This window comes from Takifugu rubripes, chromosome 8, assembly GCF_901000725.2.
Source record: "Takifugu rubripes chromosome 8, fTakRub1.2, whole genome shotgun sequence".
In the NCBI taxonomy this organism is placed as follows: domain Eukaryota; kingdom Metazoa; phylum Chordata; class Actinopteri; order Tetraodontiformes; family Tetraodontidae; genus Takifugu; species Takifugu rubripes.
In genome coordinates this window covers 7528759-7643339 of record NC_042292.1, presented here as the reverse complement: position 1 = coordinate 7643339, position 114581 = coordinate 7528759, and the positions used below count along the sequence as shown (strand labels likewise).

Genomic DNA, 114581 nt, shown 5'->3' with positions numbered 1-114581 from the left:
TTCCACGATAGCAGATATTGTTTGGGAGGCGCTGAGGTTTTAAACATGCAGTGACAACACCCTGCCAATCCGGCTTGCTTGCTATGTTTGCTGTTTAAAAGTAGCATTTTGCCATCAGAGGGGATGAGATTACCAAAAACTGGCCAAGACGTCTCTCTTTACAGCTTGGCCATGCAACCCTCTTACAGAAATGTACATAACCAGCCTTTATTCCTTTGACTTGACCTGAAAACAGTGAGCGGGAGTCACAACACTGGGTGTCAGGATGATGGATGAGCTGAGCCTGCTTTGTTGTGATGGAAAGATTTATTTGTTGGGGGGTGGGGTGAAAGGGAGCTGACCCACAAGCTTTTTTGAGTGACAGCATAGGGTGCCACACACAGCTCGTTCACCAGTATAGCGTACTGGTGCTCAAGGCGTAATAATGAGCTTATCTGGCCCTGCTGAGTAACATCTAAGGTGCATGTCCTGAACACATTGGGCATTGATCAAGATTCCAAGTCGAACAAGACAGATTGCCTCAGAAAGAATCTAAAGGATGATGTCCAGGAACTGGTGACAGTGTGCAATTTGCGGCTAATAACTGGGAAACAGGGGCAGTGCTGCAGTCATCCATGAATAACTGTCGGTCAAATTCAAGCAAGTGCAGGAGCTGCTCTGCATGCGTAACAAGGTGTAAAAATGGACTTACACTGGTTTAAAATGGCCTCTGTGGGGAAATTTGCCCAATTTAATGGTTGAACTGGTAATTCTGGGTGACTTTCCTCATGCAAGTGCTTTTTTTCGTTTTTTTGTTGCCCCTCTTCTTTTGCTGATCAGGCACTTTCTCCTCTCAGTTTCACCTGCCTTGCAAAAGTTTACCATTCTGATACTTGGAACATGATCAAAAATGCAGCCTATTAACTGCTAAGCAACACCCGGGTGGGACGGTTTGCTCAAGGGTACTCCTGACAGTTAGTGTTGAGAGACTGGTTAATTATGTCAGAGATTTCTGGGCTGACTGAGGATTTAAAGCTGTTGCAGACGGAGCAGGCTCTGACAGAGGTTTTACGGGGGGATATTAGAGCGTTTCCAGCATGCACAAGTTAAAGTTAAAAGAAACCAACTAATTAGACATTCTTGAAGTACAGAGGTCTAAATTTCCAAACATATACAGTGTAAGTTTTCAAAGTTTGATGATAAATGAATCCTTCATCCCCACACCAGCCTGGACAGGGGTCTGGGTGAGGTTTCTGCCTCTTATAGGCTTGTTATGGTTCTGCTTAGTGAAGCAAACGCATTTCCTACACCGTGGTGGTTTGTCGGTTATGCTTCAGTGACTGTCTGACGTCAGGTTCTTCGAGCAAATTCCTCGATTCAGATGCAATCGTCGCGTACTTATATTTACAGCCAGTCAATTTTGATTTGATGAGAAAGTCTTTGGATAGCAAACAGTCAGAAAACACACTACAAGCACACAATAAGAAAAAGTATTCCATTTGCCACGTAGCTGAAATGGGTCTAAAGGCTATATGACCAGACAATTTTGCTTACTTTGAATAGATAGCGAATGAATTGAGAAAACACAAGTGAGGAAACAATCTGAAGTAAATTTAAAGAAACAATAATCAGATGCAGAACTGTGCCTCAGGTCCCCGAGTTACAATGGCTTGGTAGGTGTGTGTGTCTGCGGCGGTCGGAGTGGGGTCACAGGGGACGCAACCCCTACCCTGACCAGTTAGAAGACTGTGCGCATCCGTGTAGCAACAGTGAACTGTAGTAAAAATAACATAAATGTAATTAGAAAGAGGTAGAGTCACAGATAGAAAGAAGAAAATATGTTGCCGAATGAATGTGTGAGCGGTGTTCTATGGTTGAGGGGTTTGTCTCGATTTTTATTACCATTGGCAGAATTTATAGACTAAATAATGGTAGTGTAATGGAATCAGGGCCGCCTTCAAGACAAGAAATAAATGTGGTGGTCGCGTTCCTTCATGCTGGTAATTATCGCTGGTGTTTTTTTTCAGGAAGCGGCAGGTAAAAAAAAAAGCTTTGGAGAGTTTGGTGAGTCCGTATGGAAGATGATACATTTATATTCTGGAACCCCGGAGGGGTGGAAGAATGAGTTGCCCTCAACAGCCAAAGGAAACTTCACATGCTAGGTTGAATGATCAAACAAAAGCAGGTAAACTTGTTCATCGCGTCCTCACTTATTACTTTCACTACTTTAGCTAATATGCTTTAGGATTACTTTAGCTAAAATGTGTTGAGCCAACCAGATTCATCAGTTTAGTTATAAATTATAAGCTAATAATAGCATTCATTGTTAAAGCTGTCAGTTTAGCATGGCTACTTAAATCCAAGGTAAAAGGCATCTAAAGGACTCAAACTGTCCTTTAAACTTCAGATCAGCCAACTCTAAAATCAGGCTCCTCCACTAATGCTTATGCTAACTGCCCCTCAGATCTCACCCTCATGAATATGTTTCCCTTTAGTATTTGGCTGTAGTCTCAGAGACTGTGTCTATGACCCTACGTCTCTGCCCAGAATAGAGATGGATGAGCTCAATCTCATTAAAACAGTTTTTCTGGAATCCGTTTGTTGAAGCTTTAAGTTTCAAGTCAAGTTGAAAAGAAACTCTGGAAGGCATCTGGCCTAGAGGTGGGGGCTCTTTTTGGCAAGCTTAAAGTAACATGAACCCCATTTCAGGACCTCAGGTAAATGAATCTTTATATGCTTGACAGCTCTTCAGATGTTCCAAAATCTAAACCTTTCCATCCAGTGGCAGCGAACTCCTCAGCAAACCAAAACCTTGATACTGCATTTGTTTTTGTTGCAGGAGAAGGATTCTTATCGGGACCAACGTGAGAAACCTGCATTCCAAATCCAAGCTTCCTTTGCCTCCCAGTCTCCTCTCTCACTTGGTGGAGCTGAATTCTCCCACGACTCTGAAAAATGTGCGTCGGTGGGGCAGATATGAGAGCTGATGAGCGCTCTGATGCAGGATCGCTCTTCCAGAGAGATTTCACACGAGCGTGAAGCCAGTGGGGGAGTTAGCAAGGAGAGCATGTTGAGAGCTGTGGCAGGGCCTCGCCTCCTCGGTGTGAGAACAGCTGGCTTGTATCAGAGCTCTGACCAACATGTGGATGCAAGGAGGAGGCTAATGTGGCGTTTCCGACCCTAATCAGCCTGAACTCAGCACTGTTATCTGAAAGGAGAGCTCTGATCTGTCAGGCTAGGAGTTAGCAGTGCAGCAAATGAGCTCAATCAGGAGCTTTGAAATATTTCTGGAAGCACTCGTCTTCATCGTCTGTGTGCCAATAACATCAGGTGTGAGCGGTCTGCTCCAGATAATTAAACATGTCATTCTCCTGTAGTCTGCTCGCTGAAGGCTATGAGTCCTAAACTCTTTGTCAAGTGAAAACCAGCAGGTTGATTTTTCCATTCGATAAAAGCAGAGAGGAAATTTCCCCTTATTTGAATATTTACAGTTCAGTGGCGGCTTTGTACGAAGGGTCAGGTTTTCCAAGGCCTGAGTGTGCCTCTGGAGGAAGGTCATACCTGGGTGAGATCGCTCTCAAAGATCGTGTTCTTTCGACCATCTGTTGCTCACGTTTGCTTGAAGTTGTCCAAGTTACAGAAGAACATCAGTACCTCTGTATAAAGTTAAACCTGTTGACAGAATACAAGAAATATCTGAATATGCAGTAAGTTTTAATATAAAGTGCCCCATCATTCATTAATTCCATTGACATTTTGGCAAATAGTTTTGATTGTAATGAAAAAATGTGACAAAGTGCGTGCCGCCTCAGGTCTATAGAGTAGGGTATGCCTGCAGGCCCGTAGCTCTGAACCCACATTTTTAGAAACCTTGTTTTGCTCGTGAGTGCCCCCTCTGTCCTTGGAGGCTAATATCTATGAGGATCAATAAGAATTAAACTGTTGATTAATAATTTTGGCAACTGTAATTTGACAGCAAAATAAGTGTTTTAATCCGATACATTCTAGATTAGGAGTAATTTGATAGTCTGCAAGGTCAAATAACTACTAAACTGCACTAAATAATGTTTATTTTCCATCGACTAACTTGGAAATAGTGATCAGCTTGACGTGCACATTTTGCTTCGCGAAATCAAATTGATGTAAAATTTGAGCATGTATTTACTTTATAGACAAATAAATGATTAACCCATTGCAACAAACCTGTTGCATCTCCCAAGCAGCTCAGCAGCCAGGCAACTGCACACGTCATTGGTCAGGCGGCGATCGTGTCATACATTTTTGTGAGTTTGAGCACTGTCTGCAGCCGCGGGAGTTGTAACTTCACTCATATTTGCCAGGTTCTCACTGTCGGGTGTGGCGGCGTTCAGGCCACAAACGTGCTCTCGGGGCTACTGGTTTGGAGGCCTGCCCTTGTGCGTCTGCACCCTGGGTTTTCCCGGTTTGGCCACAAAAACACACTGCAAATCTGATGTGTGACGTACTTTATTTTCAGCTCTAGCTAAATCTGAGGGATGGGATTTAACGTCAGGTTTCCTCTGCGGTTCAACAAACCAAGAAAAAGATACTGTGAGAGTCACAAACGTGGGTATCAGCTTACATGCTGTAAAAATCACTCTTTTGTGTGACTGACTCCTCTTCTGGCCAAAGACTGATCGTGTTCCACCGTCTTCCAGAGGTTTATGTGAAGTAGTGAAACTTGATACAGCAGATTTGAACATTATACAGCAGATCTGACAGCGTCTCATCGGGAACATGACAGAAAAGCTACAGCAAACTAGCATGGCAGCAATGCAAGAAAATACCATGTTCCGACTGTAAAGGACCAACACAAATGTAGGACACACTGGTTTGGACACTCCAAGAAGCCCCAAGACTGGAAATATCCCTGAACCTGTCTGTAACTACCTCTCAACCGCATCATGTGACCAGTGTGATCAGACAATACAATCAACATCTCAGAAAGGGTAGACATGTGGGGCTGTCACACTCAAAACCTAATATTTCTCAAGCTACTTTTGGATCCTCCACGTGAAGTCAGAGTCCAAAACAGACTTCAAGAAGAGAAGGTGACATGAGATGGCAGAAACCCAATCCAGGACTCTCACAGGCCTAACACAGTGGTTGTGGTGTAACTTTGGGTAATGGTCACAAACTGGGATGACTCAGATAGTTTACTACACTTTCTGTAGTACTAGTTCACAGATTATTGGGTTAACCCATGAACAGCTGACAGTATTACCACCGATCATTGAGACCCATGATGCAGCTCTCCAGGAGCCTTTAAATCAGGGGTCGGTACCCTATGGCTCGCGAGCCAGGTATGGCTCTTTTGATGGCTTCATCTGGCTGGCAGACAAATCTTTAATCATAAAAAAATGTCTCGTTAGACTCCTTTGCGCATGTCAGCTAATTAATTTTGGAAACCCCTTTGAGAAAATGGCTAAAGGAAAAAAAAGGGAGCATCATACTTTTCAGCAGGAATGGACAGAGGAAATTGCCTCTGTGGAGAGAGCGATTTCTGCGGGTTCTTCAATGCTAAAATTGCGTCTATGAAACGGTGAAATATAAAGCGGCACTTCGACACACACCGTCCTACGTTTGCATCTAAATATCCTGCGGGGGACAGCAGGAAGAAAGCATGTCAAGATCTACTGTCAAGAGTGCAAGTAGTCAGCAGCAACTCCGTGTTTGGACCCAACAAGGTGACTGGACTTCGGCTAGCTTGGCTGGCGCTTTAGCAATCATGAGAAACGGAAAGCCAGTCACAGGTGGGGAGTACGCCAAAGCAGTCACACTTGATGCTGCCAATGAACATTTTGATGACTTTTCGGATAAAGACAAGATAATAAAATGAATAAAAGACATGCCTCTGTCGGCAAGAACGACCGGACCATCATGATGCCAAATCAAATTGAGGCAACGCAAGTGAAGGAAATAAATGCGTAAGCAATCAATCCCAGTTCAGCGTGATTGCAAGGTATGCTGTCGGTGACACTACACGAGGAAAGTCTTGGATACGCTTGTTTCGGTGTGCACTGATGGTTCTCCGAGGACGGTGGGGAAAAACAGAGGATTCGTGAAAAGAGACGCATCCTAAGTTTTCACTGCGGCCACCAGGAGGCGCTTTGTGCTCAGATGTGTGGAGAGCAGCTTGGTGGGGTGATGTGTGGTCATTCGGGTGGTCAACTTTATTGTTGCCCGAGCTTTAAATGGTCGCAAGTTTAAAACACTGCTGGATGAGGTTGGGAATAATTATCCTGGTCTGCTTGTGCACAGCAACGTGCATTGGTTGGCAAGGGGGAAGGTGCTCAGCCGTTTTGCAGCTTGTCTGAGAGAAATCCGGACTTTTCTTGAAATGAAAAATGCCGAGCATCCCGAGTTAGCTGCCACTGAGTGGCTCCTGACGTTCCACTGACTTGTGGACATGACTGAACATCTAAACCAGCTCAATGTGAAAATGCAGGGCATTGGAAATCCAATCTTACCCCTGCAACAAGAATTGTTTGCATTTGAAAACAAGCTATAACTCTTCATCGCCGACATCGAAACTGGTCGTTTATTACACTTAGAAAAACTTGTAGAGTTTAAAGATGCATGCACAGCAAGTGACCCTGCTCAACATCTTGATCTTCAGCATCTAGTTGGCTTCACATCTAATCTCCTGCAGTCATTCAAAGCTCGCTTTGGGGAATTTCGCGAGCGCGCTCGTCTTTTTAAGTTCATCACCCATCCATACGTGTGTTCAGTGGACAGCGCTGACCTGCATAACATCGGTGTCTCCGTCAGAGATTTTGAGCTACAAAGGCCTCTGAAGTACTCAGACATGTGGGTGAATGCATTCACGTCACTGAATGAGGATTTGGAAAGACTTGCACGACCAGCAGAGTTGGCGAGCCGACACAAGTGGGCAGAAATGAAAAAAACTTCACCCCGCAGACCAGCTAATTGTCAAAACTTGGGGCGTGCTTCCCGTCACATACCGCACGCTGCAGCGTGTTTGGCTCGATGCATGCATGTGAGCAGGCTTTCTCACATCTAAAGAACATTAAGACCAACCTATGATCACGTTTATTGGATGGAAGTCTCAACGCCTGCGTGAAGCTTCACCTCACCACGTATCAAAGCCATCAGTAAACCAGAAGTCGCATTAATGGTAAGAAATACTCCTCATTGATTAGCAACAGCATAACAATAAAAACAATTCAGAGACTTATTGTACTTTAAAAGTTTAAATGACATAAAATGCACACATTTACTTGTATTTTTAGTTTTAAATTCCGTGTATGGCTCTCACGGAATTACATTTAAAAATATGTCTTGTTCATGGCTCTCTCAGCCAAAAAGGGTTAGGGTTAAAACCCCTGTTTTAAATGAACGTCCCCAAGTTGCCCTGCATCAACCTTGATGAGCTCCTGTGTTCTAAACAAAACAGCAGCCAGACAAGCTTTGATGTAACAGATTTGTATTGCTTTAATGTTTTTTTCTCCTGGGGAACAGGTAAGCCATGACAGTAGAACCTTAATGAGAAGCACAAACAAAATCCCAGACCCTTTGTTTTCTTTTTTTATACATCCGAAGTAGCACATTCACACAAGTCAGGGTCACTTTTTCTTCTATCAGCAGGAATGGAGCTTTTGGATTTATTTATTTTTTGTTCAAATCAGAATAAATGGCTCCAGTGTAGCCGTCTGCTTTTCATGAATGCGACAAAGCCACAAGGCTTCCTGGACAAATGAAAGGAATAAATAGGAATAAATAAGGTTTTTTTTATTTATTTTTTTGACTGTCTGACAAAAGCTGCAGAGTTTTAGCAACACTGCAACTGTGTTTTCGTCCAACACTGATATTCTGTTAATTCAACGAATGCAAGTGCTTATTCATCTATTTATTCAAAACAATTACGTATTTCAGAACAGCGGGCCTGATCTCTGACCTGAAAATGTGTTGCTAAAGCTGCGAATGCAAAAGTTAGCAGGTAGCAGCAGCTAAGTGTAAAAAAAACCTCATGCAGCCGAGATGGACGAGTGATGTGTTGAATCTTTGGCAAAATGAAAAACTGTCATGGACGCACACGGCCTGTTTTTTCATATTGCATCTGAGGTTTGGCCGCTTCTCGTGCGTTTTTTTTTTCTTTACGTCTCTACCCAATTCTGCTAGCGAGCTTGCTCGCTCAAAAATGCTTCTGTCCATGCACTTTGCGCTTGTTCATGCCGACCTCGCTCAGGAACGATGGAAAAAAAACAAACATACATGTACAAAGTAATGTACACCATATATTCAAACACATTTCAAAATCGTCAGACTTTGAAATCATTAGCCAAAATAAGTCTATATTTTTTCTCAACCCATAAGGTATCTTTATCTAGACTGTACAATTTATGTATATATGAGTAATCATGAGGGACCAAAGCAACAAAAATAAATACTTTTTCGCTATGTCACCTTTCAAAGTAGTATATCTATGTACATTTTTATCAGTTTTCCGTAGCTTATTGTGAATGTGTTCAATAAGCAGGTGCACAGTGTGGAAACTCCCGATTTCTCCCCCTAAACAGTATCTAAGTGTAAATCTTGACAACACTGTGGGTGGAAAAAGCCAACAAAGATCAGACAGTGAAAGGTAACCTCGGCTCAAAGGAACCGAAAAAAGAAAGGTAAAAAATATAGCATCTCACGGTCATGTGACTACTTCAACTAGAATGTGTCTACTTCTCAAGACTCTAGAAGTGTACAAAAATGTTCTATTTCATGCAGACAAGTCAAACGACCTCAGTGCGCATGTGTTTTGTTTTTTTTCTCTCCTTTTAAGCACAAAGCGTCGGGGCGTTTTCAGGGACGGTGAATGTAACTATGAGCGAGAGGTGCATTGTGGGACAACAACATGCATAAAGAACAGTGCATAGGTCCAGTCCCTGGTGCTTTCCAGTGTGTTTCAGTAGCAGACAGATCCCCAAATGCAAGCGGTGGCTGATGGGTAAAGTCTAACAGGAGGGTGTCAGGAGTGATCCAAGCCAGGATGGGTGGCGCCATCTTGTGGAAAAACAGTCGTTACCTGTTTTCAGGCGTTAACTGGACACTGAGGCGATGAAAGCGGCGCGCTAACATGATCCTTAGCGTTGTGTTTCTTTTAGTGTCTTTAGTTCTCCTTTTTTAAGAGTCTGTTCTGCTAATGTGCAGTTAAGAACAGTGGAGGTTTTACTGCAGAGCCCTTTCTAACACACAACAGACCCAGAAATGACCAGTCTAAGGATTTCACAATGACTTACGTGGAAGTTTGAAGCTTAAAGATCAAGCTAACATGCATAACGTCTTCAGAGTGTCTTGCTAATGGCTGTCAAGGCCATTTTTTTTTTTTTCTGAAGACAAGAAGAAACTTTTTTTTTTTAGCGGTATGACATTTCATCTTTTGAAAAAAGGAAATAATAATGGCTTAATAGCTACATCATTCTTGAACTTGTGTTACAACTACCTTTGGTAAATCAATCAACAAAAAAACCCCCCAAAAAACCCAGAAAACCCTGATACATACGAGTCCTTTGACATCTCCGACTCAACGTAGCATTATCTTTATCTAACATTAGCACAGGGAACCATGTCGGGTTCGAGTTGTCCCATTATCGGCTTTGTGTTTTCCTGCCCGCAGCTCCGCAGCATACGTACTTCCGCTAACCTTTCAAACTTTCTCACCTCTGAAAAGTCAAGACAAACCAGCCAGGCAGAGAGAAAACAAAAGGAAAGAAAGTAACAGGAAACACAAGATCAAAGGACGACATGGAGTCCCGGTAACTGAGGAAGGTTTCCGAGGCAACGGAAAGGTTTCACCGCTTCATCGTCTTGGAGACAAAACTGGTGATGGCGGAAGCCGGCTGATCTGGGTCCAGCTCTGCGAACAGGTGGCTCACGTTGTCGGTTGTGCTTCCTTGTTTCCGTGCCACAAAACCAAACAGCCTGGTGGGATAGAAGAAGAGGATGCTAGCAAATTTAAACTAAACATGAACTAATGTTAAATGGATTCTTCAAGCCCTTTGCGCAGTTTATAAAGTATTTAAAAATATTAAGACAGAATAATTTATCATTTTCTGATTTACAATCATGACTAATCTGAGTCAGTTGTGGAGTCAGGTCTCTCGGTAGACTCAAAAGCTTGTGGAGTTGTCGGTACCATGCGGTAGAAAAGATCTAAAACAATGCTTAAACTTACTTCACTGAACCGCCTCCTTCTTTTCCCCATCTAAAAACAAAAAAGATTCCCTTCAACCATGTGAAGCCATATTCTAACGTGTTTATTTAACAGTACTATGAGCTTAAGTCATAAAAGCTACTGATGCTGGCTAAAAACACCTACTTCCTGTTCTGCGGGTCAATGTCACAGAACGTTATGGTGTTGATGGGATAGTGGCGTCTGAAAAAAAGTCTGCAGCGGAAAAGTTTTCAGTTTCAGACATGTGCAGCATCTTCAATTTACTTCTGCAGTATCTCAATGTTCACCACTAGAGGGCACCTAAAGACACCACATACAATGTAGCGCACTCAAAGGCCTCTGAGGGGAACCATTGGTAGCAGCTTTTCCGTGCATGCCGACTCACTTCCTCTGGCTGTCGGTGAGCGTGATGCCCTGCATAGACACTTTGAAGTGGACGGTGGTGGCGGCCGGCAGGGGGTTTGTCGCCAAAGTCAGGCTGATCGCCTTGGCGATGGCCTGGGGCCCCGTGAGAGACTCCATGTCCACCGAGTTGATGTAGAGGACGTTACACGCTGCAGGCAAACAGACCAAACACATTAAAGAAAAAGAAGAAAGAGAAACAGGAAGAAGTCAGCAAGCGTGCAGCCTTGTGAAGAATGTGGTGGCGGCCAGTCATGCACAGTCCTCTAGTACGTGACTCTTAACGTGTCATGCATCAGCTGACTTTATTTGGCTATATAATATAATATCTGACATTCCTGCATTCAGTCAAAGGCTGGGGCAGAACAGTGCAAACCAATATTTACCGTAAGCCTCCTCTGGAACCTTCTGAACTGTAACAGTAAGGATGACAAGGTGTCAGCTGAGAGGAACAATGTGTCCTGTTTCTTTTTCTTTTTCAAACGCTCAAATAACTCCAATCACAAGCCGGCCTTTGACATTATTTCCCCCTTTTTCCTACTTTGTCATACGCTTTTCTAGAGTACCAGCAGTCTGTCTGAGTCAACCAATCTCCCACAATTCACCTGCTCCTTGCTTCAGAAGCTCGACAACTGGGTCAGTGGGTGTGGCCAACTCCAGCGCTTCCTCATTCGGGTCTACAAGAGAGAAATTGGAAGAATTAGCAGAAAGACGACTCTTGCTTCCAGAAGTTGGCGTGGTTGGGCCTGACCTTTGGTGGGGATCATCAGCTTACAGGGCAGAGCTAGCGGGGTCATTGAGTGTTGATAAACCAGCGCTGAGAGGCAACCTACAAGGCCAAAAATGATGTAAAAAAAACAAACAAAAAACAAACAAAAAACAGCCCACTGTCACCATGTGACCATCTCAACGAGGCAGACTCTCACCAAAGTAGGGTTCATTGGGACAGCCTTTGAGTCGAACACCTCTGGAGCTTGTCTCAATCAGGAAGTGTCTCACAAGCTCGTTGGTCAAGTCTCCAACTAGGAAAATGATTTCAATTTTGTTTGATTGGACAATAAGAATTCGGAAACTTGTAAATGTAGAGGACCCGTCAATATCACTCTCCAAATGTCTACCTTTTTTGTTCTGCTGGACAGTTGGCGGCGGGCAGGCCACCTTCATTGCAAGGCCGTAAGCTCCACGGAAGGAATGGCTGTCCCTTATGATGAAGGCCCCGGGCTCTCTGTCCTTCAACAGATTGATGGCTGAAAGGAGATAAGAGAGAAAAGATGAGGGGCGAAGAGGGCAAAAAGGGATAAATAGAGGAAGAAATATGAATGCAGGCTGGTGTCCTTTCACTCCGTCAACTAGATTTGTCTTCGTGGGCTGCAGCTTGTTCTCCTCTCACCTTGCTCTCTGGAGATGTCTGGCTTGTACCAGAACTTGGATGTGTCTTGGACAAACTTCACATTCATCTTAATGTCCGGATACCCATCTGTTGGAACCAAAGAGATGAAGAAAGATTTCAAGTGAAGGACACAATCCAAGAGGGGATTAAATAGAATTTCTGATATTTCATCTGTGCGTCTTACCATAGATGGACTTTTGGACGTCTGTCAACGTGTGCGTGCCAGACAGGTTTGGCGCACTGCTGCCAACACCGGCCATAAGGTTCTTGTTATCTGTCCTCTCCACGTCTCCAGTGGACATGTGCCTCTTTTCTGGTAGCTGTGGGGACACAGGGAAGGCAGGCGTAGAAGGTGGTGGGCCGATGTCATCAGGCGTGCTGTGGCCGCTCATCGCCGTTCGGCGGCCCATTAGAGGGCTGGGGGGCACGCCAGCAGCTGCTGTTTTAGGGTTGCGGCCAATCAGAGGACTGGAGGGGACACTGTCCCTGTTGGCACCAGCTGGGGGTTGGTGTCTGGCTAGTGAGGGACTGGCTTGACCCAGACGTCTCTGAAGGGCCGGGCTTGGTGGAGTGTTGGTGGCTACGGTGCGATGGAGGGTGTTGGGACTGCCGGGCACTGTGTGGACTCCCATGACGTTGACCTGGGAGCCCTCAGCGGAGGTGGGTCTGTTTGCGTAGGAGGGGGTGTGGCTGTGAACGTCTGAAGAACCGGTTCTTCTTCTGGACAGAAGTAAAGATGATATCTACGGTAAATGGCTTGTTGGCAGGATCACCTGCTCTGGATTTCCAATGGTACCATTTACTGTCACAGTCCTGACCTCTCCGGAACCAACCACCAGGGGGTTCGTGAGATGTTTGAGTAGAGTCAGACTGTTTTCAACACTTTTATTTTCTCCTTTCTTATGCCCATATAAATCTCTTAATGTCCAGATTATTATCGTACCACAGACTCACCCATCACTGCTGTGACTAGGGTAGGTGGAAGAGAAAGAGGTGTTGAAGGGTTGAACTCTTGAGTCCCTGGAAGTGTGGTTATCTGGAGAAGATTCAAAACACGTCAAGTGGGTCACAAGTGTTGATTCTAAAAGAAGACATTTTAATAAAGTTAAAGGGGGAGGGAAATGGGATGTTGGAAAGAAAGACCTGTTCTGGAGAGTGTGTTGTCATAGAAACACCCTTACCTTGCTCTCCCTCATTTGAATCAGAGTCTGGTGGCAAGAAAAGAGAGACAGACAAGAGACAGGAGATGTGTGGAGGAGGAGCAGAAAAGGAGAAAAAGGTTGAGTGCCAAGCAAAACTAGGAGGGAGTGCTCGCCACAACAGGGAGAACCTTCATGAAATAATGATAATTCTGACCACCAGGGGGCGCTAGATGAAACGCAGAGAGGCTGTTTACAGGATTATTCTACCTTTGATCTTTATAAGTGGCTTTGAAAATCATATTTCACTCTATAAATTTAAATCCGGACATAATCCCACAAATCTTTGTAAATTTTAGGATCAAACTCTAGGATTAAATCAAAAGCATCTTGAACCGAGTTAAACTAAGGAGAGCAACGCAGTCATGTCCAAATGCACATGCAGAAAAGGCCGAAACAAGCTGCAAATGCTGTAAAGAGTCTGGTGTGTTTGAACCCACCGTGATCATGGGGCTTCAGTTCCAGTGCTGACAGAGGAGTCTTGGCCAGACCTGGAGGGACACGAGCTGCAGGAAAAGACATGAAACCACGACAGATGAAAGACGAAGAGCATGTGATGAGGCATGAAAAGATGTCAGAATGTCTGGAATGGAAATAGATTAAATAAGGAGTCAACTGATTTCGGTGGAATTAGTTTTGGCATCAACCAAGGACAACCACAAAGTCATGAAAAACATATTCTGCCAACCAACACTGACTCTGAGATCAGAGTAAATGCTCTGTAGATGAGTCAAAACCACATATCAAAGGTTAAGCATGAGGTCATATGATGAAGAGATACAAAATAATCAAAACAGAGGAGTTATTTCCAAAATTGAGGTGCCATGATCCATGCTGGTGCTGACTCATTCCTTGTGCCAGAAAAACTGGCATTCCAGAAAGAATCTAAATCAACATAATAACAAGAACTCAGAGTAGGTGGCGTGCTGACAGGTGATGGTCAAGGTAATGGTTTGTGCCACAGAACAGTCACTTACTGCAACTTTGGGAGCTCGGGATTGACTACAGCTTAGCATAGCACAGCAAAATGGTGTCAAAGTGAAACCTAGATCTATCACAAGAATAATCCTCTTAAAAAATGTGTTCCATTTTCAATTGCAATTTACCTTCAGAATTCGCTAAACATTGTCCACAACAGTTGGCTCACATCTTTATAGGGCATTAGACTTGCATTAAGTGTAAGTAAAGTCCAAAAAGCTGTGGTCTTATATTATTTTAACAAGCTGCTCTACCTAATGTATAGCTAATATTTGTCAACATCTACTTAATGTCTGCCAAAAAAAAGCTGCCACTGGTAGACAACATCCACACCAGTTAGCTATTAGCCGCAGTGATCAGGTGACAGCAAACACAAGTGGGTGCAGCACAGCAAGTTCCAGTTGTCGACCAAACGGGGAGTAAAGGTTGCAACAACTTCTGCGATGTACTCCAGAAAATTCAGTTAAATGTGCTTTGTTTTAGTTGTGATGCTGTGTTGGAGCCCAGAAATATGTGTTCTAGTCTTCATTTGCTTCTGGAACCTGACGGGTTGCCAGTTGTTGGTATTTTCAAGTGTGATTTGCACCTCTGCTGCTGTTGTTGCTGTTTTGCAAGTCGTGCAAAAACATGGCCTGTTTTGCCTGAAACAAATTCCACATTTGCTTGAGACGTGTCATTGAGAAAGAACATTAATGTTTCTATGTTTCTCATATTTACAAACGATTAATAAGAAACACAGATTTGGTCCCTTTTCGAATGTTTTAGCATCATATTAAAGGAGGTCAATATCTTTAGCCAAATGACTGATCTATCACATATTTGTTCCAGTGTAATTTGTGTGTTGTTGCCTGAAGCTGCCGCTGGGTGTCAGTGGGAGGGCCCGGAGAATGCAAAATAAAGGTGCAAAACCAAACCCAGCCTCATTTACACCTTTGTTGTGCTGCCTGATGTACGAGGAACAGATGGAGAAAACCTTCTCTTGCACCCTGCTACTGCTGAGCTGGTCCACAATTTCAAGCAAGTATGTCTACATCGAGGAAAAAATGACCTGGCACAAAGCTCAGCAATTCTGCCAGGTGCATCACACTGACCTGGCTCACGTTAGCAACAGAAACGACAACCAGAGACTTGAGAAGAAACGCACTGAGATAAGCTGGATTGGACTTTATAGAAATTCTACACACACAGAGAAATGGAGGTGGTCCGGAGGTGGAGAGGCGTCTGTATTATTCTGGGCCTTTGATCAGCCTGATCATAAACATGGAGAAGACTATGGCATGTTACTTGACGATGGTTGGCATGATGCAGGCCCTGACTACAAGACAACATTTTTTTGCTACAGCCCCATCGTGGTGAGGAAGAGGAAAACTTGGGAGGAAGCTATGGGCTACTGCAGGCAGCACCACCGTGACCTTGCCAGCCTGCTGTCTGAAACCGAGATGATGTTGATTAGCAAACAGTTGCTCAAAACCCAAAGCACAGAGCCCGTTTGGATTGGTCTGCATTTCTTCTCAGGGAAATGGCTGTGGGTGGACGGCGAGACAACTAGTTACAAGGCCTGGGGTCAGGGTGGAGAACCCGGATGTCCTAATTCTAAGCAGGTTTGCGCTGCCCTACGGATGAAGGACACCAACAGCATGGTTTCTAATTTTGACAATGCTACAAATAATTTTGTATACGAATGGGAAGCCCGTAATTGTGACGACCAACTTCCTTTGATTTGTCACTAAGAGACTATTTAATTTCTGTCCTTGAGCCACTGATGTAAAATCCAGCTGCATTATTCCAATCCCACCGCAACCTGGAACCCTGAACTGCTTTGACTTCTTTGTTGCTTTGGTTTGTTCATGGCTTTTATGATGTAGTAGAAAATAAAGACACAAATCAGAAGACTTCAGTGTTGAGAATTTGAGTCAACCTACACATGTTAAAGTAAGGAGTCTGTGGTGACACAGGGAACTTGGGGGTCTGAGGGGAATTCTCACCACCGCCTCTGAAGGTGGGACTGTGCATGACAAGGTCCACCTCGCTGTCCTCCAACACCTCCCTGTAGCTGTGAATCTGGCCCTGAAGAAAAAAATGAGTCCACCACAACATGAACCAATCAGCACGATAACTGGCCTCCATTATTTTCACACACTGTAGTTATTTTATTTTTTGGCTTTGAACATTGACGTGTGCAGTTATCACATGGGTTGAATTTTCTACTCGGTTTAGTCAACACATTTAGAGCACTGTAACAAGGCTGACCTCTCTGGGTCTGCCTCCAGGGTTGAGGGTCAAACTGTGGGCAAAGTCCGGTGAATCAACCATTGGTGTGCTGTCGTGGCTGCTCTGGTACTGTCCCTCACTGGTGGTCCTACGTCGACCGCTGTCCTGTGTCACTTCTGGGGTCATTCCTCTGGAGCGAACGCCTGAACCACGCGGAAATATTCATAAGAACAAGATCGACCATCAGAAGTTTAAGAGCAGACATACTTCAGAGGATGCAACACAGAAAAGGACTAGCAGTCGGAAGTTTGGGAAAAAATAATCCTTAAATGTAGCGCGAGCATAACCTCAACCTGTCGTCAGCGAGAAAACAAGAGAGAAGGGAAAGGGGAGCAGTGGAAATGAAAAGATAGCAGAAATGATGAAAATTCATGGAGGTAAAAATTAATGGAAAGTATTTTTAAAATAAAATATATGTCGGAACATAAAAGCGAGGCAAAGTGGACAAACCAGAGAAGGAATAGGAGCGGTGACGGTCAGATTGTTGCGGTGTCATGCTTTCGCTGATGCCCCGGATACGAGCGTTGTACTCTGTTTTCCGAGAGAGGGAGGTCAGGGTGGTGAGTGGAGGTCAGGAGATGGAGGAGGCAAGTAGGGGAAGAAGATGAGAGCAGTGCCGAGAAGAAAGCAATGTTTTTTAGAGGGAGGGGAAGTCATCCACACAGTGGGGGAGATAGATTGAACAGAAAAAGGAGAAGAAAAATCAGAAAAAAATGTCTCGAATGAAATTGATTCAAAAAATGTGAAATGAGATGTTTTAAACTTCTTAGAATGTTAAAAACAAGTTGCCTCATCTAAAAGTGAATGCAGTTCACAACTGCACCACTGGGGGAGCCTCAGACCCTAAAGACCATTTCCCATAAAGGTAACCAAGAATGCAGAAAATCCCTGGAAGCTTGAGCTCCTGGATGCGCAGCTATTCTTACTTTCATTCCATCTCCACACCCAGCAGCTCTGCAGCACAGCTAAATTTACAGCACCGGGTCAGACTCCGCTGCAACCCCCAGTGACTAATCAGTGGTAAAGACCACTGGAAGCCACGCGGCTCACGTGCAGCCTGGTGCTCAGGGCCTGCTCCCAGCTGGAGCCAGATTTTACAGAACGAACCCCGAGAGTGCTGTTTGCATATTTGACTGGTGAACAGTTAAAGAGCACTGTAAAACAAACTTAAAACACCTGTATTACGTTGCAACATTATAACAATATAAATCATACCGGCAATGCGATGAGCCACCAGACCTTCCAAGTTCAGCGCCTCTTCCTCAACATCTTGTTCTTGAGGCAGGGATGAAGACGATGTGTTCTTTGGCTGTGGAGTGAGCGCAGGAAGGGGTGAGGAAGAGGCACTGAAGCCCTGGTATGGAGACGAACCCTGCAGGTCTGGGGAGGGGGAAACACCTGGGAAAGTGTTTGCAGGCCTAACTGGGAGATGCTGGTTGAAATTAAAGGAGGGATCAATGGGGTAATGGATGGCTCCTTGTCGTGCATGGAGATTGGGCTCTGGGGTGTGTGTTGGGGTGGTTTTCTGGTGTTGACAGCTCGAGCTGGATCTCTGGGGCAAATGTGCTTGAGAATCCATAATAGGGCTCTGGTTAGGCACTGCTGACACTCTTCCAGCTGACCATATGGGCTGATGGGAGGGATTGTTGACAGATTCAGAGTTATTGTATCTGTGGATGGCGGAGTCTCCTTGGTATGAGGGTCTGGAGAGGGTCTGGGAGAAGGGTGCCTGGGATGAATTCAGGATGTTCTCCCCGGAGGGTGCACTATGGGACTTGGACATGTGAGAGTTAATGGGGTCCAGGTCAAGCATGAGCATATTCAGTGCCTCGATGGACTGCTCTATGTCCCGCTGTGAGGCTGCTGTGGGGAACTGTGGCATGCTATGGGTTGACTGCAGGGGAGGTCCAAATGGATCATCTGGGAGGCTATACTGGTGCCAGGCATTGAGGCCCCTTTGAACAGCCTCCCGGCTACTTGTGCTTCTCTCTGGGGCCCTGGGCATCAGTTTAGGGTTTCCCTCCGGGCTGCTGGCAGGTGGAATCCCATAGGATTCAGAGTGGTACATCCCACCACCGTTCTGGTATTTGTTATATCCCCCTTGTGGGGATACAGAGTCCACAGGTCTTTCCTGCATCATCGGAGTATGAACTCCATGCATGGGCATCTCGTTTTTTTTTTCCCGACAAACGCCTCTCTCAAGATATGGCCCGTCGTTTTGTCTGCTGACGGACTTCTCTTGTTGGTAATAGAGATCCCCTGGGGTTGCTTGACCCTCTAAGGATGACAGTGTACCCAGGCTGTCCACACTGTTTCCCTCTTGGCTATTTGGCAGCTCGTCGTCAAGAATGTCCGTCTCACGCTCTTCCGTTGAGGGGACAGGAACTAGCCTTGGGTGGCCTCCGTTAACGTGCACTTGTGCTGGGACCAGGTGTCGGACACCGCCTCCCGGACTGGTGGATGTAGCCAGGTAGGCTTGTCGTTGAAGAGTCGGTGCTTCGAGGCCACTAAGGAGCTGATCAAGCTCTTTTTTCTCCTGGGGACTAAGTGTCGGGTGGGGAACTGCCGGATTGTTGTGGTTGACAGTGCTGTGCACTGGCTGGCTGTGCTCGTCGGTACGATCAGTTTTAATGGATGCAGTGGAGTTGCCCGAGTCACTGCTCACAGAGAGTGTGTGGTCAACAGCAGGAAGAGAAGCGTGGCCAATCACAGGAAGGGTCTGTTCGGCGGTTTGAAGCAAGGAGCTTGTGTGTTGTAACTGGTTCTCTGTGCTGGCTAAGGAATTTTCATGGACTGGATTACCGTTGATGGCGACAACTCCCTCCAGGGAGTCTTTCTTACAGACCCGGGCATAAAGGCTTCCATCAAGTGGACCTTGAGTGTGAATGACCTCTGGAAAAAAACCACACAAACAAAACAAAATGATCAGTGCAGGATCTGGTTGGCTTCACCCATGTGAAATTTAATCTGTTTTGCTTTAACATTTGAACTGAACTGGGATACCAAAAACACACCCACCCATTTTACTCTGAAAGTGAGGTGTAGCATTAGGCACAGCCTCTAGCAACCAAGTGCTATTTATAACTATTTTGTAGGTCTACAGCCTATGTCACGTTGCGCAAGTCCATGCCCACACGGTGTGACGCGACCCAGGGTGGTTCCTGTCTCACGCAAAGAATGAGCAGGCCTGTGAGTCAAGGCCAGTCAGAACACCCAGAACTGAACTGGGCTACGGGACAGGATGTTGAGCTGAAATTGGTTTCTAGCTGCTAAATCACTCTGGTGAAGTCAAACCATGCCAGTATGTTACACAATTTTGGGATACCACAAGATATTATTTTCCACAGCAATGAGTAACATATGTATTTATAGAAACCATCCAGGCAAAATTTTATGATTTTTGTGTTTTTGGGGGGGAAGGGGGGGTTCAAATCCGAAATGGCATGTGAAGCCGAACTGAACCTCAACCCAAACCCAAATTCTTCTGGTCTGGATGTTCTTCCAAGGAACACAGAGTAAATGTTGTTGATGAGAGCTTTAAAACCAGTCTGTGAATTTCAGCAAGAACGCAAACCTGGATGAAAAAGGCTGGACCTTAAAAGCATACATTTAAACCAACAACAAACATGGCATAGCGAGAGTTGTCAGTGTAATTATATGATGGCAACACGTCCTGCAACAGTAAACACCAACTTAGATGCTCCCAAGACAACAATCGCACGTGCCATCGCTCATTTTGTGGAAGGCATTGTTGAAAGCTTACCAGAGGAAAAACACACACTGCCACAGGCTTCCCACGTCCAGCACACACATTTGCTCAGTGACATATGACACACACATGGTTCATATGTTGACTGCTGCTACCTCACTTTCAGCGACAGCTCTCATGCAACAACGAAAGGGCTAAAATCAAGTTGTAAAGCAGGTTACGGAGCTGGATACAGAGGTGGTCTCAATTAATCTGGATGAAAATGTTGCTTCAGATCTTAATCCCTCCATCATTTGAAAGCCATGCTTACCTGGAGTCAGTCAACAGTTTAATTCTCATTCACAACTGAAGCAATGAAGAATTCCTCCCCTTCAGTCAGTTTGTTTAATCTAAAAACGAAGCTAAATCCCAGTTTACAAAGTCCTTCAGTTGCCTCTCAGAGACTGAAATATCTACGTCTGGACTCTTGCTCTCGTGTCCTCTCATCACCCAACATATGCTGTATGAGGAGAGGTGGGGCCGTACCACAGTGCTGCCTAAAGGGGTGAGCTGGCGTTCCGGGATGAGCTCTCCCCCCGTCAGTGGGGGAGGGACTCTACCGCCACCACCACCACCCAGCTGTCTGAAATAAACTACAACTCCCACACCATCTGCCACCTGCTGATGTCATCAGAGGGGATCCCCTTCGCCTCACCCCTGCTTGCTGATCTGTGACTGTTCACTGATTTAATGTGAAATTGCTGGCGTTGCAGCATTGATCAGTTCACCAGGACTCGTGAACAGTGTGACACATATAAAGCACAGATGTTCTTCAGCAGAGCTCGCGTCTGTAAATCTATTTTTGTTCAGCAAACTGCACCACTTTTTGGTTGGCTGTGATGCCGCTGACATGTTTTCAAGTTACGTGCGTGCCAGCGAGATGAAGTAGCTGCACTGACGTCAGCTGAGTGAGACAACTCAACGGCCAAGTGTGAATGTTTCCGGGGTGAGTGTCACCCCCTTAACCGCCTCCGCTGCTATTTTTTTTCCCTCCAAAAGCGGAAGACAGGTGTCCTCCATAAACATGGGAAGTGCCACGCAAACACGGCATGACAGGAACTCAAATGAGGGCCGCAGTCACAGCCTTGTCCATCAGCCGCAAGAATCACGTGGCTTTTTTTTCTTTAGAAAAGGTGCCCTTGAAAGAGACTCAGTTCCATTCCGAACAATCTCCTGTCTCAACTATGATATAAGGCAGATCCACCTTCATGCTGCTGACTCTCAGGAGCTGGAGGGAACAACGTTGGTTTCAGTAAACACTTACATCAGACCTCAAATTAGATCTCTGGATTTGCAGAAGTGTGACCCACATAAATACATTTCACAACTTGTTTCCCACTGTAGTAAACAAGCGCTATTCACCGCAGTCACACTTCAAAACCGCAACCTCATACATATTCAGTAAAATCCACAACGGGAGGACCAGCATTAGAACACATCACAATCTTCCCTAAAAAATATCAACTTAGCAACTTAATTGGTGTTTAAGGTTTTAAGAAAGGTCAAGATGGGGAAGAAACCTTGTTTTGCTTTAAACCAATGTCAAAATCTGACCTGTCTAGACTGGGTATTTGTCTCTGGTCTGTGGTCTGCAGGTTTACAGAGAACTGGGCAGGTACACCTTAAACCCAGGACCTCTGGAAAGAATGATTCGTCCTTTCACGCTCATAAAGGATGAAACAAATGGGGCAGTCAAAGAGCGTAGCATAAGCTTAACAGTGAGAACCAGCACAGAAAAACACTGATAAATCTGGATGATTCAGACTATATTGTGGGTACTTTTGTTTGCTCTGCAGGGGGTCAGTCTTGCTAATTAACTTTAATTCCAATTTAAAGACATGGCGAAAGATATTTGACTTTTTTCTAACATGAAAACGATTTTCCACTTGGCTTCCTTCACCATCATCATCTTAAGATGAATCTTTTCCCACCTGTGTTGAAGGTTAATTTATCAACCTGCCACTCCAACTTTTAAAGCTCTGAAGTCCAGCGACTTGAGGAGGGGCCTTCATCACAAGGCAACCCGTGACAGCAGGCAGGGTGCTGTCAAGGAGCCGTTGAGCGTCTCGCAGCAGGATGCGACTTTCACCTTCACAGCTTTCATATCATCGTGAAAATGGCTGCATGCATGCCAACGGGTGGTGACAAGTATTGACTGATTCCTCCTAAAGACCTCTGGGTGCCTGAGACTAATAGGAAGGGCTGGAAAATTATGCTTGGGTGGACGTTCTAACCTGATAAAACTGAAGAGGAGCTAGTTTAAAGAGGGACATTTGGAATATCTGTGAAAGAATCGTGATGAGTGTATCAGTGACCGGCACAAGGAAAACTGTCAGGGTTTTATATTTGCCGTGTCTGCCTGTGAGCACATCCGTCATCCACCGTCCAGCTGTCACCGATTGAGGTAACGTGACTGTATAAGCGTCTGTCCCCAAGACTGCTTTCGGGATGATGTCACTCATTCCTACCTTGTCTGTCATACGATGAGACTCGGGCTGTCGGTTGTCAGGCTGCATCTGACTCTTTTCCATTTAGACAGCAGGAATTTGTCAGCTCGGATCACGGAGCTCTGGACCACGGTAGCTCGTATGATTCAGAAGTGATAAACTCAACAGGTGCACAACAGGAGGAGCAATATGTCTTTCTACAGACTGGATGAATCCTTGTGTAGCATCAGGTGGATTTCAAACACACCTCTCACTATCCATTCAGACTCTGAGCCCCCATCTACAGAAACTGGTGAAGAGTTAGGGCGTCTGAATGAAAGAACTCAGGAACAGAGTAGCATCCCTGGGAGAATCTTGCTGACGTGCAGCACACTGTGTCTGGGGAGTCACCCCTGGGGCCTGGGAAACGGGAACAGGGGTCATTCCTCCAGTGGGTCCAACACCAGCAGGAGTCAGACATGTCCAGAAAATTGCAGTCCTTGCAGGACTGTGCTCTCAGGCAGAAAACCAGTCCTCAAGAGCAACAAACCAGATGGGTTATCTGACTTCCCAGGCAGAAAATGGAAACGTACAAAACAAAGTCCTAAAAGCGTGAAGAGAAGGTTTAAATCTGGTAACCTCACCCTGGTTAGAGAAGGCGTGCTCTCAAAAAAACCAACACTTTTGATTGGGTTAAAGTGGATTAGGGTGGGGCTCGGATGAACATTTTTGCATAAGGACAGAAATAAAACTGTCCTCGTCTCTTTGATGAGAGATGGGATCACATCAGGATGATTTGCTGGCTTGTCCGCCACACCCTCCTCTGCACGCCTGGTGTCTCCTGCCTGGTGGGTCTGTTTTCTGTGCATCTGTCTTTGAAATGACAACTTTTAGCTGCCATGAAAATCACAGTCGGCCAGCCGTCAACATGGTTTCCTGCCAAAAACATTTAACCTTATATAAAACAGTCAGTAACCCTGAAGTACTGAATAAAGGAGGCGGGAACAGAGGAAAACAGAGCGGGAGACCAAGCTGGAGGATGGTAGGAGAAGGAGACATTAGAAGATGAGTACCGGCTCAGCGGGGTCTCCAGGGCTCAGATCTAAACCTGCTGCAACAGCTCACTGTGCTGTCAGCAGGACGTCTAAGTAGAAGCCCTCTTGTGAGGCACACGGGGAGCTTTTCTCAACCTGGAAACGACGCTTTGGACCTTCGACATTTCAAAGTCTCGTCACAGCGCAGCACGCAGCCGTTGCCGTGAAAACCGAACAGTGTTATTTGACTCGCTAAGCCGCACGATTATGTAATTCAACTGTGCAACACATTAGGCACAGACTGACACTGGATGTCTTGTGTCCGCGTCTCTGGATTTCACATAAAACTACCAACTGGAGGCCCCGCATAGTTTTGGTGTACCCAAATTGTAGCCTGCTCATAAAGTGTTCCACACAGAAATCGCCCGTTCCATGACTCATTTTATGCAGGCCAGGTGCCAAACACACAGGGCGCAATGATGTTGCCACGGTAACGCAACAAACAGACAAACGGACTCTTTTGTCCATGAACCAAATGGATACAAAATGCTCGTCAGTCACGGGATGACATTTCAGCTAGCTAATGCTGCAGTGATTTGACTGCCCAGTATCCAAATTAATACACTTTATTGTTTTATCAAATAACTTTGAACATTAGTCCTCGTTAATGGCCAACGGGAGTGACAAACTCCCAAAGAAAGTAGTTAGTCGGGATTTCAAGGTCTCCCTCACAGTCAAGTATGTATATCTGCAGCTGAACACAAACCGAACCTTCCTTGTTCGACACAGAAGTCTGCTGCTCTCTGCGTGTGGCCCTCCTCTGGGGCCCCTCTCTCTATCTCTGTCTCTGCCGACTCCAGACATGTTTCAGGGCTCAGCCCCAACCAAATATGAGAGGAGGACGGTAAACACGGAGGAATGAGCTGCCGCGTCACTGTACACCAGACGCACAAATCAACTGCACGTAAAACGACGACACACTACAACACTACATTTTAAACAAATTTATTACCGTCACACAGCTGAATATTTCCTATGAATTTAAAAAGGCTCTTTATGTAAAGGGAACTGAGAGGCTACTGTATTAGACAGTATCATGTGCCTAAAAACCCTACAGCTCACTATTATTTAGCCTAAACCAACATCCTATACTACACTAGACTCCTTAACACATCTTATCAGGCACTTTCCTGAGGTGTTATCTCTTGAAAGTGAATGTATAGGGCATTTTTATCACATCTTATCCATCAAAAAACATTCCTAAGAAGCTACTCTTCAAATGTTGTCGAGTGGAAATACTCCTTAGAGACCAGTTCTTCAATCCAAAGGTACCCCTGGTGGCATTTTATCACATTTTGGATAACAGCCCTGGAGGGTATTTTGCCAAGGACTGACACGGAAACGAGTGGCCTCTGACTGGTTTGACCTCTGGCTGGGTGGATGCATCCACTCTGTGGGGGCTATAAGAAAAAGAACAACTCCACGGATGAAATATTGCCTCATGAGAAGTTGCGCATACATAAGCACGTTATTTGCTTATATAAAGGAAACCGTCTAATTATTGAATGCCCTCAAGCTGAGTGACTGTTCCTAAATGCTCTCTGCAGTCCAGGGCATCACATTTGGAGCCCCTAATCCTGCCAAGCCTTTACAGACAGCCATCTTTCACCAAGTCTTTGAGAACAGAATGCCAAGTTTTCCAGTCTTTGTTAGAAACGGCGCCGGGATGAGTCGGCCATCCCCAAAGGATGAAACGAGCGTTTCGCACCTGGACACATAAACAAGTCTGCAGTCGTGGGCTGAACTGTCGCCCCTGAACTGTGGAGAGTAAAAATAGGAGTTTCTCTCTGGGAGCATATCAGTGTCTTTCATGTGGCGGCGGCTCGCTGCATTAGCAATCTCACACATGTATTTGCTGCCTAATTAACATTCTCTGCCTTTCTGAATCGTTTTCCCAGAATTTTATGCCGTCGTAATTAATCTGATGTTGACAGAAAATTTTCAGTTTGGTCTCCAAAACAAGTGAAAAGTCCCTCAGTTGCAGCTCAGAGTGACGGCTGCAATTAGAGGAAGGAATAAACCGGCGGGGATGGTTTTCCTGCTCAGCTGAGTGCTGAGAACACTGCTAGCTGTTCACGTCTCAGGCAACACAACAATTCATGGCAACCCTGCTGTCGCCAAGCGATTACAGGAGCTGCAATTTCATAAAAGCAACATGAAGAGTTCGTCATTTGAATTCCTGGTGCAACAGAAGCAAAACATTGGAGCAGGCGGACGTGCACTTGAAAGCTTTCGGGGCTCTGAGAATGAAGGTATCTCAGGTTACAACCTCCTCCTCCGGGGAGGGGGGGGGGGGGTCAGCTGTGCGGCGACTGACGCCCCCTATTTCTGCAACAGCTATTTAAAGTTGTAAATGACAGGCAGAAGGGGGGGGCACTGAAAACTCACACAGTATTAAATAATAGTGTAAGAATTTGGCCAGTAAAGTAAATAAAAGGCTGTAATCATTCAGAAATGTTGCTTATCAGCTATAATAAAACATTGTTCTAACAAGTAATAATAATTTTAAACTTTATTGCTGATCTCTAATTGAATTTCCTCCTGATTTCGTGGTAAAAGCAACATTGTAGGCAATTAAAACAGTGTTATTTTATTTTACGTGTTTTTATGTGTGTGTGTGTGTGTGTGTGTGTGTGTGTGTGTGTGTGTGTATGTGTGTGTATGGATGTGTGTGTTCTCCTACAGGCTACATCTACCAATATTGATGAGAGTTCTCGAAAATAAAAACACAAACTTGTGTGCATACATGCCACTTTGGGAGGGCCTCAACCAACAACCATGGTGATGAGTCCTCACAAACATACAAAAATACAAATGTGTGTGTGCTGGGCCGTACCACGCTCTCCATCCACGGCATCTTCAGAGCGCTGGCTAAAGTTGTCATATGAATCACAGCGAATCAGGTTTTCCTGGGTGTTGTAGTCCACGGAAACACTGGGGCCGTTCTCCAGGTGGTCTAAGCCTGAGGACCAGAGGGGATTATGGGTAATGAAGTCTCTTACTGACACCACCATTCGCTTCCATGTGGAACAGTGCTATTATAAAAGCTACCTCTAATTTTTTCTGGTGCATAGGAGAAAACAAACTCCACTTTCCCGTATTCAGGAAACCTGTCGTCTGCACAGACGAGGAGGATGAAATGATTAATAATGAGCAGCAGGTCAAATAATAGTTATGTTTATTTGTTACTTTAATGTTAAAAGCTCCGCAAAGCCATTACCTTTGAAGGTCTCGTCCAGTTCGCTCTTCCCGAACACCACGCCAAGGTCGTGGATGGCACAGGTGTGGAACTGCACCCGGAACACTACGTCTCTGGTCGGGCCTCTGTATCGTTTGTGGTAACACTTCAGCTACGGCGAGATGTCAGGTCAGTACAAAGCTCAAGCCGTTCGCCCGCCCACTCGGGAAAACTTACCAGGATGTCTCCCTTCAGGAGGAGGCCTGGTTCGATGGTGATGCAGATACTAGTGTTACTGTCTCCCTGCACGTTGCTAAAAGAATCACAGCGATAAAGTGTTAGCGTAGGCTAACATCCTTGTCTCCTAACTAAAACACAGATAGATGATGGAATAAACGTTTTCTTACTATATCCCTGACGTGTAGACTGGCTGCATCGCTTGGTAGATCTTCAGGAAAGGGCGGCAGCCTGTGCAACCAAGACAACCTATTCACAATCCTGCCAGAACAATGTGCTCCGGTTCATCTGGCGGGTGCTCACCTCCTTTAGACTCAAAGTTGGGGATACCGTGCATGATGACGTGGTGCAGGAAGAGAGGTTTGTTGTTGATTTTGATGTGCCCCGACAGAAGGCCATTGAAGTATCGCACATACCTGCCGGCAAATTTTGAATCTTAACTGGTTTTAATTTAAAAATCACAGGTCTGAGCTTGCGAAAAAAGGTTTTCGCCAGTGAGGAAGCTTGCATTTAGATGGAGGCAAATATCCAGTGGCTCCTGAGAGCTAACATGTTGCTAACATTCAGAAGGCGACACGCCTGGCTTCTAAGTTTAAATGTGAGCAAGTTCATATGAAAATGAAAGATTCAGCTGGGCCAAACTGCTTCCCGTTTTCCCAACTTTTCATCCTTTGCTTTGCACATTCCCAGTGCAGTCTGGAGTCCAGTGGCGCTCCCTGGGGGCCGGGGGATTGTTTACCGCAGCTTGACTTCCCGCTGTGATTAGCAGTTATTAACGTTGGAGCGTCGCACCTTTACAGCAGTGGCAGATTGAGCTAAAACCTCCTCGTCTTGATGTCACACATTCCACACCGTAATCCTTTCGGACTCCCGGAGCAGAGATAATTATATCCAATGCAGGAAATAGCAGCAGGGCAGAGGGCAAGGCTAGAGACCTGCAGAGAAAGGCTGCTGTCTAATTCACAAGCTCAGATGAAGAGGTGTGAGCTCCCCTGCTGTTTCTTCAGTTTCTCCACCTCATGTATTCCCTCTGACCTTTGTCCCTCTCATTCAGATCACGATTACTCCCTCTGTGTTTAACCACGGGCGTACCTTTAAGCGTTGCCCTGTCTAATAACGCCGAGACGCTAACAACGGTGCTTGTAAAGTATTAAGGATTCGGAGGACACTTGCTGAGCTACCTTCAGACTGCTCATGATTGGCGTCACTCCATTCTGCTACGGTCACTCTGGAAAAAGAATCATGCGGAATCAGCCAATGCTAACTCAAAAAGGATAATTGTTCCAAAAAAAATTGTTCTAAAACTATGCAGATGATGCCCTATGGGACACCAAAAGAATCCCTAGAGATAAAACTCTTCCCTCTGCTTACAGCTGTTCTCTGAAAGACAGGAATGAAAATAATTTCCTGTTTTGGGCTTTTCCAAAACAAAACTGGAGGAATGGATGCTTCAATGTTTGGTTTGCTCTTTCATACAGTTCAACAGACTGTTTGTTAATATTAAGAAATAAGGAAATGAAGGATATTTGTCTGCTGTCACAATCCACATGTTTTAGCATATCCTGCTAATTAGCATGTGCATTGCTTTTACACCTGTAGAGGGGGGAGGAGTCACAGCACCACCATGTTGGAGTTTTAAAGTGTCGCTCGGTTAGCAAAGGTCAAACTTATAAAAACCAAAATATAAATGACCTTTTTTGTGACGGCTGACCCACAGGAAGTGCTTTATCCTCGTAGAACCGTCTCATGGCGAACCTGTCCAAGGCCTGGTCAGCACTGCACGAAGCCACATGAGACGAGAACCGTTAAATTCGTCACAACACTCAGAAGATTCATTTTTCAACCTCAGATTTTTAATGCCCTCACAATGAGGCTTTTGGCTCCATCACAACTGTTAATGCGCTCATGAAGGCATGCTAGCCATTTTGGAGCGCCTCGGCTAATCGATTCAGAAAAATGAGCTGGATGGGATGGAGTGTTTGACGGGTTTTCCATATCTAACTAGGACCAGTCAAATCTCTCGTCCATGTGAGGACATGTAACGAGGACAATTTTACAAGCATTAACAAGCGTTAACATGTTAGCTAATCAGAGCCAAGTCCTTTGGATACCTTGCTGATATGTTGCTATAGTGCATGTAAGCAGCCACCACGACCCCAGTTCGACCTCGGTTCCCCTGTGACACAAACACGGAGGAAGTCTCAGGGTTCAGGAAGTATGAGAAGGCTGATTAAATACAAGGAAATGTTTTAATGATGTAACAAATCGGGAAGCAGGAAGCTAACAGGTGTGCCCTACCTTGTTGTGAAGCACCACCACATTGTGCGAGTCTCCATTGAGCCACGTGTCAATCGCTTTGCACATGCTACAGATCTTGTCCAGGGCTGGTGCGTGAAAGTCCGGCCAGCCAAATTCCAAGACCTGATGGAGATAGAACCAGAAAGTCAGGCACTTGCTAGAACCACATGCCAGTGTGTTTTTGGACTGGGTCTTGGAGATGTTTGTACCTTGTGGTTTAGCTTCGATAACTCAGTCCTCCATTCACTCAGGTTCAGCACCTGAACCGACAAAGAGGATCCCCGTAAGCTGTGAGAACATGTAAAAGTGTTGTGCGCGTCTTCAGACACTCACCAAATAATGATCTCCATGTTTGGATCGCAGCATGGTGGCCACCTCCTTGAGGTTGGCGATGTAGCCCTGGTCCTCCATGCCAATGGGGAAGCAGAGGGAGATGATCCTCTCCGTGATGTAGACCAGGTCTACCTCATAGTTCTCCTCCATGGTCAGAACCACACTCTGGCTTCTGGAGTCGAGCACAGAACTAGTTTCTGTCATGGTTGTGTTGGATCTTTTAAATGTCTAGTTTCACTTTCAGTTTAGTCACGGGACAGTATTTGAATTTGGGCTTCATTAAACCTCCCAAACTTTCCAAGCCCCACATCAAGCTAATGTGTTTGAGATCGTCAAAACACAGCCTGAAATCTGGATCTGATTAAATATTAATCTAATCACGAGGAGGGATTTTGTGCAGTGTTGACAGAGCGCGTTGTTATGCCGACGACACGCAATTTAACGTCCACTGTTAATAATCATCTGCCTGATGCAAATTTCTATTTAATGATTCATAGGCTGCTTTATTTGACATCAAATGTTAATTGTTCACATATCTAAATGAATCCTTTATCCAGATGCTGTGACAACCAAAGTTTAACATGAACATTCACTCCATTAACAGTAAACTCCTGCAGCTCACAGGAGAGAAAAACATTTACAGGCTCTTTTTCAACTCCAAGTTGTGGAGATCAAGCGTTCTTGAAGACGTTCAAGTTGGTTGACCTTAAACAGCCCAATTGGGTGGTTTTGACACCACATCTCCTTACCGAGACTGCTTCCGCCTTATCTCCACACTCTTGCAGGACCTCGCAGATCCCTGGAAATCAGAAACATGTATTAAACACAGGGTGGACATGAAAATGCGGCAGTTGACAGTTGAGTCAATAACAGCCAGAAAGAGGGATACAGCAGCTGAGTGCACCTCCTCAGCCCACACATTCTCCCACGATGCTTTAAATGACCATTTTGGCAGGAATGTTCCCCAAAACACAAACCTGGAGCTCTCTGTCCCGAATCCTGACCTGAGAACTCAGAAGCGTAACGCTTCATCGCTTCACAGGAACCAGATGCTCTACGGACTCTGGTGAGCCTGGTCAGCCTGTCTGTGCAGCGTTTCGGGGGGTTACCGTTAGAAACACGGCTGTTGTCCCACTGACGGCGGGGCCTACCTTGCTGAACAGGTGACCGGTGCTCCATCTCAAGGATGAACGCAGGTGAGAAAAGCTTTTCTCTACTGAGTTTCCCAGAGACATCGCTAACAGCTAACAGCTGTTCGGATTCCAGAATAAAATCCAAAATTTTAAAAAATGAGGCTGCAGGTCCTCGCCTGAGACAAAACACCGACTTCTCATGAACTTTGTGCCAGTGAGGACGTGATATACATGCTGTTTATGCTCCTATCATGTCTTTACCGCTCCTCTGTCTTCTCCTGTGCTCCCCATGGTTTCTCTTGTCCCTCTTCTATCGCTCTATCTCTGGGACAGGGTCCTCCTACGGGCTCATTAGCTCTCGTAATTACCAACTCTTTCCTGTCACAGCCGTCCCTCAGGCCACATTTCTTTCCACATTTTTTTTTATTGCAAACAAACTGATGTGTTGGTAACTCATGTTTTGGTATTGGAACCCTTTTAAATAGCAATAAAGCAGAAGCTAAACCCCCTTCAAACATAAATATTCCCAATACGCACATGTTTTTCCCATCCTATGAGGTGCCACAGCAAAGTTAGCAACTGTTAGCTCTGGTAGCCAAAACTTACACTCCATTATATGCTAGCATGGACAACTGTTAACAACTATTAATGTAGATGAAATAGGTTTCATATATATGTTGCCAAACTAACTCAGACAGACACATACCGGTAGTAGAAAAGTGAATAAGCTAACCAAAAACATTATTCAGGTCTCAAGTGTTCTTTCGAAGCGAAAACAGACTTAATCTCTTCAAACTGCTAATCTGCTATCCTAATCGTGTACATCGTCCCAGCATGAGTCACAGCAGAACTTCTAAACATTCAGGCGACTTCAGACGCAAACACAAGTGATAAAGTAGGATGAGAGACGTCAGCGCAGCTCCTATACTGGAGCTTCTGCTGAGCTGATGAAAAGAGCAGACGAGCTCCTTTTTGATGTTTGACTCTCTTTTATTTATTTTTCCTGGAATCTGGCCTTCTTGGCGCCCTGCTGCACCTGCCCACAGCTGCCATTCCTCAGCGGAGCCAAACACGCTCGCGCGGGCCAACGCTCGGCTGTGATCCGCGACACTGGCGAGACACATTTATATGCAAACTGGAAGCAAACGGATGCTAACAGATGTGCAGCGTTTACGGTTTCATAGTCTGCGATGTTTATTTGTGCTAGCTGTATGCATGCTGTATAAACAGTTAGCTCTACGTGTGCGTGTGTGCTCTACGATGTGCTGCATCGTGCTGCCACCTTCTGCAGCCTGCAGGAACAAGCATCCTCAAAAATGTCATTTCTGTGAAGGGATGGATGAGCAGCGCTTAAAGCATGTCTCCGACAGAGAAGAGGCGCTACTTACCGGCGTGTCTACATGCTTTAATGGCAGCTGCGGAGTGGGGGGCTGGAGAGAGAACGAGACAGGCGGTTAGTCATTGTTTCTTTCACACGGAGGAAGAAACAACACGGGGAAGAGAAGATGAGAGGGGAGGAGAGGAGAGGAGAGGATGGAGAGAATGCTCCGGACACCTCAGTGATCACTGTTGTTAGCTTACTTTCTGTTCGCTTAAAAGATATGAAACAGGACTGAAAACACACTCCAGTACAGGGAGAACAAGCTAACTGCATCAGGACAGGAGGCTGGAGTCTCACACACACTCACACACACACACACACACACACACACACACACACACACGTAATAGAGCGGATCTTGACAATGATGCATGCGTTAATAAGTCTTGGAGTCGTACGCTGATGTAAGCTCCATAAACAAAAGCAGGGGCTGTTTAACGAGCTGCTGAGGTTCTTTAAAAGGTCAGCAGCCCAAAGTAAATAAGTCAAAAGCTGCTTTAGTCCAGCCTGAAACGCTCCTAATTTGGTCAAATCTTGGTCAATTATCTTAAAACTGGTCAACAGAGAACTTCTTTCCTTCAGGTAAAATAAAACAGTCGACTCATGGAAATACGTGCTGAGCGTGCAGCCTTTCTGGGAGGGAATCGAACCTCCCACACAAGCTCATTAAAGGGGGAATGACAGAAGTGGCCATGTGACGGTAAAGAAAACACTGATGGGCCTTTTTTTGGGAACAAACCAGCAACTGAAGACGAGCAGACTTATGAAATCCTTCTTGCTTTAAACATCTTGTTCGATTTCACCCACGTCTTCGACCAAGACGTCCATCACACATTAAGATTTTGAGCAAACTATCACGTCCATCCCATAAGTGTCAACGGTTGTATCACTGACATCGTGTTTCTGAAGGCTTCCACGGCACCATTTTTCATGAAGGTTGCACCAAAGGTACGAATGGAACATGTTTGACACAAGTTTGACACAAGTGTTTCCACACTCACCAGCTCATGGTTGGTGGACGTCTGACATGATGTGGTGACCTGCAAAAGGACAAACGGAGACACCGTGAGCACGTGGAGCACGCGAACGGTTGACCATGATTTCAGTGAGGCATTCTGGGAGCAGAGGAGGTTGGACATCTTGGAATATTCCCCCCTGAATTCCTCAGTGGTTCCCAAACTGCCCCCAGCAGGACGTAAATAGCCTCTGATGCAACAGAAAGGACGGAGCTGACTGAGCCTGTGGGAAAACCGTCCGGGTCATTCCGGAAAAATGGCAGCAGATTCACTGGGAAACATGCGAATCAGCACGAAAAAAACAAAAAAACAGTTTATGTACAACAAGAAGCATTTGGATGGGACGTTCTTGGGGATCCAGTCACAGAAAAATTCATTTTGTCAGTTCAGACACTTCTGAAATGAGGACAAGTATTTTGTTTTTGTAATGCATGCTATGGTCTCCAGGTGCCTCCAAATTCCACAAACTTGGATGCTAAGTTTGACTGCATGGTGGCCCAGTGCTAACAGGATAGCTGTTAGCGCATTATTTGACTGTTTATGGTTCATGAACAGGCGCTCTTCGATGCTCAAGTCCATGGATGCTGAACTCTGGGAACAGTTGTGAGTTGCCGGATGTTTACGAGCGGTAAGATGAGAGCGCGCTATATCAGCCGTCAACAGAGGCAAGCTGGCAGGAAGGAAGCCGTGATTAGCCCCCTCATTTGGAGAACAAATGACGTGTTCTTTGTTATGCTATCATCAAATCCATCAGAATGTGGACCGATAAAAGAGCCTGATACATGAAAACAATAATCAGAGGTGATCTGTCCTCCACCCAAACGTCACATGCTAACATCAGGTGTTAGCATGTGACGTCAACACATTCTGTTTACCCACACAAAACGGTCGCACAGCATTTCTTTCTTGATCTTTCTTTCTTTCTCTCTTTTCAGCGTGACACCGAACAGTTGGAGGATTTTCCACTCGGGCTACGTGAGCTGATCATGCTAGTGTTGATCTGCTAATGTTCTGATTGCCGAGTCCCGTTTAACGGAACTCAAACCCACCATTTTTAAACAACACCCTTGTGTATTTCTTAAGTTTACTAAGTCAATATTATTGAGATACCTACTCTGGTGCAGCAACGAGGTACATAGGTTTTTGAGCTGTGTGGCAGCTGGAGAAGATGAAGATGAGACCTGAAATGAGGTTATTGAGAAAAGCAAATATTGGTCCAGCAAACCGCATTAAAAAACCGTCGAGCAGTGAGAGAAGGGACGTCACGGTGGACTCGGGCTTTTAAAAACCTGCAGCTTATACTCTTATCAAGTCACAAGGGGAGTCTGAAAAGCCGCTGAACTGGAACTAGGCCTCAGACGGACCCCCAAGGGGGGGCCCTGCAATTTCCAATCTCAACCCAGCCAGAATGTGTCATCAGGGGGCAAACAGAAGTGACCTGAGACGAGTGTGTGGGAATGTTTCAAAGTTTCAGGTGAGTCTCTTGCAGATTTTCCTCCAGCCCCCCTCTTCATTTTTTTTTTTTTTTTGGGGGGGGGGGTCTTTCTGTAATTATTCAAGTCTGGGAAATCAAAGCCCGTTGGCTCCTACGTTTGGATAATGCGCCAGTGCTCCGTTTCACACTCTTTAAATCACCTGCACTAAACCTCTTCAACAGACTTTGTTTCCTCGGCAACAGTTGCTCTGATTCCACCTGATCTTCTCCATCAAACCGGTGACAGGACGCACGTAGTTGCAGATTGACCATCGAGCAGCTTGTTGGCTCCAGTCATCCAGCCTGCCGCTGGTTGCGACCACAGGCGGAATTCCTCAAACCCTTGTCCTGCCCATACACAACAGAACATTCTTCACTTTCCGAACGGGGGCCAAATAAGGACTGGAGTTCAAAGGGCCCCTCTGGAGGGGGTTTAAACATCGGCTGGCTTTCTATTTTACTTGGAGAGGCGAGTTAATCTGCCGAGCGCTACAAGAGCTTTGCCGTGTTCAACGCCAAGTGTGTGGCACGCCATGTCGGGAACGGGTGCCACGTGAAGCTGCCAGCGCCTGTGGTCATGTCATGATGTAGCACATCAGAGGAGACTTGAGCGGAGTCGTAGTAGAGCGAGCGACTCAGTGAGGCTGCTTCCAAAAAAAAAAACAATTGTGGGAAAAGTTGACCGCAAAAATGCGATCCTCTTTCTGTCGAGCGCATCGCCGGGAATACTGAGAACTCGCCGTGGGACCATACTGGTCAAGGCTGGGTATCGCTGCCGATCTGGGATGCTGGGAACGCTGGTGCAGCTTCAGAACTCAGAACAATGGCCACCAGCTGCTTCCGCTGCCGTCCATCAGCGTCTTTGCTCAAACAAGCTGAAAAACAGTTTTGTTGTTGTTGAACAAACGAGGGGTCGCGAAAGGGCAAAGAGAAGCTTTGATGCTCATTCTTGAGAAGAACCCAACATTTAAACCTCGTGGATAAACTCCAGAAGGCTAAAATCGCTGCCATATGGTTGAGTGTGGGGGCAGAACACCTCCCCAGAGGATCGGGGCAAATGATTTTCAGCCATTTTGATTCCCAGGCTAGCTCCAACTTGTGTCCGGCAGCGATTTGTTTTCACCTCAAGTCTGACGTGCCAGGGTTGGGTTTGAGGAGCTCCATCCAGGGGCTCATGAGGAGGCCGGCGACAGGGGGTGGCCCTTTGATCAGGGATCATGATGAGCGAGCCTCGGTTTGGCAACTTAATCCCTCGTATGCTTACAACCAAATTGCTGCAAGCTATAATACAAGGAAATGATGGATATCATATGTGCAACTGCGACTCAGTTTGAATTCAGGCTGGCTGGGAAGGAACGCCTCCATGATCAGCGTTTCTGGAGCTGATGCATTGAGGTTTGGATCAAAGCTCATCTGTGCTCATCAAGTGTTTCCCCTGTGGGCGTCAGTTTGGATTTGAAACTCGGGCTTCACAAACAAGCATGTTTTCATCATTTACAGGATGGAGTCTTCTAAATGGCGGTGGTGATGGGTCTCTTCCGGACCTCTCAGATCCTGTTTGTTGGACGCTAGAACCATTTTTTCTCTCCTTTTTTGAAAAATACAAATGAAAACCTGATTAAAAGGAAAGTTGCTCCAAATATCTGACGCGACCGCAGGCTAAATATCTGCACTTGGACGTGACCACTTTGCAGCTTTGCCTTTCCTCCTCATGTGATCTCGTGTGGTCACCTATTAACAGAAATAGGTGATCAGGACAGACCATCTGACTTCTTAGAGTCGTGTTAAATCCTTCCTTTACTATCTCCGCCGCTGCTTCCAAAACTGTCTGCTCCTTCAATAAAACTAATGAAGGTTCCAAAGTCACGTTGAAAACCTGAAGTTCTACCCAGGGGCCTCCTGCTTCATATATAGGAGGAAGGGGAGGGAGGGGTTTAAGCACCTTAACTCTCTCTCTGGTCAAGCATCGGCAAATATAAGTCTGATTAATTCTGCCCTTTTTACGTGTCCCTGAAGTTAAATTCAAAAGTGCAGATGAAAGGGTCACATTCTTTCCTCCTGGTTCGACTCTCGAACAAGAGACAAGTCACACGATGGTGGCGACCTCCTGACCACTCGTGTTTAACTACCATCCCCGTGTTGGCTCAAGGTCAAAGGTGACTGATTGCCCCCGTCAGTCTGCTTGTCCTCTCAGGGGTGGGAAGAAAAAAGAAAGTGGTGGGAAAAAGAAAAGCGCGGGGGCACAAGTGACTCCTGACAGCAAAGCAGATGCAGTTTAACGCTGAGCCAGAAAACACGTGCTGCCCTGCTGGGACGACCAGTTGTTCCCAGTCTCTCCAGGACTCTGGTGCCACAAATCACCACTGGTCAGGTCATGGCTCCTGGAGTCTGTCTTTTTCTCAGGGGAACAACTTTCCCATGAAAGCCTGACAGACCCAAAACACGCCGATAAAGCTGAGGAGCACCACCAGCCTTTCACATGAAAATAACCTTCAGGGGAAACACTCAGACATAAGACAGCAAAACCCTGCAGGAAGTGACCGGCTCCAGGTTTCTTACCTGTCTCTTTCTCTTCTGATGCTTTGTCTCTACCGTCGCATTCTGTCAGGCCAGACCTCCATCCAGGAGCAAGAACAGAACCAAATACAGGCCCTTTTCCTCCTCCCCCTCTGCCCCCACCTCTGGATCAAAACAACAGCAGCAATCCGGAACGCGTGCCAGGAAGCTACTGGACTGGGCTCTTTGAGTGTGTACACTACCTCCGGACGGGACCTGGAGACTCTGCTAAGGCCGCCAGCTCTGCTGAACTGCCAAGAACCTTTGAAGCGCACTATATAAGGCCAAAAAAGTGTCTCGAGGCTTCGCTGTGAGCCCGGTACCCAAAACGAGAGAGAGAGAGAGGGCATATCCCTGTCTATCCCTCCCTCTACAAGTACTCCTCTCCTCCTCCCTCCCTTTCTCCCGAGCTGATGACACATTCGACAGGGAGGAAGAAGGGAAGGAAGAACTATTCTGTTCTTCATCTTTTTCGGACACCGACTATAGAACACGAGTAAAAATGGGTGAATTCAACCCACCAAAAATGACTTAATAATCAGACGGACCGATTTCTGGACTCTGGATCGTCTGGCTCGGTCCCGTTTTAAAACTTACTGGCCTTTATCTAAGCCCAGTTTCCTCTCTGATAAACCGGACTTGGTAGCACGATGGTGCATCTTTGGAGCAACGGCAAATTTGAAACCTTCCCTGCTTGGCTGTTTAAGAGTCTGAGGTCCACATTCTGGCACAAGGCACCAGGAGAACGGACCAGTCACAGCACAGCAGAACTGGACAAAAGACAGTCCTGGGACAAAGAACGCTGTAAAGCAGCTAGTCCTCACAAGACTCACAAAATGTTCAATGAAAGCAACTAAACTTTAGCAGCTCTCCACACTGACATAACTGCAGGGGGGCCAGCTGAATATCCCTGAAACACCCCCCCACTGGGGTCTTCAACAGTTGTGCTGACCCAGCTCTTGACCTTCGCGTGAACACCGGGGTAAATTAGTCCATCAGTCATCTGGTAGCACCCACTTATTAGCCCTCCTCTAGCATTTGTCTGCCGGCACCTTCTCTGGACAACCACAGCTACAGGCCGAAGGGCGTCGCCATGGAGAAGAGCTTTGCGGGCTCTTTGGGAAACAGTCCGGCCTCTAGGACCACAGAGGTCCGACCAGTTTGACTCTCAACAAAAACACGGAGAGCCTCTGCTTGCTCTGTGATCACCCAGTCCAGAGTTTTACAGTCGGTGTTAAAACCCCCCCTGAACTATTAAAGCACTAACCTGGGATCCATTTATAGCGCTTGTTATTTCCAGAAGGTCCAATTAAAGACCTCTCCCAGGTTTCACACATCCACATGTGTGAGGGATGTGGATTACACCACCAGGATTAAAAAGCTAAAGTCTCGACCTCAAAAATGGGGGTCTGGCTTCGCTGAAATCAGGGTTAGAAAAGTCCGGAATGGAGCCGAGACACGGCCGAAAAAAAGTCTACTTTAAAGGGTTTAAAGGCCCAAAAAAAGATCATTTGGTTTGTGTTTCGGAGCTGGAAAAGACTCATTACTGGACCTCCGCCTCTCCAACTGACAGTGCTGATAAGCAAACAAGCTGTGAGATTGGATGTTTTTGGGACGCGGGCTCATGTCCTCCTGCGCTGAAAACGCAGGTTAATAACTCACGTTAGAGTCAGAACCCCCCACTGCTGAGCTGCTGGAAGAGAGAAACGACAAAGAACACGCGTTTATTTGGATTTCCACGGAGACTTTGGTGAGCTGAGGTCACAAAAACAACATGGACGATTGTTTTGGAGTGGAGGAGCAGAATGTGGTGGAGATCTAGTTGTGGCCCCTGAGACGGAGCCTTTTGAAAGGGTGGCCCCGAAAACCGCATTTTCTGAAACAATTGTGCTTAAATACGAAATAGTCGCGTTCCCATCACTCCAAAGTCTCGCTGCCGTCCGTTTTCCTGCCAAACCCTCCCCCGAAAAGCACAAACCGCTGCGGTGGAATTCCAGAAGGCTGGTCCAAGACACGGCTGGGAAAAATGCTCAGGAATAAGGAAGGCTTGTTTTTGTGGACGATGGGACGGAACAGAGGGAGCGCGCACGGATTCGCCGGAGGAATGCCGGGAGGCGGCTCAGTTCGGACCCTCCAGCTGCAGCTGTGCCAAACGTACCATGGGAAAAACAACGGGGGAACATTGGAGGAGACTCTGACGGTTGCCACGGCGATGATGGGAGCGTCAGGTGAGCGCGGGGGATGCTGCTCTACCTGTTTCTCCGGAATTCAAGATTCAAGAGTACTTTATTGATCCCTTTAGGGGGTGTCCATCAGGGAAATTAGCAATTATTCCCAATCTGTGCGACTGCAAATAAACAGATCCTTCGACCTTCAGGCGACACGTTTGGGCCGCTGTGGTCTCGATGCAAAGACACAGACACACGTATTGATATGAAGCAAGACCGCGGCGGCGGCGGCGGGGTGTAAAGGCTAGTAAATCCCGCGTACAGCAGGTGCTTCAGCCTGTCAGCTGCAACATTAAATCAGGAAGTTGTGGCAACCTGAAATAATAAACACATAAAGAGGAATCGGCAGTTATCGGCTCATTGTGCTTCTTGACACATTTACAGCTGAAGGTCAGAGCGGCGCCGCACCAGCACCAGCACCAGCGCAGGATCCACAACCCTGTTTGCACAGAGGCGTTCCGCGCTCTTCCGGCCTGGAACAATAAATGTGCTGCTGTGGGGGGGGTGGGGGGGGGATGGAGAGGGGCAGAAATGCCAGGATAAATGTTTGTCCCGCGGTGGTGCCAGAACTCTCTTTTCCACCAGATTAAACCACTCCGGTCGCCCCGACGCCCCCTGCTGGCCACTGTAATGGCTCTGCCTGGCTTCAGAGGGAGTTTTCTTGCTTTTTCAGATGTTTTGGAAATGTCTGAGCTTTTGTTCCAACAGGAGGCTGGTTTGGGGTGGAGGCGAGCAGCTTGCTATGAGTGGAGCAGCTGCTCCAGGACCAGCTGAACCACCTGAGCGCTCTCTCACCCTGTATCACCTGATTTGACCCTCCGTTCTTTCCCTGTATGAAATGATCTTCCCTTGCTGGTTTAGGCTCCACCCCTCCTCTAGAGCAGGTCATCCTTTGTCCCCTCCTACTCTAACGCTTAAACCTTTTTTCTAATATCTTTATGTTTCAGTACTCAGTAATGTGGCTCTTGAAAGCAAGTCATTGAAATGGAAATTTAGAAAAAGACCAACACCAACACACCATCTCTAAAGAAGAAGACTCGTGGGTGTGAGTTTGTCTCTTACCTTCACTTCACATTTTTTGTGGCAGGAGAGCCGACACGCTGGAGGAACACAGAAAGGTGGGAATGGTTAAAAACTGTCAGACAAACGTGCAGAAATGAAGTTTCTTTTCCCTCTAACGTGATGTGCTGTGTCCCCCTAGTGGCCCCAGGAGCAAATCACATAATTATAGTGGAAAAATAAAGGTTACATTTTGAAAGGCGATAAAAATTTAATCCAAGTTTAATTTTCCCAACGTTGAATACTTTTCAAAATACTTTCTTTAGGTTTAATTACAGAAACATGCTTTCTTGCTAAATACGAGCAACATTTGTTTGAGTCAAAGTCATTTTCCAACATTGAGCAGCTCTTTTATTTTGATTCTCTTGCATCAATTCTTGCATCATTGCCAGAGGAAACCACTGAAATCATAGTAATGATGATTTCCTCAAGTCTAATGCCTGGAAAAAGGGTTAAACAGCTGTTCTGGCTGTTGATACAGATCAGCAAATATTAACCAGAATGCATCACTTCCACCCTGCTTGCACTTCCTCTTTCTTCTTTTGCCCCGCCCACCTTTCAGGTAAACCTGTCATTTGTGTTACTAAGAAGGTTTTTGGATGTTAATTTGTTACTTTGTTGGCGTAAATCTCTGGATTTTCTTCTGCGATATTCAGCTCGCTAAATGTGTCCATAAAAAGCAAGAAAATTGTATGTAGCCGTCAGTCTGAGGTTTTTAAGTCTGCTCGCTTTCCTTTCCAGCCTGTTGTTCATGTACCAATCCCTTTGCAGCCCGATTTCACCGTCTTTATTCAGCCTTGGCTCCACAACAACCCCCCGCCTCCCCCCTCTTTCCCCGTTTACCCATCTTATCTAGGCTAACGCAGCAGTGGAAGCAGCGGCCATGCTAATTTTAACAGCAAATCCTCCGCCAAAGCCTCGCGCAGGCCCCCTTCTCTTTGTCGGCTCAGCTTTTGCCGTGTTGGGAGGAAGAGGGGAAGGGAGGGAAATGAAGCTGCTCCAGAGCTTCGCTGGATTTTTTCTCGGAGTTCCAACAGAACTGGCAGTCCTTCTAAAATTAGATGCGGCTACTTCCTGGAGGACAAAGAGAACCTGCTCACTGCCACCCAGCTAATTATCTATGCTAGTTTGTGTTTAATGTATGCGCACATCTGCAAGCTTATCTGTACAGACTGCAGTTAGCATTTAGCTCCTTAGCTCCAGTTCTGCGTTGTAGATTCCAGGTTAAAGTCGTGCACAGATGCTAACCTTTGCAGACGAGGCCCTCCTTGGTGATGGCCTGCTTACAGATGTCACAGCTTTTGGCCTTCTTGAATGGCTTCAGCTTGAAGGTGTGAGTGTGGACGCCCTCCAGCTCATCCGGCTGCATGGAGAAAAGGGAGGCAGATGGAAGATGGTGGGATAAATGACCGACAGAAGCACGTTAATATTCCGATGTCTGTGTGAGACAGAATCAAGGGTTTAGAGTTCAATTAACCAAGTCGTCTACGATGTCCCAGCCCCCGCCCTTAACCCTAACCCTAACCACCCCAATGACCCTGTCCTAAACCCAACCCCAAAGCCATGTCCCATGTCCAAACCCTCAGTCAATGGAAGTTTTTTACTAGTTGTATGAGGACTTTGTTCCTCAATATGTACACAAAAACACACACATGCAGAACAACACACTGTTTTGCTCCGCCCATTCACATAGATTTTTTTTTTTCACTTTGAAGTTGTTCAAAGACGAGACTAATTAAGGGTGGAGGTGCAAATATGAGGCCTCTCATGCACACACACACACACACACACGCACACACACACACACACACACACACACACTGTGAGCACCAGAAACTGCTTGATCTGGCAGAAGGGGGCCATTTTTGGGGAGATTGTGGGGACATTTTGGCTTGTCCTCACATCTGCAGCGTGCCGTCATCGACCTGAATGTGTTTCTTTTATGAGCGTGATGATGCGCTCGTGTTTTCCCTCTGGACACGCCTGAGTGCGGCCGGGACCGGGTCAACTGAAACTGCAACTGCACGGCAATTCTTTAACCGGACTCAACCACACAGCACGAATTGATGAAGAAAAATGGTTTAGCGGTAGCACAGATGTGCTAATCCCCCCCTCCCCCGAAGGCCGGTGCCTCGTTTTAATTCCTCCCAATCCCCACACTCCATTTGCCACAATCCGGATGGGTTTTTAAAAAGTGTAATTCTAAGAGTTTCCGCTCGCTTATCGCTTGACATCTTAATGGGTTTTGTCACGCCGGGACACGCTCGCCGGAACAGTCCCGGTTAACCTTGACGGAGGTGGGAAGACGGGGAGGCGTTCGGCTCAGCTTTATTTGGGGAGGGGATTCTCTTGGACCGACTGTTTGAAATGGCGTGGTGCCGCCCCGCGAGCCTGGCTTTAAAGACGACCTGGCTCGGCGCCACAGACTAAACCAATCAGCCGCAGCCAGATGTGTCCCGGGCAGGAGCCATGGTTACCTGGCTGCCACGGCAACCGCGGTCAACATGTCCTGTCAAGCGATGATGGATGAAGGTGGATGAGAGTGAAAGGACGGAGAAACTCACGTTTCCAGACACACAGGCAGATTGGCAAACAGGCCGGTTGTGAATCTCACCACCACATGAGTGCAAATGGCTCTTGGACGGAGGCCGCGGAGCGTCTGGGATCCTGGCATCGGTTTCCAGAGGCCGAGCGGGCTTCAGACACTTTGACCCAGAATCATCAAAGCAAAAAACACAGAATCCTGCTTCGAGTTCGATAAAAACGAATACGATGTCTCTTATGTTCCTAAAGCTAGTAGCGCAGCAGCTAGCAGTTTATGTCACACCTTCAGATGTGTTCGGGCTCCTTTCCATTGTCGGAACTTCGGGGGATTTTATGAGGCCGAGGCCATTGTTGCGTGTCTCAGCTGCAGGCACCTCTCCCGAACAGCCATTTATAGGTGCGTTTATGGGCCTAACCATGACCTTGCTCCAGGGTAGGTTGCTCGATCTGACTCGGAAAACTTCTGGTGGGGCTTGATTTTTATTTGGCGCTGACTGAAGAAACTTAACGCACGATGTAACATGGAATTTAACATGGTTTATATCATCTACCACCATGTACACAAACACACCAACCAGAAATTGACGTTCCCACAGAGGAGGCACGACCGTCACAAGGCAACGTGAGTGGAACGGTCCCTGTAAAGTTCCTGCTCCCAGTCTTTACCAGGACGTGCTGCAGTGGAAATGTACCGTTAGCATGCTATTAACTCAGTTCATCTGAACACTACAGGCAGCAGCCAACCCTGGACCACATGTGTTTCCAGGTGATTTACATCCCATCCTGGCACGTTTGAACAGGGAACAGCAGCACCTCGCTGTCGACACCTTGTGCATCATGATGCTGTCTGCTGTTTTTAAAAGTCTCTAAAAATGAACATGTTTTATTTGTCAGACGCAAGCAAACTAGGTGACAGTAACCAAAGTTAGCAGCAGGAGAAGCTCCTGTTTGCCAGACGTGCCGGGTGAAGGTCATGAGGTCACGTGTGTTTCTAACTGCTGGGAACAAAGTTAGCAAAAACTAGAGGTGAAGAATTGTATATTTAAAAAAATGCTTTGTCAGCTTTTCAGAACATTCGAGGTTTCAGTTTTAGTTTCTCTGCTGACAGATTAGCTGCTCATCGGAGCAGCCAAATGTTTGATAAGAGCTTCATTTTCCTTTGCTAGCTCTAAAACATGTGGATCGCTTTAGCAAAGAGGTATTTTGTATTTCATCTGGAAATACGAATCTTCATGAAAACATTGCAAGAACTGCAAGTTAATGCATCAGGGTAATTCTAATAACAGAACCTACATGACTTTAACTTCAGCCCCAAACAAAGTTCAAAAAGAAAGACTTTTGTATGAAATATGTCCAAAATAATAATAAATAATGTGAAAATAATCCTCAGCCACTTTTCAAAGACTTTTTGCATAAATGGGAGCAGGTCGTGATAAAGTTGAGCGCTGAGTGGCTTTAAAGGGGCAGATTTAGCCATTTATTGCCAATGAGTGCTTTTCTGGGACCGTTGCGACGGAAACAACAACATATGTTCTGCTGAGCTCCTCGTAAATGTTCAGCCAAGATGACATCTTTTAAAACGATAACACTGTGTGCTAGCCAAAGCGAGGGAACTCACAGTCATGGAAACTTGGAGGGACATTTAAGGGTGTGGATTTTTAAGCAAAAAGTCTGTTTGACTTCTGAAAACAAACTCAAAACAACATGGCAGCGATAATAAAAGGAGATAACCAGCGTTGAGCTGCATTAGCTGGCTCCCATGAGAGGCCAGGGAGAGAAACTGAAAAGCAGTGCAGAAAGTAAAAGGCCTGATTGCAGATACAGAGGAAATGGGGATGAAGGGATGGAGAGAACCATCTAAAATGCAGAGATGGAGAAAAAGAGGAGTGTATCTCTGGGTGTCTGTGTTCCCAGGGCCAGTAAATCAAAGCTCTGTGCTCCTCTCCCTGCAGTTGCACTTAGCTAATGAAAAGCACCGCTGTGCTACCTTGACCGCGACTCCACTTAGAGCTAAGATGAGGGAGTGGGGGGGGGCATTGGTGGTGGTGGGGGGTGTAGAAGAACACAAATCACCGAGGACACGTGCAATCAATCACAGAACATGTATGCCATCTGTAACAGATGCAGCAGCGACTAAACATGCCGAATCACTTCTGCTATGGCAACATCACAATGCAGCAGAAGTCACCTTTACAGAGAGGCTAGCAAGCCAGTTAGCATAAATAACAGCTCCTCTTCTGATTGCAGGAGTTGGGACTGATATAATTATGCAAAAGCAAAATCATTTCCTCACAAATACGTTCGCTGCAGCTATTTTTCTCTTATACCAACAGGAGACTTGGAGGGTTTGCATTAGCAACTCCAAACAAAGCACAGAGGGTCCAGATCACCGCCAAGCTGGTCAGTCCGACCACATATTATGAATGACACTCAAAACTAATACTCCACTGTATATTTCTCATTTCTCGCGTTCAAGAGTTAGCCACAGTGAAAAGATGGCTGATTGAGGCAGCAGATTATAGACTGTGATTGCTACATCTGTGCGGGGGGCAGATATCAGCTGTTACGACCCAAACACAACTACAACAGTTGTGAAATAATGACTGACAAAGTCAGTGTCAGCCAGAAATTTAGCTCACGTACTGGAATCACATATTCATATGAGAGAAAATGCAAGTACAAAAGTGATAAATGAGGCTAATTCTTGCTAGCTAGAGGTTGAGTTGCAACCATGACATGCTCAGTTTCTCCACCGTTAACATAAGCTAGTTGCTAATTATTGAGGGAAGCCACAGCCCCAACGTGCATCATTTCCAACAAGGATAAAACATGATAAAGTGATGAGGTCTAACCTTCCTACACTGAGCTGAGACTAGAAGGTTTTGGAGACCACATCATGGACCTGAATTATGGGTCCAGAATCCCATTTGTAAGACCAACGTGACTCTTATATTGTAAAAATCCACATGTGGCCCCAATTATAGCTCGGTATGAGGAAAATCCTTCTGCATGACTTAGAAGAATGTTTTAAAAACACAAAAGAGGCCAAAGGTTCACATGTTTGCTGTCATTTTGCATAATGTTGAAGTCCATTAATCTCCGGCTCCGCTTCCTGGTGGCCGTCGGCAGTCGTAAAGACAAAAAACAGGACATTTTACATGTGGGTGAGGCCAGGAGAGGTAAAATTAACCAGAACCAAACTGTAGGATTTGGTAAAGAGCACACACACACACACACACACACACACACACACACACACACACACACACACAGATGAAGCAGAGCTGCACCTGTTTTCACTTTGGGCTAAATTGAAATTCTGTACAGGACAAGAGCGTCTTTGTGAGACGCAGAGACGAGAAACACAAAAACAAGGAAAATGAGAACCAGTTGTAATATTTGCACATGTGCGCGCAGGTCACGTGTTCGCACACGTTTCACAGAGAGACGTGTTTGTGAACGACACCCTCCTGTCGGAGTCCTTCTCTCTGTCTTCGGCTCCTAAGTGGACGGTGAGCGTTGCTGAATTTAGGTGCACGTGGGTAAAGTTTCTGGCTGAAGTTTCCCACAATGCTCCTGGTGTCACCATGACCAGCACTGAAAAACATATTTGCTCACTACTTCTACATCAGACCTACATTCTAATGGTCCTGCTCACGGTTTCTTCCTGTTAAAGGAGAGGGTTTTTTTTTTTGCCACTGTTGCTTGTTGGGGGTCAGGCCCTGAGATTATATAAAGCTTTATGAAGGGGGGGTGTCCGAGTGGGGGGTCAGAGAGCTCCACCCGGAGGGACTGAGCTGAGCTGAGCCAATGTCATTTTGAAACCCCGAGAGTTTGGCTCTTGAATGTTGGATGAAGATGTTCAAGCGAAGGCTCAGGTTGACAGGGGAGGCCCTCGGGGTGCCCCGAGAAACTTCCAGCTCTTCAGGCTGGTTCTGGATGCAGCAAGCTTTTATCAGGCAGGAGCTAAATACGGCCCTGCTCTCCCCGTCTCCAAGAGACTCGTCACCTCGCAGTAAACCCTGCCAGGCTCCCTCGTGGATCCCCGGTCTCATAACACAGATGGTACTTCAAATGTTCCAGGCTGCCTCAGACCCGCCCGCCAAACTGCTCAGGTGGAACCGCGCTGCAACTTTTACTGGCTCAGTGAAGAGGCTCCAGGACCAGAGGAGGTCAGAACCACAGATCCTGGAGCGCCCCGCTGTTCCTGGACATCTGAGATGGGCGAATAACAGAGCGGAGGGCCAATCCGTTCTTTGGGACAGTCTGGTTCAGATGATTCTGGCTACACGAGCTAAACCCCCATGTTCAAAAACACCAGGTGAGGATCCATCGACGCATTTAGAGAAGCTTCCAGAAACAGGAATTCCATAAGTGACAGGCGGACACGACCGTAGTTACACGCTCAGGATATTTTATTTATGGCTCCAAGCGGAACCCATGCCACTGGGGGGACACAGCGGGCCCGGCGCCAGCCTGTAGTAGATCCCGCCAAACACCGTTACCGACTGACATGTTACACAGACGGAACACATGTTGCCATGTGGGTTTGACTGCAGGCCTACGGCTGATCAATACCAGGTGTGCACGGGGAGCCAAGTCGATCAACGAGCTGAGATCGTCCAGGCTCGGGTGCTTGTAATCAGCAGCCAGATGCTAATGAACTAAAAACGTCGCATATGCTCACTTTGAAAACAAAAAAAATCCCACGTTCCCTGTTTTCTTAGCGACGCTCCGAGTTTCTCCTGAACTCCGTCGCCGCTCCTCCGAGACTGGATGTGAAATGTGGGACAAGAGATGCACTCTTCCCGTGGGGGGAGGGTGCGCTAAAGCCGGGTCCTGGACTGGCCGGCAGCAACCACGGGGCCCGGAGGGAGGCATCCGGTCACATCGCATATAAATCACCTGGTCACATCCACGATGGAGCGATGTTTAGCCAGAGCAACGGCTAACCTCTTTGGGGATGGACTGGCTCTCGGAGATAAAGCACACACACACACACACACACACACACACGCGCATCACTGGCTGGAAAACAAGCGTGGCGAAAGCTCCTAAGTGAGCTGGAGGGGTCAGGTGGGTGGGCGGGGAGCATGTGTGGCAGCGGGAAGCCTCCCGGGAGCCTGTTAGCAACAAGCAGCCCCGTGGTTCAGTTACAGATTCTTATAAACAAAGTCCAGAGCGGAGAAAAGTCTCAATGTTGCAGAAAATAAACCGGTAAAAATGACGTAGAGACGGTTTCATTCCTCAAGAATCTCCCCTCTAAACGGGAGCTAATCGCCCTGCCTGGCGGGCCCCCGGCAGCTGCACGGCGGCGTCGGGAAATGACATTCCCAGCGTGCACGGAGGACCACACACACGTGCGGCGGCGAGGTGACACACAGGCGTGGCGGGCAGTAACGGTACAATCAAAGCCTGATTGATTTTCAGAGCTCTCCGGGGATCCGGCCCGCTCGATAACGGACTCTGTTGGACAACTGCAGACATGATGGATCAACCATACGTCTTGACTCAAAGTGTCGCAGGTGTTTGTTCTGCAGCTTCACGGTGTCGGTTTTCAAGGGGGGGGGAAGCCCAACAAAAATCCACACAACAGGTATAAAACTTGTTCATTTCACGGCAGAAGAGCGCGCTGATGCGCTCGGCTACAGGACTGGAGGAGCTAGCATGCGTTCGCGGCTGCTTCTGTCAGAGTGTCAAATCTAATATTCCCTCTCCGTCTGTGTGTGTGTGTGGGGGGGGGGGGGTTGGGCGGATACATTATTAATAACGTGTATTTGAGGAGCTTTCTCAGAATGGGCTTCTGGCACGTCACTCAGCCCAGCTGCTCGCTCCTCCTCTTTCGTTCGCGGCGCTCGTCCATCTTCCCTTCGTTCCCCCTCTTCAATCTCCATCTGTTGTCAATATTAACGCAGCGACTGGAAGCGGCAGCGAGCGGGCAGAGCGCTGCCCTACTTCGAATATAAACTAGTCCTTTTCTTTTCCCCCCTTTTTGCATAAATGACCCTCTTCTGCGCTGCAAGCTGGAGAGAAATGAGGACAGAGGCGCCACAGATCTCAGGTTTGAAAGATGCTTCGTGTGAATTTAATCAAGTCGCCTCTTTCATCAACAAAGGTGCCTGTTTCAGATGTCCCCCGAGAGCTTTAAGCAGACACGTTTGTGACTTTTCACTCCTTGTTTTAAACAATTTGTTGTGTTGACACAGATGCTGCGTGGAAAGCTGCCGGTGCCTGGCACACCGGCCCAGTCCCAGATAGGAGGAGAAGCAAGCAGCAGATTAAATTATACAGGAGAGACCAGAAATAGCTGTAGTGCCAAGGCCGCGTGGACCCGATGCAGGAACACGCTGGCGTGAGACGCCGGAAGGCAGTCGACCGGATTAAGGCCAGATGATGGAGCAGCACGATAGAAGCGGGTACGCAGCGTGTGGAGATAGTTGTGTGTTGCTTGTTTGATAGCTAAACCTCTTAGTTGGGGTAGTTTCCTTATTTAGGGGTGTCTATAGGGATCTCAGTTAGCATTAAAGCTAGATCCTAGAACTGACAAAAAGAAGGTCTGAAACTGATCTCAGGTGAGGAACGTATGCAGACGATAGCTCCAGGTACCAGTCATCCAAAATTTAACCAAAACCGTTGAAAAGGTTTGGTGACAAACATTCCAAACGTGGAAGGTTTGATGATCTGGCTACTAACCAAACTATGTCGATGACTCTGGTTTGTTTGTGACACCTGAATTCTTACCCAGAACATGCAGGAGAGGCAAACCCAGGTCCTGGTCCTCCCAGCCAGGGTGGAGGGCAACGACAGAGAGACCGAGGGCATCCTGAAAATCTAATCCGTCACCGCAGCATTCCCATGGTATTCCCAAAAATTCCCACCAGTTCCGCACAGGCTGGGACGACACAGATTCATACCAGAGGCAGGGAATCAGACGTTGCTCCGGTTTCTGGTTTTCCGGCTCTCTGATGGACTCGGTCAGCCTTGTGCATCAGAGCTCGCCCCCTCTCTCTCTTTCTATTCCACTCTTTCCCCTCCTCCCGCTTTCTCTCTCCTGCTTTCACTCACTTTTTCCTGCTCTTGGAGTCGAGGAACTTTATTCCACGGAGGTAAAAACAGGGTGAGGGGGAGGTGATTCCTGGTCTTTACTTTTCCCCCTCCGGTGACTCAACTTTCCTCAAATGATCCTTGTTAGCCACTCCTTCCCCCCTTCTCCACACACTATTGACCACCCTCGCATACCTCACCTCTCTCCTTCCACCTCTCCCGTGCAAGCATGCCCACTCATGTCTGCACTCATGTCACTTCAATTTTTCATCGGCGCTGCCTTCCTGTTCCCTGTCCACTCCTCGGAAAACATCTCCGAGACTCGAAGCCGCCGTGACCGGACCCACCTGGCCAGATGTTGTCAACATCAGCCATCACAAATAACACCCCTGAGCCCAGAACCAACTGGAAGGACGCCAACCACGAAGAGGGGCGACTGTCATTGTGCACACACAGGAGCGATGCATGCGAGCATTCCAGAGCAAGTGCACATGGAGTTCTCTGACATCATATCTGCCGTGCAGGCATCATTCCACTGCTCCACAGTCAGATCCATAAAGGCCTAAGAGCCAATTCATTTTGAGAAAACACCCTTTATTGATCCTCGTGCACTCCATCACTTGCTCCGTAACTGTTACCTCGATCCATAGTTTAACCTGACACATCATCTGTGTGTGTGTGTGTGCGTGTGTGTGTGTGTGTGTGTGTGTGTGTGTGTGTGGTCTATTAGCATAATGTCCACACACAACACAGCGTGGACCCACTGGGGTAACACTCCGGGCTCTGACAGCAGCACAGTTTGACTTCTGAACCAATAAATGGATCCAGTGTTTATATCTTTGGCTGAGTCTAAACCGGGTTGCTAGCAGCCTCTAGTGGCTCCAGACCATCTCAGAGAGACGTTTTGCAGAGGCAGTTGTGCTGTAAATGCACACGTAGCTCCTCTGCAACCTGCAAAAAGCATCAGTCTTGGGAGGGGTGAGGTCAGGTCCTTGCTCCCTTATTCCCAGCGCAACCAGCACAAACTCCCTTTGTTTCCCACAAAAATCTGCTCAGGAAATGAAGGAATTTGGACAGTTAATTCCTAGACTATTGGTATTAGCAGCCTCAGAACTCTTAGATATGTCACTGACAAATGCGTGTTGGATCCTTCGGCTCCACCCTCACAAACACGCCGAAGAGATGTTCAGATATTCCGAATTTGCGGATCGAATAAAAAAGGGGTGAATAAGAAGGGGCAAGCCAGCTGCAGTCTCCTCTCCTGCTGCTGGAGAATCCATCACATTAAAGCTTTAATGTTAGAATAACAGCACATTCATCATGTTGAACAGTGGGCTGGAGCACAATGAGCCATTCAGGGCAGAATCCTGAAACCCGGTACCTGAATGCCTCGCCAGGGCAAAGACAGGTAGGTGGGAGTGTGCGATAAATACAACAAGCAAGGGTGGAGGTTTTAGTGCATCTGCTGGAGGAAGCAATTTAGTGGGAGAAGATAAGGAACCATCCTGCCAACTGGGTTCTCCAGCACCCTCTTCTCTTCTGACTCCAATCCACTGTCCAGAGGGACATCGGTTCACAAAATAAAGAGGTACCTAAGCACAAAAAAGCGAGGAGACGAAAAAAACAAAGGCCCAGGAAAAGCAAACACACAATGCGTGAGGAGTTAAGGGGGGGGAGGCATGAGGAGGGAGGAGAACATAACACAGGGAACCAAACAGCGAGAGGTCAGTGAGTGCGTACCCCTTCCCCTAATTACACACCAGAGGCTCCATTTTTAAAGGTCCAGTGTGGAGGACTCAGTGGGAATACCCTCTGGTGCCAGTCAGAGAGCTCCAAACCTGCATCCTCAACTGGTTTCCGTCCAGCTCAAGTTCAGATTCACACCCGTTGGTCTGCACTGGGCTCCCGCAGGAACACTTCAGCAGCCATAAAGGTCAGTATTTCTCTAAAAATGTCACTCCAAAGTTAATAAAAAGCGTGTAAATTGATATTTGCAGGGGCTATAACATCCTGTCTGCACAGAATAGATTGTTTACATGTTTCACATGTTTACTGGAATTATATATTTATTTACTTTAGAAAAATAAGGATTATGAATGAGTTACTCCACGACTTGAAGACATTTTCATGCCTAAGATAGTTGCATACATTTATATCTTATTGCTGAATGACATCCCACAATAACCATGGAATTAAAAGGTATTTTGTCAATGTAAAGACAGGATTAGATAAAGATGGGATCCAAAAAAGAAAAAAGAGAAGAACTGAAGGAAAGGAAATGTCATCCTCTTCCTCCACATCCCCCTTAAATAAAAAGAAAAAACCGACAGATTTGTAGCCGGTGCACATACTGATAAACAGCGATGAGCCCATCTCCCGCTGTTAACCTGGCCCATCGTTATGTGGGGACTGCGTGAGCCGCGTTGCCATGGAAACTGAACATCTCACAGTGGTCCTTGGAGGGAAGGCACAGAGCCTTACCTCTCCACTTTCACCTCCCCAGTCACGTGACCAAGCTGTGGCGCTGCAGTGTGAATGGCGATCATGTGTGGGAAGAGCCTGCCAGTGCTCCATCCATCCATCCATCCATCCATCCATTCATTCATTCATTCATGCTGAAAATATTCATTTTCAGTGACAACCTGAGTGTAAAAAAAGTGATTGAAGATGGAAGTTTGCTCAGAGTTTGTTATTGTGGGAGTGACATTTCCAACAACTTTCAAGAACTTTCCAGGCAGGTAAACGACACCCTCACTCATCCGTATTCCCTAATAAAAGAATTCACCAGGCAGGAATGAAATCATTGCAGCCCGAACATCTTCCCTGGCAGACAGGTTCCATGCAAACTGAGCCAGTCCCCCCCCCCCGCATATGCAAAACGTTTGCTTTTTTTATATAAAACATGAAAAACAGTCACCTGACTGATGGAGTGCACACGGTTTGGTGTTCATAGTGATGCGTGGAGAGAGAACAATCACACACGGTTTGAAGCAGGAGACGAGGGGCGGGGGGGGGGGGGGTAGTTGGATTGTGCACGGGTGTAGAGATAAGGAGCTGCGGCAACGAAGTGGGGGGGTTTGCTGCTGGTGGGAGGGTGTTGGGGCTTGGAGAGAGGACGGGCGGCTGCAGCGCTGCACACTGTGGCCTTTTGGTAGAAAACGCGATGGTGGGGGGGAGGAATCCGGTTTCTCCTCTTTCTCTGCAGCCTTCAGGGTCCAACTTGCTGCAACCTCCATGTGTGCAACAGTGGACCGGACCGTTCGGACCGGGCTTCAACGCCTGATTGGCGAAATATCGCCGATCATTTCTGGCTCTGGGAAGCAACAACGGAAATTCCTCCCGCTGCCGGTAATTGAACTCGGATTGGCTTTGGGTGCTGACATGTGCGGCTATCGGAATATGGCGCAGCAGCGAAAGCCTCACACGCCCCCCTTTCCTTCCTCCTCGGTCAGAAATTAGCAGTTGCGGCATGAGATGAATGGGGAGAGCTCTTTCAATCATGGGGCTTGGTGATCTTGCAGCTCTGAAATGCAAGGTGACCCAATGCGCCAGGAGAAACCGATGGTCATTCCAGCAGAAGCTGCAAACGCAGGAGTCCAAATTCCCTCCTCGTGCTTCTCCAACATCTCTATCTGGAACGGTTGCCTGGAGACCTCATGGAGCAATAACGCTGAACTCCGATCATCACTTAGAGACACACAAACTGGTCCCCAGCCCAGGGTCCACCACCGCTACCAGAATTCCGTTGCTACGTCATTTTGGTGGCTCAGGCAGCACCACACCGACCACCGCGGTTTGGAGGTGAGACCAAGAACCAGGCCTAGCCCGATGCCAATACCCAATCTGGGTTTGCACATAATCGAGAACTCTGATTCCCATGAATCCGTCCAAATCTCCCATTCACAACAGCCCCCTGCCGCCTCGCAGTCCCCTGCTCTGAGGACTTACCGTGTCTCGCTTGGCCCCCCGCAGTGGGAAGAAGCAGGCGAAGAGGAACTTGCCCCAGCTGATGACGGCAGCCAGGCACCAGTTGAGGCGAGCCATGCCTGTTTCCTTCCTGTCTCGTCTGCCAGCCTCTCAGCTCCGGGATTGGATCCTGCGACCCACCCCCCACCCCCCGTGAAGAGAAAAAAGAGGAAGCCCACTGGTCCTGGTCCGTCCAGATGAACCAAAACCCTTTGTGAAGTCGGATGGAGAGATTTATTTCCCCCTTTGTCACGGTTTTGTGTCTGCAATTCCAGTTGTCAAGGGGGACGCAGGTGAAGCCCCTGGTGTCCCACAGATGGACAAGACCCTTGGACGGCGCAGAGGGACCCTAAGACTGCCTCCTTTTCTTTCCATCAATCTCCTCCATCTCCTCTGTTTCCACAAGCCGGATGAGTCAGTCCTCAAAGTGTGGCGAGCACCGTTGGCCGCATACTGCAAAGAGCCGCTCGCTGAACGACGACGCTGTTGAGGCGTTTGCAGGCTGGGATGCCCACACGCACGAGAGAAGACCGCCGATGTCCTGGCGCATACATCCACAGGCAGAAGAGCCCCCCTCTCGTCGCACGGCGGCGGCTCTCAGGATCCCCGGTGCTTGGCGCTCACACTCTCCACTCACACACACACACTCTCTCTCTTTCCCTCTCACACACATACACACACTTGCACCGATGCTGCAGCACTTACTCAGCCAGTGCGGGAGGAGGGGAGCAAAAGAGTGGGGAGGTGGCGGCGGTGGTATCGGGGGGGAAGCAGGAGAAATGACTGGAAACACTGGAACAGGATGAGAGAGAGAGAAAAGACGACAAATAGAGGGGCTTTCTGTTGAGGATGGCAGGATGAGAGCCTTTATTTAGCCTTGCCAAGCAGATCTGCGACTCCAGGGGAAAGTGCGCATCAAGTCGCAGTTTCCCAGAGAGGTGGAGGAGGGACAGAAGGAGTGATGAGAGGAGCAGAGATGGACAGATGAGAGGAGGAAGAAAAAGGGAGAATGCCTGTGAAACACACACGCTACAATGCAACCATCGCGGTGGGAGCGGGAGGAAGGCAGAGGGAGAACTGGGTCGGCAGGAGAGAAGGAAGGAGGAGAGGAGGAGGAGAGGAGAGGAGAGGAGAGGAGAGAAGAGGAGGAGAGGAGAGGAGAGGAGAGGAGAGGAGAGGAGAGGAGAGGAGAGAAGAGAAGAGGAGGAGAGGAGAGGAGAGGAGAGGAGAGGGGAGGGGAGGAGAGCTGAGAGGAGGAGAGGGGAGGAGGGGAGGGGAGAGGAGAGGAGAGGAGGAGAGGGGAGAGGAGAGGGGAGGAGAGAAGAGGAGGGAAGAGGAGAGGAGGACAGGGGAGATTAGAGGAGAGGAGGAGAGGGGAGGAGAGGCGGAGAGGGGAAGGGAGAGGAGAGGAGGAGAGGGGAGGGGAGGAGGGGAGAGGAGGAGAGGGGAGAGGAGAGGAGAGGAGGGGATGGGAGAGGAGAGGAGAGGAGAGGAGGGGAGGGGAGGGGAGAGGAGAGGAGAGGAGAGGAGAGGAGAGGAGAGGAGAGGAGAGGAGAGGAGGGGAGAGGAGAGGAGAGGAGAGGAGCGGAGAGGAGAGGAGAGGAGAGGGAGGGGAGGGGAGGGGGAGGAGGGGAGAGGAGGAGAGGGGAGAGGAGAGGAGAGGAGAGGAGAGGAGGGGAGGGGAGAGGAGAGGAGAGGAGAGGAGAGGAGAGGAGAGGAGGGGGAGAGGAGAGGAGAGGAGAGGAGAGGAGAGGAGAGGAGAGGAGAGGAGAGGAGAGGAGGGGAGGGGAGAGGAGAGGAGAGGAGGGGGAGAGGAGAGGAGAGGAGGGGAGGGGAGAGGAGAGGAGAGGAGAGGAGAGGAGAGGAGGGGAGAGGAGAGGAGAGGAGAGGAGGGGAGAGGAGAGGAGAGGAGAGGAGAGGAGAGGAGGAGAGGAGAGGAGAGGAGAGGAGAGGAGAGGAGAGGGGAGGGCCGTTAAATCATTGTGTCTTGGGTGATCATTTCTCCCTCTCTTTCTGCAGGTGCTGCACAGGCTGCTTGGCTGTGCTGCAGTCTCTCTACGCTTCACTGGGAGCACATTTTCACTGCAGAACGCTTTTTGCTGCTACACCACCACTCCCCCTTTTACCCCCCCCCCCCCACACACACACACACCCCCCCCCAGCCGGCACACCGCCGCCACCACGCCAACGCAATCACAACACATCAAAGCAATGAGCGAGGGAGATAAAGTGTAGAACGGCTGTCATTCTGTCATCCAAAGCTCGCGCTGCCTGAGGCTGGGGTGGGGGTGGGGGGTGGGGGTGGGGGTGGGGGTGGGGGGGGTGTTTAGGGTAACACAAGTAGCCGGGGTCAGGTGGAAATATGGTGGCAATAAAAGAAATACAAATCTCTGCACTGACAGTAAACTGCTCCCAGCTGCTCATCGTGGTATCATCGTATACTCCACGCGCTCACGTCAGCGCATGTTTACATGTTTACATGTTTACATGTTTACTGTACATCGTCACGTACGACAGAGCCGACCGACCGCAGTCGGCAAAGCGCACATGGGTTCACTGTTGGACTCAGCGAGTGTTCCTGCGACAGCTAACGGACCCACGTCCTGATCTTGAGTCCCTGTTCGGACCCCTTAATATCGCCTGCAGATGCAGAGCAGTGTTTTCCTTTCTCTTCTCTCAGCGTCTTTCAGGACCTCCTGCGCTTCTTTCCCACCCCAACACGCCCCCTGCTGAATACTCACAAAGCCCCCGCTCCCGCCAGGAGGTTCTTGTCCAGGTAAAACCAGTCCGGTTCCTCTGTCTCGGTCACAATCCCTGGAAATTCTTCCCGTTCCGCAGTGCAGATGGATGTTTTTGTCCGGCACATTACTCTCAGTGTGACACTGGGCTCCAGTCCCACTCTCTTGGCAGCGCTGACCTCTCTCATTAAGCATAAGCAACTTGCATAATCTCTGCTGACTTCCATTGACTGGTCCGTCACGCTGCCCGTCCGCTTGGCCGGAAAACCCTGCGAAACGGTCCGAGCCACCGGGATCAGCCGTCCAGCCCGGCGCTCCGGGAGCAGATTCACCGACAAACGTACAGCTCGTGGACCTTTGTGTTCAGGATGATTCTGTATCAAATGCTAGAATGTTTGCATTCAGCTGCCTTTGCTTTTAGATATTGTGCCGCTGTTCGTCAAACACTTTGTTTGGAATGTGTAAATTTAATTTGGTATTTGGTCTCTCGTAATCGCCGATGCTATGCTAGCATAGCGATGACAAATAAATAAAGAGTCTCGAGCCTCACATGAGGACACACGTCCACGTTCAAAGAGCATTAGAGCTCTGCACTGAGGCAGATTAGGCTCCGTCGTTCAGTAGCATCGTCCCCCTTCCTTTTCTCTCCACGCTCCGCAGTTTTCACCTCATCTCGGCCTCGTTTTTCTCCCTTTTTAGGCGCCGTCTGAACACCAAATTAAACTAACACGTCCGACTCCTGCAGATACCGGAAGGCAGCACGGCCTTCTCTGCCTTTGCCCCGCAGGTCAGAGCACATAATATCTAATAATACGTGATAAAGATGGCACCGCGTTGTTTCCGAGACGTCCGGCTTCATCACATCTAATCCCAGAGAAAGCTCTGCAGAGGCAGAGGTGACCCTGGCGGCCTGGGATCAATGCTCCACTCTATTAAACCCAGGTGCTTTGATCAGGAATTTTCAATGACACTGGACGGTTGTGATCCCCCGACGACCCGCCGCATTATCGCTTTCAACCCGAGCTGGAGGGAAACCGCGGGTGCCTGCTGCGTTAGCATGTGACGGGACCGTACCGGAGCCAGCACTGCGAGTTAGACTCGCTGGTCCGGTTCCTTCTGATCGCCTTTCTCCTGAGTGGGTTTCTCCTGAGTGGGTTTCTCCTGAGTGGGTTTTCGGCCCTCTGAATGACAGTCGGATGCAGTTGTGAACATGCCACCAGGGTTCTGTTGGTCCAGAACCTCCTGGAGAGGACAGTCTGCCAGGGAAGACCTGACCAGAATCCAGCTGTAGTTGGGAATGATCTCCAGATTATGAAATCCATATATTTTTTGCAGTAACATCCTGTTTCCTGTTTGCGATGTACAACCTGACGTCAATAATGGTGTCAGCGTGTCCCACAGGAGTGTCCCCAAACCTAGAAAAATAACAAAGGAAGGGATTGCTCTCTCTCTCTCTCTCTATCTATGTCTCTCTCTCTCTCTCTCTCTCTCTCTCTATGTCTCTCTCTCTCTCTCTCTCTGTAGTTAGTCTACCTAACTGAAGGTGCAACGCAGAAAATCTCCTAGTTTCATCTCTTTATTCCTTTTTCCAGCTGACCACGTTGCTGAAGACCACTGTAAAGTAATGCTTCCAACTCCCAGGAGGTGTCGGTTACCATGACGACCTGGAATCAGCTATCAGATCCTGCAGGTGAGGTTCTCCTTTACAGCAGCCAATGATGTGCAGGTGGAGCCAAGCACTCCGATGTGCTTAGAGCTGAGGTCTATGAGCGCTGACACTTCTGGGGCCCGCTGCCAAGGGAAACTCACTTATCCAGCAATGTCAACTCCCCACCCACCGCACACATCCACGGCAACGCGCAACCTTCTTCAGATCCCCGCGGGACAAGGGAAGACGAGAGGTTAGAGGTGATTATGGAGCCATTGGCGGAGAAGTGAAGCGCCACTCTCTCTGGACATTAGCAGCAACAAGATCAATTTGTGCTCATATTTTTAGAGGCAAAATTAAAAGCTTCTTGTTATCAAATAGTCAATAAGTGTAACTACGCAGCAGCAGCAGCTGAAAGCGGAACGGGGGCCAAAGGCCAAACTACAGGGTTGCTTTCAGGAAAATAAAACGCTAGATCTTGCTTAGCTAGGTGATGAGCTGGTTGGTCGGTTAAATTTAGCAACGGTAAGTTGTTCTATCGGTTTTAACCGTATTTCGTTTCTCGCAGACAGCTGGAGCTGCTTCAGGGTGCAGATTTTGATGCTTCTGCGGGGGGGGGGGGGCTGATGGGCGGCTCCGTCACGGGAGACAGAAGGTAATCAGTGATGTAAATGTCCCTGATAAGCTGCAATCAGGTATCAGCTGACTGCAGCAGAGCGACACAACTCAACAGCAGCGTTATCGTCGCAGGCAGATGCCGTCCGAGGCCAAATTAGCATCGACCCCCGACTCGCGGTCTCCTTTAAATCATGTGCGGTGGCCGCCAGACAATGTGGTCATTCAAGTTTTTGGCACTGGGAAAAGGCAGGAAATACTACCAAATTTACCTGTGGTTACCTCACCAACCGCTGAGCAAGACAAGCGGTCAAACACGACTGCCATGTTTTAGCTTAGTCCTTTTTTTTGCCCCAATTTTTTGCCTCATACCCCGATTCTCACACGGCGATGTGTGTGTGCCTGGAACACAGCGGCGGGATATTGCACTGCGGATATTTTCATTTGGTACAAGCCTTAAAAGAGCCTGAGGGAAGCCATCAACCCCCCCTCATGTCCGAACAACCATCTCACAGCTCGTGCTGACTTGGCTCTTTTCCAGGATGGGGTCGGTAGCACGCTTTTAGCCCCGCTAATGTACCTACCTATGTAGGTTAAAGACCCCCTCGTGGTCGACAAAACACACCAGCGTCAGGGGAGACATCTCAAGGTGAAAGCTGTGTTCAGATCGTCTCCTCCCTGGCAGAGGTGGGGGCATAAACAACAATGTCAAAGACATTTATTTCATCCACATCCAACTCCAAATTCCCCAAAAATTAATATGTTTATATGTAATCCCCAGAAAGCGTTTTATTTATTTATTATTTTTGTCACGAGTTTTGCTGTGAAGCTGCGGACGTATCGTATAATCCCGTATCTCTGTTTGCTGCGCTCAGGAATTTGAAAACTCCTTAATTCCCTAAATGAGCCGCAGAATCGATGGGAAGACCACAGGCCTCACTCTGGCTGATTATGAACATTTATCACCCGTCGCCTCGCCGTTGAATCCCGACTGCTGACTCAAACTGATGGTTTGCTGCAGACGTGTTCGTCCAAAAACGTCGGATGTGAGTGTTGGCGCAGAGCAAATATCTGAAGATGGATGCCGAAGATGTCTTCCACCCGTAAAAGAATGAGAGCATTTTGCAATTGTATCTAAATTTAACAGGACGGCGAAGCGATGACGGTTGCTAACTTCGGAACGCCCTTTAGCAAGCTATCTCACAACCTAGCAAGCTATCTCACAACCTAGCCAAAAGACGATACGAATGTGAATGCTATCTTTTAATTTTTACGGGATCAACAGAAACAGAGCCGCCGCAGGGCTACTCTGTTGGCTGTTGCAAATTCATCCGTGGATCCAATTAAAAACTTTTAAATAATAAGAAAAGTGAAATTTTCACGTAAAAATTGTCGATCTCATAAATCTACGGGATGACGTCCTTGAAGAAGCCTCTGCCCCTTAGCCTCGCGTGGACTGAATTGTCTCAGCGAGAAATGTTTTTTTTATTGTGACTTTAAAGCCGGTCGGATTCAGAATGTTCGGGAAATAGCCTGAGAGAGGAAAAAATGAGCAAAGGCAAAAACAGTTCCCACTCGTCAGGCATTAGAGCGATTCTCTTCCTCCTTAATCTCCTTATCTCGGATGAGTGGCAGAGGGACGGGGGAAAGGGACAAACGAAGAAGGACAGAGCGGGGACGGAGAAATAGGCCGGAGGCGGGGGAGGGGTGTGGGACGGTCACATTAGGAGACGGGAGGTGGATAAATTAAAAGAAGGTTTTAAAAGGGGAAAAGGAAGTCATCTTTTATTCCAAACAGGCCCGCTGCTCTGTCAGTAGTCTGTCCTCTTTTCCATCTTTTCTTCACAGATGTGCCGGATTTTTGAAGGACAGAGTTGGACAGTGCATTGTGTGCATGTTAGCATGTTGCTAACATTGACGTGCCTGCTTTTCCGTTGCTGTTTGTTAAAACTTGGACACAGCAGAGGCAGTGTCTGGTCCAGTACCGACGCTAGCCCGCTAGCTGCCACTCTCCTTCCATACCGAAGTGCTCTTCCTCCCCGTTTCATTATCGCGAGGTCTCGCCTCACTGCAGGAGAACGGGTTCTGGACAACAACAAACCCAATGATGTTCAAGGAGAGAACGTGTCCACTTGTGATGCTAAACAACAAGCGATACAAAGATCTCCTTCACAGTCATGAGAGGCAGCGAGTCCCTCCAGAGGGAATTATGGGAAACTAGTCAAAAGACCTGGGATAGCCACCAGGCAACAACACTGCCAACGTTTCCCAACACAAACACAAGCTGCGACGCTCCGAAACTGCAGAGCGTTGAAGCTAATCTGTCAAAAAACGATCAAAGGGAACGATCAAAGCGTCAAACTGACGCTAACGTGTCTGGAGAAGCAAAGTCAGCTGACCGCAGCTGATGCCGTCCTGATGACAGCTCCTCCCGCTGCCTGTGCACGGCACCGGCACACCGTTGCCAAGGGAGATGTTTATGTAAGGCGTGCCTAATCCTGTTAAGTGTTGCCGTGGCTACCGTGCACTGCGTGTGTTTTGGGATGCCAAGCTGCAAAAACGTCTGCATTTAAGGCCTTTTTACCGCTCGCTGCGCTTCTCAGGTGTGGAGACCAGTGTCTCCTGGAGGTGAGCAGAAGCAACAACCACCAACGGTGGAACCTTCATAAGTGACCTTCGATAATCGTCTGGCAACCGCGGGAGCGGCTCTGACGTCGTCCTCCGTCTACCGTCGGAGAGGAATGTCGAGAGAGAAGTCTAATTATGCCAATTAAAAAGCAGTGAGCATAAACGAGTCATTCCAAAGAGGATTACGCCGACATGAAAGGGGCCGCGGCGAAATCGGGAAGCTCATTTAAAGGCAGATGCGGCTGAGGAGACGTCACATAGCTGCAGTCTGTTTGTCTGCTGAAGGAGATGGGACAGAGGAGCGCTGCGCCGCTCTCTCCTCCCCCCATTCTCTCCGCTGTTTCACTCCATTAGTTTTATTACAAGCTCCTGACTGTGGAATCAGGCCGCCGTGCAGTTCTACCATCATGAAGGTCAACCGTGGATCCGCAGAGGTTTTCCCACAGCTAATCCATGTTCCTGCCTTCCTTTGAGGAGGAATCTGGTTCGCAGCTCTGTAGATTTTAGGCTCTTTTTTTTTTTGGTCTGCCTCAGGTATTCCCGCAGAGGACGAATCCTCGTTGGCGAGTCTTTGTTGCGTCCCATGTCCTTGACGATGACCCAACCTTTAGGAGACAGTGAGACGCTATCCTTCAACTTCAGATTCAGATGGAACTGGGAGATGAATAAGTTCTGTCTCCCTGAAGGAGTAGAAACCAGAGTTAGCCACAGAACATGGCTAACCTCGGTGTGTCCGGTTGTGCGCGAGTGTGCACTGTCAAAGGGACAACAAGGAACCTTAAATGCTGCAGCTAAAGCATCCTTTACTGCCAGGCTGCCAGAGATCACGCGGCAGCGTACACCAAGGGAGACGCGCCCCCCAGGTTGCTGACCCCTGTGCTAATCTATTTCTGATGTTGACCCGAAAGAAAAACACGTCAGACTCTTAAGCTAACGGGCTCTTCAGCCCCATCACTTTGTGATGTTTTAAAACGCTACATTTGCATGTGCGAAGCCAAAGTCCTCGCTCTGAAGACAAATCACGTCCAAAAGCTCGGCAGAGCCAACACTTTTCTCATTAGCCGGGCAAATGGAAACATGTCCATCAATAGGCCGTCGTGTGTTTTTGATGGGCGCCGCGGCGAAAAGGACCTCCAAGCTCAGTCACGCGTGACTGGTTCAGTTGCAGATTTTTATGTAGCGTCTATCACAACACACACAAATGCCCCAACTGCCTCTGCAGCTGGAACAACCTGCAGTTCACGCCCCGATCTGCTCCCTCTGAAGGTCAGGGTGTGTGGGCCTCTCCTGGGCCTGGTCGGCTGCTGGCATCTGTTGAAAGTCTGGTTTAATGCCAACAGACCAGCGGACCTGGTGGAGCTTCCTGGTCCTACAAGCCAGGGGTGCAAGTGCCCCTAACCTGGGTCAGAGTCCATCAAAAAACAAGCAAGTTTGGGTCTAAAGGTAAACAAACACATAGGAACAGCACATTTACCTGTCCTGAAACCAGAGATCACCTCTAGGGAAACATTTTAGCTCTGATGATGACATCACATCGATTCTACGATAAAGAATCGCAACTTTAGGGGCGAATGTTTCCGAGGATGGATTAATGCGGACGGCGGGGCGCTCCCCGTGTCTTCAGGTGCGCTCTTGTTGGATTTATGGCCCGGTGCTGCCTCTGACAGCTTCCAGACACGCTGACACACAGATGGAGATCAGCGAGGTGAGCAGACGTCCTCCTGTGCCTGGACATGTCCTCTTTTTAAGACCTGAAACTATTTCTGGACGGAATTTCAAAATTGTGCAGAATTTTATTTTACTAGAGCTTCAAACCTGTTTTCATGGAACATCTGTTGTGTTGTTCACAAAATAGTCAACCCCACCTTCCCTCAGAGCTAGCAGAGAAAAAAAAGTCACCTGGAGCCAGGATTGCTTAGCCAAGGCTCCATTGTTGGTGCCAGACCATAGAACAGAGCAGTCTTTTGGTATCCTTTGGAGCTCCTGGTAGCGTCTCCAGACAAACTGACCAGGCCAGGGACATGTTTGCGTCCAACGCTGACATCAGGGGCCATGCGATCAAACTGGCGTGAAAACAGGGGCGCCGGTGCGTCACTGGTGTCGTCTGAGCCTCCACAGGTGTCTCCAAATTTATCGCATGGCAGCGTTTGTTCCGTAACCGGTATATGTGTGTTTTTATGCATAATTGAGGGGAAATAAATATTTATGAATGGGACGTATTCATGTTTGACCTATATACGTCCGACGGGTCTGACGCAAACGTCCACACTCGGGACGGGGTTGTGTGTCTCCGGGCCAGCCTGGTTGACATTGTAGCTGCTGAAGAGCGTGTGATATGAGGAGTGACCTGGGTGCGTTGAGGGTAAACGGTGTGACTCCCCGGGGGGCAGCTTGTTCTCTCCAGCCCTCTTTCAGGGATCAGGCGGGCCCTGAGATTAATGATGCCGCGCTGGCCTGGCGCTGTGATCCTTACAGAACACACACACACACACACACACACACACACACACACGTTCAATTAATAGTGTTTTCCATCTATGTGTTACCAAATATTGATTTGAAATTGTCTTTTAATAGTATAGCAGTATAAGAATCAGTGTGCTTTCCAAAAGTGTTCCATAATTATCTCTAAAAAACAAAAAAAAAAGTTTAATAGCTGGTGGTTTAAATTGGTTGATTGGTTAACATGCGGTTGATTTTGTCTTAAAATTTCTGATATAATTATTACAATATTACTCCGAATTGTTTTTCTTCGTATGTTAATATGAAACTGCAACCAGGCGAACCTGGCAAACACGCGACGGTGGCGCCCCCGTGTGGTCACCACTTGCTACTACATATACGCAACGGCGACCATCCGGAGCTGCGGAAGGTCTGACGATTCTTCGTTCCTCGGTTCTTAAAATATATATATGACGAACTTTAATGAGTTTTAACAAAAACAACAACATCTTTACTGATACTGGGCCGCACTGGTCTGATTCAGCTGTTGGAGAGGGTGCAGAACCTTCTGCGAGGTGAGGTTCCAGGGTGACCTAAATTTAGAGGCTGAGCAGCCTGCATTTCCTCACATTGTCTAAAAACACTCGAAATGAGAAGAGAAAAAGCTCTTTATTCTCCACAAAACCGGAGACAAAGAGCAATAACATAAACAGTGAGGAACATCATTTAAAACATCCGGGGGTCATCATTTAAAACTACAACTAACTTTCCCATCAAGAACTTTTAAGAGGCATCAACTTTACCTAAAAAACAAAACAAAAAATTTATTTTTTTGTCACATTTAGCTTCAAACTATAATCAAACTATATTTTTTTATTTAAGTGACTTTAGGATATTTACGACAAAGTTTACCATTACAAAAATATACTACTTGAATAGAAGTATTAAATGTTACATGTAAATGTTAAATCAAAATTTAAAATTCAATGTAAATGTCCAATCTAAACGTTCACACTAAATGTGACGTCAGAATCTTGCGGGTGAAAGTAAAAATTACGATAATGTTCAATGTGCTGTTAAAGGAAGTGTCAAAATAAAAGCACAGGACCTTACTGAATCAAACAACATTTTCGTTACCATCACATTATAACTATCGGAATTATTCCTGTTCATTTCCCAGTTTTCGATCGCCTTTTTTTGCCATCACCCCAGTCTGAAAGTTGCGTGGCAGGCGTATCCAAGCAACGCTGAAAGTGCGCAATATTGGTCGAGAGATGCCCCGTTTCATCATAAAAATCGCCCACTATGGATTTCCCCCCATAATCAGGACAATTTGTGACGGATCCGTTTTGTTCCAGACCTGCGTGGCAACCTGGTCTGAGACCCCATGAACACCTGGTCTGAGACCCCATGAACACCTGGTCTGAGACCCCATGAACACCTGTCTTCAGCCATGAGCGGATCCCTCTCGTCATTGGTCACAGCCCGGACACAGTGAGCGCTGTCGTGGCTGGATGTCACAAGTCTGGCACAAAAACATCGTCACAAATCGTCACAATTTCCCCAAAATATGTTTTGTTGCTGTTATTGTCGAAGTTATCGTCGTCATTTTCCCCGATATGTTGGATTTAATTCGTTATTTGATCCTGTCGTCACGGCGCAATCTCCTGGGCTTTTATTTTGGTACTTCCGGTTACCGGCCATTTAAATTTGCGTATTAGATAAATGTTGGTTTCGGCAGAGAGATCAGCATTTAGGTTTGGCTGTCACATTTTGATTTAGCATTTTCATTTAGATCTGACATTTAGGTTTAGATTTAATATTTAGATCGAGCATTTAGATCTAATTTTTAGATTTTGATTCGGCATTAATGTGTAACATTCAATATTTACATTTAACCAATATATTTCTTAGATGGCAAATTTTGCTGTAAATATCCTAAAAATTTACTTTAAATCAATCAAAATAATTTTTTGAACATCTTTGATGTGTTAAAATCTTGCTGTTATTCCACATACGGCACTTCTAAACTGAACCCACAAATATCTGTCTTGTTCCCGCTCCAGGGTCGTGCTGACTCCGTGATGCGAGCAGCCACAGAGGCCGCAGACGGCCAAAACCCAGACCCTCGTGATGACAGACGGGGGCCCAAAAATCCAAGGAAAACTCGAGCTTCTCCATGCTCGTGAAGGCATCACACAGCAGGTCGCCAACCTCTGATCCTAGAATGAGGAAAAGAGCATTCCGAGTTTTCACCAGAAGTTGGGAATTCTGCGCAACTCGACAGCAGCAGGTTAAAACAGGTGAGGGAATATTCTGAGCGGAGGAAAAAGAAAGTGACCACACTGCTGAGCCCGATGAGACTCAGACGGTCGGCCATTGTTAGCAGCCCCCAGTGTTTTCCCTCGTTTCCCTCGTTTTCCCTCCTTCAGGCTGGGCGGAGCGGCTTCCTGCCTCTCCTCCGTGGGGCGAGCAAGGCACACCTGAAGCCGATCTCCTGTCATTCTCCACCTGCCCTTCTCTTTAAAAGCCTGCTCAGCTCTCCGCTCAAGTTTGTTTCCTTGGACCTGTTACCTGTCTGGAACGAATCGTTTGTCTTTCCCGCAGGTCGGCTCTTGGATGCCTGCTCGCCCGGCCCAGCCTGCTCCAGTCTGACGGTCTCTGTCTCTCACCTGCACCCTTTGGCTCTCTTCAGAACTTGGACCTTCACTAAACTTGGTTTCAACCTCCCGCTATCGTGTGTGTGTCTGCAGACCGTAGCAGCCATGTTAGCGTGCACAAGCACCTTCTTGGTCCTTTAGCTCTGCATCTACAGTTGCAGGTCAATGAGGGAGCCCAGTCTAAAGCTTTGGACTCAACCCTCAACTTCATTAAACGTGTGTTTGAAGTGATCTTACTGGACTTGGGGGAAAAAAAGAAGAATAGAAGAAATATCTTTGTAAAAGTCCACTTTTCTTGAGCAGATCTCTGTCCTGCTTAGCAGAATAAATACCAGAAAACAAGAGACATTTCTGCAAGTAGAATAGTGCAAACAGACGTCCACCACTAGAAGTACACTTTTATATTTATATGCAGTTAACATGGGTGGGAGAAGCTAACGAGCTAAGCTAAACCCCTTTTTGGGGTCAGGCCCTGGGATTCTGTAAAGCGCCTAGAAACAATTTTGATTGTAAAAGATGCACTATAAAGATTGTCCTGCCCGTGTGTGAGGGCGCTGCGAGCTGTCGATGTCATCAAGGATGCGTAGAGATTTTTTTTTTTTAACGGAACTTTAGAAGCCGGTGCTCAGTTTTCATTCAGAAACGTTTAACTCGACTAAAAAGGAAACATTTTTTAATCTAAGCTGTGGTTTTCTCTTTCGGAAATCCTTATTTTTTAAAAAGTTAATCACTGATGATGCCAAAGGAGCTTTTGCATTCTGTATCATTTTAGCACTTTTTATATTTATATGCAGTTAGCATGGGCGGGAGAAGCTAACGAGCTAAGCTAAAAGTACCTTATTGTGCAGAACAACCTCTGTTTGAGTCTCTAATCTTAATTCACTATCTTAGGAGTTCCTGATCTCAACAAAACTAACGCTACAGACAGCCGGAGGCATCATGGCACAGTTTGCTGAAAGACTCCTTTCATAGCCCGTCACAAGGTTTTGGGTCTCAGCCGGAGCTAGCAGAGTTCATCTTCCTTTATCAGAGAGTTGCATCAGCTTCGTTTTGAGGCAAATCCCTCAGAGTCAAGCAGGGGAATCTTACTATGAAATAATCATTATCGAGACGTGCGTATGATCCCCGTCGAGGCCCTTGGGGGTTTTAGGTTCAAATCCCGGCTCGTTATCATTTCTTGCCTCCCTTTGAAACCTCCATCTTAAGAAAAGCCAAAGAAACTGGAACCAGACCAGCAGGACTCAACAATGTTCTGTTCCACAGGAGGGAAAGGTTCCGACCCAAAATCGACTTCATCTGACTGAAAGCTCAAAAGGTGAAGATGTTCTGAAGACCTTCTGCTGCTCAGCTGGTGCTATAGCTCAGCCTGGGAATTGACACCTCTGATCCAGGCAACAGTAGAAGGTTGTTGGTTCAAATCCCTATCTTTACCAAACCCACTTGCTTGTTTTACGCATGCCTTCATATAACTTCTAATCCCTGTGTGCAGCATCCCCCCCCCCCCCCAGGACTCTGGCTGAGTGGTTTGGTGTGATCGGAGACTAAAGGTTGTGGGTTCAAACCCACCCAGGATGAATGTCCATTTTGACTAACAAAGTTCCAAGTTTAGAGTTAAAAGCCTTCTGGTCCGGGTGGAAACACAAGGCCTCGGTGGCTTGGTGGGAAATGAATGCGCGTGTAAGTCACCAGTGGTGCAGTCTCTGGTTCAAATCCTGCCTTGCCTGAGGAGGAAAAGGGACGGGGCCGTGTCCCATTATTGAAATCCTGGAGAGGTTAAGACAGGGGTGTTATGGAAACAAGAACTGTGTCTGTCATTTTACTGAAGACTGAGAGCCAGCACAGCTCCTGTAGCATGTTGCTGACATGCTAGCAACATACTCTTCAGATAACTGCTCATGCACGTGCACAGCTCCACAAATGAAAACACTGAGTTGGCTTTCAGGTGGGGAAACCCACCTCAGCTTCACGGAGCTGCTGACATTTATTTGAATTAAATAAGATACATTTCACTGCTATATTGTAGGGGCCTACATAGTAAGCAAAAACAAGGTCTAGTGTGTCCACGCTGAGAACTACGCCACAGGGTAGTTCGAGACAGTGAGTCATGTGAATGAGTCGATGCCAGAGACAAGGAAGAGGTCCTCAGACCTCAGGAAGCATTTCCAAACTTAAACAAAACGAGGTGACGGTCTGCAAAATAGTTCAACCCAATTATCATGCTTTAAACATCTTAATATGGTCTCTCCTGGTCGTTTGGTTCCAGTTGCTGAAGTTACTCTACTCCAGAAGTGTCTCTGTGAGGTCTGGAGCGTAGAATTGCATCACAAGGCTCCGCATGTGATGTGATGGAGTCAAGACAACACAGCCTGGGAGTTGTGGAGCCCGACCAGATTGTCTGCGCTGACCGACCGCTTCATCGCACCTTTGCTCAGGTCCTTGTACTTGTCCTCACACAGTCGGGAGATGGCCTGCAGGTCGGAGATGACAGGGGTTACTGGGACGGCGGCGGGCATCGCCGTGGAAACGCGGCTCCGGACAAACGCACCTCCAGTTTCTGCGCTCGCTTCTTGCTCAGCGGCTCCAGAGGGAAGCTGAGGTTGTTGTCGTCGGCCAGCGAGCGCAGGTCAAAGTAGTACTTGGCGTAGACGCTGGCGGGAACGTTGATGTTGAACTGAAGCAGCTCCAGGAAGTGACGCTCCATCTCGTTCCTGGAGAGCAACAACAACAACAGCAGCAGCTAAGCTGGTCATTATGGAGGTTAGAACGGGATCCCTGCAGGACAAACGCTCGCTCACATGTCCTCCACCGTGATGTCCTTGAGGATCTGGCAGTAGTCCACATTCCACACGGCCTGGTCGTCCCACACCTTTGAGGCCAGCAGGATGGCGCCGAGGACGATCCGTTTCCAGTTACAGGGGCAGATGTCCATCTCGGCGTAGGTCAGCAGCCTCTCCAGGTAAACCTACAAGATCTACAACATCAACGACCCGGTATGGAAACACGTCCCGTGGCGTGAAGCGGCCCCACTGACCAGAGTGACGATGGCACACTCCGCAGTGAGCTGGGCCGAACTGAAGAGCATCCGGATGAAGCGGTAGATGAGTTTATGCTCTGGGTCCACCACAGAGTAGTCATCCGGAACCTTTTCTCTCTGGATATTCAGGGAAAATCATCATGAATCAACCGGCACGGCGCCATCAAGGCTCCATCTGCGGTGAGAGGTGTGCTCACAGATAAAGGATGCTTCTTCTCGTCAAATATGTCCAGGGAGCGGTTTGAATCTCTGAAAGCAGAAAACAACGCACGCAAATTCAACAAATAGAGAGAGAAGATCGGGCGGTGCGCCTCCAACTTTCTCACCTGTTCTTTATGTGATAATAAATGGCCAGTGCAACGCTGAAACAGACGGAAGCACAATTTTAGCTGCCAAACATGCACATAAGGTGTTTCAATGCAGAGGTTGTGTCACCATTTGATGGTGCTCTTGAGGTTGGGCTGGCTGACTGTGCTGTCATCTATGAATATCGTCGAGCAGGAACTGAACTTTTTGGTCAAAGTTCCTGGGGAGAACTGCAAAAAGGAGATCATTTGGGGAGAATGACCCCAGACATCCGGCCAACAATGCTTCCGGAAGGCACATTCGAGAGCTTACGTGATTTATGTAATTGCTTTTCCTTCTCTCCCGAACTGCAACGCAAAGAAGAGACGCCGTGAGCTGCTTTCAGTTCAAACGGCGACATATTTCAGAGAGAATTACCAACCATCTGTCTGAGACTTGTTGAGGAACAGGGTGCTGGCTCGAGGGTGGTCTGACGGGTTGGCTTCCTTGGCCAATTCTATGGAGGACGAGCACATATTTATGTTCAGAGGGCTCCTGCTGCAAAGATTACACTATATATGATCATTCATTATCAGTTCTAATGTTGGGCATTTTTAGCTGCTAGTGATGACGTTAATATATGGAACCAAATCCGCTTGTATGGACCGACCTTCCGGCAGCTCCCTGTCGCTGATGTGCTGCAGGTATGTCCCGGTGTCCTCACTCACGTCCTCGGTGGTGGTGATGGGACACTCTTCCAGCTCCACTTGTCTCCTGTGGACCTTGGGACTCTCTCCCGGAGAGATGCAGCACGAAACGGAGCCTCCCATCTTTGATCTGCTCTACTGCTAAATCAGATCTGGGACGACATCTGCCTCGGAAGAAAAACCTCCATTTGAAGCCCGTGTGTGTTCCGATTTAAGCACATTACTGGACGCCTCCCGCGGTCTGTGTTCGGAGTACAATGGGAATCTATGCAGTTAGAGCCCACTGGGTATTTGCGGTACGTGCAGGACAGCTGACATATTCAGGGCGTGTTCGCAGCATAGTACGGACACAAGTCAGGACCAAAGTCCGTGAGTCGCTCAAATCTAAATGTACTTGAAAACTAAAGCTATTGGTCTCTCATTTACCGAAGCAGGATAAGGATAAAACAACCCGGGCGCCGTCTCCCTCCATAACTAGCCCCCTTAAAGTTAGCCTCCGGACCCTAATCCTCTTCCTACTTCTTCGGCAACGAGACCCGCATTTGCCTCACCGAGTCAAACTGCGTTTTAACGGCCGGAGAAAGTCTTAAAATTGTTAAATAACCTAAAGTTATGTAACGACTGGACGTTTATTTAGCGAGGCAACGTTAGCTTCCGTCCCGTCGCATTCGACCGGAAGTTGTTTAGATGTCAGTTCAGAACCAGTCTTTCAGTTTAATAGTGACTTCCGCTCCCTTTCAAAGTAAAAATCATCACTTATGAAGTGTACAATGACAGCGACCATTCGGGATCGATTGTTTGAATAGTTAGAAATGGCGATTCTTAAAATAACTTAATTGTACACCCGCAGCTGTCCGCGCGGCAGAGGTTTTGGCCAGCGTCAAATGTCACGTGAGACCAAACAGGAAGAGCCGCACTGCGCATGTGTACCATGGTCAGTAAGGAATGACTGCATGTTGTTGCTGTTATTTTGCAGCATGGCTCTCGTCCCGTATGTAGAGAATTCGTTGCCGGTGCTCTCCAAGCTTCACAGTTCGTCCGCAGAGTTTCGCTTCGTCGACCGTGACCTCCGGCTTGCCCAGGACTGGAAGAGGCTCGGAGTCGCCGCGGTCGTGTGGGATGCGGTGAGTGTTGTTGGTCTGGATGCTGCCTGTTATTCGGCTGCCAGTGCTCGAAATGTGACAGAGTCACACGTGTGTATTCGACAGGCGGTTGTCCTGTGCATGTACCTGGAGCTGGGGCAAGTGGATTTGAAGGAGAAGGAGGTGATCGAACTGGGAGCTGGAACTGGTCTGGTGGGAATCGTAGCCGCCCTGATGGGTGAGTTCAACAATTTAGCACAAAAAATAAGCTTTAAATTTGAGTTGTATATTGAAGTATGCTCGTTTCCAGGTGCCAGGGCGACCATCACCGACAGGGAGCCTGCCCTGGACTTCCTCTCCGCCAACGTGAAGGCCAACCTCCCTGCCGACTCCCCGGGATCAGCGGTGGTGTCGGAGCTGAGCTGGGGCGAGGGCCTGGACCGATACCCAGCCGGCGGCTTCGACCTGGTGCTCGGAGCGGACATCATTTACCTGAAGGACACTTTTGGGCCACTGCTGCGGACCCTGGAGCACCTGTGCTCCGAATCCACACTCATTCTACTGGCCTGCAAAATCCGCTACCAGCGAGACTCGGACTTCCTGAGCCTGCTGGGGCAGCGGTTCGGAATCCAGGAGGTTCACTACGACAAAGAGAGGGACATCCATGTGTACAAGGCCTGGAAACTGTCCCCTGTCAAGGATTTATGACCACCATGAGGAATGAAAGATTACCAGAAAGACATTTATTATCAGCTGCCAAAAATGTAATATTTCAATAGCTCTAACATAATGCACTGTATTATACAAGTTGGTGCTGACATTTAAAAATTGTGAATACAAAATGAACCAAAAGCAACACCAGATAAGCAGTTGACAATACATAATACCAAAAGTAATACAATATGGCATTCCTTAATAATGAAAATATCCATTTGTTCACCGAGACATTTCCTATTTTTGTTGCACATCACGTTTTTTCGTCGTTAGCCAGATGTGACGGGTAATTATCTGTAATGTTGCATTAGATGAACCCCGAGCGACAGTAGTAATCCACAGATGTTTAAGGTCACCTCTCCCGGCAGCAGGAGAGAAACTGAAATGTGGTAGGATTGTAACTGCAAGAGAGAAAAGTGCCAAGACGACACGGCCGAGGCGTCCCGGTGCAGCTCCTAGCAGACGACTGGTCTGGTTTGGATTTACACCATGGAGCATGCAAGGAGGATGGTTAGGCAGCTAATGTGACATACTAGCGCAACTCGGCATGTTGATAAAAATAAAATCAAATTTGAGTAATTGGTGCCCTGCCGCATGTCGCGCTCCCCTTTGCTGCTGAGGACTGTGCTGTCAAACAGGAAGGGATGGTGCAGATTCACGAGTAAAAAGAATTCAAGGTCGACAGAAGAAGCTACCATGGCTCATCTTTCTTAGCTTTGGGTTCAAAAACAGTCCAGAATGTCGTAAAACTTTAAAATGCATTTAAAAAAAAAAAAAAATCCATTTTGGAAGATTCATACAGCGGCAACAGAAGAAACAATTCAGGATATCTTTCGCAGAAACGAACAACCCCAGCCGTGTCGGGGAACAAGCACCAGGGACTCAAACAATGGTTCCGATTCTAAATTTATGAAGCCGGAATTAACATGATTACAAGTTTACAACAAAATAGTTAGCTTTGTTCATGTCTATGGAGGCAAATGGAAAAGAAAAACGTCAGTGTCGTTAGGCAAGCAGAGAAGCTGATACAAACCAAAACATAGCTAAAAGATAAAATTGCCCGTGACACGGTCCACCTAAGGGCAACGCACTAGTAACAGAGGTTACGGCTAAATGCTGCAGGCAGAGGGAGCCATTGAGTATTCCAGGGGCGTCTGGGAGATGAAACTGTAAAAAGTTCTGTCGTTAATGCCAATGATGATGGAGCAGTTCTCCTGTGCTGCTGGTGACGTTGCCCAGTCTGTCCAGACACCCGTGACTGGAGCGCTTCCCCGCGGCCACTTCCTCGTTCACATCCGGTTCATCTGGTCGTGGCAAACTGATGGCAACAGGCTTTTCAAATTGTGGAAGTGGTGTGTGTGTATTTACACTTTTTTTTTTTTTTTTTAAATCAGCAGTCTTTAAAAAGAAAGGAAAGTAGTAGAAAAGGGGGAGGAGCTCTGTGCTGAGTCTCTGAACGCACGCGGACCAATGGGCTCCTGCCGAGCCGGCGCCAGGCGCGTTTGCCTACTACTCAGATTTGTGGCAGTACAAGTCTTTGAGGGCTTTGAGTTCCTCGATGAGGGTCTTGTTCTGGTTCTCCAGCACTGCGACGCGGTTCTCCAGACACTTGACGTATTCCTTCTTCTTCCTGCGACACTCGCGAGCTGCCTCCCTGCAAGAAACGCCCACAACCCTTGAGAATCTCCCGTCCAAGATGAGATCTGGCAACATGTTAGTTGCTCAAAGGCTGAAGCTCATCCCTCCCACCTGTTTTTCATAAGCCGGACTTCCCTTTTGCGTGTGACCTCTTCGGTGACCCCACCTGCACCCAGTGCCGGCGAAGTGGCCATGACCACCCCCGGAGTGATGGCGCTGGTGGCGGCTGTGCGGATTTGATAGGCCTGGACGTCGCCTGAGGCCGCTGTTGCAGGCAAACACACACACACACACACACACACACGTGTAAATTGGACATCTCAGAAAGTTGGACCGGGCTGAGGACCGCCGAACTACTCCCACCTTGTACGACCACCTGGTTGCTGGGGACGAGAATCTGCTGCCCGTCACTGGTCTGGGCGTACTGCAGGATGGTTGTGCCGGGCTGGCCGGCCGTGGTGTTTGCCATGGTCAGCGTCTGCAGACCCTGCACGCCGTCTGTGCCGTTGTTGGCCAGCTGGATCGCCCCACCTTGAGTGATGGCGACTGCCGAAACACGACAACATGAGAACCCGGAACCGAGCGCCTCGTTGACGACGTCCCAGTAAAGAAACGCTTACTGTACTGGCCGCTGCTGGTCTGATAGATGGGAGTGGGCATGGTAACCGTAGTGATGGCGGGGGCAGAGTCGTCCTCGGACTTCTCTTCTTCGATTCGAGGCACCGCGGGAGCGTCTGACGATAAATCGTTGAGGATCTTCCTGTAAAGAGTGACAAGCAAACATCAGGAACAAAGTTGGTGTGCGGAGGTCGTTATTGCTGAATTCTGGGGTGTCGCTTCTTCTCTTGCCTGTAGGACGGCCTCCGAGAGAGGATCTCTCTCCTCTTCTGAGAGTCTGTCACACTGTCCACAGACTCCTGGGAGTCCTCGCTCTCGGCAACGGTCGATATCTTTGAAAACACGTCACAGCACTTATGCATCTTTCTAGACAAGCAAGTTGCAAGTTATAGCTTTATCTTCTGCTCTCTGCCACACAGCTCAAACTAATGCTATTGCAATTTTTTTCCTCTCAACATTGAAATTTACTGTGCAATTATTGTTCTCAAGGTCTTCTTCTTGTGTTTTTCCAGCAGACACATTGTAATAAACATGAGATTTGTTATACGTCAAACATTCTTTCTTATAGGCTCGGCTCATGTTAAGATAAAGGCAAATAAAGCATGTATCAATATGAACGACGGTTTATTTATTTATTATTTTAAAAATAATAGTTAATGAGCTCCAGTTAGCAGCAGGATGCTCAGCCAAGTGCAGAATTAGAGAGTGCATTGTTAACTTCTGTTCACACTTGTCGACCACCGTTTTTTTTTTAATAATTTGTTTTATTATGAAAATTGAGCAGATTCTCTTGTTTTTCTGGCTTGACGCAATGTATCATGGGGGTTCGCGCCGCCACGTGTTCAGTGTAAATGACACAGTTCTTTAACACGGGCGCCAAAAGGAAACTGCGTTCAAATCTCAGCGCGCCCGTGTCTGGCGTGAGACCACAGGTGAAACACAGGTTAAAGTGCACCGACGACGTCTCCGCCTGCCTGCTGGACTCACAAGTCCGTGACCAGATCTCGTTACCAGTCAAATCGCACTCTTTGCAGTTGGAAAAAACAGTTTTATTATTTCGCGACATTATTGCAAATGCGATTAACCGTTCAGCACTAGCACATATTGAGCCGACACCACCAGTGGAAATGTGGCGTTCGACATCTCGCAGTCCTAAAAAGGAAAGGTTTTGGGACGTCCACAACCTAGTTGTTCTATAATAGACTGAGATGGAAGCTTCTCTTACCTGCACAGTCTGAACTTGTGGAGACTGAATGACAGAGGGCTGGGCGGCTTGGATCACACCGTGCACTTGGACCGTCTGGCCGTTGGGAAGCTGCACCAGTGTTACTGTGGGACTACTGGAGGAAACCTGGGCCGCTGCTATAGACGCCTGGAACACACAGCCACACCGTCACCGTGGAGACAAGCAGATTTCATATTTCAGTTGGTCAGTAAAAACCAGTGTATTTACCTGGGCCAGGGTGATGTGCTGGGCCTCTGACTCTGCGACAGCTGTTTCACCACTTTGCTGTGTGTCTGCACCAGCCTCCATGATAATTCAAAGTCTGCAAACAGCAGGAAACAAGTTGTCTGTGCACCTTTTAAGTTGCACATGGAGAATTACTTCTACCACATGCAGCAACACACACACACAACACACACCATTATTGATATTTTGAAGGAGGGTGTGGCTTAGCCCAACATGCTAATAATAATAGCTTGAACGTTTTCCTCACTCTCCAAAACTGCTGCGATTACGAATTTGGAGAACAATCGCGCCTAAAAATAGAGGCCAACTTTAAAATAATTCCCCAGGGCAGAGTTGCCTGTTCTCATCTTACAGTTAGCACACCGCTAGCTAGCATGAGCGCGCTAACAGGCTAATAATGCTGGGAACCGTAACACAGCTAATGGCCTTATTTTTAAAAATTTCATAATATTTATCAGGTGGTTGTAACTTGCACACCAGCTCGTGTCGCAAACGCTATATTTCTTGTCAGTTTTAACCACAATTCAGACGAACACGCGCTTATTGGCTAAGTTGCTGGCTACGAGCGTATTTGGAGGGAAATCTCAATAAGGTTTCTCCCCGGTATGTTTGCAACTACAGAACCACACTTTCAACAACGGGGTGATTGTCCCCGCTTTATGCACTCCTACACACGCATCGGTCTCTCCCATTTATTAGCGTTCAAATTAATGCGGGGAAAACCACACATCCCACACCAATTTCAATACCTATGTCTCTATAGTGTTGCGAGCCTGCGAGCCGAGCAGAGACTGACTCATTTTGTGAGCCTCTGCAACAAGGCCGCCATGATCTCTTTGTTGGCATTCTGCGGATATTTATGCGCAAATAACATCTGCGAGACGCCATCTATCTCTTTAGCAAACATCGGACGCGTATCCTCTTACCAACACAGACTCGCTTCGTCACTCCCGGGTCTACGGAGCTCCACTTTTATTCAGGCCGACACGTAAGAGACCGCGTCAGGCTACACCTCCGTCGCGTCACCGAGAACAACAACAGGGAGAGGACGAGGGAGACGACGACAGAGAACATCAGCCCTGTCGGCAGTAGCCGAATGTAGCCGGAGATGGCCGAAAGGAGACGAAGTGCTGCCGGAAAGTGACGGAAATTGCCGAAGGGTTCACTTGATCTTGTTCGGGCATGCGCCATGTTGTATAACAGTTTCGACATTTATTTAAAAACACTGCAAGCTGGATTTCTAAATTGTTTGCCTTCACTTTTACTGTTTTTAATGATTCATCTTTAAGTTCTGTGAATAAAGCACGTCAGAAATTTACCCGAAACGTGATCATCACAATCCAATATTTATTAGGCTTAACAAAGCTTCTCATTGCATCTCATTCAAATCTCATTCTTGCTGGGAAATGTCTTCTTGACTAGAGTTAATTGTCTCATTTTATAGACTGTACTGCTGTTTGGACACACGTGGGGGCAGCAACGCCCCTTTTAAAATGCAATCCCACCATGACAATTCAGCAACGACGTTGCCTTAATATGTTTTGGCACTTTTCTTTTATCTCAACCCGACATCATCAAAATTATATTAGTTTTATCTGCTAAACCGGCTTTGTAGCCCCAAAATAATCATGGCAGTATTACTGAGAAAACCAGTGGGTAGCAGCGGCTTATTATGACTATTTATGGGGGCTCATAATTCCCATTACATTTTCTTCTCCTTGGTTGTCAAATCTGCCCATAAAATGCTCTCATTAACTCTGTCACTCCGTGTGAGAAGGCTACAAGAACAGAATGGCTTCCAAGTTCTGGCAGCTGGGCTAAATCCTGCTGGGAAAATGACTTTGGACCAATTTAAGGCCATCTTCTCTGCGTGTGAGGTCATTTCCGGGGCCTGCAAAGACTTCTGATGGATTCACCAAACACGTGGGGCTCAGCTATGTTTGCCAAAAATCTTCATTCATTTTCTCCACATATCGAGCTTCAAAATTGCAGATATGATCAACATTTTTCTGAAATCACACCTCATTTCTGTCCTTTGCAGAGTTTCACAGCCTTAATGGACATAGATTTACCTTCATAAAAAGGTTTATCGTCACAAAATAACCCTGAATTCCTGTCTGAGCGGAGGGGTTTTCATCAGGAAACGTGCACACTGCATCCACATCTAGCTCTCTGCAGCAGTTTCTGCTCTCTCATGCAGGCAGCATTCAAACATGGTTAAAAAAGCAGACGGCTAATTAAAATAAATGCCTGCTATGCTTGACTTTTATTATCACATTTGTATAAAGGGAAAAACAGGAATTGGGAAACAGCTTGATTAACTGATTTTCATATAATTGCACAGAAACACTGTCAACTTTGTGTGGACTGGCTCCACGCAGCCTGAAATTTAGAGTAGAGTACGGTTTAATTTCATTTCACTCAGCCTCCGAAGCCTTTCAAGCCAAAGCACAATCAGCCCGGCCTTGCATAATTCACTTCTCTATCACGCCACCATCTAATTTTGCATATTGAGGTGGACAGAGCGCTGGTGATTAAAGCAAATTTCTGCCCCTGACTGCTAATGCTCCGCAGTTCTGGCACAGAAACATCCGATTGCAGCTTTTCTTTTAAATAAATAAATATACTGGAAATCACCCGAGGACCCTGGCGCTAAATCACTGCTGATACGCCCACAAACGGGCAGAGAAAAATGATGCCATAGAATCCAAAAAAATGTTGTAGGAGGAAGAGGAGGAGGACAGGAGTTTAATCTTCAGAATATGAAGTAGAGACCTGACTCCAATCCGCAGCTCCTTCCGTTTTCCTTAACCCGAGCTGTCAAAGCCTCTGGCTTAGCACAAGCCTCCGAAACCCTATCGACAGCGAGCCCACTTCCCACTTTTCTCTCCATTTTAACCATTTTTTCCCCCGCGTGTTTTTCCTCGCATGTGACGGTTCCAGATGCATCGTTTATATGTTCAAACCCACAGACCTGTCCGTCAATACATTTTAAATGTACTCTTCAGTCCATTCAGATGGAAATATCAGACCTGCCACTCGAGCAGGGGGTTGTGGGAGAGGCGTGCCTGGTGCAGGAGGCCATGTGGCGGCGTCCAGAACGAGAGACTGCAGATGAGGGAGGGGGTAAAATGCAGCACATTTGAATACCGCTGACCTTATATGCATGCTTTTCATCGGAGGCTGAATTACCTGAACTGCATATAAACCAGTACACCTGGCTGTGGTTGCCATGGATACCAGAGCCCACGTTTTGTCTCTTTCTCCATCACGCGAACAAGACTCCACTGATCTGGAGGTGCAAGTTTTCAGAGATATCCAGTGAAATATTGTGTTGCACAGCGCCAAGCTGCAGCTGCAGCTGCAAGGCACCAGAATTACCTAACAGGCTGGGATTGTTCTGACCCAGACCCCCTCGCTAATCTGGGCTGGAGGCAACAACGTGCACTGGCCAATCTCAATCAATCCGTCAAGGTGTCAAACCCCCCATCTTTTGGTCTTACAAGGATATTCGGCTCCCCTCCCCTCACCGCTTCTCCCATCTCACAGCCTTTTTAAATGAAGAAGTCACCCTTTCTTTTTTTAACTACTGATCTTTTGTGTTTGAATTATTTTATTTTTATTGTTTTTTCCACATGACAGCTCTAGCCTGAGCAAGTGAAGACATTCAAAGACAATTTTACGTCCAAATTCTTGTATTTACAGGACAAACAGTGAAAAGAAATGCAGTTCAGAAAAAGTAAGTCCATTTATGAACATGCTCTTGGCTGTGGTATTGGTAATAAGCCCTTCCTCCCCATTAGTTTACCACTCTGAATGGTGATGATGTCATACTACAACACAACCATATTAAATCCATCCTGACTACAAGTGCAGATTTTATAGTCCTATCTTATAATCCTATCATTCAACATGATTTCCATGACCAGTAAACACTTCCAAGGCTGTAAGTAACAACACAACAGTCAGGGATCGTGTCATAGTGCAGGAAACAGAAAACAGAAGTATTGCTTTGGACAATTTTATCCAGGCTAACCACAATTACCCTTCATCTAAATGGCGTAAGCTTCTCCAGGCCTGCATTTTTTGATACCTTATTCTGTGATTTGTGGCTTTTTTCAGCTTATCCTATTCTTTAAAAGGAAATGTGCCTGCCGTACGCCCCCATCTTGTCTTCCAATAGTGAAGCCAGACAGTGAAAAGCTCACACAGGGTTGGGTAGATGCTGCTCTGGGTGTGTGTGTACGTGTGTGTGTGTGTGTGTGTGTGTGTGTGTGTGTGTGTGAGAGAGAGAGAGCGAAAGAGAGAGAGAGACTTCCCGTCATAACGTGTCATTCAGGGCAACATTACTCCCCACAGAGGCAACCACAGCGGCTCAGTGACACAGAGCGTGAGGTCATCTGTCAGAGAGGAGCGTGCGTTTTGGAATTTTCAGCATTCCCTTTGCATTTACGCGGTTTATTTTGTGGCGCAGCTTGGTTATACGTCTGGTTTAACATGTGTACATACGTTAGGAGAGGGGTATCCGCAAAGACGGTGGAGTTTTCATTCACACTGACAGAAGACCATTACCTTACAAACATCATTCTCATCCCTCTCGCTGTCGAGTTCAAAGGTTGCCATGGCTACCCGAGTCCCAGCAGGACAGCGGCGTTCTTTGCCCTGGAGCCATTGAAGCAAGTGTGCTTCACAGGCGGGGAGGATAAGCTAACCTTTGACCCACCAAGGTCTCAGCAGTGAAGATGATGAGAGGGGGTGTGTAGAGAAACGGGTTGTGAGTTCAGATGATCCACGGTGAAGATGGGAGCGGGGGTTGTTGCCAGAGCAGCCTCAGAGCGTCTCAGCCCGAGTGTCTCATGCCACAACATCCTCGCGAGAGGGTGAGACAGCTGCCCTCAAATCCGCCCAATCTCTCACACCTCTTCTCCCCCGTGTTTTCCTAGATAGCACATCTCTTTGTGTCAGATCTTTGCAGCCGTCACTGCGGTTGCTTGTAAAGATGACAGGAGCGTCGCGCGTGTGTGTGTGTGTGTGTGTGTGTTTGTGTGTGAGAGTGTGTGTGTGTCTGTGTGTGTGAGCCCATGTGCATTGCAGACAAACACGAGTGAAAAGCTGAGAAGAGTCAGAGGTACCTTTGAAAAAACCTTCCCTTTGCCAGGCGAGGAGCCATCCCTGGTGTCGTTAGTGCACATATACAGTACTTTATTGTCTTCAGTTCTCCCACCATCCCATGTGTTTGTATTTGAGAACTGTGAGTGAAAATTCCAGAAGATCAACCGTAACAATAACAATAATTAAAAACACACCATCAACAAACACGGATGTATCAGCTGGTATCACCTCAGCCATATCTTACTTTTGCCATCGTGTGCTTATAAAAGCACGCAGACCGAACAAATGTCAGAATAAGTAGAAGGAATATTTATGGGGTATATTTATGTGTGTTTGCTACATATGTGTGTGTGTACAGTATACATATGGGAGCAGAAGGGGACAGTCAGGAGAAGGATTATTTACTGCCCGGGCGACCTGTCTGTCCTCACGTCCAGCCTCAGCAGATTAAGATGCAGCCGTTGGCGGCTGCCAGGGCCGGCTGTGATTGATGGGGAACACGGGGCCCACGGAGGACCGGTGGAATTCTGAGCAGAGCCCGTAGGCACCAACCAGCCATGCAGCTCTGACTCTACTGCTCCCTCCTGTCATTTTTCCCTGCTCTGACTTTTCTTCATCGCTCTGCTGCGCTTCCTGGCATTTTTTCCTCCACCGTCATTCCGCAGCTTCCCGCATCCCTGTTTTTCTGTCACTCCATCACTGCGCTGGACCGGCCTCGTAAGCAGGCCCCCTCCAAGACGCTGTTTCAGCAGCTTTGGATGTCACGAAACTGCAGGTGCACCAGAGAAGGGCCAGTGTGAGGCAGAATGTGCTCTTCATAAATAATTCAGTGGCTTTTGGGGAGCGTTGTGAAAATCTGGCAAAATGTGCGTAAAATTAGAGACAGAAGATCACGGGTTGGCTAACTGCTCGATGCTCATCTCCATTTCTAAAATCCTGAGATAGAATATATTTGGCGGGAGTGTTTAGCCATCAATAATAACTTTAAAACACTGTCAGTCCCTTTTGTACTGGTTTACCATGCCCATCTACCCTACCTTTAGGTACTAGTTGAATTCTCCCAAAATATAGCAAGACAAGCCAGAAAGAGCCAATTATGTAACAACATTTGCTTCCAACAGCAGTAGGGTTTGAAGTTTAAGGCAGTTAAGGCACAGTTGTTCTCATTGCTGCTCGCAGAGATGAAGAATTTCAGCTAAAGGAAGAAAGCAGCAAATACTTCAGTGTCTCATTTGGACCTGCTGTTAGATTCAAAATAATCTTGCAGTGAAAGATGAGAATGTAAGATGGATGTGTGTGTTTATGAGAACAAACTGCACTGGAAGGGTTTTTGTTGGACTCCCCAGGGCAAAAGAGACATGAGTCAGCGGCCAGCAGGATTTATTGTGAATTGATTAAATTAGCATTTGTCCTGCGACCGTGGAGGGAGTGGTCTGCCAGAGCAAACATGGGCAGAGATGCGTTGTTGTCATGGGGGAAAACCGGCAGGCACTGGATAGACTTAAGGAATATGGAGAAAGAGACAGGGAGAGAGAAAAAAGGGAGAAAAATCTAGTACAATGCAGAAGACAATTAGTGCTGATGTCAATAAGTCAACATGATTAGCATCGGGATCACTGGGATGTAAATACTCCGGGAAACAAGTCACCGTTTATGAAGCTGCTCCTCACTGCGATCCAGTGGCTGAGCAAAGGGGGTCGCGCGCACTGGTCTTGCTGACAAGTCTTTTTATGACATTCATCAAGCCATCTGCCATTTTCCGCTCAATTAATTTGTTATGGGAAGTGGGATCAATTAAGTGCGCACCGTAATGGCTTTATATCCTTGTTTCCCTTTTATAGCCCAATATTTTCTGTGCTCCACTCTGGCATGAAAAGGTGAAATCGATATCCTAGGCTATTTTCTCCTCCTGTGGACTAATTTGTTTTTGCCACTATTCCTGGCATGATAAACTATTCGTAATGAGGGTCTAGGACGGGGAAGGGGGGGGGGGGGGGGGGGGGGGTCGGATGCAAACGTAAAACACGGCCAACTGGGTGCGCTCTCGACAGAAGCGGCGCACTAATCCACCAGGATCTGATCGGGATGTCACTACAGGTGGAGTGGTATCAGGAGGGATTGACCTTCGCCCTGTTATCATCTGACACATTGGTCACCCGTGGCGGCTGTGAGTGGCTTAGGAGGTGGAGTTGATAAGGAAAATGGGCAGCCCATTTGGGACAGTTGGTCTGACGGTGACAGGTGAAGGCGTGTTGTCTCGCAGCGCCATTAGCACGAGTGTCACGAGCCGTCGAACTCGCCCGGCTCACCTCGACCTCTGCGATGTATTGATTGCCTCCCCATTAGGACCACTGATGGAGTTGACGATATGATGAAGAAGCGGGGAAGTGGCGTGGGTGTTGTTTAAGGGTGTGCGCGAGCATGGCTTTCAGGGCAGGTTGAGGGACCATCATAGCTCCTGGAGGAGGCCTGGTGACAACGACGTATTGATTTTGACATCATCGGGAAAGTGGACGCGCTTTCAAGCCCCGGTCTTAAAACAAGGCGACCACAGGGTCACCTTGTTTGTGTCAGCAGGCTAACGGAGCCAGCGTGGGTGAATGCAAACGTGACTTGAAGGAGCAGTCTAGAAGAACTTTAGGTCCAAATCCAGCCTGATTTTTTTTTAAATGTGCTGGAAAGCATTGCTAGATCTGGTTGCTAAGCAGGGCTCATTGTATGTAACGGATTATTACGAGATAATTTTGAATAAAACCGAAAAATTAAAATCAAATAATTTGTAAAACAACAGATTAAATAAATCTCACCTTCTGTTTCAGTGTGAGAATCTCCTCCAGCCAATCCATTATTTTGACATAATCCTCTTAAATAATAAAAGCATAAACCTCACTGAGGGAAATAAAAATTTTCTTCTGGTAATTGAGGTTCATGGAGGACGTCCTCTTCCCCTCTCAATGCCTATTGAACTGGTCCCGATTATAAATATCAAGTGCCCACTTACGTCAAAGAAAAATGGAAAAGCAGGCCACTACAAGCGTTAGTTGCGCTGCCGCGCTGCCTCCTAGCCCGGAGGTCACAGTCTCCCATTGTTTTCAAAAGTGCAATAAAGCAGTTGCTGCTGTGCCGGGAATTGCAATTCATCATTTGATGGATGATGACCCATTTAATTTCACCAGAGATGATTTCATAACTCCATAAAGTCAAAAAACATTTGTAGTGAGAGCAAATCCATTCTCCTGGAGAAATCCATGCACATTTCTACCTAAATTTGCCTGTGCATTTGTTTATATTTTGACCCATGACTGTTACCGTAGTATGTTACAGAGCCCTGTAATGTGAAACCACAGAAAAGAACAGTAGGACGTGAACAGACTAACAGCCGACTCTACAGTTACACACTAGAAGACCCAGCAAACTCTGGACTAACAAATGACCCCAGTTCTACCATTTGACTCAGCGCTGCACTAATTCATGTAGCTCATGAGAACTACTTGCTTTAGCAAACTCATTTGAGAGTTAGAGCCCCCTAGTGGCCATTTACGGGTGGACAAACGCATCGTACTTGTTGTGGGCGTGGTCACACGAGAGTAAGTGGAAAAGATCACTTGCTGTCCCCGACCTCTACGCTGTCCCTGTTAGCAGGATTAGCAGTGTATGAGACTGAGGTGGAAATGTTAGAAAAATCAAAGCTTTCAAACATTGCTGCTCTTATTTCCTTGAAAAGAAAACAAACAAAAAAAAGCATTTATTTAAAAATATCTTGCTAAAGCGATGGTGTTTTGAGCAAATGTTCCTTTAACACAAGCCTTCGAGCTGCTCTTAATTTCATGGTGATGCAGGGCAGATGTGGTCATCTTAGAACTAATATGGATAAAAAAGCCTAAAGTCATTTTTCCAGACTGTGACAAGCTTATCTGTTAATTGGCTGTGGTGTACAGCACTCACAGCATTTTCCACATATCTAGATTCACCGGGCCATTATCATGTGACCAGATCATCTGTGTGTAATCACATCTGTGCTAATTTAATTTAAATAAAGGTTATTTTATCTGTAGCATTTGTTTGAAAAGGCCGGTGTCCTTTCTTTGTGTGAATTAATGTCACACACAATGAGTGGTGGGTGGGGCTATAGAGACCCGCCACTCAAAGCTTTATATCAGCTGGCGGCCGAAGCTGGACGGTGCTGGCAACCCTTGCCTAGGCGTCAACAGCTACCACAGATTAAAGCTCCATCAATCCCACTGCAATTTATGTATCAATTCAACAACAACAACTAAATGAAATGCCCACATATTGCTTTGATCTCACTGCAACTTGAATACCAAGCAAGAGGCGTGTGGTTTTTTTTTTGTTTTTTTTAAAATTTAAAGTGGATATCAAAGTTGTGCCGGAGCAACGTCTTTCTTTCCTTTCCTTCAGAGTTCAAAAGTGAAACCATTAAAAGCTCTATCCTTCAGCTCCTGCATGGCTGCACCTCCCAGAGCCTCAGGACTTCTGACAATAAACAACTCGTACATTTCTCACCGCCGCACCAAGACCCCAGCTTCCCTCGCCGCCATCGGTATTCTCATCACTCCTCTCGTGATCTCTCCTCTCATCTATCAGCGTGTATCTGGGTGGGATACTGGGATGTTTCTTTATTTATACCGCATTGGTTTCAACAGAGAAACCTATGGGAGGAGACGAGGGCCAAAAAACATCAGTTGCCGAATTTACTTTTCACTTCCTTAAAGAAAGGTCTGATTCAAAATTTTGACCGTAATCTTAATTTCTCAGTGAAAAAGAGGTTTCAAGGGAAAAACAGAGTTCAGAATAACAACTGTCCCATTTACATACTTTTATACGTCATGGTCCTCCCATTGCAGCCCATCCATCGCTAAAGCCCCTCCCCCAACAGAATAAGTTACCTTCCTGTGTCCATGTTAAACAGCCTCGCCTCTCTCGCCTCCTCACCTCACATCCTGCTCTCTGTCGTCCTCCTCACCCCTTCCTGAACCCTCCCTACGACCGGCCCTGTAATCCAATTAAAAGCACATTAGAGCCAAATGAATAGCGGTAGATTTAATTAGCTGCTGACGAAGGCTGGCTGGCTGGATGGCTGGCTGCCTGGTAGCTGGGCGAGGAGGACGGGCTTCAGACGCAGGCAGGGGAGCCAGCAGCTCGTTCGCATTTACCGCAGCTGATGCGGAAGCTGCGTCAAATGACACATTGCAAGATTTCCAGGTCTGCAGGTGGATTGTAAAAGGATTTTGAAAGGTGGACACATATTTGTTTGAGAGTGTGTTCTAAGAAGAGAGGCAATAGAGCCCTTAAGTGTGTGATGAAATATAGATTTGTGGGTTTTTTTGCTGTGTTTATAGTTTCTTTTTGAAATGCTACACATGGAGTCTTCACGGTGGATTTAGTATCCACTCTAGATACACAACAACCCCCCTTTAATCTCTTAGTTTTGGCAGCTTTGCCAAAAACACGAGTTAGACCTTAAAGCAATGCGGCTAATTATAAACTCCCATGGATAAAATGCCCGCACAATTTACTGAACCTTTCAAAATTAAGCTTTTGCGGCACCAGTCGACTCCCAGCTCGCAGCCCTCTCGTCACTGGATGCAACCTTTTCCCTCTGCGGCAGCCTCCCGATGTGCACAGTCAGCAGAGTCATCAGCGTAACCCACTGTGGCATTTACATGATGGACCCGAGTGTGTGTGCAAGTGTGTGTGTGTGTGTTTTCAGCGCCTAATGAAGAGAGACAGTCTCTGCCAGGGTCCCTCTCCCCAACCACCAGGGGTCTCAACTCCAGCACAGACTGAGGACACTTTTAACAGCCGCTTGTGCACACACGTGCGCGCGCATCTGACGCAGTTATTATGTTCTTGGGCACACGCACACGTGCGTGAACGTGAACGTGAACGTGTACGTGCGAAATGAGATCCGGGTCTTGGCCTCTCCATTTCTCTCTGCAGGTAATAAAAATATAGAGTGCCCTCCAGATCCCTTTATAGAGAGAGAGAGTTGAGACCGCAGCGAAATCTAGGACAGGCTCCATTGATTTGGAGGCTACAGTATTACTCGCCATCACAGCCAAGGCAATACGAGAGGCCTTTTTTTTTTTTTACAAAAAAAAAAAAAAATCACAGTTACCTAAAGCCCAGAGGGACAACAGAGAGATGGGACAGAGAAAAGGAGGACGGGGGAGGGATTCAGTGGGAAAACGGTCCTTTGTTTTGCTTCCCATCAAACATTTCACAGTATGTGCTAGCAAGGATTTGTGGCCAATCGCTCTACGGATCTCAGAAATTTTCCTTTGTGTTACATGGAGCTGCATTTACATTTTGATTTATAATGAGCAGGGGTGTGTTGTGTCACTCCTGGGTCCTTTCGGGTGGTTAAAAGCCCATTGTGTTCACTGAATGTCAGTCTGGTCCCAGTTTGGTTTTCTTCCAGCAACACCCTCAATAACTCGGCTTTTTGGACTTCTAAAGGTGTGGGTGGACAAGGGGGATGTTTTCCTACTTGTCTTGGATTGGGCTTTCCAGATCTCAAGAGAGAAGTGGAGTATTCTGGGTCGAGCCATGTGCCGACCCCCCTCGGTCTGGCTAAAAAAGATAAGACCCTGTCATTGTATCCCTCCACTCCACAGGCCTGACCGCATCAAATATTCATGGGCCACAGCAGACTCTTAAGTAAACTGGCCAATTTGTTGCGGAAGACGTGCGTTAAGATTGGCTGGGCCGATATGCCCCTGCCCCCCGAGGAAGGGCCCAGACGGGGGGGTGGTTGGCTGCCATTTTGGCCCTCCTGTCTCTATTGTTACCAGCCGTCGGAAAGCAGCACGTGGCGGCTTGTCTGAGGGTAATGGGCCTGGCGTTGAATGCGAGGGCGGAGCTGGGCCTGGAGAAGGGAGGTCAGGAGAAGCCATCTTTCATCCGAATGGGCATTGAGAGGTGGTTAGGAACAATGAAGGACCGACGTGCAGCCATGTTTGAATGACAAAAGGCATGAAGTAATGTGCTGATTGGGAGGGACGGGCTTGGTTTGGAGGCAGTTTTCCAGCTCTCTGCTGGAATTTTTCTTAAAATCTTGCATCTTCAATTTATCTCTCAAGGTGCACGTCGCATCACTTCCTTTTCTGTAGCTAAACACGTCTTTGCATTGACGAACCAAAAGAAAACACTTTTGATGGATGACTCTTGCTGCTTCTCAAAATAAAAGCTCCATCTCTTCATCTCCCCGAGGATAGCAGTTGATAAATCACTAAAGCGCATTTTTATTCTGCTTTATGGGCGTAGAAGTTGAGCGCTGGCTAGGGGTAGACACAACTTTATGCCTGGCGATTCCCTGTAGGGCATCCGATGGAAATGAGCTGAGAAAGCTGTCGGAGAAATGTCTGGTAGAAGGAAAAAGATATAAGGAGATGAGTCTCATAAAAGCCAGAACTCATAAAACTGTTCAACGGATCTGAGAAGTAAGGATTCCTTGAAGCATGGAGAAGCAGGCGACAGTCGAAGTGGGGAGTAATCCTCAAGAACGCAATCTGTGGCTGTCGAGGAGGCAGGAGGGACAGAAGATGGTGGGGCGCAACCGAGGCCAGGCACAGTTTATTAGGTCACTTCCACAGAGGACCTGCAACTGTTCAGCGAGTGACCGTTTTGCCGGGTGATCCCTGACAGCCTGCTTGTCATCTGGCGCCAGTGAACTCAGGAGAGTAGAAGCCTGTTGTGAATATCAATTGTGTTTTAGAAACAGAAAAATGAGGGAAGGAACCTTAATTGAAGGTGAGAATGGATCCCATTCATTTGCCCTGCAAATGCCATCTGTCCCTGTAGTGCTTAATTTCTCCTCCTTCAACTGTACGTGAGAAGTGTCTTGCAGGACAAAACTGCACCTAAATCATTGAAAAATAGCATTCAGTTTAAGGAAGCAGATTATTTCTTTCAGCTTGAGAGCCTTGATTGTTGCGTGAATGGGCTGTTGGTGAATGAGGCCATTTACATGCTAATAGCGATGCGGGGCAATTTCCTTATCATGTATGTAAATGAACACATTGGCTGGATCTTTGTTGGCCAAACACGAACAGCTAACAATATGCTGACTTCATGTTAACGCTTCACTTTATTTATTCATATGGTAATTAAACACTGCCGACACACATGATTCTTCGCTGATAGGCTCGTTAGTATGAATTATCTCTAATTAGGAAAATGAACCAATCCGTCGCACCTGTGGTTTCTGACATATCTTTGGGATGAGGGGCCTTCAACATCTGTACCGATGCTCCAGGAGCAGCTCCTGCTCGTATAGGCGACACATATATTCATGCGCGTGGGAGGTTTTCCGGCTTGTGTGCCAGTACGGTTCTTCAATGTAGGAGTGGAAAAAGTACGAAAAAGGTACGCACGAGGCCGGCGTGGGCGCGGTTGAGGATTATTCTGAGCCGCTGCCATCTGTAAACAAGCAGACAGGTTCTTTCCACAATGGTGAAGAACACAGACAGAGAAAAAACACATTTTTAAAATTATTGTATAGATTATTATTATCATCGCGTGTTGGCTGAGAAAGCTTGCAGCAGATTAAGCCAAATCAATACCAAAAGCACACGCAACAACGCAGCAGCTCATCCTCGAAGCCATGTGACATTTGCTTTTAATTGTATGACACTTTGAAAATCATCTTTTATGGTTTTTACGCCCTAACAGTGGTTGTTGCTGCACATTATGATGTCATAATAACGGGCCCACCGGCAGGACACTGAGGTATAGCTGGTCATTAAATAGCAATTAGGCTGCCTTTAGCATTGTGCGCAATTGCTGCCATAAAAGACAAAGAATGTAGCCCCATAAAGTTTCAGGACAGTCAGCAGCCATTTTTAAATATCATCATATGGTCGCAGTAAAAGAAAAGCCGGGAAACTGTACATAAAGCAGATGGATTCACGCTGATTCACTTTACAAAACACATAAATCCCAAGTTCTCCTCCAGTTTTTTGATTTGTTAGCACACAATTGGGCAAAAACACACAGTTACCTGCAGTAACAGAACAATACTTGTAGTGGAACCTGAGAGTATGTGCAGAAAATGCAATCCTCCAAATTTCTATCCTGCTGACAACACATGACCAAAAAAACCTGCGGAAGTTTTAACCTTGTGTCGCCTTCGCAACTCACTGACAGAGGATAATGTGACATTTGCCGAACGTGTGTGAAAATACGGACACACGGACACCACCTCCTGCGGGACGGAGTGTGACTCAGAGGTCATTCCAATAAAAAGAAAAGGGGACGTTTTAAGTGAGAGTGGAAATCCAATTAGGACTCTGGTACAGTCGCCGTGGCATTTAACAAAGAACTCTCCTCCGTCCGTCTAATGCACTTTACGTTATAGCATTGTCCCGTATTATGTGTCTAAGATAAGTTAGGCTTCCATCCAGAGCCGTGATGATGGCATTAGCCAACACATGCTGTAACGACCAATCACTGCTGCTTATATCCATCATGTGTTTATGCACACGTGTACACCTTTCCTGAAATATGTGTATTATCTCAAGGCGGGGAGGAGAAAAAAATCAATAAAAGGCAATATTCCTATTGGATTTAGTTTATGCCATCGACCCATTTCTGCCAGTCCGATGCATAGATCATGCGCGCAGCGGCGCACGAATGATCTTCTCACCTCCACCCGGGGTCAGCGCATCGACGGTCACAGCTGCTGCGTCGGGGGTTTACCTGGCGCTCAGATAACAGACGGGATGAGGCAGGAAAAAAGAGAAGTGATGGAAAACTGGACGCCAGCCGAAATAAACACAGCGGCAGATTTAGTTTTGGGTAACTGGAAGCTTTTACTGGTTTTGGCTGTCTTTGGTGGTTTGAGGTTTACGTGGGTTCATTGTTTTGGTGAACTGGTTTGCTCCAGATTCAGCATCGTGTTGTTTTCCAATATTTCCAGTACAATTAGCATGTGACAACATGTGAGTCATCAGCCCCCCACAGAGGCAACACGTGATGCCCCAAAGGTCGTAATCAGGCCCCTTGTGCCAGTCGTTGCCTTGACTTTGCCTCCGCCCACCAAACTGTCTCGCAACCCGTTTACAGGAACCCAACATTGCAAAGTGGCAGGAGACCGACCTGGCGACTCGCGGCGCCACTCGTCTGGACCGATAATGAGTTCCCACAGGCCTGGGATGGGGCACCAAATGTGTGTGCGTGTCGACTAGAGATGTATGTGGGTCCTTCCTTGTTATTGAAGAACAGAGATTTAATGGCAAAAGGAGATAGAGAAAGTTTAAACTTGAAATCGCCCCAGTTTGGTCAACCCCCAGCAGGGTTTGGCTGTAATGAGGGCTGGTTCTGCTCTTGCTGTCTGCTGCCCTCTGTCAGTTTCTCTGCTTCTGCCTTTTCTTGTCCGTCTCTGTGCTCCGCGGCGGATGGTACAGACAACAGATCACTCCCAGGAGGCCTTGCCCTGAAACATTATCCATCATGTTGACAGCGGCACAGCTCCAGAGTCTTAAAGTGAAGAAAATATCATGTTCTACAAGCAGATAAACTCCTGCTTCGGACTCTCCCAGACTTTTATTTCCTGGATCGAATCTGTTTCACTCTGGCTGACAGAACAGGTGTGGAAGAGCTTTTGGAGTTCAATATCATCGAGATCAAAATCACCGTTTTTAAGATGAAACGACAGCCCAAATCGATATTTATCTGACAGGTATTGGAGCACAACCACTTGGGTCCACGGTGGTAGGAACACTGTTATACACGTCACCCGGCAACTGTTGGCAGTCTATCACGCTGGCTGTCCTTGTAAACATAAAAACCACACACAGACAAGCGCAGATGACAAGGAAAACGCTGAGATATATGATGTAGGGAGGAAGGTAAGAGGACTCTGGGGGGTGTAAACGGGAAGACCCAGATGGAAAATATTGCGCTTATGACTTCAAGCTAGGAAGCGATAAAACCTCCAGTGAACGAACAATCACATCACCCATCGCAGAAACGGCATCGTCGACGTTCAGTCAAAGACGTCTATAAATCAGTCCCGGGCACACACCACGCTGGCCCGGAAAATCCTGGATCCGTCCCGTTATACCTCTTTGCTCTTCTACGACAGTCTGGTAAGGACCCCCCCCGATCATAGCTGACTGTTGGCTCTGCAAGCTAATGCATGTGAAGGCCCTCTACTGTCATTGCAAACAGTTGCCAAATGTAGGGGTAACCACTGCCAGGAGCAACAGAGGAACCAGGAAGCTTCTTATCTGACACATTTGGGATTCGCCAGCTAATATTTAATTTCCCTGGGAGTGAGGACATTGGGTTTTTTTTTACATGTAAATCGGATGAGTTAGCCCAGATTTACGCACGAAACAAATCCAGGTAAGGTCAAAAAAGAAATGTTCCCACCTTTCCATGTGTTGACCAGAAAGAGCTCCCACTGTTTCTGTGATTCATCCAGGAACGGGATCACTTCCAGGGACATTCAGGTGCAAAAGCTGCACAGGCCGAGTATGAAATCAGTTTGGAGTGACTTCTACTGTGGTTCAAAGTTCTGTGGGCCTTCATAGTTTCTATAGAAGTCTCCCAGCTCATTGTTGAAGTCAAGCAAGCATGACAATAACTGCAAAAAAAAGGGGGTTTCAGACCTTCAAACCGTCAGCCAAAATGCTCAAAAAAGTTGAAGAAAGTGCACACACCTGGCTCCACTGCCAGATACTGCGAGGCATACAGGACAATGGGGGACAAAAGGAGCTCCAGCTTTTGTTGCTCTTCCTCCTCAAGAATTCCAGCTGCATTCAATCACGTCTTTCTCAAGGTCTGTGTGAGCTGAAGGAAACTTAAGGTCAGGAGTTTGCAAAGAAAAACGGAGATGCGGAGACGATGGAGGATGAATAGTAGAGGTGCATGAAGAGTGTGAAAGATGATAAAAGGAGAGAGAATCAGTCGTCTTTAATTCACCGAGGTCGACATGCAGGGATTTATGGACAGAACCATGTTCCGTGAGCGCATGTGAAAACACGTTTCCATACTTCAACACTGACCTTGTGAAACTCCAAAAAAATGCCGGAATTCTTTCGACGTGGCCGTTTCAAGGTGAGTTTACATGCAGACAGACTCTCAAAGACGGGCAGAGCCACAGACCCTGACTGGCTCCATGGGTCAACAATCTGCCCCAGTTATTTTGATAGAGAGCCGAAAACATCCTCGTTGGAGTTCTTCCGTTTTGCCAGCAAACAGCAAATGAATCCTCCCAAATAGTGATTCTGACGTGCTTGACCTGCCTCTGTTGCAGGATGCGCACGTGCGCATCCAGTGCCAGGACCATGGAAGAAGAAGAAGAAGAAGAGGGGTGGACATCTTGGCTCATGTTTAGCTCAGGCTGAACATGAGCTCAGATTGAAGCCAGTGAGAGGGAGGTTAGCGCTCCATCCACAGCAGTGGAGATGGGGGAGGTTCGAGCAACGAACAGTTCGAATGTGACAGCGATGCTGCAACCTTGAAACCTTAGGTGGGCGGGAGACGAGGCCCGCCGGTGTTTTGTGTCAGTGAGCGCTAGTGAGGGAGATCAGAGGCCTGTTGCTGCATGGTGACGGGAGACTCCACGCAGGGACAAGGACACATGTGACTTCCAACTCCCTGCCAGTGAAGGGACTTGGCCGTCTTCTCCCCTGCTGTGCAAAGAACACAGCGGAACACAGATTCAAGGTTCATTACTGCGTGTTCTCATCTCGCACGAGGTTATGGGCGGAACTGGTGTGTGTATTTATAGAGAACGCAGACATCAGACTGGCTTAATGACATGAGGTACGGATGTGCCACAGGATCCAGCTCATTTAGCACCACTGTGCTGTCTTGATCGCTGGGTTCTCACGGGTCGGTCACAATGGCGAGGTGGGGGATCATGGCAAGAAATGCGTCAGTCAAGAGAAAAATTCTGCTCAGTGGATGAGCAGCTGTGAACCGTACACTGAGGGTTGCTTCGACGTACAGACGCCTCCTTAGCTTAGCCTGTTGTTAAGTTTAAGTCAAGATGTCCTGTAAATTCAACAAACTGAAACCAGATACCTGAGAACAGTGCTTGGCATCCTGATACATGGGTGTCAAAGAGAAAGAGGTGCTTTCATATAGACTGGGTCTCTCAAATCTTTCTTCATCTTTTTGGTTGACCTGCGCGGCAGCAAAGTCAAAAATATGCACACGCATGCACTCCCCTTCAGAATAGCATCCCCGGAATGAAAGGTGCAGCCCCGCCGCCTCGTCTAGCCCCTCCCAACCCCACTCGCTCCTCTCCCCCACTTCAAACATCAAAAAGAAGGGTGCTGTCTCCAGAAAGGCTCACCCAAGGCTCATAGGGGAGGGGTGGGTTTCAGAATTCTGTCTGAGAGCGGGGTGATAGATAGGGGGGAAAAAAAGACGTGGCTGATGTTGGCGCCTCATTTATGTCCTGCGCACTCCCCTTGTGTGCTGGGCGAGGACTGGGTTCCACTGATTAGTGCGAGAATGTTCTAAAGAAAACGAGAAGGTGCCATGCTACTGCCTGTAGCAAAGTTACACTGATGGAAAGACTGGTCCGTGTGTGTGTGTGTGTGTGTGTGTGTGTGTGTGTGTGTGTGTGTGTGTGTGTGTGTGTGTGTGTGTGCATCAGTGAAAGGGAAAGAGACGTTAAGATGGCGCGCTGGTGCAATGATTAAGTCATTTTTCATTCTCGCCTTTGAGTGTCTTGTCTTTGATGCTGGTTTTAAAAAAGCCCCTCCCACACAGACATCATTAATGAACAGAGAATTTGTCCCTCAAGTTGGAAGAACAGGGTGACAAGGGTTGGGAGGGGTTGTCAAACAATTCATCCACAAAGAGACATGATGTGACGGATCACTGTTTTGTTTGTTATGTTAGCGCAGGCATTTTCGTTGGCTAACAGGCCTACCACCATACAGAGGCCTTATTTAATCTTGCTAAATCAGAAGACCACCCCCCAGTTTTACAGTAATACAGTAATTATCATTCATGAGACAGCCGTTACCGCGCGTGCCTTAAATAGGATAAAGCAGCGATGATGTTGTACGGGTATATGATCAATGCAAACATGTCAGAGGACGTTTAATGGGTGTCTTCATGGTGGCTCTTCCCTTCTGATATGACAGTCAGATGAATGGCTGTGGATCACGCCACTGGCACGGGCCGAGCGCCATCATGGAAAACGATTTTGTGTTTACTTGTTTCCATCTTTAGGGTGACTATTACGCAATACAACCTGCATTAACCGGCCGGGCCACCTGACGCCACGCACTCCATCATGCGGGATATAAGCAGATTGTGCATTTGATTAATGGGACAGCGGCGAAGGTTGTGAATAACATTAGGGACCGCATGCTAGCACCAAGTTCTGCTGACGGGAAACATTGTGACTTTGAGGATAAAAGATCTCCCATTCACCCACGTTTGGCGTGTGATCTATACAGAAGATGGAATTCTGACAACTTTAAATGCGATGATAATAAAACTTGTCAGATCGTCTCAGGTAGCTGGCGTCTCCGTCTAATTTTACACCTGCTGTAGGAAAGCCAGATGAGCCATGCGATGCAGATGAGAACGTAACAGCATTCGCCTTCCTTTTCTTCCCAGGAAGGCGAAGCGAGCGATGTAAAGTCTGATGCTGTTGATTCTCGCTGGCGTCAGAATGAAAGGCTCGGAGACTGACAGACACAAAAGGGCTTTTTGAGATTTGTTGCAACGGCAGGAGCCTGCCTCTCCCTCCAAATTTGCCACTTGACAGTGATGGAGAGCCTGTCTGATACCACGATGTGTTAGTCCACGAGCGTGCACCTGCAAACACAACCGGGAGTGTGTTTAAAGCCCCCATGTCTGTCTGACAACATCATTAGTGTGTCTGTGTCTGTGTGTGTTACGTCTTCTTTCTTCTGTCTGTCTCTCCTGACGTGGGGAAACAGGTGGAAGGGTACTGGAAGGGAGCAGACATCATAGGTTCCGTCTGTTACGTCTCAGGAAGCGCTTCAATGTGCTGGGATGCAGATACGCACTGCGGCTGGATGACAATGGGGGAAGTGTAGATAATTCCCAGTGAAGACATGAAGACTGGCTTGTACAGTATTTCTCCCAGCAGAGCTCACGATAAGTGCTCATCCCACAACTGTCACGCTATTTCGCTCCCCCTCAGGCCTCTTATTGCCGTGTGAGGGCCCCAATTACCGTAGGCACACAAGACAATTCACGTGTCAACCGCAGACATCCAATCCTCTTTTCAGAGGCAGTTGCTATGACTTCAAACCATAACATTTGTGAACAAAACCCATTTTTCTGTGTGGTCTTCTCAACCAAAACAGCAGAAAACAGAAGGGAACGATGATAGGTTGTTGGTATTCACTTATGTCTGATCCAAATATTGCCAGCACCAGCCTGGCCAGGTGACTTCTGATCCCTCTCCACCCTCTCACCTGAGCCACAGCGGGCCCGTCTGCACCGATCAACACGCTCACTTCACTGTGAGTTGTAGTTATGCATGAAGTCACAGCACCTCCTCATTCGAGGCTGCGAGGGCGTGATGTGATTGTCACAGAAATTGCTGAAGATGGTGACAGACACTGGGGGGCTAACAGCCTCTCGCTGGCAATAAAATCATCAAAAACGAACACATTCCCACTTCACACGCACGGTTTCTCCACATTTTTCTTTGATCCGTCTGGTAAAAATGACCTGGCAGCGAATAAAAGGTTCTGAAAAGGAAGGAAGGAAGGCAGAGAAAATTAAAAGACAAGGAGGTGAAATGGTGCTCTTCACTGCTGGGCCTCATGCCCCCTTCTCTCCACATGAGAGGGAGGCCTCTGATGAGGTGTTGATTGCCTGTGGGCACAAGTGGTTTCTCCAAACACTCCAAGAGTGGCCCATCCTCTGATTAGATTCAAGTGTTATAACGGCAAATAGGCTCAGACACTCGACCGTATATTACAGCATTGAGAAAGACCTCAAGGCCAGCGCTTTTATTAAAATGGTGTCCTGTAAACACCCGGACCAACCTAAAGGTCGTTTTGCGGAAGGCGTCATGCACGGTTTCATATCTGAAGTCAGAATATATTAATCCAACTCAGTGTGGCACTCTATACGTGAATGCTTTTTTAGCTCTCGGGATTAAAATGGTCATTAAAAGAAGCTGTGCTATCATTTTACTGTCTTTTTATGACTTGAACTGAAAAAATGAAGAGAAAACCAGTCAGGAAAAGAACAGAAAATGAGCTAAAACAAGCAAAAACCTCTTTTGGGGAAAAAAAGGGGCCCACACTGCCCCCTACCATATACAGTGGTACTTCAGAGTGCCGCTAATCATACGTGAAATAGCATGTTGCTCTCCACGCTGTTATATCTTTTTAGGATTGGGTGCTCGAATTCCCAGGCTGTTTCTTTTCCAGTGGTTATTTATTTATTTTACAATTGTGCTCTTCTTCACAGTCAAGCTAGCTTGTCCTGACTGGCAGGCTAACATCTGACTGAGTTGCTCTGAGATCCTGAAAGGAAGACAGCACAAGCCTGGTGTCCTGTTGAGGGACGCACTACATCTACAAAGGTTACAGCTGCGCCACAGTGGCTTTCGCTGCTGTCGCATTTTCTCCTGGGCTGAGAGGAGAAAAGGGTTTTTGACTTCCCGCTGATGAAAATGTTGCATGTCGGTTGAACTTATGACTCTTGTAGAAGAGCCCTGATTGAGAGGAAATGTTCCATTGTCATTTTCCTAGCAAGGTAATCTGTGATGTACTGTTCAAAATGGCAGTTCCAGAAGGGTTTTTTTGTCGTAAAGAATATACATGAACTTTTTAGGGTTTACATATAATTTTTTTTTTTTTTAAAAAGAAGCTGTTAGCTCACAGTCCACACACACTCACACACATTAGCCCACCCTGGCATCTCTCTACATATATATAGATGCTCACAAAAACATACATGTACAGGCAGACACTGCATGAATATTTAAGAGGTTTCAGTCTGCATGTGTTCCATATATGTCACTGTCAGTGTCTCAAGAGCTGGTTTCAGGGCAGGGGGCTGATGAGCAGAGTGTGTGTGTGTGTGTGTGTGTGTGTGTGTGTGTGTGTGTGTGTGTGTGTGTGTGGAGTGTGGGCACAATGGCGAACACAAAGTGGCCTTCTTCATATATCATGTAGCTCCTCCTCGCCAGGAGCACTGCTTCTGTCGAGTGTATGAGATGAGCACACAAGACCTCACCGCTCTTCATCCTCTCCTGTGTGTGTGTGTGTGTGTGAGAGGGAGAGAGTGCGAGAGAGAGGAAGAGAACATTATGTACATCTGTGTGAAGAAAGCAGGTCAGTGGGGTAGGTCGGGCCATAAGTGTGTGGGAGGTGTGTGAGTCTTCTGGATGCATGAAGTTTGGTGAATTATTAATTTTCTTTCGACATGTTTAATTAAGAGATCATCACCGTGCATTTCAGAATATTAAATATAAATTTGCAACATTCACTCATCATCTACAATTTGATAAATCTGTAAATATCTGTTGTCAGAAACCTTTAGAGAACCCCCCCCACACACACACACACACACACACACACACAATTTCCTTTACCATTATGGGAAATGTTTATCTAGACTCAATTATTAAATTCATATTTAAAAATGCTTTTGGTATTGTGTGTTTTAATGAGTGCAAATGAGCATAAGAACCCGTCTGTCAGAACTAACGCTGCCCTGTCATTGGCTGAAAACCATCCAAGCCCAACTCCCATGTGACCTTTGTGGCCTCAGGACAAGAATCCAGCACTGCAATAAAACGTTCCCATAAACCATCTACTGTAGCGACTTAGCCACACGTAAAGGATTAATGACCTGGCCAACGATGCCTTGCTTTTCCACCGAACGCTGTGCGATGGGTAAACGACACCCCCTGCGGAGTCTGACAGGAACTCGCAGCGCTCCGTCGCCCCGTGTCCACTCTCAGCGTGGCGCCTGATGTCATCACATGAGCCTCGTCTCTGGCGCAGAGTAAATCTGGTGTAATAAGACAGGAAACTGTTTATAATGCTGCTTATTAACACTGTAAAACATTTACACACAGTTTTCACTCACTTCTTTGTTACCAGCCAGCAGCTACCAGACATGAAATCAACAGACACACAATAAAAGGAGGCACTAAAAACCGTCAAAAGGGAATTAACGTCACGTGCATCCACCCCTAACCTTCCAAACACACATGAGTGATCCTCTTTGCTCCCTGGGTGCTGCCTTCCTTGGACGTTGCAGTTTGTTTTAAGTCAATGACACTGCAAACACTCGCCAGAGCACGAAATGTCCATCGATCCGCTGCTGAAAATAGTCCCAGACAAACGTAGACTTTACTCGTGTTTCAGCAAAAAAAAAAAAAAAAGGCCAATCACATGTTTCAGGATCTCAAGAACTTAGAAGACAAAATAGAAGATGGGCTACTTAATTACGGTCTGAATCCAATGCTACACCCCCACGTCAGTATCTCTTGTGTAATCTTGCTGCCATCTTGACTCCAATTATCAGAGCAGTATTGTGCTTTATTGTGAGGTAAAACTGAAATAAAACATTTCAATTTCCTTCAGACAAAGCGCATATTGAAACATGCAGGCTTACAACATTTAGCCCCTAAATACTGTTATTGTCTGTTGTTGCAAGCCTCCGTTACACACATCTATCAGTACGTAGCTGATCAGGAAATTAGCCACTCCACCAGCTGGAGAATGGAGAATTCATGTGTGTATTTAATTGTCTTTTCAACAAATGTAGGAAAGACCTTTTTACCCGACTGCTCTCCATCCATCTTGCCCCCTTTTAACTCAGCCTCTTTGCAGACCCCTTTTACACATGCTAGCCATACACCGCGGCCGCGCCAGCACGCCAGAGCCAACCTCATTACTGTGTGATTATGCGAAATCAGCAGAGAAGAGAATCAAAGCTGCCACTGGAGATGAGTGACTTGTACGGTAAGTGTCCCTGCCCCGATGGATTGGTAGGGGGAGAGATGATAGAACTCGCTCCCACAGATTCGTGAAGATCAAATTCTCTCTCGGTTCGCCTCCCTCTCAGGCGTCAAAATGAGTTTCAGCGATGAAGCAGATGTTGGAAGTCTATCCTCCGCTTGCTCTGAGGATGTGAGTGGAGCAGATTTGGGGAGAGCTTAGAAAATGAGGAGAGATCCCCGCTTCGATAGGCCTGGAGAATTCTGGGAGCCTTGCATAGAGGGGTTGAAACGCCGTCATTTATATTCAAGGACAGTCAAGGAGTGGGTATAAATCAATGCGTGGGCTTTAACCCGTCTCATCCCCACGCTTTAGTTCAGAGATTGGTCCCAAAACCTCAGCAGTAGCTGCAAGTATGTTCGGGGTAATTGAACCTGCCAAAACAACTCGCTCCTACTCAGACAGGAGCCCCAATCCACGCAGAAATACACACATTTATACACACAGTAGCCATCAGTGCAGCGTGAGATAACGAGACCGTGCCAAGGATGACCTGGGGGGGGGGGGGGAGGTGGAGAGACGGACGGCAAAGGCGGATGAGTGAAAGAGTAAGAAAGTGGTCACGCTCGGCTTCCTTCTGCCATGTAGCTGCCCTATCTCTCCGCTGCACTGACCCTCTACATGACTCGCTCCACGCCTTATCAGTGCTTTCCGCGCTCCCCCGGTCTTTCTCCCCCAGCGTTGCGCCAGAATGTGATTCAGAAACACAACACCAGATATAGGTTGAGTCATAGAGCGGCACTATCGTCTCCGGACACAGAGCCCAGCCCGTCAGCCTGCAGTCATCAAGCGGTTCAACCAGTCATTTAAAAGTGTGGGTCTCCCTGGGGCACATGCAGACACATGTTCATGGAGACTACACAAACACCCGCCTGCAAAAACACACACTGCGCTCGTTTGCCCACCAGTAGCCCTTTAATCGAAGTGGTATTTGCAGGTAAAGGGCTTCATTTAAATGCATTTCTTCAGCCTAGAGCCAGACGCTCACACACAGAAACACATTCGTCCACTGACAGACACACTTGAGCTCATATGCACAATGGCAACAATACTTATTGAAGCTGACAGGGGCCTTATCCACCTAATCCAAATTTACATACACCACATCCGTTGGCTTTCCAACAAAAGCATTAGCGCCCTTCTTATCCCATGCAAATAAGGCGTAACATTGGGCTTATTGTCCAGACTGTCAGCAGCGGGGCTTTACACGGGCAGGCACAAAAAGCAAGTCAACCGTCAACGCAGGAGCTACTGTAGGTCACCACGGAATATAAACGGCATTGCGTTAAAGTGGAGTGGGGGAAAGAATGACGTACGTTTTCAAAAATCCTGGGCAAAGTTTCCGGGGGATTACATCGTAACTGTCAAACCAATGATTGGATGTTGCAAGAACCCGCATGCCAAAATGAAGGCTGTTGGGGATTGGCTAAAAATGTGGCTAACCTTTCAATAATGAGATGATTCAAATCATAAAACGGACATGAGAACAATCCTATTAAACCGGAACTTGGCCGCAAAGGTCTGTCCTCCAGGGTGTCCTCGAGTATGAATTATAGTTTCTGCCTATTTTGTACTTCACGGCTAAATTGTCGTATTGAAAGTGTGGAACACTCAAGTACACAAGTGATAGACAGAAATTCTGCAGTTTCTCTCTTTGGAGGTATTATCCTTGACTTAATGCCTTTTGAGTGGTTTAATGTTGATTCGTGAAGACTTCCATCCCTGGAGTCTTATCCACAGAAGGAATCAGCATCTTGGGGCGATGCTCAGTGGCTCTTACCCTCCAAGTGTGGTCCTGACACACCGAGTGTCTGTTACTGCGGGATGTTTCTGAAATAGCATGTAATGCGTCATTTCAAAGTGGGCTCAGATTCCTTTGGGGTATCTGTCCCAGGTGGTGCTTGTTCTCAAACACGGTTTTCTAGGTAAAAGTCTTCTACAGATTTCTAAAGTCTGTGATGCCAAAACACTTGCCCATCTGTCTGGGGTTCTTCTTGTCTTCATTGCATTAAGGCCAATCGATGATCTGATCTGATGGAAGCTTTTGATGTAAAAAAAAAAAAAAGAAAAATCAAAAACATCACGACGGAGGTTTTTCTGCAGGGCAGGACACACGTGGTCCCAGTCCCATTTACAAATGCATCGATCTTAGCGAGAAGAATTTGGAATCCCCAGTTCTCCAAAAAGGGGGTGGAGGCTGTGCTCCTGAATCAATAGCCATAAGGAGTCTGGCTCCCGTTTGCTTTCAAGATCTACAGCCAAAGGACCCAGTCATCAAAAGTTAATGAGCTATTTAGATCATGCCGTTTCCTCCGCTCGCGATTGCAAAAACACTGCTGGACGCGGGAGAACAGAGCCCCTGCGATGGTGTGTGTGTTTTGTGTGTCTCCTATAGATCTTTGCTGGGAGATTGGCAGGCAAGGAACTACAAAGAAGTGAAAATGGTTATCATGCGCGTGCAGTTGTTCTCGTATTGTCTGCTGCAGCGGCTCGATACGGGTCGCAGCCTTTGCTGCAGTCAAAAATGGAAAAACAAAGGTCCCTTTTGCCTCAACCACTTTGGATCTGGTTCTGTGTTGTCTAGACATATTACAGATTCATTAAAACACCAGAATTTTAATATTCTTGTCATTTTCACTCAATGACGCATTAAAGAGCGTGTGATTGGACAGGTAAAAGAACTAGATTGGGTAGAATTTTAAAAGGTTTTCGTTGTTTTCTCAATTATGTAAATGTGAGATGGAGTTGAATAAATGTTACTCTGTGAGGACATCTGTAGCAGTCAAGTGTGAGTTGCATCCAAATGCTAATGACCGAACTCATTAGGTGGATTATTGCTCTTCTCATCCCTGCTTTTTACACTGTCGGTCATTGTCTGTGTTCCAACCTGCCTCAGCTCCTTTCTGTTTTATTGCCTCCCTTCTTTATTTCTCATCTCCCCTTTCTTTCTCTTCCACCCGGACTGGGCGCTAATGATCTGGGCCCGCCCCCGTGTCACCTAGGATTCGTGCCAGCATCCCTCGCCGGCCGTTTCCTTGGCCACTGGCCTTGTTAAAGAGATGATGCATAAATGTGGCAGAGGGAAAGTTACAGCTGTCCAAATTCCCTCCAGCACACTCAAAGACTGGTAGGACTGCTTATTGCTACCGCTGCAAAACCTGTGCTGTCTGCAGCTAGAAAGAAACCTTTGTCATTAAGAATTAACACTATTCTCACCGTGACCATGTTTGAAGACAACATACAAACCTATAAAACATAAAGTCAGCTACAATTCCCATGTCAAATCTACTGCAAGCTCGATACCGCCGTGCTGGGAGTCGGGGCCAAAATAGAGTAAATTTGGATTTTGACCACCTTGCCAGTCAACCGTCCCCGACAAAAAAACGGAGGTAAGCCAGGCAGAGAATTGATTTTTAGGATGTACCCAGAGGAGGAGGTTTTATCCGCCAGGTTCACTACTGATGCACATTAATGTTTCGCTCCCACCGAAATGGTCCCGAAGCCCAGGGGAATCAAAGCTCACCTCTGACAATTGATTGGTAGAAAGTTTGTCTTGTCCCTGCACCTACCTGCCAGTCCCCGTCTGTATGCATCTATCCAACTGAAGACTGACTGGCTGCATTCTCCACAAAAACACAAATTTGATGCTGAACCCTTTATCACAGGTACTGGGAGACAAAAAAAGGAGGTAAACAGATGATTTACTCATCCTTGCCCATCAAATGCCTTCTGCCTTCTCTGCTAATGCCCCAAACATCTGGAACACTCTTTCATTAAGTCTCCAGCTAAACTCACTCATCCTCTTCAGTACATAAAATCATTACTCACTAATTTTCTGTCCTCTGTTTGTAGTTTTTCATTCTCTTCCCATATTTTGTTTTCTGCATACCATCTGCATTTTATTGGTTTTGCTTTGCACGCTTGTCACCGCTCGCCTGCACTGTAAATGAGACTGGCCTCAGTGTACTCACGAGTTTAAATAAAGGTGAAGAATGAATGAACGCCTTACAAAATGACAATGGAGTTTTGGATTTCCTACAAGAACTACCAGTCGGAGTCCTGTTTCCAGGCTAATACATGACTTGTAGCTTTGTTGAGAAGCCAGGATCTATAAGTGCTGTGTCATTTGGAGCAGATCTCTGTTAATCAACCAGTACAGTAGAACGAATAAACACAAATGAAATACAGGGACCATAGTGGGGCTTCTAGACAAATGACTGGTTCTGCAACACACATTTTAACCTGTCAGGGTGTTAAAAGCACAGTTGGATTTAATAACAGTAATCGTGGTTCAATTTGTTGTCAAGACCTCACTTTTATTTAAATGTCAAAACAGAAAGGGAAAACTGTAAACCAGCTGATTTTAGCATCAGACTACTCTACGTACCCTTCTCTTTTTGGAATCTAGCTGGGACCCGCTGAGGATCTTCATCGGTCACCAATGAGCGCTCTCCACAGGACTGGAGCTACATACACTGAATTATTGAACACAGCAGTGTCCCTAAGGTGAGGCGGTGCATGGAAGTCTTCAGTTTCCCCATCTGACAAAGAGGAAGGCGCGGTGAAACATGGAGGGGTGCTTACAAGCCATCCGTCACGGTCCCTCCCCGGTCACACGGAGGTGGGATTGCATTTCCGGCCAGGGGGATTTGCCGTGTCGGGCAGGGGGATGTCAGGGACTGAGCAATACTTGCGCAAGGTGGTGTGATGAGAGAACCTGTGATTGCTTTTTGAGTATTTTAATGGGGTGCCAGAAAGCGTCTGCGGCGTATGCGGTGGCATTAATACGCAATAGGTGTACAATCGCGGCTATTTCTGTGTCAACACCACGAGTGTGGAGACGGGTAAGTCATGTGTCTGCTCCGTGAGGTGCCCGCCTGACCCAGCGCACCAACAGTAATACCATCAGAGGGCTCCGACTTTATTACAATACATGATACGGTGATCGTGGTGCTGCATATGAAACACGATAACAAGCCACAGCCTTTGATTTACCTGCCAGGGAGAGCGGTGCTGGAATCGTGCTGTCGGTGAGAGCTGAGGAGAAATCAGCTGCTAAATCTGGGCTCTAATGGCGCCGGTGAGCTGGCGTTATTACATCAGATAGGCTCGCTGTAGAGGGAGGACTTCTTATCGTCCTTAATGTGCTGACAAAAACGAAGTCGGCTGATCTGAAGCGATATCAAAGCCAGTCCTGTTTTTCCACGACGCAAAATAATTTGGCTGTTTTGTTCAGAACGGAAAGGTTTTGACGCTGACAGCTAAACATCTATTTCAAAATGGAAAACGCGGCATTTAATGTACCACCTGAGTATTGGCGCCGGCATTGGTCAACTTAACCAAACAACTCAATGACAGACGAACATGATTATATGTTTCGAACTGTCGAAGAAAATCATCCAATGTTTAAATTTGCCTTTCTCTGACAAAAAAAGGGAAATAAAAAGGTGTGGAGGGGGTTGTGAGCCAACAGGCATAAATATAACTACAGCTGATATACAATCAATCATAAAGGCACAGCCACCAAGAAGATGAGAAAAAACATTCAGTGCTTAACGCGGTGCTAATTTACTGTGCCTGCTTCACATTTACAGCTCTTCTGGTTTTCTATTTCTGTCGTGCTTCATGACAGCACCACCCACTCTTCTGCCCAAACAGATGCAGGCATCTCACCTATGCACGCTTCCCGCAGTGAACACGAACACAGAGAAAAACCTACTGACATACGCGAACACCTTTCCCCTCCCCCGCCGTCTCCAGGTCCCCTGTGAGCGGTTGCATCAGCAGCAGCGGGGGGGCCTCTGGCTGTTGCTACGGTGCAAAACATCCCAGTAGCCCCCAGCGGGCTTCACCGACCGGCTTCGCCTGCGCTTACCACGCAACGTGCCGACACGACCCAGCCGGCTGCCTTCCACAGGTGTTGACAGAAGACAGGAGGAGAAAGAGAAACTCTTCCATCCGACAACGGTCCACAAAGCAGCTGGAGGGCCGCGCCTGACTAAATCGAATCATTAATTTTATTTTAATTTGCTGAGGCAGCCTGACACAGAATCACCACTTTGCGCTTGGTGGTTCTCCATTTATTCCTCAAATACAATAAAAATTGCAGCAGAAGTGATGCGGTCGGCATTAAAGACAGCAGAGGATTGTGCTCGCTCCATTAACCGCCTCTCAGAACTGACTCGCAAGTCTTGATTGACAGGGGACGGAGGTGTGCGCAGTCAGACCCTCAGAAAGGCCGCTGGGTACGTTCTCCCAGCCTCTAGGCCTCCTCCGCGACCTTACTGACTTTCACTGCATCTGCCTTTCTATCAGATTTTCCTTATTTTAGAATATTAGCCCTGGAGAGCTAATGCAACATTCATCCGGTGTATCGCCTGAAAAAAAAACATCCCTGAAAGTGGACGATCGCGGCACGAGTGTGGACCTGGAATTGCTGTTGGCTTGTTTGTACAGCTGAGTGGAAGATGGCTATCATTACATGCGCGCGCTCTCATGTTCTCCGACTGGGTATGCATGCCCGCCGCGATAGCTATCGGTTTGTGTTTGCTCTCCTGTTTGTTCGATCGCTATCGCCGCGTTTATTTATGCGCTTTTCCATGCGGCAGCCAAGGCAGGCGGGTAAACATCGGCGGCCGCTTCGTCTTCGTCTCCGTTTCAGATATGGTCTATCATCTTGTTGACTTCGCCATCGCTGCTAGATTGCATTTCAACAAGCGCAGATCATCTCGTGCCGTTCCTGGCATCCACGAGCAGACAGTCCGTCACCAGTGCCGCCGCCAATCTTATTAAATGGAAGCACAGAGGCTGCGGTGCAGAATGAAAACGAAACAGGCTTCCATAGTCTGGAGTTTAATAATATTTGCAGGAGGGGGGCTGGTTTTGTGAGAGCTCCTCGGGAGAGTTTTAGCTGAGAAAGGGGAGCACGCCTGTCGGGCTAATGTGCCATCAACGCCGGGGCTGACGTGGCAAAGACCGTAAAGATAACATCTGGAGCCGCAGCGATGCTGTTAGCGAGGATGTTGGTGAGCTTCTGGAGATAATCTATGTGCGGCAGAGACAGGAGCGAGAGCCGTAACATTATTCAAACATGGGTGAGGAAATGAAAATGGCAGCCAAGAAAAGGCAAAGTGCATCCTTTATTGATTCATCCTCAGATGCAGAAGAGGCCCATTTGATAACTTCTTATCAAAAGGCTTCAGGCTAATGCATGCTTGCGACTAGCCTAGCATCCTTTGGAGCCACTCTGTTTTAAAGAAGAGGCCAAGCTCTGCGCTCCAGATCCGTCTGCTTCATCCCCCATCTGTCTTCTCTGCTCAGCGCCCATCACTCCTCCATCTTATCTCCTTTTCTCTTCGCCCACACCCGCCTCTTCCACTCTTACCTTTCTATCTCATCTCTTTTTCTTTCCTCTTCCTCTTTGAAAAGCCTGTTGCTGATCCATCAGGCTGCTACTGGAGTGCGTTCCCACTCCTTTCTCACAGCCAGTAAAGTCTGTCTCTGAGGACGAGGCAGTGCTAGAAGGTCTAGTCGACTCCAGCAGGAGACCGGTCTGTTATTAATTACTCCCCAATTCCTCATCTGTTCTCCGTCTGCAGAGAGAAGTAATTACGTCTCTCCCCGTTTCTCCCCTCAGAAATGACGCGATAACTAGAAACGTAAATTACTCCTGCTGATGAGACAATCACCGAGCAAGAGAAAAGAAGCTAGAGATTTTTCACCTCCTTCTGAGCTTCAGCCACCAGGGTAATATCGCCCTTTAGTTTGGGATGTTTTCCCCTTTCACAACGGCTGGGCGTTTCCAATTTCCACCTCGCAAAAAATAGTTGATGAGAGATTGCCAAAATAAATTAAAGATTTTTTTTTTTTGCTGAATAGAAGTCTGCCCAATCACAAGGCGGGTTCCAGCTCCAATCAGCACTTTGCAGCTGGAGAGCAGCAGTGATGGAAGAGCAACATTAGCACCGGATCCTCATTTGACACTGAAAACAGAAGAAAAGAATGAAGGGGGAAACGTCCCAACGCTCCTGCATTCAACTGAAGTAGAAAAGCCAAAATATTTTGGATTCCAAGGACTTTATTTCCACAGAGATTTTGACATGTGACAATGTTACAAAGCATTTTAAAGGTGGCATTAATGGTCCTAACAACAGCAACGGAGGAGTTTCGACATTTGCAGATAACAAATGTACTGAATTAAAAAAGCTCTTTAGAAATGTTTCCAACCTGAAAGAATCCAGGCTGAATTGGAGACCTCCTCTCCTCTTAAAGAACATTGTGGGTTAATGTACTTTCAGGGTCGCTCGGTTGTTCGGCGGAAAACGAGCCATCGTTAAAGAAATTTACTGGATTTTACCTGAGTCTCCCCTGCCTCGACAGGTCAAAATCTCTGCCATAAAAAAAAGGAAAAAAAGAAAAAGGTTTGCTGAAGCGGTTCCATTTCAGCTCTGGGTCGAGTGTAAAGCCGAAGCACCTGTAAGGCATAACAATTTATATCCTCCATTTCCCAAATTGCTCCGCTTATTAATTTTTATATTTGCTAGTCTGGCTTGTTTTGAGGCGCAGATTTTTTTTTTTAAACAATCAGGCAGCATGAGTGGAACAATTGTGTCATCGCACAGGGAAATGGACAAAAGATTTCAGCAAATTCAGGGACTATCTTTCTAAAATGAAATGTGTGCTTCAGTCCAAACCTCTCCAGCGTCCCCGCTCCCCCCCTGCCATCGGAAACAGCAGCTATTGCTGTTCTCTATATTGTGTTTCAGCACCTGTCAAGTGCTTATTGATTGGCTGCAGTGGATTAGCGCGGCTGTGTTGCTGCAGAGCGCAAGAGCGCAGCGTATAAATACGTTATATGTGAGAGTTCACGCGTGTAGGCCCGAGATAGGCTGGGGGTCCACGGCCTGTCGCCTAATCTGCAGCTCTCCCACTTCATCTTTTCCCACGTCTTCTGCCTCCAATCACCCTTCTCGAACTTCTGCCTGGCCACGATGGTTTAGATCCTAATAGTCTTTTCACAGCTGCCGGCTAATGTCGCCGCGGGGGAATGTAAGGGGGTCATAATGAGAGAATCCCATCCCATATGCAGGAGGATATGAGGGGGAATTTGTCTGCTTCAATGGCGGCAGGAGCAATCTTTACTGCCGACTACTTCCGACGAGAAGATCACGGGAAGGGAAAAAAAGAAAAACACTGCATATTCAGGATTATGGCGAAGGAGCCCATTGGAAGTCTAATGGACTAGTCACATCAAATAGACTTGGTAGGACCACGCTCAGATGAGGGAGCGTGTACCGTCACCCGCACAGAAAAAAGAACCTATTACCACACAGGACTGGGCCATTACTCTCAGTGCCAGTGTGTGTGTGTGTGTGTGTGTGTGTGTGTGTGTGTGTGTGTGTGTGTGTGTTTCCAGTCACAGAGGGGTATTGGACAGGACCGTCTTATCAGATAATCACCACAGGACAAAGGCCTCTGCACTGGTTTTGGAGTGGACGTGTTGATGTGGCATTTGCTTCTCCACGGTTCTCGGAAGCATTACCTTTTTTCCACTGGTAATTCAACATCCAGAAGGCCTCACATTCTTCAGTCTTTAATATTATTTCTTTTTTTTTTTGCTTTCCATTAAATTGTCCCCAATAAACACCCTTGGAAAAGAATGCACTCCATTTTTAAGCTCTTTCCTGAAATCCACAGTTGATCATTTCTTGGTAATCTCATCTCAGCTCTTTTTTCTAAATTGAATCTTTAGCCTTCAAATTCCTTTCTTTTTAAATATCTCATTTTCAAAGGAAATGGCCCCACTGTCAAACAGGCCCTAATGAAGCAGCAGATGCTCCAGAAGACATCTCTCCCCCCATTTAAAGAAAAAGCTGAATTTGTGACTCTATCTGGAAGTCACTTAACTGGAACACGTGCCGTTCAGGGAGACGGAGGTAATGTGGCTTTACTGGTGCAGATTCAAAGGTGACAGCAAGCAAATGTCCTCTCGTGGGGGGAACCATTTTCATGAGTAAGATAAAGTTTTTCAAAGTTCTGAGTGGATGTTCTTCCCACAGCATCATTCCGTGCTGCAGGTTTAAACACATTTATCTATGCCAAGTCACTAGACCCTGCCGGGAGGAGGGATACGTGCTTGCTACAGCACACAGTCTGCCCGCTACCTCTGATCCTCCTCACCAGTCATACTGCGCAAGTCATCCTTGATTAACCCCTGCTGAATGACTCTAATTAGAGCCAATTAGCCCAGACCGAATGAGATGCTCTCCACGCAGATGAAGGCAATGGAGAGGCATGAGGAAGGATGGAAGGATGGCGCGAGGTCGAAGCAGAAGTATGAAGAGCCGGAGATGATTGAGGGATGGAGGTGCTCGGGTGGGGAGAGAGCCGGGATGTAGTGGAAGGCTGGGATGGCTGAGAGGAATAATGATGGGATGAAAGAGAAAAAGGTTTGGAAGCTTAATAAGCCGCGCATGTTGGATGAGTCTCCAGCTGCTCCTGCGTCCAGTCGGCAGGGATGAAAAAAGGCAAATTTAAAAGAAGAGAAGAGGCAACGTCATTATTAATGAGGTACGTATGTGAAACACCCGAATCCTGAAAGAGAATAAATCGCCACCCACAATGGCGGAGTTCTTCCAAAACCCAACCACTCTCCTCAATGGGAAACATCCTTCTCAACTCGAGTCATGTGTCTACTTGTGATTTTGTTTTCTCGCAGCCTTTTGGCCTGTGTGTTTACCCATCCAGCCTGCCAGGGCCCTTCAAGGCCTACCTGCCAATGCCGCCGCCCCCCCAGACCTCCGCTGCTATCAACCAGCAGCAGGGTTGGAGAGGCCAGACAGAAGAGCCAGTCAGGCTGCGCGGTGATTGCTTCAGTCTATCATGAGCCAGAAGACTTCTATTATTGCAGATGGATGATGGGTCTGGCTAGCTGCCGGCCTGGCAGAGCAGGCTCATTTCAGAGCGGTTTGAAGTGCAGGCCCCACTGTACTGAGGCGGGCGGGAGGGGGACAACAAATCGAATGGGAGGATTTGGTGAATCGGTGTTGAAATAATGGAGGAGAAATGGTTGTAATGAGGAGATATAGCAGCGCCAAGGCTATCATGCGCAGAGGAAAAGGCGGTTAATGTGGATGGCCTCTATGTCCAACAGCAATTTACACGCTAATGGAAAGTGCCTTTCGCTCAATAAATAGACGCCGCGCTCTGAGCATGAGGGCTTTGTTTACACTGACCAACCCAAAACCGACGTGATGAATATGTTTCCCTGAAATTGAAAAGTGCGCCATTTTCGCCATTCTGAGGTAAATAGAACGGCGTATGGCAGGAGGCTCCTCGCAGCTGCAGCCATGCCCCTCTCGCATCCTCCGCGTTTGTGGCCAATTTAATTACCTCGACATATTTCTACCGTTAACCTGCGTCTGGTTCGTTGTCGGTCGCTCCCTTTGTGCCTGACCCCAGGTTACGTTTCTCTGATCTTGACTCGCTGGACTCTGTGACCTGCAACCTGAATCGATACCGTAAAGGGAATTTGAAGTATCTGGCTACATGGCCTCTGCACTTGGGAGATTGGAGGAGTACAGAGGAAATGGAACCCCGTGCGGTTTATATACGGTATTGATCATCATATCCAGAGGTTGAAAATAGTGTTCTGATGTAAAAGCTGCAGGGTCAGGCTTCCATCATGAGCTCGCCGCCAAACATCATCGAAAGGACGAACCATCGAGGAGAAATTGTCCCAACTTTTGCCGCAAAAACCTGGACAGGTGTTCTGATCTTTGATCCCCCCCTCTCTCCGACTTTGCTCATCCCATTCTCACATCCATTCGCGCAGCCGACACTTTGAACCTCGGCAGCGGCGGCACGGCGGCTGCTGTCACCTGTTAATGTCACCGGCCATGATGTGAGGATGCTTTCCCTTGAAACGACGCCACAGCGCTCCATCATTTCCATTTAGGCAAAACAAAGTCAGACAGCGAACCGGCCTAGAGAGGCGAGCGGCAGCACTTTCGTCTGCAAATCATTCCGTTAACGCCTTTGAAGTGGCAACACGCCTCAGGAAAATATAACAAGAAGCTCCCGGTATTTTGGATGAAAGGGGTGTCAGCTTTGTGTAAACTTTTGACCTCTATGAGGTGGAGATCAGTGGCGGTTTGGGCCGGCTGCTGCTCCAGATGGTGCCATGGCGTGAGATAAATGATGTAAGTTTTCCTTTCCTCTGTGGGAGGAACGTGTAAGAAAACTCACACTGGGTAAATTTAAATTAATCCGTATTAGTAGAAAAATACACATATGCAGCACCAACCAAGAATGGGCTGATTCACTGAAAGACACATTTCGAAAAGATTCCCACACGTCAAAACATGTCAAACACATAAACACATAGTGAGAATCAATAAACCATCCATATTTCTTGTTAAAAAATTACGTTTGGAAGCCACTAGCCTCCTGCACAACTGTACACTGGACTGTATGGGCCATATCCAGTAAAAACACACCAGCATACTGCTAGCAAAAGTGTTGGATTATCGAAGACCCTTAATAAGAAGTGATAGATTTTGCTAAAAGCTTGGAAAAAGACTGTCAATTGAGCAGTATCAGCAATTAAATCCTAGCTCCTCGAGGGCTAAGAGTGATATTTAGCAATTGCAGATTCCCCGTGAGCATTGTTTCCCAACATGTCGGCCTACTCATTGAATTTAGCTGGAAACCTGTGAATCTAGTGCATGCTAAGCCCTTACACCGATCACTGATGCGGTGGGCGTGCTGTCAATATTGGCCCATTCACTGTGAGTGAGCAAATCTCCGCTTGACATGGCCAGCCATGCGAGTAATAGCTAGGATTAAGATAGGAAGGTACACACATGAATATACAAAGCACAGTATGGTGCAGGCGGCTCTGAGGCAGCAGCCGGGGGAAATTACCGTGGCCTCAGATGTGCACCGTGCATAGAAATGAGATTGACTGGGACATGAAAAGGCGCATTCATCACCAGCGACCCTGATGACGAATGACACTTTTACATTTTGATGCCTTTGTGAATCTATCAAGGTAAGTTGTACAATTTTGTGTAAACAAAAAAACAACAGAAAACGGTGCAGCATGACTAAATGTCCCAATGAAACATCACATTTGTGCACCTGCAGGAAATGTAAATGTCTCCTTTTGCCACGAACAAGGTCAGCTGCTCATAAAGCCACCGTTGCCATAGCGCCCTACAATAGAGGTGTATTAGTCCTGACCTCAATCCTCCCGTTTTATGTGAAATCACTTTCTGATACACATCCTCATGCAAACTTATTTGCAGATATAGTTGCACTCAATTTAATTTTCTATTCAAATACACGTGGATGTGTTATTAACTACAACCCTATGACATTAGGTTTGTCACCTTAGGAAAACATCCATTTCTCCATATTTTTTGCCTCTTTATCTCTCAGAAATTTGAGTATTACCAAAAGGAAAACCTTGGCATTGCAAAAACAGACCGAACTCATGTTGTTTTGAAGCACGCATCAGAGGATTTCACATTACAGACGCGTAAACTGAGGCTCCGGATCGACTGTTTCTAAAGATAGCGTGGTGGTGAAAGCCGGACATCAGATACGGCTTCAACAACAGCAGCCCTGCCTCCAGTTCGGGGTGATTTGGGGCCTTTTTAATGGCGCTTGGTCAACATTTGTTTGTCATCTCACAGTTAGCGGCAGAAGCTGTTGAGGCCAGACGCAGATGTGAGTTGGTGACAGAGGTGGAGGTGGGCGCTGATGGGGATTTGGCCCTGCTTGTTCCCCTTTTTGTCTGCTCCTCCTTGGTTCGCTCGTCGGGTTGTTTGTGTACAGATGGGCCCTCCCGACTCCCGCTCATCACGGCCTAATTGGCACTTAACAGCTGCCCCTCACAACCTCCTCTCTCCATGTTTCCGCTTGTCGTTTCCTCGCGTAGGAAGTAGCAGCGGCACATCAAACCTGATCCAGTTGAGAGGGCACTTTCCTCTCCACCTTTCCGTCTCCATTCACCCTGTTGTCTCCCGCTCCTTTTTCCCTTGCAGCTATC

General features: G+C 47.2%; 4 protein-coding genes across 20 annotated transcripts; 1 reads left to right on the top strand and 3 right to left on the bottom strand.

Annotated features, from left to right (window-relative positions):
• Positions 1-7427: 7427 nt before the first annotated feature.
• On the bottom strand, positions 7428-55179 carry tns1a (tensin 1a). Of its 13 annotated transcripts, none has more exons than XM_029840194.1 (35): positions 54121-54862; positions 41833-41947; positions 40588-40625; positions 33253-33291; positions 32259-32300; positions 30487-30536; positions 29738-29909; positions 29614-29664; positions 29405-29527; positions 29218-29282; positions 28799-28882; positions 27410-27522; positions 27277-27337; positions 27107-27182; positions 26912-27041; positions 26743-26808; positions 26528-26653; positions 17639-19315; positions 16874-16954; positions 16403-16566; positions 16138-16219; positions 13615-13680; positions 13157-13183; positions 12930-13011; positions 12160-12695; positions 11976-12062; positions 11704-11832; positions 11512-11607; positions 11337-11414; positions 11191-11262; positions 10972-10998; positions 10569-10737; positions 10328-10396; positions 10184-10213; positions 7428-9930 (listed from the first exon to the last, which is right to left on the bottom strand). In XM_029840194.1, exons 1-35 carry the CDS (start codon positions 54214-54216, stop codon positions 9801-9803), a joined length of 5049 nt encoding a protein of 1682 aa, XP_029696054.1. In that variant the 5' UTR covers positions 54217-54862; the 3' UTR covers positions 7428-9800. The 13 variants fall into 13 exon arrangements, 12 of the variants coding, with proteins under 12 accessions (XP_029696054.1, XP_029696049.1, XP_029696050.1 ...); XM_029840189.1 differs by having other exon boundaries at positions 16075-16219; positions 54121-54861; XM_029840190.1 differs by lacking the exon at positions 54121-54862 and adding an exon at positions 49870-50110 and having other exon boundaries at positions 16075-16219.
• Positions 55180-66370: 11191 nt separating this feature from the next.
• On the top strand, positions 66371-72890 carry mettl21a (methyltransferase 21A, HSPA lysine). 3 transcript variants are annotated; one of them, XM_029840113.1, is made up of 5 exons: positions 66371-66512; positions 66817-66948; positions 68133-68273; positions 71872-72019; positions 72104-72890. In XM_029840113.1, the coding sequence occupies exons 4-5, from the start codon at positions 71873-71875 to the stop codon at positions 72683-72685; spliced, it is 729 nt and encodes a 242-aa protein (XP_029695973.1). In that variant the 5' UTR covers positions 66371-66512; positions 66817-66948; positions 68133-68273; position 71872; the 3' UTR covers positions 72686-72890. The 3 variants fall into 3 exon arrangements, with proteins under 3 accessions (XP_029695973.1, XP_029695972.1, XP_029695971.1); XM_029840112.1 differs by lacking the exons at positions 66371-66512; positions 66817-66948; positions 68133-68273 and having other exon boundaries at positions 71632-72019; positions 72104-72215; positions 72288-72829; XM_029840111.1 differs by lacking the exons at positions 66371-66512; positions 66817-66948; positions 68133-68273 and having other exon boundaries at positions 71632-72019.
• LOC101073874 (cyclin-Y-like protein 1) lies at positions 68801-71603 on the bottom strand. Its single transcript, XM_003978312.3, has 10 exons — positions 70859-71603; positions 70631-70705; positions 70522-70556; positions 70339-70439; positions 70230-70265; positions 70101-70152; positions 69901-70020; positions 69665-69831; positions 69415-69577; positions 68801-69337 (listed from the first exon to the last, which is right to left on the bottom strand). Exons 1-10 carry the CDS (start codon positions 71016-71018, stop codon positions 69221-69223), a joined length of 1026 nt encoding a protein of 341 aa, XP_003978361.2. The 5' UTR covers positions 71019-71603; the 3' UTR covers positions 68801-69220.
• A 566-nt stretch (positions 72891-73456) lies between the features above and the next one.
• Positions 73457-77504, bottom strand: LOC101074451 (cyclic AMP-responsive element-binding protein 1-like). 3 transcript variants are annotated; one of them, XM_011619642.2, is made up of 8 exons: positions 77345-77504; positions 76401-76494; positions 76173-76319; positions 75179-75279; positions 74950-75089; positions 74693-74875; positions 74441-74594; positions 73457-74345 (listed from the first exon to the last, which is right to left on the bottom strand). In XM_011619642.2, the coding sequence occupies exons 2-8, from the start codon at positions 76479-76481 to the stop codon at positions 74201-74203; spliced, it is 951 nt and encodes a 316-aa protein (XP_011617944.1). In that variant the 5' UTR covers positions 76482-76494; positions 77345-77504; the 3' UTR covers positions 73457-74200. The 3 variants fall into 3 exon arrangements, with proteins under 3 accessions (XP_011617944.1, XP_029695970.1, XP_011617945.1); XM_029840110.1 differs by having other exon boundaries at positions 76401-76527; positions 77345-77472; XM_011619643.2 differs by lacking the exon at positions 77345-77504 and adding an exon at positions 77168-77319.
• Between the last annotated feature and the right edge of the window lie 37077 nt (positions 77505-114581).

Coding starts and splice junctions, on each gene's coding strand:
- tns1a (XM_029840189.1), bottom strand. CDS start 54,216: ATGGCTCGCCTCAACTGGTGCCTGGCTGCCGTCATCAGCTGGGGCAAG. Junction 19,316..26,527: donor TGCCGTGGATGGAGAGCGTG/GTACGGCCCAGC, acceptor GTTTTTTTCCAG/AGGTCATTCACACTCAAGGT. Junction 10,214..10,327: donor ATTGACCCGCAGAACAGGAA/GTAGGTGTTTTT, acceptor TTTTGTTTTTAG/ATGGGGAAAAGAAGGAGGCG.
- LOC101073874 (XM_003978312.3), bottom strand. CDS start 71,018: ATGGGAGGCTCCGTTTCGTGCTGCATCTCTCCGGGAGAGAGTCCCAAG. Junction 70,706..70,858: donor CGACAGGGAGCTGCCGGAAG/GTCGGTCCATAC, acceptor CGTCCTCCATAG/AATTGGCCAAGGAAGCCAAC. Junction 70,021..70,100: donor AGAAGAAGCATCCTTTATCT/GTGAGCACACCT, acceptor CTGAATATCCAG/AGAGAAAAGGTTCCGGATGA.
- mettl21a (XM_029840111.1), top strand. CDS start 71,780: ATGTCACGTGAGACCAAACAGGAAGAGCCGCACTGCGCATGTGTACCA. Junction 72,020..72,103: donor CCGCGGTCGTGTGGGATGCG/GTGAGTGTTGTT, acceptor TGTATTCGACAG/GCGGTTGTCCTGTGCATGTA.
- LOC101074451 (XM_011619642.2), bottom strand. CDS start 76,481: ATGGAGGCTGGTGCAGACACACAGCAAAGTGGTGAAACAGCTGTCGCA. Junction 76,320..76,400: donor AGCACATCACCCTGGCCCAG/GTAAATACACTG, acceptor TGTGTGTTCCAG/GCGTCTATAGCAGCGGCCCA. Junction 75,280..76,172: donor CACAAGTTCAGACTGTGCAG/GTAAGAGAAGCT, acceptor GTGTTTTCAAAG/ATATCGACCGTTGCCGAGAG.